The sequence below is a fragment of the Anopheles gambiae genome, chromosome 3, assembly GCF_943734735.2.
Source record: "Anopheles gambiae chromosome 3, idAnoGambNW_F1_1, whole genome shotgun sequence".
NCBI classification, from domain to species: Eukaryota; Metazoa; Arthropoda; class Insecta; order Diptera; family Culicidae; genus Anopheles; species Anopheles gambiae.
The window spans coordinates 16,039,969-16,183,212 of NC_064602.1; the positions used below are offsets into that span (position 1 = coordinate 16,039,969).

Consider the following 143,244-nt stretch of genomic DNA (forward strand, 5'->3'; position numbering starts at 1 on the left):
CGGTGCAGGCAGAAGCAGGCGTGGTGCGGTTTGCACCGGGCCGGCCGGTGCGTGTTGTTGCAGAACATCCCGTCGCCGCCAATCAGTTCCGGTTGCGTGAGCAGCGGAAAGTCCGGGAACACCATGCTGATGTTGTTCGTGACGCCGATGTTGTTGAGCGTAAGTACCACGGCTGGGTGTAAAAAAATGGACACACCAACGTCACATCACATTATTCCTGAGTGTGTGTGTGTGTGCAAGGGGAAGAAGGGAAGGGTCACTTACTCATGTACCGGACGTAACCTTGGTCGGAGAACAGTACCGCCGGGTCGGCAGTGAACGTGTTGAACAGGATGCGGAACGTTTTGTTCGGTGCCGCATCGATCAGGTCGTCGTCCCGGTGGACCTCGTGCGATTCCAGATCGGCCACACACAGATCGTCATCGCCCGGTACGTAGCACGTGGCGTTCGGGTTGTTGAGAACCTTTTGGAGGAGGGGGAGAACAGGAACAGTCACGATTACATCACGGTTTGTTCGATGGTGCGGCGCGGCGAGAAGTGGATTCGTTATTAATAATGACGGCGTGTTGTGGCTGTTTTTGTTTTGTTCTACTTGTTCTTTTTAGCGTGGAACGAGGTACAGAGTCTTTAGTTGGAGTTTGCTATTAGAACGGTGTCTAAAGTAAGACCTTTCAAGAGTGTGTAAGTATTGATCGCCACTCGAAAACGAGAGTGGCTTCGAGTGGCCGTCCGCGGGGGACTTTTGCTGACGAATATGGTTCTTTCGTCCCGGGAGCGCTTACTTTCTATTTCGATGAGGCAATTATGCTACTGGTTGTGTAAAAAGAGTACTCAAAAGGTAGCGCTAGATGGAATGGAGAGGGTTTAAAGACGCACAGCACGTTTGTGTTGCACTTATTTGTAAGTACAATCAACGCAGTTTTACACCAGATAATATAGTTATCATTGTTTTGAACGTTTTATGTATTGTTTTGTATTGCTGTCTATTTCACTTACATTTCAAGTTGTTTACTTTATACGTGATAGAAGATAAAAGGATTAAGGAGTAAACACAAATTTACTCTTAATGCGATAAAATTGGCAATAGTTAGTACATTGGATAGTTTCAGGCTGAGCGCTTCTTGAGCTCCATACACATCATGTATCCTAGTAACCAATCTAGTACGATGCTGTAGGATATCTTTAGTACTTTAGTACTAATGAGTAATGGAACATCATTTGGCTGGGGTAGACTTTATCAAGTATTTAAATGTTTACTAGTCAATGGATCAAGGCTCCAATTTCGTCACTTCAACTATAACTATAGGATAAAAACATGTAAAAAATCTAAATTATATCTCCTGTTCTATGGATTCTTGTTGCAAACATATGCCATAACCTTCAGTTGTTTTAACATACATAGACATTTCCCTTTGATTGCTTCACTGGAATCCTAATGTGTTAATAAATAAAAAAAAGGAAGAAAGAAGATAAATTATGCTTCTATGAGCACCTCTTCGTGCGCCCTAATCCTGCCATTTTAATCATGACCTAAGGCAAACGTTAAGGCATTTTAATGCCCTAAGGCAAATGTTTATCATAACAATTCGTTAAATTGTGCACATCCCATCTACGTGGCAATGACCTTGATAAAAGTATGTTGCGTAAAATGGCAACACATCTACTAGGAAACACCAATTCCTGTTACTAGCGCCTGAAGGTATGCAAAGTACCGTTTTGTAATTTGAACTAGCAAGTTGCGTCATGCATTGTTGAAGTATTGCCGGTATTTCTTTAAAAAATACTGTTTTATTATAGAAAACATTAAAGTAAAACTTAATAAAACTCAGAAAAACACACACAAAAAATAGTTTACACTTTCATCTACCAATGTAAAGGGGCCATAAAGAACAGTTGCTTAGTTTGTATTGCACTAAGCTTTTGCAATAGGTTACAATACTAAGCACTACTGGCTGTGGGATCAGATCTAATCCAATATTCAAATTGAAAATACCATCAGTATCTATTGAATATATCCGATAAGAGCTTCTTATGCACGTGTTAATTATACCTCTAACGGTGACACTGACTGCCACTGAGCACAACTTTTTTAGAACACTTCTTAAACTTAGAATTCTAGCTCAATAAAGAATTTAAGTCCAATGAAAATAATTAATATATTCTCTCTTTTTGTACAGCGACGAGCTACACCGCAAATAAAGCGCCCATTTCTCATCACACACCTACGCCCTACGGCTACAAGCGGATGTATTTCGTTATTCTAATAAATGAAGCTATTTACCGATCGCTTAGCAGCCGGATGGGCGGCAAAAAGCGGCAACAAAATAAACCAACAAACCCCGAAGCTGGTTCTTGGATCAGCGTTTTGGGCTGGGCGATAAGTGGGCGATAATGATTAAACGATGAGACCGGGCTGGGAGGGGGGTAGCAAAATGAATGAAAAAAGAAAAGCCACTGGTCAGCTACAAACACATAATGAGGCTCGTTTGTTTCCGTTAGCACCTGAAGAAAGAAACTCATTTGCCACGGGGCGTATATTAACCGCCTCGATCAGTTCCTACGCTCACCGTTCGTTGAATAGTTTGTTAGTGTGTGTGTGTTATTACTTGCTTTTTTATCTTTTTTTTCTAACGTACAATTTAGACAGTAAGGTTCGGTGCACCAACGCGCGCACCAACAGACACGTTGACACGATCCACGTGGGAATTCGCTTGAAGCGAATGCACGGATGGCACGTGGGTGACGATTAAACGTTTACTTACCGTGCCCGATGGGAAGCGGTCGTCCCAGCTGGGAGGCGTACGCTTCGGGTAGGCTAGAACCTCTTCCTGTACGGGGTGCGCTTCGTCCTCGTACGATAGGACGGCAAACTCTTCCCTTCGCTCGATGTTACAGAAGCCAATGGCACGGACCCTCACCCAGTAGGTACCTGTTGGAATGGGTACAGTTTGGGAGGGTTTGGGAATTAGTTGAACATCAGTGGCAAGTGAGCGTTGCAGGGGTAAAGGAATTGGGTACTGTACCTGGTTTCTGATTTGCCGACAGCACAAAGTCGTACCGTTCGCCCGAGGTGGAGATGAGCGTGTCGACCATCGTGGGCTGCACGGCGCCTCCATCGGTTGCGATGAGCTGCATTCGATGCTTTTCAATCTATCGGGAAGTGAATGGGATTTGGGGTGCAGGAAACAATTGAACCCAATTGGATGATGTATTTCAAATGGAAACGGGATTTAAATAAAAAAGAGAGTCTTTTTTACGTTTGCAGCGAGGATAAAATAAAGGAAAATTTTCACAAATTAGCTTTACCTACTAAATCAAGCTGTTATTAGCCAAGAGGCATGCTTTTTGTGAGTGTGGGTTTTGCAGTTATTTGTGGATTAAGCGTTGGTTTTCAGGAAGTTTAAACACAATGTTTTCGCCGGTCCTAGAAGCAGCGTACTGGCTAGTATTATTCGTGTGCGTACTAAGTCCCAGAAAATATACGCACAACTCGTCAATTATCAACGATTTTTAGCATTGTGCAATGTGGTATTCATTCGCGCAAACAAAATCACCATCAAACGATATCAAATCAGATTGTTGAAATATATTGCCCGCAAAGCTGTGCAATCTGAGAATATAATTGTCCATAAAGATTGCATTATATTTTGTAAAATAAGCTGACAGGAGAGTACTTTTGGAACAGTTTTATTCAATTTCAAAGTGTGGAATTTCTCTTAATGATTTTGTTTTTACTTTCATGCCTTTTTCATCGACACCAGTCAACTGATACGAAAAGTACTTTTTCTTAAAATTTCGTGCGGTAATTACGTTTAAGCTTTTAAAAAGACTATCAATAATGTTGTTAAAATTTTCTAAGAACACGGCTTGGATCGTGTCGTTCAAAAAGTTGTAAATGTATCATCATTATTATAGTTATCTGAAGTATTGAAAATAATACTCCTCATCTTCTGATATAACCATCATAAATATTTCGTGCATGTGAAATACCCATTGAAAGGGTCGGTATCGTGGTACAGTCGTCGTCAACTCGTACGGCTTGACAACATGCTCGTCATAGGTTCAAGCTCCGAAAAGACCGTGCCCCCATACGTAGGATTGAATATCCTGCTATAGGAGTAATCAAAAAGTCAGACAGGCCTTGACCAACAACGGTTGTTGTGCCAAAGAAATAGAATAAGAAATAGAAACTCAATCAAATTGACAGTAAATCATAAAAAGAAGTATTTTGTACGTGAATTTAAAGATTTATGACATATATTTCCCACTCTAACTATACTACTTAGCATTGATATGATTCGCTAATGCGAACTCTTCAGTAAAAGTAAAAATTAAATTAAAATAACTTTATGTCCTAAGAAACAAGTTATGAAGAACTATTATACAAGATTATACAAAAACCAAAAATAAATTAAAAGATAAAAACCAGTAGTTCATAAATATTTTTGTAAGCCACGCTTATACAAGCCTATAAATGCAGAGAACCAGTGAGAATTAATATTTATTTAACAGTAACTAGTTCATAAAGCTTGAAAAGAAAATCCATCGTAACTAGTAATTTTTGCACATTCAATTTAACCTCTTCTGGGATTAAAATATTATCATAACGATCGGATGTTTTAAAATAGTTTTTTGGAACAAATCTTTCGTTGTTTGCTATTTACTATTACTATAAGTTACTTTTTACTTTTTCTACAGATGTTTCACGATATACGCTATTGATGCGGACCGGAAGCAATAGCTAATTACTAATGACTCTTTAGTAGCTTTAATTTATTATTTTTATTATCTTTAATTAGCAACAGTAACTAGTAATATTATTGTTGGTAATTAAAGATAATTAATTATATTAGCAAGTTACATTATATTATACGCTCTACTTGATTCCACTAACACCTCCAATTATTGCTGCTTTAATTGTAACTTTTTTTTATATAAAATAACCTTCCCCAATTGACAACAATCATTCTACTTACTTGTAGTTGAAAGGGACAAAATTGACTGCCACTGCTCACCAGGCGAAACCGGTACCGGTAGCCCTTCTTCACCCGATACACTGTCAACGGTGCCTGCGTCTGTAGTTCGTGTTCCTCTTCCTGCACGAGTAGCCAAAGAAAGTGTTGCGATCACAAACAAAAACCAACAAAAAACTGTCCACTTACATCAAAATGTCGCCCTCGCCCATTGATCAGTATCGAGTCCATGCGCACCGTGCTGCTCTGCAGTCCCGGCACAAACTTCTCCACCAAATCCAGCGTCCAGTCCGAGATGATGATGTGATGCTCGGTCAGATCATAATCGTATAGATGGTGATTGATGTCGGTGGGCGATCGTATCACAAACAGCCCATAGTGCCCGTTCGCCTTCTGATGGCCGGAGTGTGAGTGGTACAGCTGGGTGCCCGGTTCGGACGCGTTGAACGCGTACCGGAAGGCGGCCCCGTTCGGGATCGGACACTGCGTAATCATTGGCACGCCGTCCATCCACGGTGTATCGTACTGGTGGGCACCGTGCCAGTGAATGGTCGACTCCAGCCCCTCCATGTGGTTCACCACGTCCACCACGATCAAATCGTGCCGGCAGACGTGGATCGTTGGGCCCGGGATGCGCCGGTTAAGGGCCAGTACGCCCCGCTCCATACCGTCCGCCGTGATGCACTGCGGGTGAAAGCAGTGGCTTCGATTGCCCCATCGGCAATCGCCACACGCACTGGAGTGGGGAGGGACATATCATGATCGTGGCGTTGGCCCGGCTGACGACACCATACTTACGATCCCATCGCCGCATAATGTTCCGCAATCCAGCGAAAGTAACACACACGCGGGGCTTCCCGTTCCGTGCAAATACGATCACACTCGGCACCATCGTGAAATTCGGCAAGGTGCAGTGGAACCGGTCGGTCTTTGGCCGAACGAACTGCGTCGAGAAACTGTGGCCCAGCCATAAATTTACCCACCGAAGGAAACACTACCGAGGGGGAACGAAAATAGAGAATCAATGCACTACTGTGACCGCTATTAACCAGTCAAGCTAAAGCACACACACACTCACCCGCCTTCGGGTAGGACAGATGTCGAACGACAAACACTAAGCACACCGCTCCCAGGAGCAACCAAACGGGGAAGTAATAGCACCATTTCCGTTCCATCCTTTCACCGCAAGTGATCGTCACGAAATGATGCATCGTCGGGTTGGTCGGTTTGGTAACTTTGTGGTACCATCGATGGAATTTTGGAACTTTAGCGTTATCACCATCCTGACGTAGGAATGTCGTCTAATCAATCCCTCTCACCGCGCACTCTGACACCCTTGTTACATCAGATCGGGGTTTGGGGAGCAACCGAAAACTGACCCAACGTTCGGGCCCGTTGATTGGGGTGCGCGTGATTTATTAAGAGTTCGTTAATGAGCGTCTGGTTGGGTCCCGGCGAGCGATAACAGCGTCTGCCCGTTTGTGTGCAATTTAATTTGAGACACGGAACAGAGCAAAACGGAAATGTAACAATGTTTTAATTGGAACGATTTGCCGACGGGGTTTGTGACATTAATTATTTATTGGGGTGAGTGCAAAAAGGAAAGCTAAGACTTTTGCATTGAAAAAGATCGTTCAAGGTGAATGCATTGGCAGTTGTTTTACTGCAAAAGGATGAGTTTTGATAATTTTAATTAAGTGAAATAGAAGAAAAAGACTTTATCAGAATGTTATTATATTTTAAACATACTTGCAGAAGCGACCTTGTTGCTAGGTTAATATACCAAACATTAAAACAATGTCAATTAGCATCAAAACCATTTCTTGAATCGTGTGCTTTGATGTAAACTTTGCTTTGTTTGATTATTTCCATGATTTGATTTTCCAGCTTGTCACACATTTTAACAAGCGTCAAGCTAGTTTCACCAACAAACGAGATTAAGAAGCTGAGACTAAACCCCGTTCTACACAATAACGACGATTACGTTTTCAAGCGATCAAGCGATCAATCGTGCAGACGCGGGTCGACACAAAACTTTCAAAATTAAAAATCTTTGCCCTAAGCTTTGATCCTCGCATCGGAGCAGGCGACGACGACAAGGAATAGAAGTTAGTGTTCTTCTTCCAACAACAAAAAAACGACACTCACATACAGACGTTGTTTGCGTTTCGGTCCTATCGCTCGATTAGCGCACCAACATGGCAAATGTTGCTGTAGGTTCGGTACAAACTACGACGCGCCATTGCTTCCCCCATATCAGCAGGGCGACCTCACAGCATCAGCAGGCTACACAACGTAACATGGTTCTTTAATTAATTTCTACAGCGGCCGCGATCCGGGTGCGATGCGTCGAAAAGTTTTTAATTGTAACTTTGCCGTTCCCCAACATCCCCCGTTACAGCGAATGACATCTTACTACTGATACGGGGAGCCAATGGGGGGAAAAATGAAAACTTCCTCCCCGAGAGGAACCTACACGAGCGTTGGGAGTTTTGTTTCTGAAGATGTGTTCGTTTAATTCCTTTCTGCTAAGGGAAACAAATTTGATGCGAAACATGTTCCTCGTACAAGTATTGGCTGTTTTACTTTGGTCTTGGAAAGGTAATTTCGGGCTGAAATACGTAACTATTTTTGTGAGGAAAGTTTATTTAAGCTCTTCTTTACCTTTACCGTTACTAATGCGTTTTCCCAACGTGTAACTAATATCAACGAACGACAGCTAACCAAAATGCGCTTTTTAGTCGCTTTGTGTTGTAATGTGCTGGCCAAGATGATAAGAATATGGCGAGGTGATAGTGTACGAGCTACAGATCATCACTGTAATAATGTAATATTAATTGATTCGTTAATATGATTCCCACTATAAAATGAGCTTAATACCAAAGTGTTACGATCTTGCCGTTGCGTGTTTGACTGATTATAGGAAACTTTGATTGATTTTAAGGACATTTTATTGATTTTGTATGTTCTGTCACTGATGTTAATCGATATTTGGCAAAAGATTATTAGGATTAATATTATCATGGTGATGACGACGATGATGACGTTAACATAATGGAACATTTATAAAAGATCTTCCAGAAGATGGCAGAATACAGATGGCAGAATACACACACGACACATACCAACGTTTGACGTTTGACGTTTAACGTAAAAGTCGCTTTCGCATATCGCTCAGTATATTTTCTTGAAAATCGCGCTGTTTATCACACTATTTTTCGGTTTCTGTATAATCACAATATTGTAGAACACCGTTCGTATATCGTGCATTAGTGCGTTTATCTCTGTGACCCAAAAACTCGCGCATATTTCGCATTTCGGATCGCGTCGGAGTTCACGCGTCCTGACCGCCATCGCTCTTGTTGCTGCAACGACAACCTGCACCGTTTCCCGTAGAATGGCCCGTATTTGCAACGCCTGCACTATGGAAATTGCGGAGGCATCTATCAGCTGCTGCCTGTGCGACTCTCCATTTCATCAGCGCTGCACTTCGGTTCCCGCTGATCTGTTCCTGCGCATTTCGGAATATAAACAATTACACTGGTGCTGTATTGGCTGCAACAATGTCTTCATGAATCCGCGCACCAAGTTCGTAAAAGACGCAGCCATGCAATCTGGATTCCAGGTGGCAATAACGACAGTAGCCGAAAGCATCAAGACCGTTATGGAGCCATTGACTAACGAAATTAAAACTGGGTTTGCACGGATGAGCCAACTTGACCTAAAAACTCCACGTAGCAGTCACCCTCCCGCAAAAATTCGTCGCATAAATCCATCCAAACGTTTGTTTTCCGATGTCATTAAGGACAATCACGCATTGTTTACATTCGGTGCTACGAGCAATCAAAGAAATAGCCAAAACAACAATACGAAGCAAATTGACGATGTTCAACGCAAAACTCATGCACCACCTGTGATAACTGGCACAAAAAAGGATATAGCAGCTTTTCCTATCAAAATAGTTCCCGCTCATTCCGCGGTGCAAAAATGCGCGTTGTATATTTCCCGGCTCTCTCCCGATACAACCAGTGACCAAATTGTACAAATGCACAATGGGCATTTGCCGGGATGAAATTCAAAAAATCAACTTTGTAATAGCGCAATTCCAAATAATAGGTTTTAATACTAAGGGTTAAACTAAGAAAAATACCAAATATGAGCTCTTTATCTGTTCTGGTTCTCTAGAAAACACCTCTCAAAGTCGAGATTTGTTAAAAAAAACGCAGAAAAATCTTCACTTTTTTGGAAAACTTTAAACCTTTGTAACTTTTTCAAATATGAACCGATTTTGATAAATTTAGACATTTTATAAAGGATATTTAGTCAGCTTTATAAACACATGAAAAATTTTGAGCTAAGTTAATTTTATGCAAAAATATACGATAATAACTGAAGAAACCTCCTGAAAATTTTCATAATTTTAATTTTTGACTTGATGCCATTATAAAAGTGGCGTAGAGTGGCGTTGTCTCATATATGTCACATCATAGTGTAATATATATACTATCAATCTGTGAAGAAATATTCTGCGAAAGTTTGCGAACGCGAATTTTATTGAAGTTTTTTCACATCAACTTTTTCTAAAAACAGACACATGCGTAACTAGGCGGCTCCATAGGTGCCTAGTGTAGCGTATTTCGTGTATTCTACAAAAATATATTCTACGTGCTTTTGATCAACTTTCATTTCAATTACGAAGCTGAGTATCTTAGTTTCAGCTCATGTACTTATCTTATATGTAAATTTCTATTCTAACCTAACTTTATCATTAAATATAATGAAGCAAATCAGAACCAAATACCTTTTGTTCCTACTGCAGATTATAGAAGGATATAAGGAAAGTAATTCTTAAATTATACGCATAACAGGAAAACGTTATGAATGCAGTAGCATATATTGGCGTTTTGGGAGAAGAAACTCCCAAAACTCATGACAAACTAAATATAAGGATAAAGGGGAGATGCTACAAAGAATATTTTGCAAGAAAGAAAATGCATCCAGAAGGACATTTTGTATAATGATCTGTATTCCTCGGATTCGTTAACCAGTTCAATATCAGTAGCTACACGCACTAAAACAAAGACAGGGTTTAACTTTACAAATGAAGTAAATACTTAGTTTGTTGCTATCGTGCAATTTTGATTTTTTCAGATAGTTGTAAAACCAAGAAGGATTTTTAGTTTTATTACCCCTTCTGAAGGCAGTACAGCACTTGGAAAGGTATTGGATGAATATTCAAAGACAAACAATATGTGCTGCTTTTCATTACGAATTTGGGAAGTACTTTATTTCAATGCACCTGCTCTATCTAATTATTTAAATGCCTTTATTCTTGTCTTTAGAAAAGTGAACTAGACGTCAGGAGCTTGTAATAGCAACCACCTAAGTTGTGTATGTAAATTTTTAATATTTGTACTACCTGTGAGCAAAAGTGACGAGAATTAGCTACAATTGTCCTATACAAAGCAGAAAAAATTATTTTATTCAAAATTATTATGTTTTGTTTAGATATTATTATTATTATTATTTATTTAATCTTCATTATGGAACATTACAATATATTTTAAAATGGTTTATACTATTAGCAACAAATAATACAAGAAAAAAACACACAAAATTAATAAAACTAAGCAAAGATCCCTTAAAACACTATTTTATGTAGCGCCACCTGGTGGTAAGGATGCGAACTACAAATAAAATGTTATTTACTATCATAATACTTTACTACAAACGATAAAAACTAACAATTTCTGCAAAAATAATTTTATCCCGCAATTTGTTCTAAACTGCCCATTGTGAAATGGTCAAACAAGCTTTATCCATTGACGATGCTACAGCATACTGTCTTATTCGCCAGGGTACAAATACGGCTACACTCTCATTCCTGTCGTTTAAAGTGTTAGTGCCTTTATCACTACGTGACAAGGCTCTTTCCCCTGACACCTGGCCTCTTGGCCTATCAGTACGTGAATTTATTGACTACCGAACTCAACAGCCGAGTGCAAATTTTCGTATACAACCGCCAATGGGTCTCTCCACCCCTACAACTTTGCCTACGGTGCTAAATATTCGCTCACCGCCACTGCTGGATCACACAATTTTATCGGCACACACTCCACGCACATCACCAACACCGCAAACCCACTAATATTCACCGGTATTCAGTCCACGCACATCGCGCACACTTACAACCACACAAATCATCCTGACACGTCTCAAGAAACGAAGAACACCGGCGCTGAAACAACGTTAGTAAATAATAATTGCACTTACCAGACGATTGTTTTTCCTACAACAAACAACATTTTTTCCACTGAGGCAGTGCTTGACGAAAGGCGCACGCAACTTAATGATCGTGAAACCAAAACAAACCATCGCCAAAGAACGGACACTACACTCACACAATCGCACGGCTATCATGTCAATCCTACAGGGGTCGCCTGCCGTAATAATACTGACGAATTATTGTTCCTGTACCAAAACGTTAGAGGATTGAAATCTAAATGCAATCAAGTATTTGATTATGTTTCTACAACCCACTATGACGTTATTATCCTGACTGAAACATGGTTGGATTCAACGATTGATTCCTCGGAATTGTTCCCGGATAATTATACAGTGTATAGAACAGACCGCAGCACCAAAAATAGTAAAAAATCAACCGGTGGCGGGGTTCTTATTGCCGTTGCTTCACACCTACGTACAATACTTTGTCCTACACAGGATACCGTTGAGCAACTCTGGGTAAGAGTTTATGGTAATAAACGTACTTTTATCACGGGTGTAGTGTACATTCCTCCAGATTTAGTAAACAACACTACTACCATGCAAACTATCTGCTCCACCATAGATAATATTGCTTGTGCAACCACCGATACGTTTCTCCTATTCGGGGACTTTAACTTCCCCAATCTTTCCTGGAACACCGATGATTCTAACGTTCCTGCACTGCGAATCAATTATGAGAATTCACGAATTACGGACAACTGCCGCTCTTTGCTTGACTGCATCTATAGTAATGGGCTTTCTCAGATCAACTTTATACCTAATGCATCGGATAACATTCTCGATCTCATAATTGTCTCTGACGAGATCCTACATTATTGTGCCCCACCGGTGGTGTCACCCTTCCCTATGGTTGCCGTTGATGTTCATCATCCTCCTGTTGAACTACACTTAACTGGTGCTGGCAATACAGCTCGTTCCTGGCGTTCTACCCCACCAAACCGTGAGTCCGGCACACGTAACTACAGGCGAACTAACTTTATCCGTCTAGCTGAACTGCTTCAATCTACTGACTGGTCTTTCCTGGAAGGTAATCCGGATGTTAACTCAGCATTGGAACTATTTAACACAACACTACTGGCGCTTATATCTGATTGCTGTCCTCTAATGCCACCGCGTCGCAGTCCACCATGGTCTGATGCACGTTTACGCCGTCTAAAGCAAAACAAAGCGTCATGCTTTCGCTTTTACAGTACAAATGGTACACAACACTCCAAATTAAGGTTCATTGCTGCCCATAATGTATATAGAAGCTATAACAGACAACTTCATACTCGTTATCTCATTCGAGTGAAATTCTCGCTCATCAGACACCCAACACGATTCTGGAGGTATGTTGAATCAAAACGCGGTAACAGCTCGCTCCCCGATGTTCTCACATATAACAACGTCTCCACAAGCAGTAAGGAAGGCATGTGCAACTTATTTGCTGATCGTTTCAAGGACTGCTTTACTACGGATGATGCAAGCTTATCATTAGAAGCAGCTTTAAATAATGTGCCCCGTGATGTTGTTGACATTGACGTACGCGATATTATTATCTCGGTAGATACTGTACTACGTGTTCTGCAGCAGGTCAAAACCTCATACAACCCTGGACCCGATGGTATTCCTACGGCAATCCTTGCCAAATGCCGCGAATTTTTAGCAGAGCCTCTGTCTCAAATCTACCAACTCTCTTTTGCACAAAGTACTGTACCCACGGCCTGGAAATCCTCTGTGATGTTTCCGGTGTACAAAAAAGGGGATAAAAACTCTGCTGAGAACTACCGCGGTATAACCACCTTGCCTTCTTGTGCCAAGGTGTTTGAGATCGTCATACAAAACTCGCTAATGTATCACTGTCGTTCTTATATTTCTACACGCCAGCATGGTTTCTTTCCTCGACGCAGTGTTACCACAAACCTGGTGGAATTCGTCTCCAACTGCCATGCAGCCTTTACTTCCGGAGCTCAGATGGATGCAGTATACACTGATCTTAAGGCTGCGTTTGATCGTGTGAACCATCGCTTGCTGTTGGCTAAGCTCGCCCGGATCGGTCTCTCTACTCCGCTGGTGAATTGGTTCAGGTCCTATATCTCTGAACGTAGCTACTACGTACAAATCGATGGTGTCTCCTCTAACGTTTTCGAGAGTTCATCTGGCGTCCCTCAGGGCAGCAACTTGGGACCACTGCTGTTCTCGCTTTTTATTAACGACATCACACTGGCCATTACGGAAGCAGACTGTCTGCTTTATGCGGATGATGTTAGGCTGTTTCGTATCGTACGTAACACTTCCGACTCTCTTTCTCTGCAAAGATCGATTGATGTTTTCTCTGACTGGTGTATCAATAACGACCTGCTAATTTCTGTTGATAAGTGTACGTCAATGTCTTTCTTTAGAATAGCTAGTCCGATAAGGTATATCTATAGCATATCAGGGACACAACTACCGCGGTGCAATACGGTCAGGGATTTAGGAGTCACCCTGGATCGCAAACTAGATTTCCGACAACATTACTGTGATATTTTAGACAAAGCTAACAAAATGCTAGGATTTATTCGTCGACATTCGAGAGAACTCAATGACCCACACTGCCTGTTAACTCTGTATAAGTCCTATGTTCGTTCCATCCTCGAGTTTAGTTCTACAGTTTGGTGTCCATTCTCTAGTGTTTGGTCCAATAGAATAGAAGCTGTCCAAAAGAGAGTTACTCGTATTGTCCTACACTTCACTCCGTGGCGTAATGTAACCCCTCGTCCATCGTATCATACTCGTTGTTTGTTGTTTGGTCTGGACACACTTGCTAGGAGACGTGATAATGCCCAATGTACGTTTTTGTCCAAACTTATTGTCGGTGAGATAGATTCGCCAGAACTACTGGCTAGAGTCAACATAAATGTCCCTCCTAGAGTGTTCCGTAACTACAGACTAATAAGAACTGACCTTACAAGACGTGCATACAGCGAGAACGACCCAATGACTGCGATGGCCCGTAAATTTAATCAGCTTTACATTTCATTTGACTGGCACCTACCTACTAGATTTTGTTGATCCGTTTTGTCATTGTACACTGCGTTAGTTATTTAAGTTTTAGTTTTAATTCAGTGATAAGGCCGCTTGTTTGGCCAATCACTTAATACAATAAACAATACAATACAATACAATCTCTTCATTGGCTTTAAAACTGCATATGATAGCATAGCCAGGATAAAACTGTATGACACTATGAGCTCTTTTGGAACCCCGGCCAAACTGATTAGACTAGTTAGAATGACTATAACCAACGTCACACGCCAGGTGAGGGTAGATGGAAAGCTCTCAGGACCTTTTGCTACCACCACAGGTTTGCACCAGGGGGACGGGCTTGCCTGTCTCCTATTCAACCTGGTGCTAGAGAGAACCATCCGCGACTCGAGGGTGGAGACTACGGGAACTATCTTCTATAAGTCAACCCAGATCCTGGCATACGCTGATGATGTAGACATCATTGGTCTGCGACTCACCTATGTAGCAGAAGCCTACCAAGGGATCGAGCAGGCGGCAGAGAGCCTCGGATTGCAGATAAACGGGGCAAAGACCAAACGGATGGTAACACACATCAGTGACCCTACCAATAACAAATTCAAACTTACGTAGGCATGACGTACATATAGGTAAACGCACTTTTGAAGTCGTCCCAGAAATCACCTATTTTGGGTCAAAGGTCAGCAACGACAATAGCATGGAAGCTGAGTTGCGCGCAAGGATGCTGGTTGCCAACCGGTCTTTCTTCTTCTTCTTTGGCTCAACAACCGATGTCGGTCAAGGCCTGCCTATACCCACTTGTGGGCTTGGCTTTCAGTGACTAATTGATTCCCCCCCCCCCCATAGCAGGATAGTCTGTCCTACGTATGGCGGCGCGGTCTATTTGGGGATTGAACCCATGACGGGCATGTTGTTAAGGCGTACGAGTTGACGACTGTACTACGAGACCGGTCAAATTTCAATTCTACAGCCTGAAATATCAGTTCACCTCAAAGAACCTGTCGCTGACGGACGAAGCTGAGACTATATAGTACCTATATAGTACTGGTACTCACATACGGCCCTGAGACATGGACACTGTCCAAATCTCACGAAAACCTCTTAGCCGCGTTCGAGAGGAAGATGCTGAGAAGGATACTTGGGGCTCCGTATGTGTGGAAGGACAATGGAGGATCCGCTATAATGACGAGCTATACGAGATGGACGGCGACCTCACTGTCGTGCAGCGTATCAAGCTCGCCAGGTTTCGGTGGGCTGGCCATGTTGTACACATGGAAACGGACGACCCAGCCGGTAAAGTCTTTTTACGTGAGTAAGTAAGTTCTTCAACAGTTGGTTCAGTTCTTCTAAAAAGCCGCGTTGATTGCTTTGCAAACCGACGATGTGAATCTTTCGAGAAAAGATCTTACAAAAAATATTTATATTAATAAAGCATATTAATTTATTATTATTAATAACTATTATAAAAATATTAAAACAGTGATAAGTACGTACTTTAACATCTCCTTACTCTACGCTCCTCAGTCAAAATCGACCCAATTCACTCAGTTTGTTGATTTGTGTGCTTTGAGTTCATACAAGAGGCTTGTCTGCACTTGTGTAACACGGTCATTTTCATACGACTGTATTACTGCCGTTGTATATCTGTGTGTGTGTATGCTGCCGACGCGGCGCGAATTTGAATTTTGGTACCCGTTTTTTACCAATATTCCAGCCACGTCACTTGCCTGTACAACCACTCTTCAAAGAGCGCGGTGTAAGTGCTCTGTGCATAATATTACCAGCCATGCCTGACGAGGCCTCTTTTCGAGTTTCCAAAATTTTCCCGAACAATTTATTGCAAAGTTTCGCTTCCTCCCTTTAAGTTGCCCAGACTCCCAGGAGCATTGGAATGATGTCCCCCTAAGCAGGCAGACTCTAAGCATAACCATGACGCAAAGGCCCAATGTTTACCGAATGCATTATCGTTTTATGCGCAAATTGAAGCCGGCCGCTCAAAGCTATTCCACCATAGCAGACACGCCAGAAGTCGCTGCTGGCATATACAATTAACACATGGTACATTCTACTTGCGGAGAATTGTTGCTGTTGTTATTGTTGCCATTACTGTTCCCTATGTGCCAGCAGGCCATGCGGTTGGCGTAGTGAATCCTACAGGGCGCCTTTAAACCGAAGTCAGTGATGCTACCCAAGCAGGCGTTAGAATTGCCAGTTGTCTTGAGCTACGATGTGAAGCTTTGATTAGCTGTGTGCGTGCGTGCAGTTCCGTTGGCTGGAACACACAACGAAAATCAGTACTTACCAAGTGTTTTTTTTACGTTTTGTTTTTCCTCGCTATCCTTTGGGAATTGATAGAACGCGATCAAGAAAAAACCACCGCAACGTTTCCCCTTGTTTGTAACGACACGACATGGGGTGTGATGGGTTTTACTTTCTCCCCTCTCGCGTTACAAGATTATGGAATGATGTTTGCGGTAGCTCATTCCAATTCTCGTATTCGGTGTGAGTGTATAAGTGTGTGTGTAAGATGGCAAGTTCAGTGCAAATTAGTTCTGGGCTTGATTCGATTAAAATCTGTGACTACGACTTTGTGCCTACCGCTTTCGCGGCTTCGCGTGAGGGAGAAAACAGGCGGACGTAACAGCCCATGGAGAAAGGGTCGTACGGGTAAGTTGATCACGGTGGAATGTTATTGCACAAACATACACACGCACACACAGACACACACAGAGACACAGGATAATACACGCCCGGGAGTGGTTCATAAATTAAGATCCTTAAACATGGCGAGGGTGGCCGGTTGAGAAAGGGGAGGGAGGGAAAACAAGTTGGAAAGGCAAAGTGGAATTATGATTTCTTTTATGCACTTTCTTACGCTCGCTGTAAATTTCTGCTACACCCTCGTGTTGTGTTCGTGGAAAGAAAAGCACGGTCAGATAGGTTGAAGAAGTTTGTATACTCTTTGTCAGGGGTGGGCAACATTTTTACATTGGGGATAAATGAATATGAAATCTAGGTGACATTTTGTTTATGATATAAATGCTCAATATAAAAATTGAAAATGTATTTCAACAAAAAGGTTCACATTTTTTTAAAAGATTAAATTCAAATCTTATAAATCAGTAAAATAAATCAGCAGGGCCGTTTCTTTAAAACAAATAAATTTCTTTTTTTTAATTCATCATTATGACTTAAATATGCGGGTTTTTGTTCTGCTTATGTATGATTTCATGTTTGAGTAATAAATTAAATAAATTAAACTAAACAAAATTAAACAAAATACATTAAACATTAACATTAAACAAACAAAAAACACACACACACAATTTTGTGTTGTTGTTCATCTCGTTGGTTTTTGTATTTTATTAGTCATATGTTTTATATTAGAACATGAAGCAATAGTTTATTTATATTACTGTCTTATAGATCTTATGCATTTTCTTTCTATTTTGAAACTTTAAATACCGAGTGCAGATTGTTTAAATGCTTTATTAAACTTCTTCGTAGATAAAAATAACGTATTCATATGAAGGATAATTATAGTCACATATTATGAACACAAAACTTATGTATTTTTATAGGATATATAATAATTCACAAGAAACACAAAATTAATTATTTTTATTATTTATTTTAGGTATTTTGCATTGTTTACTATACAAAATACCTAAGCATATTTTAAATTTGGAATATTTTTGCTATGATAAAATCAGTACACAATCTTACAGAACTAAAAGATGGTTTTAGGAAAACAATGGAAATTACTCATATTTTTAATTTAAAATAATTTTAATTTAAAAACAAATTATTTAATCTTATCAAATGATATTGTTGTCTTCAAAATTTAAGCTCAGTAAACATTCCCATAAAAACGATCCCCCATACATTGCTTGCTCTACCCTGGCTTTGGTGAAACTGGGACACGTTTTTGTGGAAAAGAAAACACAACATTCTCTTCATCCTATCGCTTGGTTTTTTTCTTCTTCTTCTTCATCATCTAAAGTACGTAACGATTTTAATCGCGACAATCATGAAGCAAAATTGTTCCTCGCCTCAATTTTATTTCATTTGTACGGGAAATTGTCCATCGGTTTTCAGTCTGCAACACAAACAGCAAAGCAATCAGCAATAGTATTGTTGGGGTGGGGAATTTGGTGAAAAATTGCACCATGTGGCCTGGAAAACATTTTTACCGAAAAAAGGTGGTAATTCGTTACGGGTTGCAGCTCGTCGCGATAAGAAACAGTCGCCACACGCTTTGGATTTTTTATTGCAAACAAGTTAAATGAAAATTGTGCTAAGTCTGTTTTTCTTCTACATGCAAAATGGGAAAGTAGATTAAACATGATGATGTATTATTCTTATGGTGGAATCTTTTCAAGCGGTATCTACTGGGACATTGCGAGGGATATGTGTTGTACCCTCTGGATGTAAGTCATTTCTCTGCATGTAAAAAAAGGCCTCTTATGCCTAGATCTCCGTGTTCACTTCAGTTCAACACTTCAAACCGATTCTCGACTGCGTACAATAATTTGTGCTCACTCTTTCGCTCGCTCCCTTTCTTTGCGTAGATCCTTTTCAAAACGCACGTCTAATGTAAACACGGTTTCCCTCGGTGCCGCAAATGCAAATATTTGCTCGCAGGAAAACTATATTCATGCCGGTGCCGGTAATCCTACCCGACTTTCCTTCCAACTAGTGCCAGTCCCTGCTCCAAGTCTGGCGATCCAGGCCTTGAATTCCTTACCACGTTGATTACGGTTTTACCCTTACCGAGCAAAAGGCTGGCGTAGCTGGCGTTGATTTTTCCTCCCCATAACCCGAAGGTGTAGAAGTCGTTAAATTGTTCCAGCAAACAGTGTGTAGTGGCACACTTCCTCTCCTGTTCGTTCCCGCTTTCCCCCCGGCACGCATCCCACCGGCAGCACACCCTTCCACAAATTGATCTGAAAACATCCCGGGCGATTGCTGGCCGACTGCTCAAAGAGCCAATTAGGCAAATTACAACGGCTTTCCGTTCCCGTGATTCTTTGACGGTCGCAAAGGGGAAGGTGTACGCGGGGGGGGAAATGGGTTATGGCGTGGTTGACCCGAAGACATTTGTACGGTTTGTTTGCTTCCTCGTTTTAGCAACAGTTGTTTGCCAGGCGAAAGGGGTCCTAATGCGTAGACTTGTGACTTTACGCAAATGGGAGGACAAATAACAGCTGCTCAATGATGGTGGCAGATTGGCGTTTTGAATGTGGAAGGTGTATCGGTGAAATTTGTATAATTTATTGGGCGTTTGCGTAGGCATCCTTATGAGTGAGGTGGGCAAATGATTTGGATAAATCTTTTTAATAATGGTTTTTTTACAAAAGTAAAATAAAAAACCGTTACATAAATGTGATGTGATTTCAGGATCACAGAAAGCATTACGCCTGCATTTACATAACGGCTTTAGCGTCTGCACATGCTCTTTAAACGTGTCCGTTCCACGAAAAGCCTTGGCGTTGGCTAACGTCGTGGGCCGGTACGCATATTTTTGCGTCATCAAATATGGAAAGTGTGGTGAAAAAAAGGAAAGAAAGAAATGGCTTCGAAATGCCAATCAGTTTCGGTTGATTAGAAATTTCAAATGAGGAAACGGGTCGGCCGTCTGGAGCGTGTCATCGGCGTTCCCTTGACAGTGCTAACAGGCATGTTTGAAGGGTCAACCCGGCATGTTTGTGGTAGTAGCATAGTGAACTTATTGCATGATTGTACCAGTTCTCATGAATAGTAATTGGCGTGAGGTAGAAAAATCCGCTTCACGGTACTATTTATAACCATCCTTTGAACACGAAGAGGGAAATGTGTGAAGATTAAATGCAAACATGAAAATTTGTGGAGTTTGAATAAGCAATTTCGTATTTTCTGCTGCTATTTCATAATTCCAGCTAGAATATCAGCTACATTAAGTTTTAAAAGGCTTCTAAAAACATATCTGTTTTGTGCTCAAATTGCTCCCCACTTGCATCTGTACTAAACATGATTCCAACGTTTAGATGTACTAAAACCTACCCCGGCAAACCGCGGATTGCATATCTGCCAAGCGCAAATCCTGCCTCGCACTGCTTCGGATGAAACAAAATTAATGGCAACGCTTTTGTTTCCTTCACGAGCGATATTGATATTGGCTGCCCCTATTGTACTATGCTTGCACAGCGCTAAGCCCCAACCCAACGTCCAGCAATTGGTACGCGATCAGATAAGCTTTCGATTGTGTTCAAGGGATCGTACGGGAAGCGCAACAAAGCATTCCGTTTAACCAAAAGCACACCACCACGGCGAAAAGCATAATGGGGTGCGATGTGGCTCCATCCAAAGTTACGGGCGATTGTGAGCGATTGATCGGTGTAATTGCGTGTGGCGGTGATTAAGCTGCAACTAATAAACCTGTGCGCTGATCGAACCGGTGATTGAGGGCTGAAAATCGATAAGTGAATGAAGGGTAATTGAACATGGGAACGCTAATTTACGAATACTGTTTCCGTGGCATCAAATTCGTAGAATGAGCCGGTAGTATGTGCATAAAACCCGGCTTGTGGGTTGCCTTTGTTGGTATTTGATGGTGGGATAGATTAAAGATGTGTTTAACTAGTAACACACTGTGGCAGATTGATTGGAGCAACATCAATCGGCACCAACAAATCCTTCCATGACCTTTCATTAACCAAACAGACAGTTGTACATTTACTTTGTAGCGATTTTAAGAATTGTAAGCTTACTATTTTTGTTATTTTTTGTAAAACGTAAAATTGTACAATAATATTCAATTTTTATATTGCACAAGTAAGGTAACAGCTTAGAATCTAATGAAAGTGATAACATTTTAATGGCAAAGGATTTTTTTACGCACAAAGCTCATTTCAAGAATTGTTCAACAAACTTAACATACTATTACTTCCAATAGCAATGTTGTTATACATCTATTACGGGAAAAACTCTCAATTTCTGAAATAAAATAACTTTAAATTTGAAGTGAAATTGTTAGTAGCGCATTAATTCTCGAGTTGAGCATTGAATTTCGAGTGTCTTCTTATTAAATCAAATTTCCTGACCATTCAATATGGAGTGATCAACATTGCGTATTTTTTATATTTTAACAAGCTAAATTATGATTTTGGTCGGTTAGGATTTTTGGCCAGTTTCGTGGTACAGTCGTCAACTACCTAAGGATCTATTGCGTGGCCCTTAAATCCTATCAGCACTTTTAGTTGCATTTCAACATTAACGTTTGAATTTAATAAAAATCGACAAAATTTTTCATCATTATCATTATGAGTCAGCAGACAAAATTTGACCCCTCTATTAGTCGAACTATAACCGTGATGGACAAAAAAGTGTAGTTAATTCGTTTGGAAGCGTGCGTAATCAAAGCACGGCACCCCGGAGCATCCAAAAAGGACTCCGTGCGGCAGTTTATGGGCGTCGTATAAGCCTGTTTCGGCGTCTGCAACATCTTGGCACTATTAGACAACAATCAAAGCATCGAAAGAATACTATGTTCCGAATGCCCGACGACCCTGAGCGACAAGAAGCTTCAAATGAAGGTCCAGGGAAATGTCGCTACTTTGCTGTGTTAGCTGGGCCGGGACTGTATCGATGCAACCGGCCAAACGGTGAAATAGTACCTGCGAATCATGAATAAACATATCGGGAAGTAGAAATCGTACCAGTGACGCCAAAACTCAGTGCGAGCCTTTCAGGCGAATTTTAGTTGTATTTCGATATGAAACCCTAGTACCCGAACTGTTACAATTTCCCCCTAGCTGCGTCCGATCGAAATTTTTTGGACCAACATGATGCAAAAGTTATATTCCAACAAATTTCCAACAATCCACCATGGCGAAAATTCCAAATAATTGACGACAGGCAGCTCGTAAGATTGTAGATTTATTTTTGCAAGTACGCAAGTCAAATCACGAGTGACAGAGAGATGGTGGCATATTTTAAAATAGGAAATACGATTGATTTGTCCATTCTCCAATATGGTTTCAAGTAACCTTTTCAGTTTATTATGTTTCAGAAATTATTTTTGATTATCGAATTTCTCTAGAACTTTCACGAAAGTTTGTCAATTGCGTGCATTTGTATTGTTATTATTATCATTTTTTTTTATACAAACCCGTTCCAACTTCAAACTAGGTCAAAAGATAAAAAATCGTCCTGAAAGATTCTTGGAAACGTGAGCGAATAACAAAGAATCACTGATTGTAGCTCCTGAAGCATCAGAACGCAGGAGAGTTCGGATTTTGGAAGATAAATTCAAAATTTATTCCTACCCTAGATAGACATACACACACACAGACACAGAGAAATACACTATAGCATAAGCTTTGGCGATAAATTAAGGATCACAGCGCATTACGGGCAACCGTACCGTTGGTGCCTTGCGCGTCGCCACCAGTATCCACCGGTGGTTCGAAGCTACCGCAGCGTGGAAAGTTGGCCGGCGGCTTGAGCATCTCGTCCGGTTCGCCAATCTGCAGCACCAGCCCCATACCGTCGGCAAGATGCCATTCAAAGTGACAGTGCACCAGCCAGAAGCCTGCGGAGAAGAAAACGCCGTCACCGTTGTCGTAAGACTCTGGCCGAGCAAAATTACCCGCCCGGCCGCGACCCACACTTACCCGGATTGTCCGCCCGGAACCGTATCCTAACGTAGCCCCGGTTCGGGATGGACTGCGTGTCCTTGTACGGTGGGCAGTGGGCGTTCGGGCGCCGTACGGTGCGTAGATTCCGCAGGTAGGCAATCTGATCCGTAAGGATGTCGCTCGGGAAGCTGCCCGAATCGGTCACTATAAATCGATGCCCGTGCAGATGAAACGGATGGTAGAACTTTTGTCGCACTGCAAACAGAGGGTGGGTGGTTTGAACGAATGGGAGTGGGCTGCACAACCCGGCTGGAGCTAGCGTCTAGCCTCGGCACACTTACCCTCGGCCGTATCGTACAGCACGATCTCGATGACGTCGTTGTGTTTCACCTTCATCCGGTGGGTGCAGAAGCACAGATGGTCGTCCGTGCAGTACGCCGGCCGATGACTGACGTTGCAGAACTGGGCATTCTCGTCGACTATCAGCTCGGGCTGGATCAGCAGCGGGAAGGAGGGCGGCACGAAGCTGATCATGTTCGTAGCACCGATCGTGTTAAAGCCCTCCCGGACAGCTGCAAAGAGCGAATGGAAGGTTGCATTCCTTTTAATTGCTGTGCTTGGGCTGTCTGTGGGCGTCTGGGATGCGCCCGGCCAAAGCTCCAATTATGGGCTCTCGTATATCAGGGCGGTTTACTCCGTTTGTCCGACATGATGGTTAGCCCCCGGGAAGGGTGCAAGAAAATAATCACCCTCAGGTTCCTCAGATTGAGGTAGACGGGAAGCAATCGAGTAAGCCTCTGCATAACTCATTTAATTAGTGACAGCATCTTCATTAAATCTTGCATATTTTCTTGAGCCTTTTACGGAACACGCGCTGCTGTACTCCACAGGAGCAAGGCTCCTGTTCGTGCGGCTATCAACGATAAATTAAATAACTTCTTAATAAAGCCTTCCAGCTTTTAAGCCATCTGACAAGCCAGCAACGGCAATGTTGCCTCTCTACCAAAGCTGCCCACTGACTGACGACTCCACATTAACATGCGAATAGGTATGTGAGTTTACCTAAACCGGGTCACTTTGTTTAATGTTTATACGCACCGGGCACGATATCCGATCCCGGTACGGGGTTTACTTACTTGCGTAATGGCTGGTGCCACGGTCCGAGAAGAGCAAGCTATTGTTCGCCTCGATGACGTGAAATCCCAGGAAAAAGGTACGATCGGGCACGGCATCGATGAGGCCGGTGTCGCGGAACACCTCGTACGCTTCCAGGTCCGCCGCACAGATGTACGTATCGTTCGGCGTGTAGCAGGGTGCGGTCTGGTGGTTAAACACGATACCATCCGGATACGGCTCATCGTACGTCGGCATCGGTTCCGTCGGATAGGCCAACGTTTGCTCCACCGTTAGGCCAGCGGCCGGGATGGCCGTTTCCGGCGTGCGGTAGGACAGGATGGCAAAGTCTTCCACCCGCATCTGATCGCAGAAGCCGATGCCGCGGACACGCACCCAGTAGTTGCCTGCGATGGAGAAGGGAAACGGGTTTAAAATCAAAAGGGCAAATGGGGAAATGGCCAATAAGAGAGAGAATTTTGCGCGATGGGGCAATGTGTAAGAAATGGTTAATTGCAAAGGTTTTTTTTCCTACTATTTCTGTAATGGCTACCACGGACAACTGAGTAAAGTTTAATCATGTCATAACTCTTCAAGCTCAAGCAATGATTAGAGGTATGGTCAACGTACAAATTAAATTTTGTATATTTTGACGAACTTCATCAACATGTTTTATCAAAATTTCAACATTTTTCATCATATTGAAAGTGATTGGGAATTACTAGTGATTGGGAAAAATATTTTAAAAGTGTGTTAAATTATATTTCAAGCAATTTAAAAGAAATTATGGCCATCACTCGCAGAATTCAAATAGGTTACATTTGGTGCATTAAGTATGATATTTTCGTATGGTTTGATAGCCGAAACAATCCTTTAAACTTTCACACTACCACTGTTCGCATTTTCATTGGGGAACTCCTGGATTCCACAAGCCTGCTTAGACTCCGAAGGTCTTCTTCTACTTATTTTTAGCATAACAACCGCTGACTTATTGTTACCATAGCAGGATAGTCAGTCCTACGTATGGGGGCACGGACAACATTCGGGGCTTGAACCCACGACAGGCATGTTGTTAGGTCGTACGAATTGACGACTGTACCACAAGACCGGCCCCAAGGTCTAAAGATCCTTAATAATCTGAATCTTTATCTTACATTTTATGATTGTATTCAGTTCATTCTTATACGTCTTATTTTCTTTGTGGACTCTCTGTACCATGTTGCTCAAAGTCAAGGAAAAATGCCACCTATCGTAGAATAAATGCTACTTTTGTCTACATACTGAACTTCTTTGCTTGAATACAGTGGAATGTATCGAACAAAGTTAGAAAATATAATTCCGTGAAACCTTGTTTTACTCTGTGTTAGTGTATACCTAATTAATGGATACCTGTGTCAATATATGTATGTCTATAGTTCTATTTGTAGATCAATAATTATTTGCTTCTGTATTTGCATTGGGCGAATGTTTAGCCGATTTTAATTGTACGACTGATCACGTGACACACGGCAATTGACGCATCCGATTTATTGAAGGACCGTACTTATTGCTAAGCTTACTTCCAGAAATACACTGTACCGTTACAGTTAGTTCAGGAGCGTGACAAGTGACACTATTGGCTCGTTTCATGAGGAAATACATCTGTTTTACTGGTCTATTTTGATAGACAGACAGTAGTGATTTAAGGGCACTAGATCGGTACATAACTTTATTGGCGGAGACAATTGAGGACATAATTAATTAATTGGTAAAGTGCACTTAATGTAGAAATCAAACAACATGTAATTAAAACATTCAAAGGTGTTTTTAACAGTCAATCAACAAATAAAGTAACCGAGTAAACTTACCTGGCGGTTGATTGGCAGTCAGTACGAAATCATAACGTTCACCAGAGATGGATACGAGTGTGTCTACCGTATGCTGGGGCTGCACAGTACCTCCATCAGTCGAAATGATCAGCATACTGTGGTTTTGAATCTATCGATAAAAAATTAGGGAAAAAGGTAGAAAATAATCTCTTATTAGATGGATGTAATGTCTTGGTTACAGGGTTTCTATGTTTTTATTTCGTGATTTATGTTTTACTTTCCGATTTTTTTTAGGTTTTATTCAAAGATTTTTTGCCGTTCCCGAGATATTTTTTAAATCGGAAAAATAGAACATTCTGAAATCTGATAGAGCATACAATATTTGAATTTCCTGCCTGAGCTTGTATAATTTGGCAAGTTTTGCTCGTGATTTAGTATGGAAAGATGATGCAATTTCAGCCGGGTTAATAGCTACAATCGTCCAAATAACTTGTTTGCATGTATACATACTACACAAATCCAATTAATTTTATGGTGCTTTTAAAGTTTTAAATGGTTTTACACAGAACTTGAAAATCGAAAAAACACTCATAAATTTATTCCATGTCGTTCCAAACCAGACACGATTTTCTCTTTTACAATTTCATAGCCATCAGTAACTTCGGCGATCATCCCAACACCAGCATGACATGGCAATTGATTTCAATTATTCATATTTGGCAAAGGGCAATTCTAACAAAACAAGAACTCACAACCATGCAATCGGAAAGTGTGCTTCACAAAACCAATTAATAAAGTGAGGAAAAGCATCATTTCAACCAGTTCCCTTTCGCCAATGATGCGCTCGAAAAAGTGCACATATTCAGGGGTAAACATTCAATGCAATTGAAATATCGGCAAAAAAACAGCTGTAACTTTACATCGTTTTAAAATGCAATGATAAGAGCAAACGCGCAACGCTTCGCCGAGCAGTAAATCCCCATTTAAAAGCTCGCCGTAATTGAGAAACATTGTGCACATTGGCACCAAATTGGCACCTCGTTTCGGGTGGGGTCGCATTGGAAATGCAACAAAGGGGGGAAATTTCCACTCACACAAACTGCAGTGTTCCAAGAACAAAGACACAAAAGTCCCGTTGCTGCGGGTGTAAACAGTATTTTCCATTTTGGGCTGACCGAAGGTCGTACTGTGTAATGCTGCCGCCGCGACTGGAGTGCAAACGGAGCGGATGCTATAAAGCACGTAACGTAATTATAATATTTGAACTACTTTTCGTATTAAAAAAAAAACACACACACACACAGACTAGCACACAGAGTGCAAACTGCGCGGGCCACGTACCTGCATCTGAAACGGACAGTACTGGCTGCCGCTGCTGATCAACCGAAAGCGGTACCGTTTGCCATATTCCACCTGGTACACGGTCAGTGGGGCGTCCGCTCGAGTGCCGGTCGTTTCCTGCAAACGGTAAGGTGAGGTGGTAATTTTCGATAAATTTTAATTTATCAACAACCCCCCCACCAACCACCAACCTCCGGTCAGACGACCAGCGTGTGGGGTGTGTGTGGGCTTAAATTCATTATTCATACATTAAAGTACCGCCCGCGGCCATTGATGAGGATGGAGTCGACGCGCATCGAATCGGTCTGGATGCCGGGCACCCACTTCTCCACCATGTCGAGCGTCCAGTCCGCAATGATGATCCGATGCTCGGACAGATCGTAGTCGTAGTGTGCCTGGTTGAGGTCGCTCGGATCGCGCACCACCACCATACCGTAGTGGCCGTTCGCTTTCTGGAAACCTATGGCGTGTGGGGGGGCACAGGAGACAAACAATTTAGCAGACATTGCATAGAAAAGGGTGGTAGGTGTGTGGATTCGCTATGCGTGTTCTATTATCACTTACCCGCATGTGAGTGATAAAACTGGGTGCCCGCTTCCACGGCCGTAAACTGGTAGCGGAACGTGGTGTCCTGCGGTATGGGGCACTGCGTTACCATCGGCACACCGTCCATCCAGGGCGTTGCCTTCTGGTGAAAGCCGTGCCAGTGGATGGTCGAACCGAGACCCTCGAGCTGGTTCTCCACGTCCACCACGATGGAGTCGTGCTTGCAGACGTGTATCGGTGGTCCCGGCACGCGCCGGTTGATGGCGAATACGCCACGCTCCAGCCCGTTCGCGGTGATGCATTGCGGATGGAAGCAGTGCGCTCGGTTACCGAGACGACAGTCCCAGCAGGCACTGGCGTAAGAGGCGATACATGAGGAGAACATGAAACAAAACGTAGCTGTTGTGAAGAGAACCAACCCCGCACTTACGAGCCCATGGTGGCGTAGTTTTCCAGCTTCCAGCGAAAGTGACAGGTAAGCGGTGGGTCCCCGGGTACGCAATGCCGGTCACACTGGTCGCCCGGCACGACCCGCCGGACGATGGGCGGTACGGTGGCGTTGTCCGCGAGTAGCAATAGCTGCGGCCAGAGTCGTGCTGTGGAGAGGGAATGCGTTGATGAGTGGCGAGCTGAGTGGGATTTCTGAGGCGCTTATGGTGCACGGTGTAGCACAGGCAACTGTAGCGCTGCTTGTTGTTACAACGGTTTGCGTTGAGTTTTGGGAAGCAACGGCAACATGTTGTTCTGTGATTTGTTCGCTGTTGATTGAGCAAGTTTTCTCCGAAAAGCTTGGAAAATAATTTTCTTTTGTTGAAGAGTTTGTGAGCTTCTTTGGGTATTTCAATTCGGGTGGGTAATTCGTTTTGATATGCAATGAAGATGAATTTTGGGGTTTTCTTTGAGAAATGGACTGTAGAGGTGTTGTGAGTTTAGGAACTGAACGCTACAAAACCCGAGTTGGTTAATTTAATTGACGTTGAATGAATGATATGTTTGGAATGTTTGCTATAGCATGTAGCACGTATCAAACAAGAACACTGAAATGTAGATATTTTATAACTTTTGCCATGAAAGATTGTCATTGTAATGAAGTATTCCTTCTTTTTTTAAGGCTTATTTTCGAATGTGGTGTTAGGTCTATCGGGTCATTTAGACCAATTCCAATGTATATACCCTAACTTCAAAGCAATTTTAACCAAATCAGCCAACAATTCAACCATTATTCACAATCTTTAGCACATGTATAATTGATTAGCTCATGATTTGCAATGCTACAAAATGATTAGATTAGAAAGGTTCTTTCTACCCTTTATCACTAGGTGTGCCGAAAGGATTAAACCATAAGCAGTGTGGTGTGGCGAGTGGTGTTTTTTTTCACGCCACAATGCCAAGATTTGCGTCTGCGGGTTTAACATTATCACTCGAAGTCACTGACCGTGCTTCTAAATCACATTCACTTGGGTGCTTTTACGCACAACTTTGCCGTACGTTGAATGATCGTAAAATAGTGTTACATAAGGTGATTATGCTTCTGTTTGCCCCTTGTTACTGCTTGTCTGTGTCTAACATATGTCACATTTTTTGATAAAGCACCGTAACACAACCGAAACGCTGCCGTTGGATGCTAAAGGATTCGTTGAGGTAGTCCCCGTGCGCTTGACTGCACATCAAAGTAATCAACTAAGTAATAAAAACAAAAATCCACTTATATTAACACTAAATTTGATAAGTTGGTAAGTTTTAGAGCAAAACAAAAAAAAAGGCAGTTAAAAACAAACATCGTCCGATAGTTTGAAGAGTTTGGTAACAGTTTCGGGCAACAGATGGATTGTTTGAGCATATGTTTTTTTGTGCGGTATGTTTTTTTTGGATTTATTTTGAAATCACAAATAATATTTTGATAATATTTGTATGGATACAACATTTATTTGAAACCAACAAAACTTACCAATGAAAAGCAAAAATGTTGGCATAGTTTTTAGATTGTTTTTCTTGTTCGATGTTTTTCATTGTTATTTATTGTTCACCAAGGAGGTTTCGAACTAGAGCCTCTTTTAGTATTATTTTATTAATATGTAATATGACTAATTGTTGTCGCGCTTAGGTGGTAGTTAAATAATCTCTTAAAGTTTACATGCTCGTTAAATCTCCCCGTCATGATGCACATGGGGGCATTTGCACCATGTTGTGTGTTATGTTTCGATTCATATAATTTTCTACGTTGCCGCGATACTAAACGAGGAACGAAAAAGCGTATTTTGGGTAAAAACTATGGCGCATCAATTGTCTCTAGCACTAACCCTGCAATGAAGCTTACTTGAGAGTCTCTATGTCTTTTTTCGAGCGTCTCCAGTCCTAAGAGCAAGAGACGTTTGTTGTACGGTGGTATATTCGCTGGATTGTTTCAATTCATGTTTCGAATAGCATAGCGGATGGGCCAATAAAGGATGGGCCTAACTTAGCTACACCTTTATGTTTTTATGCACATAGTAGCTGGCATCGCGAAAGAATTGGTTTAAAATTAACAGTAGTTAAAAATTAACCAGAGCCGTTAAAAATTGCTAGATTTTGGCATCGCAATCGCATTGAGTTCATTTGTTAATTTTAACGACTGGTCATATGCCGTCGTTAAACAAACGACTGGCAAGAGCGTATGCGATACAAATTAACAGTCGTTTAATTATACTGCTCGATTTTTTCCCCGTGTTTGCCTATATGCGATATCGAGCAGTCGTTAACTGTTTTGACGATCGTTTATTTTAACAGGAATGAACAGCAAATGAACTCAGTTAAACCAAACTGAACTTCAAACGACTGTTAAAAAGAGTTTATTTATTCGCGATGCCGGCTAATATTTGACAGTGTGCATCAATATTTATCTCAAAAACACCCATTTTTGATAGTGCTCATCAATTTTTGACTCTACCGCACCTAGTTTTGTCTGTAAATCGTCAATGTTTGACTCTTGTAGGAATCATGATAATTTTACAATGTATTTGAGCAGATTTTTGACAATTGTAATTTTAAATCACATAAACAACAGCATATTGCCTTACCTAAACAGTTCTAAATGAATAGACCTAAAAGCAACAATATATTTTAACATTACGTTAGGGTTTGCGTTAGGATAAAGCATATAACCTTTATGGAGAAATATTACGCTGACGTCAATAGTTCGCTGCAACCAATCAATCAAACCTATTAGAATTTCGCAACCGATAAAAATTGATTGCTAAATTTAGGAGTGTGTCTCTCGATTAACTGAATTTTTGTATTCAACTTTTGTGTGATTCCTATCAAAAGGAGTAATGGCAAGAGTCATAAAAGTTTAATATGCATAATAACATATGCTTTACTTGGTAAGTAAAATCTTACTAGACATCTGTTTTAAACCTGATCTTTTTTGGGAATAGAGTTTTCAGCATAGCCTATTTCCTCCATTGCTGGTAAAGCGTTTACGATTGCATTTTATAACTGAGTTTATAATCGGTCTGCCGAATATTTTCCCCACTTTCTAGAACGATTCTCTTTCATAACATTCCTCTGCGAAATGAATGAATTGTGACGGATAGAGAGCAAAACAAAAAAACGACAAGCGATAGAACCTATCAGACACAGACAATCTTAATCGAATCGCGCATTGTGGCTATGGTGGTGAAAGATACAAAAAAACAGTCTATTCCATTATCAGCTGGAATTCGATTTTTTATTTCAAACGAATTATCGCACAAACGGTCCATCCAGACAAGGAAGCGGCCGGACCGGAGAGTGAACATTTGCTATTACAATGCAATACAGTTCTAACACGAATGAACGGTTCTAATGTTACACAATATAAACAAATGTTCGCAAAAGGGAGAGGATTTTTTAACTGAATAACACATTAGCCACACAGCTTTGCTTGAAATTTATCATGAATTTTATGCACATTAAAATAATCTTCACTTCATAGATGTAATCAAAAGCTACTTCAACCTTTTCACAAGCACTGCAACTCACCCGGTTTAGTTGACAACGGCAGCCCTACAAAACAGTCCACAGCAGCAGGAAAGCACACCAAAACGCCCAACGATATTAAAAGTAATTGTGGCCCCGGGCCCACTTCAGCACGTCTGAGAATCATCTTACAAGCGCGTGTCCGATCGCGTGCCTTCACCGAGCAGAACTAAACATGAAATGAGTGCGTTCCCGTCCAAAAATGTGCCACCATCCTCTTGGCCGCTATCAGCGCCTTTGGCTGGGCTTGGGTCATTTTTTATTCCCTTGGTTCAAATTAATCAAACGAAAATTTGTCTCCTATTACAAAAAACGTGTTCGAATGCCCAGGACGCATTCTAATCGTGAGTTTGAGAAGAAAAAACCTGGTATTGTAGTTGCCCTTCCGATTGGTTGAAGTGGAATCACAGTTTAATCAGCAGTAGCGGGTTATACTGGAAGCCATTATCACCGTTGCGCCAGGGTGTGTTGGGCCGAGATGGAACGTTTTTGTTGTCGCGTGGCCACAACAAGTAAAAGGGTCTCGAGCGTGTGCTGATGGTTGTCGAGGCGAGTGTTTTGGTTTATTTTGCATGATCCGTCTGATTGTTTCATTTTATGTGTACGGTTCGTTGGTAAAGCGGAATATGGGTTTTTTACTAAAGGATTGATCTCATCGGTGGGTTATACATGCGGTGATTTTAACAGAACAATCATAAACATGCGATCTTTCAGGCATAACGAAAAAAAGGTGTGTTTTGGTGGTTGCGGGTGTTGATGAGTGTGACGCACACTTTCTATTGTTCTTAGAAGTCTTCGAAGATTAACACTTAAATGTGTTACATCGCAGAGATTCGGGGAAACAAAAAATCTGCTGAAATTATTATGCACGCTTTAGAGGAAATGTTTTTTTTCTAATAACAATGACTCGTATGATCTACTGAATGAGTACTTAAGGATTGTTTATTGCAGACGACCCAAAAGATCTCTGCAGTGGTAGTTTTGGTGACTCTTTTTCTTGGTGTCTTAATTTTCGTACAAAATATTGGCTTACTACGCAATGATTGTTGACAACCCCCTTAGGAACCCTTCTTTTCCCCACTGCCAAATTACGATTTGTCAAAGTATAGTGTAGTAATTAAAAGATCTTTCAAGGCACCAAAGTCAGAAATGATAACCACACCTGCAGCATACTTAGCTGGCTTAAGTTAAGTAAAGGCCAGCTGAGTACCTAAAAGATGCTGTAAAAACTATTTGAATATCTCCAACTGTTGCGGTAGTACTGTCATATTCCACGAGATGACGCTAGGATCAAACAATTAATGGGAGATACTACTGCGTTTTTTTATATGGAGTTTGACAATTGGCGGATGTAATTATGTCAACGAATCCACACGTCAAACTAGGCTCAAGTATTCATTCTAGATTATTTCAGCAGGCACAATTTTTAACAAAAACCGATTCGTCGCAAGCTTGGTGAGGTTAGCTCATGCATGAGTTTTGTTTTTTTAAGCACAAATATTTTCTATGTATCTTTGTTTGTACACAATTGGCGGAACGAAAGCTATCAAATGGGTGTGGAAAATCCAACCCCGACGATGAATATTGTTCCACGGATAGGATGAAATTTCAGCTTTCCGATTTAAATAGAAAAGCGGTTATAAATAGAGTACGATTGAGTTTGCGAAGGTCCAGCTTTCGAATTAGATTTCAGAGATGAAAGCGGAAATAGGTTTGAACGATACGATCAGTCCAGTTAAAATCTTACTTCTACGGGTAAATTAATCCAAAGGTCTGACGGATGATTTAAAGGAAATTTATTCTTATTATAATGCTGTAATTGTAATAAAGTGAATTATGCACTGAAAGTGTACTCTTGAAATTATTGTAACAGTTAACAGGCGTAAAACTCATTTTGTAAATCACACAAAGGAAATGCAATTAACTCTTTCTAATCTGCTGCCTCTGCAATTTGAAAACTCTCAGTAATTTGAACATTTTAATCAGTCACTTGATTTTCAGAACACTTTTGCTCTTTTAATTTGGTGAGTTAGAACCTTCGGAAATCTGTATTCCTTTTTTTAAAAAAAAGGGCTACCAGGATGTCGGAAATCATTTTTCACATAGTCAGTACTTCAAAAAAGATTCTGTTCACTATTGGTTTACAATATCCTTTTCACTTTAATAGCGCTTTAATTGCTCATATATTTATTGGAATTGGAAACAGTAAAAAAAACAATAACATAAAAACTCAATCCTGTAATATAAATTAAGTGTGCGTATAATTAATTCAAATTATTGTTAACCTTTCTTCAGCTTGTCCTGACAACACATTACATGAAAAGGAGTGATACACAAAAATAAGTAAAGCAAATCAAATGTTAAAGGAAACAAAAACTAAAACCTGCCATTGCAATGCGACGATTTAAATTACATACATACTTACCGAGAAAGATTGCTTTTCTCAAAAAAGCCACGTGATATCTTTCACATCAAACGGCACAAGCATAAGAAAACAAATCGACAAAAAAGAAAAGAAACGCAGAACAAATATGGACATCAAACGGTTTCTATGGAAGCGCGTTTGCTACTATTCTGCGAAGCAGCAACCCGCCCCACTGAATCGTTTTACAAAAGCTTTCGCTCGCACAAAGCTTACAGGAAGAGAGTTATGTTGATGATTAAAAATTCCTACTAGAGTTTTAAGAAAGAGAAAGCTTGCCCCGTATCGTATGCAACATTTTACTCGGAAACAGCATATTTAGAAGAAAATAAAAACACACATACACAATTGTTGGCTGTTTGTTGTTGAGAGTATTTTCGTCTTTCCGTTTATTGAGTTCTGAATACTTCCTGTATATGAATAATACTTTTTTCATCCCCGTTTCTAGCCCTCCCATATGCCCCAAACACTATACCACCCACCTCATCCCATTTTACGTACGTATCTGCTCCCTTTCAATCAGATAATTCTGTTACCTTCTACACCCGTGCGTGTGAGCTTCTAGCTGCTCTCTCTCTCTCTCTCTCTCTCTATACACTTCTCCAGAACATTTAAATCCATTTTCCCTTCACCGTATAACATTTTCTCTATCTAATCAGATTCTTATTATATCTTTTTGCATGTGTTTTTTGTTGTTGTTAATTATTCGTATTTTTCTGTGTTCTTTTTATTCAGCTGCGCTCAACACACGCAGGAAAGAAAACGAAATCGTTCCGTTGATTTTTCCTTTTTTTTTGTTCATTTATTCTTCAACTCGGTTGTACGATTTTTTCCATATAAGAAGAAAAAACACCCTTCTTTGCTTCAGAACTATGTGTGTGTGAGAGAGTCTGTGTGACGCAAAACTGAAACACCAGAACACTACGCGCTGTAACATGCAAGGTGGAATAAAAATACTGTTAGATTTCTATGTCTATGTTTCCTCCACATGTGGCCCACATTGTGTGCGGATAGCTCTTCCCTTTTGAACTATAATACAGCTTTCCATTTCCATTGGCACACACTGCACTTTGAAGCGATCGCTCTGTGTCCAATGTATGCTGTGTACGCCGCAGTTTTTGCAATTTTTTTCATATAAAACATTTGCCCACATTTTCTCTGCCAACCCATTCATCCACATCCCTCCCCTAGCATGATGCACCACTTATTAGCGACATTTCGTTTCACCGACGGTGTGCGAACGAACGACCATCGTACATCGGCATCATCAACTTCATCGCAAACAGCAGCAGTAGCAGTGCCGGAACCATCAAGCCGTGGGCCGCAGTAGGACGCTGTGGGTGACTTCCGCTACGGGACGATGGTTTACTGCCGTCGTCCAGCTGGCTGCGGTTGGCGTGCTGCATCGCTGCCGGCTTCTCACCTGCGAAAGCAAACGGGAAAGCAAAAATGGTAAAAGAATTTATTTAGCAGAAATTACATTAGCTACTATTTTATTTAACATTGTTACTGCCGCTAAACGATGCAATTTGCATGATGTTGCTTCGGTGTGGGGGGAGGAGATTGTTACATCGTTTGACGTACTGTGGCCGAGCTTTATGTGACCTTTTTGATCCTATACATATGTGTATGTGTGTGTGTGCTTTTTTGCTCACAAGAAATTTAAAATAGAAAAGCTTTTGAAAACAGAAAGTTACTCGCTCCTTCTCCAGTTTGGGACTGTTTCTCCAGCTTAGAGCAAAGGTTTAAAAATATGCATGTTTTAACATCTGGTTGGAAGTTGGAAGATTGCTGAGCTAATGTTACAAAAATGCGCATGTATGCCAATTAAATTGCGACTAGAATGGAATTATGGGATTAGAAAGTTTGCTCACAGCTGATGCGGCAAGGTACAAGAGTTTAATGCGGATAAAGCGTAGAGCTACATGGGATAGGATAACTTTTCTGCAGCTTTTTGTGAAGAAAAATGTTGAAGAAACAAGCTTATCATAGAATCACAGGAGAGGTTTGAATGGCTCAAGTTAAAAGTCATTTTTTGAAGTTGGAAAGTGTATCTGTAATTACGGGTATGGTGAACTGGTTGAAAAGAGATGCTTGAAACGTTTGATCAAATTAAATGTAATCCAAAATTAGCCTCAAACTCCAACCATGACCTTAAACCTCAATCAGCTTGTAATTTAAATTCCTGTTTAAACATTAATTTTTTAAAGTTAGTTTCTCTCAAATAGAATTTTTAAATTAATTGTCCAGTTAGTACACCTGCAGCGAACTGCATGGAAATTGCACGTACAAACGAATTTTTTTTTTAGCAGTCCGTTACATCTTCCTGATTGAATTGTGTAAAACAAGCGACTCATCGTTCTCAACCTGCCTCATACAACTGGTGTGCATTGTAACGTTTAGCGCTAAAATGCGGCTACCAAACCCCGACAGCCCGCGGAAAACTCACCTTGCAGCACGTGCACGGTGATGCTGGCCGGGCGTGCATTCGATGGAGCGCACGTGTAATTACCGGCGTGCCTTAAGTGGACCTCCTTGATCGTTAGCACGCTCGGTGCCGGTGTCAGGATGTGCGAGTACAGCATCGCCGGTCCGCTGTAATTCATCGCGAGATGATGCTGCTGGTGGTGGTGGTGGTGGTGCTGGTGGTGCTGGTGATGCAGATGCGGATGATTCTGTGGTCGATCCAGTGACGGGTCGGACGACGGTGCTGCGTCCCCGCGCTCGAGCGATAGATCCGTTCGATCCAAATGTTGCTGTAGCTGGTAGGGCGAGGAGGATAGGGCCGCTGCAGCCAAGGACGCCAGCAGCAGCGAGGAGGAGGACGAGGGCGTTAGGAAGGGTTCGGCCGAATCCTGCCCAAGCTGTAGCGAGCGCTGCAGCAACCGGTCGTCGTCCAGCAGATTGTAGCCCTGCTCCTCGGACGAAAGCTCGGGCAGCTCGTGCTGGTCGTCCTCGAGCGGGTGCGGGAACAGGTAAGGATGAAGATGGGATGGATGGTTGGCGGTGGCCGGCGGTTGGAACGGTGTGACGGAAAATCCGTTCAGCTGATCAAAGTTGACCATATTCTGCTCGTGGTACCTGTGATAAAGGAAAAGGAGAGCATTGGGAGGAGCGTGTAAAATAAGTTAGTTTAATGAAGCAGAACGATGCGGATCGGGAGGGGTTTTGCAGGTAAGTGCAGTAAAGTATGATGAGTTTGAAGGGGAAGCAACTGCAACCGGTTGAAGGTGGTACAAATAAATGGTAATAATTTCAATTTGCTTAGCGGTGGAATGAAGGGCGTTGTGGCTTAATAATTCCATTTATACAACGGCGGAGCTATGAGTGAATAAGAAAAACACACCACAAACAAAACGTTTTACGAATGTTAGTAGTTCTGTTCTGTTTTAATTTTCATCAAGCTCTTGATTATTAAAATGTGTACAAGCAAATCCAAAGTTTGAAATTAAAGCCTGTGGTTCAGAAATGCCGAATGCATGACAGAACAGCATAGCCGCCATAGGTTCAATTCTAGGATGAACTTAGGTCTTTAAACCACCTTAATTATAGTTACCCAATTAGACGTTTTGTGCGGCGAATGAGGCCAATTGGCTCAAAGTCGCTATAAAAAAGACTATCTTTTGTAAAAATGTCAAAAAGAGCAGATATTACACATTGATAATTTCTACATAAATACCTTAAAGACAAGGGTTTCGTTTTCGGTCGAATTCTAAACCTCTAGAGTAAACGTACCTATAGTGGTGGTAGTACCTATAGTGGTGGTATTGCACTAAAATTCGTTCCATACGATAATTTACAAGTAATTAGGTTATTTATGTTAGTGTGAAATGTTCTTTAGCCTTCATAAAGGGTTTAACAGATAAATGGGGCGAAAAATCCATTATTTTGTGAAATGTGTCAAAATGTTTTCAAAATCCTTAGGATTTCATAACGAAACTCATTTTTCTGTTAACGTTCTGAATGACCACATAACCACGCAATTCCTAGTTTTTCAACATCACTGTTATGATATGTTATTGTTTTAATAACATTATTTGCCTTTTGACCATATTTATGCTTTTTTTAGAGTTTTTTACCACTTAGGTACACAATACAGGCATGTTCCTATAGTGGTTATAGTTATAAGATCAATAAAAACAGGTCATATTATATTTTTTCAAGGATATTTTTGACCTGTCGAATTTTTTTCACTAAAATAAGCAGCAGAAATGAGTTTTCTGTAGGTAATTTACCAAAAAAAAAAAAAGGACAAAATTCGCTTATTTGGCTAAATTGAAAAATTGACTTCAAATCAAGCACACTCTTCCGGGTGAAGGTTGACGACAGGTGTGATGCAGTATTTTAGTCAATAGTTTCATCGATCAAATTTATACATTTTTTACGATCAAATTACGCAAGAAATCAATATTATGCCAGTAATCCTTGCTATTCATACGAAAACAGCTTTGAAACTAAGTTTCATTGATATTATTCACTATGTTTATTGAGATATCTTTGTTTACCACCTCTATAGGAACACAATACGACGACTATTGGAACCAAACCAGCATTGCCGGTACAACAAAGTCGTCATAAAAATATACTTTTTCCGTAAATTTGCTGTGTTTGATGGTAAAAATGCTTGTGATAGCGAAGATAAAACATATTACAATTGCTATGTTTTAAAATATTCACAAATTGACTTTCCTGACAATTTAAATCCATTAAAACACATCTGTATCACTACAAATTGCACCACTTTTGGTACGTTTACCCTAATTGCATATCAGAATAGGAGGAAATGCATTGCTTGAAATGGTTTTAAATTAGTCCCACAATCTGTTTAATATCCTGCAATCTTCATATAAAACAAAAACCCCCCACTTTTCCTATACGCAAATCATTCGTAAAACGAATTAATGTTGCGTAGCTCATGCAATTCTCTGCACTGCAAATCTACCAGCATCTACCGGGCGGGCGTCACATGATCACATGTGCGTCTTATCCTTGTAACGGCTTTTTACTAACCATTCTCAACTACTGCATCGCCCTTCCAACGGTCGATCGATCATAGACCATATGCCCTCGAGATGGCCGGGATGCTGGCAGCATTCCGGCCTATCGGCCAGACCGAATCTGCCTCATCTGTTCCGTTCACTCGAACGGTAGCATTCATTCGCAGAAATTTACGGCCCAAAGTGCACTGAATAATGTAACCTCACTAACGACGGATGCGTGTAATCGGGGACGATTGTCCCATGTTTTCCGACCGCCTACTCTCAAACGTAACCATCGCCCCGGGTCGATTACCGGGTTACATTGTGTTGTAACGTTGTCCCTTGCTGCAACATTCAATAGTCAGAAAAGAGACAGAGCGAGAAAGAGAGAGAGAGGGAGAGAACGGAAAGAGGCAATGCACTCCTGCTTGTACCGATGCGGAAAGTAATTATCTTGATCAACGATCTCGCTCGCCATCCGGGGTTGTCGGTTTTCGGGGTTTTCGGGATCGTGGTGTGTGCATGCATCGGAGACCACGGAAATTGCACCAAACGTACGTGGTTTGACGATTAGCGGTTTTTGTGGGGGTAATTGTAGCGCACTGGTGGATACACTGTACGTAATTTGGTGGCATGTGTTTGCTGATTCCTTCGGTTAGGAATGGAATGGAAAAGCTCCATGGTAGAGCGGTACGATTAATTTGATGAAGTTATACTTCCTTCTGAAGCGGGAAATGAGGAGTAGGTCGCATTTTTGTATCATGTAACTACTAAAACTAGTGGTAAAAATCATCTCCAATAATAAAGACACTAAACTGTATGTATCATCACCAAAATAACAGATGAAGAGATTAGCCTTCTTCATGCAATTTATGTTTTATTGTTCTTCATTTCATGGGGTCTATTACAGCGCGTGCAACGCTTTAAAGAAACATTATATTCGAAAACAGTTGAGAGCTCTGAATAAATCTAAGGATCAATACAATGACTTTGTGTCCTTTAACCAGTCTTTGCACAACTAAAATAAAAAGTAGGCAAAAAACAACTCACGTCTTGCTTTGAACTACGCAAAGGATCATCGTACCGTATCCGTTTGCTTGGTACGGTTTCGGGTTTAAAAAAAACTGCTGCCAGGAGACGTGACAATGCTCGATGTACCACTGGATTCACCTGAACCGTTCTAACAAGAGACAGAATTATGCTCTCTTCAGGAAAGCTCCCCAACAACTACGAACTGACCAAACAGGACGTGCTTATAGCGAAAATGGTCCAATGAATGCAATGGCTCTTAAATTTTATTCGCTTTACGTGCTGTATGTCTGCCAACGTTGGATACATTTTTAATTGACCCAAAAATAAACCCGTTAAGCGTTAAGTCTTTTTTATGTATTGTATTTCAGTTGCTACCCCAGGTGACAATCTATTTATTTTGGTAGCTTTGCAAACTTTCTAGTAACTGGAAACTTTCTAGCAAAAACAAAGTCTTGTTTCGTTCGAATTACTTGTGCTACTAACTGCCTCGGTGGCGCCTATTCTTGATCAGCTGATCAGTTTTGACCCTGCTTGTTTAGTGTCCACTGCCTAACTTATTCCTTACTGGCCCTATTTTTGGTAAGCTAGCAAAATCCGCCCCGTCTTTGGAAATAACGTTTTCTCCCTATTTGTCACAACAGCACCATCTGGTGTTTTCCTTGTAAATTATTCGAGCTGTCCTTGACAGGCTGCTATGTATGATTAACCATTGACACAAAGAAGCTTGTCCAGTTGTGATCGTTTAATTACTATGATAATTGATCAATACCAAATGTGTGCATACAACTAGCAAAATGGAAGAATATGTTTGTTTGGTATAGCATTTTTTTTCGAAAATCGAGATCTAAATGTTATGCAAATTAAGGTAAATTCAAACGATATCTATTTGATAAGCTTCAACTGTAACAAACCTAACAAGTGACGCTTTCCCTATAGTGCTTTGCACTAACATTGCCCATTGTAAGTAATCATTAGCTAAAAATATTAAATATAAACACTTTCATAGGCTCCAATATAGGCTCCCATTGATATTTGCAATTGCATGAAAATCACTTAAATCCTCAACAAATACATAAACCGAAGGTCATAAAGCTCTGACAAGTCCCTCCAGCCGAAGAACGGTAGTTGTGCAGCTTGTGCCCTGTGTTCGTGTCATTTGGCTATAGCTGGTCAACATGCTCCATTCAATCGTCTAGACACCATTAAGACGATAGTTTTACTTTATTATTTATTTAATTTTAAAGCAAAATGGATGATGACAAAATTACATAGTAATGGTTTAAAATCACCAGCAATTTTTGAGTAAGTTCAAAAGAGTGTCAAAGGAAAACTGTTTTCATACTTTCTTAACAGAAAATATCTTTCAAGAGCCTTGAAAACAATAATTTACATCATTTTATAATTTTCTTTTTGAGTGATGCTAGTTAATAGAACAAACTATACCATTCTGCCAAAACATGTCTGTACATCAGCTTTTTAACAGTCTTTTTCCTGTCTTACAAGTATGATTTTATCATAACTTTCCAAAAAAAAATCGGAAAACTTAATTATTTGATCACTTAATCCCTTCCTTATGCTATCACTCCAAGCATGACTGTTCTTAGTAACTCTTTATTCATTTACAGTACAGCACCACACATTTTAAGGAATCACTTAACTTATAACAGTACCTGTTAGCAAACTTAAAAGCATCACACACACATACACCCACAATCCTGTCTTTATACATATCAGCAAAGTGGTTTAGTGCATTTGACTGATTCGCCGGAAAGTTCTGCATAATGCTTGACTGAACCCGTACCAGGCGACGTGGAAGACAGGTAGACAACTAAGCCACAACACACAGTATGTATTACCACCAGTGGTCAAGGTTAGGGACGAAGGTAACCGTTGGTTAAAGTTTATGGTACTTATTCTGACACATCCGAGAAGTGTGACTAACGAGGTTCATCCACTTAGCAACAGCAAAGTACAATAGAAAACCATCTGCACAGAAAGTTCAATCTTGTTCAATGTATAAAAGGTTTTATAACTTCAACATACTACATACTTACACATTGGTTGATATTTGGCAGCATTATTGCCAACCAATCATCATTTTTCCCCCAGACAGGCTTTGTGTTCAACAATGTCAGTTTGCGAAACGTTAAATTTGCAACTTAACAGCGCGCTTACTTATCATAACACGCCCATACCCGCAGCGAGGTATAATTAAGTAAGTGATCCCTGTTTCCAACGTTCAGTTGATGCTGCATTTACCCCGGTTGGATAAAAAATGATTTGTACCGTTGAATCGAACCGGTACGTGGGTTGTACCATCAGCCTCCGTTCCACCCAATTCGAGTGTCACGTTACTCTCTGCAAGTTGGTTGGCCTTACGAGGAGGAGTGATACACAGTACCGACAGGGCACGGCCATATCATGAATCCCTCATTAATACCTGTCGCACATATTTATTTCCCGCCTGCGCGCGGATGATCGGGCGAATGGGTTGCTGTTGTTGTGAGCAAGGCCGAGTTTCCGTGCACACCGTCGTCCGATAAGCGGTGAGCCAACACCGACACACAAAACGAGTGGGCTTTAAAAAGCTATTTGTCACGGGATGGTTGTGTCATTTTGGTTTGTATTTTTGTGTAACCCCTCATAAGTAGCGAGGAAAAGCAGATGGGTAAGACTGGAAGAGAGAGTGAGCAATAAAAATGCAAACTGTATTGACTGGTGCACAGTAGTTATGAGTACCTGGGTCATTTTTTTCCGGAACCGTATCGGCAACATAATGCCTCCGGGGAAGGATTATCTTTCTCCGTATTATGGGTGTCGTTTGTTTACGATCGTCGTTTGAATGATATAAAATTGAAGCTTTTGCGCAATTTAAAAAACAAAGACAAACCCGTTTCAAAAGCTCTTTTTCATGATATATGTTGAAGTTGTCATAAAAAAAGCCTCTGTTCTTTACATTTCGCTATCCTTATAATGCTTGTTGCAACCAATTTCCATACGATTTCGGTTCGCGCTTGGTAAGCAAATTCGCTCACAGCGCAGTAAATGAAGTAAATTATTCAATACTCACCAGAACACGAACGTGGGATTCTCGGTAGCGCTCTGTAATTTGCACTCCAGCCGCAGGGTGGATCCTTCGTCAATGTGTAGATCGGGTGCGCCGACTATCTCTGCTACCGCTTCTGCAAAATACATCAAAATACGGGAAGACGGGGTAAGAAATAAGAAAGTCAGATGGCGCAGTCAGGCGCACAAGTCCGCTCGCCCGACTCGGTTTACGCTAGCCGTGTGAGCCGGATGGATTCTAGCTCATCCAGGAAGCAAGGTTTGTGCACAGCTTAAGCTTGCACATAAAATGTATCCCTTTTCCGCATTCACATTCGCAGCGTTTCACGGCGTTTGCGTTCGAGTGTTTTCTCCGTTTCAGATACTCCCACCAGATACAGCTCATATACACAGGCGGGTGGCTCGTATTTCCCGAGGCACCGGATGAGAACTTGGGGCTTGCTGGTTTACTGCCTGCTAATATGTTTCAGTTGTTTCAGCTTCCCCGGCATTCCGGGATTCTGACTATGTATGTGTGTGTATGTGTGTGAATAAGCATTAGAGCTGCTCCACGGTAAAGCTCGTTTTGTACGTCTTCATTGTGCCCGGTTCCGTTGCCGGTGATACGAACGTTTGAAAGATAGTGAGTTTTGGTGTACCACTTCGCGCTCAATGCTGAATTGAATTGCAATTGTCAGCAACATGACGAGTGTGTTTTATTTTTAGCGTACCTTTTTTTGTTGTTGCCCGTGGGAACTGTTAGGGAAAGGGAATGTAACATCAGAAGCTAGAATGGAACGGGCTTTGTTGAGCGATGTAAAAGAAAGGATCAACAGTTGAGCATCGTTCTGGGTTTAGTATGCATTATTTCATCGGCAAGCATTTGTATTAGGAAGGAAGATTTATAGCTATAAGATTTAAGGTGTTTTTGTCTCATTTATTTTAGATAGAATTATTTACTGTTTTTCTTGTAATTTAAAAACAAATTCAATGTGAGGCATACGTATTGATTGATACAGGGTTTACCGAATCAAATTCCAATGTATACAACATTTTTCATTGCTTGCAAAATGTTTTTTAACCGCTGTCAAATGTTTTATTTGAATCACAATAAAATTTCAGTTCTTCCACATGATTCTCAACACGTCTCAAGCTGGATTGAGTTTGACACAGAAATCATGTGTAAAAATTGAAATTTAATTTTGAAACAAATACACCATTTGACAGCTGTTAAAAACATCTTGAAGGCGGTGAATAATTGTGTGCACATTCCAAAGCATAGCTTGAAAAATCCTGTACGAATAGTAATGATTTATTTCACATTTATGAAATTTCATCTTGATATTTCTCGGGTTGAGAATTCCTGGATCAACCTTCGTGCTGGGCACTTTCGCAGGGTCTACATTAGTGTAACCACTTAGCACATCATGTCATCATGTCAATCCACCATTGTCCTGACCCATTCGCAGGCCTCATTTTTCTGGGCTATTCTGGGATAGAACTTTGTTCTATCGATCTGACCTTTAATTCCTATTTCGGGCTAATTCTGAACCAATTTTGGGGCCTCTAACCCGGCCCCACTTTGCGTCAGCCGTCTTCGCCTAACCAGTTACGTTCTCAATTATGCATCGAGAATTGTTTTTACCGCACTCAGCATTTACCCAGTTGATGTTCGCAGCATGTGGTTTCGATGGACTGTAAAACTGATTTTCGCTGAGCTTTGATCAAATTTTGCTTCCATCAGCAGAAAAAGGCTTACAAAAAATAACAACAAATAACAACAATAAAGCATGGATGCGGTAACTGCTGCTGACAGGCTGCCACGTTACCAGATATAATTGCAACCAACCGGGAGGTAGTACAATAGAAATTCACAACACCAAAACAGACACGTGTGAAACGCGAACGATGTTCAAAAATTTTAGACGCACAAGTTCTAAAAATAAGTTAAATCCTTGCATGCACAACGCCGTACAGCAGCGGCAAAGGGAACAAGCTATTACAGATTCTCCGAAGCAGCAAACTTTTCGGCCCATTTCACTGCAAAATTCCACGCAGCGGGCTTTATTTGCAATCACACTCCACCGCGTGCGCGAGCGCCCGAAATGTTGCTAAATTCTTCCCATGCTCGAAGTAGTAGAAGTTAAAAAGCAATCGGAAATGTCAACCGAGCGGCATTGGGCAATAGGCAAAGCCCGTGCCTGTTCGAAAGAACAACAATAGCAACACACATTGATACAGCTTACGAGATGAAATCCATTTCCCTGCACGCTGCTTTCATCTCGTGGGAAAATGTATCGCTTTCAAATCGTCTTCGGCTACCGAACCGACCGAAGAAGCTTGTTTGCTTGCATGGGAAAAGTTTCAATTACGCGCCAACCGAGAGCGAGAGAGAGGGGCAAAGGGATGAAGTTTGGAAGAATAAAAAACTAGAGCAGAAACCTAACATCCCTAATACGGCACGATCCCAGCACGTACGTGTGAGTGGGCATGTGTGTGTGTACGTTAGCTTGTTACCCGCTTTTCAATGGTAAAGGTTAAATTTGGTTGCAGATTGTAAATAATTTAATTAAAATATACGCTTGACGTGAGCGCTTGGTAAGCTTTTCCCGTCCAACGACAGCGTACAACGACGGCGCACGGCACGTTACGGTTAAGGAAGCACGCAAGCACACCGGTCGACCGGTGCCGGCTAGAATGGCTTCGGAAACTTGCCATGTATCCGGTCCGAACGGGTAGGAAAGCTTTTCCTTCTTTCTGATACATGGACACTCACACACACACACTGGGAACGGCAGCGGTAGCGCTGGATTCGATGCGATTTCATCAGGCTTTAATGAAAACTCAATTTCCCAGAACACCTACTCGCGCGTGGAACGTTCCCCTGTACACGTTAAATACTTGAAAAATACTCCTTACGACGATGTAGCCAAGATGTATGGAGGTCTTTCTACTGGTGCCTTGGGTGTACCATCTTTCGCCGGTAGAAACAGGATCGCCCCACCATCGCCACTGCGCGCAGAACTCACTCACACGTGTGGGAATTTTCTTTTATTTTTCCCCCCTCCGACAAGGGGGTTTTGCACCCAATTGGTCCATAAACAGGATCCGTTTTAAATTCCGCCCAGCTCGGGTGTGGAATGAACCCCTCCGGTTCGTGCAATTTGTAAGCGGAGTTACATTCTAACCGGTTTTGGTTTGGCGAAACGTTCCACCGCGTCAACGCGCAGTGCTGTTTGGTGGGAATGATTGAGTAACTTTAGCGGTTCGGTAGGGAAGAGGTGGAGGGGGGAGGGGCATTGATGGGGTTTTTAGGTGAAATTCAGATGATGGCAAACAGAAGAGAGAGAAAAAAACAACCTCCACCATAAGATCGGATGGATGGACGTGCTTGTGAAGTCAGCGCGTACCTGGAGCGGTACCGGTGGAGCAGCTTTTGGGTCGGCAAATTTGCTGACAGATTGCTAGTTCCCGGTATTTCAGACCCCCTGTCTAGCTTTTCAGACGCTGTAAGCGGTGATTGAAAGTTGATCGCCGGGGAAATATGAATAAATGGAATTTTCATTTTCAGAGAAATTAAACAACACGTTCACTGGAATGCGAAGCGTTAAGTTCCCGCTTGTTTTTTTTTTGTTCGAGAGATAGGGGAAAAAATTTAACGTTTGAATTATTCAGGGGATTGTTTCCGTTTTGATTTGCTTTATAGTTCTGGGACGGTCGGTGAAACGATTACCAGTAAATGTAATATACTAGTATAAGGGCTTGTTTAGGCGAGTTACTACGAGAGCGGGAACAGTTGTTTCGTGGAACAGTTGTGAACTTTCGTCAAATTCGTAAAATTGGTTCGTTCAACGTTCAAATGTTTGAGCTTAATATTTGTTTGAACAGGATTTGCGGATGATGCCGCGCTGAAATTTGAAATTTCAACCAAAAAAATGCACTCGTTATATTGCTATCTATGGTTCTGTTCCTGTTAATAGTAAATGATTCCATATAAAGTCATTTTTAAATTTCGGTACAAAACGATTACAACCGCATTCAACGTTTCATTTATTTTTGTCTTAATCAGGACGCCATAATCAAGTCATTAGAGGTACATTATTCTTTTTGTTTATTTGTTGATTTTGTTATCACTTCTCTGTAATAAAATTCTAGTAAAGGCTGACCAGCCGATTTTTAGTTCAACAGTCGATAATTTGATTACAGTTAAGTTAAGGACGCAATTTGATAATTTGACAATTTGATTACAGTTAAGGTTAAGGCAGGACCCACCGATGAAAAAAAAAACAAATAGGAAAACCACTGGACTGAATAGTTCCTTGAATGAAACAGATATAGGAACTGTTTTTGGTAACGAATTCAAAACGCAACAGTCTTAGGGCCCGGAATGGGGTCCGGATTTGTTCCAGCATTAGATCTTGCATCATGCAATCTTAATCAATTCAAGGACCAGTATGGGTTTAGGATCAGTTCCAGTACCGGTAGGTATATAGTTATGTTACACGCATAGGGTATAATTAGAGACTTAGTATGTCCCTCGCATAGCTATACGTTACAGGATATGTATGGGATCAGGATCAGTTCCAGGACCAGTATGAGCTCAATTCTGGTATGGTTTTAGAATCAATTCCAGTGCCGGTACGGCTTTGGGAGCAGTTCCAGGACCGCTATTGGGTCAAGATCCTGGAATTTCCAGAGCAGGTTCCAGCATCGGTATGAATACTGCAAATTTTCAGAATCAGTCCCAGGATCGGTACGGGTTCTGATTCAGTTTCTCTTTATGTGTCCCTTGGAGTAAAAAATCACATGGAAGTTATTAAATACCCCAGGTTATGATGTTGCATAAACCTGTAACCGGACCAAATTAACAAGTTTCTATAAAATTGTAGGATGCCTTCTATATGAAATAGGATTACTCCTAAATTAAATAGAGCGTTACTCACGAATTTTTATGGATCGTTGGTATGGCTTTTTAATGATAAGATTCCAATAAATCATGAAAACGTCATCCAAAGGAAATATCTATTGAATTTGGTGAAATAATCGTAAGATAATCCAAAAAAAAAACGATAATAAAAAAGCAATAAATTGATGGGAAATCCTTTTCCCAATTATTACAGGGATGTTTATAAATACAACAGCAAAAAGCACTCTCGTCCTTTTTTCCTATGACACAAGAGTGAAGAAAATACTAATTTTATTCTCTCTCCTCTCTCTCTCTCTCTCTCTCTCTCTCTCTCTCTGTCTGTCTCTCTCTCTCTCTCTCTCTCTTTCTCTGAAAATCGCCCAAAATTTGAAAATAATATAAAAATCTGAAATCTTTTACATTTCAGCAATGTTGAAATGTACATATTAAAACACAGGTAGAACCTCTTCGAGCATGAATGATGCTTTGGAATCTCGATCGTGCATCTTCAAACATCCCTTCCCGATGTCACATCTCATCGCACATTTTGTACAATACCGCGCACGGTTCACCTTTTACGAAAAGGTTAGCCAATTTGGGATTGACCTCACACATTGTTTGCATTGCATAAAAGTATGCGATACAAACACAGCACACTAGTTAGATTAAAAATTCTGACCGCAAAATACCGGCTCATTGAAGGGGGTTCATTTGGCGGCATTAAAGGCGTGCCCATCGCATCAGCATTTTTAACCAATATAACCTTTGTCCCGTTTGAAGGGGCTCAGTTAGTTCGAAAGGTAAGGCCAACACCTTTCACCCAAGCTCACGATCGAGTTAGCGAAGAAAGGAGCAACATTTCCCTCCGTTTTTGTTATTATTCCCATTGGCGGATATAAAGGGTATCATCTGAAATTTGTTTGCTTACGCGTTTGCCTTTTTGCTCAACGCTTTTTTGGCTGGTTTACGGGCAGGATCGCAAAAGGGCTGTTTTTTTGGCTGTTTCATCCGCAATCTAATTTACCAGTTCGAAATGGGAGCGTATTTTCAAAGGGCTTGCAAAAGGATTGCGCAGGAATTCCTGACACAGATTCAGGAGGATAAATATAAGAGAGCAGGAGAAGAAAAAAAGGTGTGCAAACAAACAAACATATGCAAAAAACCGAGCCCAATATCGACCACCGGAAATGGCCGGAAAAGAATAAGTAGCGAAAATGTTAAAACTAAACTTCCACGTTAGTGTTGTACAGCCAGCGAAAGATACCGCCCGTGGAGACGGTCACCGTAAAAAAGCAAGCTACAAATACGACCTGCTTTTCCAAACATGAAAATCCATTCCGATCGAGCACCTGACGCAAAGACGGGAAACAAACATTGAAAGCGGAGGTGGGACAGATTATTTACCCTATCCGCTGAGCTGTATCCTCTCCCTTGGGAAAGGAGATAGAGTGAGCGAGGACGAGGATTCCTATTGTCCTTGTGCCGTTTTCTTACCGGCAATCTCGCCCGCCCTATCTTCTTAGGAAAGCTATCGTGCCCGACTAGTGTGGATTTGTGTCATCGAAGGAATTTTTCATGAGAGGTTTATCTTTTGCGCCGGTTCCTTCAGCCACCCGTCCCCCCGTCCCCCCCAGGGGACCAACGCAGGATTGCACTCGTTTTCCCATTTACTAGGCCATATTTTCTTATGCCCCGTATGCCGTTGTATTGAAATAAAAATCCTGCCAAAGTGGCTCCCCGTGTACCCGTGTACCGCTTTTATTGGAAAATCATGCCCAACCTCACCGTCCGCGTATCGACAAACCGTTTGTGTCGTTTTGCGCTGTACAAATGGCGCTGTTCCGGTGTGTCTGTGTGCGTACAGGCAAGAGCAAGAGCCCTCGACAGAATCGACTACACGTGCCCATACATACCTACGACTTTAAGCTCGACAAATACCGACTGAACGGGATGAACGGACAGCTGGCACTCGTACAGGCCCTCGTCCTCGGTGCGCACCGACTTGATTCGCAGTGCCCAGTGGCCCAAGTGGCGCAAATGCTCGACCAGAAACCGTTCGTCGCTGCTGTACGTGGCGAGCCCGACCGTGAGCAGCTGGAAGTCCTGCCGCCGGATCCACGATACCTGCCGGAAGAAGACGATAAAAAAAACACACATTGGGTTGTTAGATTGCTTTAGATTGGTGGAATGTGACTGTAGTGGTCCTGTAGGAAGAGAGCAGAAATTCGTTTTCCACCTGACGCTGTTTTATTTTCATCTCGCTGGTGTACCTATGTTTTGTCTCCTGCCGATTGGCCAAGGGGACCGTCGAGTGGACTAATCGCTTTTCCAATAAAAACGAAGCTTTTAAAAGTCATTTTGGGTTTAATGAAAGGGTACGCAAGAAGGTTGCTATTTAATTTAATGAAACGATAAATTAATTGTTTTTGTTTTTAAAGTTTAAAAAGGTAAACAATTGATGACGAAGGGTAAAAAAAAGGATTATAAAGGAAGAAGAATGCAGTGAAGCTATAGTAAGAGTTTGATAAGCTTTTAAAAGTGGAATTACCGCCCAGAATGAATTAGCTATAAATTTATCGGAAATAAAAAATATAAATGAATCAAACTAAGGTTTGCTGGCTAGATGCGGTCCTCAAGAACCTGTAAAGCGGTCCGCGATGGCATGTTTTGTGAATTTCAATCAAAAGTTTCACATTTTCAACCATAAATTTTGCTTCAATATTAAAAAGCTGTTAAAATTTAATTTATCTAACGAATGTTTGCTTTTTCTGCTGGGAATGTTCACCGTTTAGATAAAAGTAATGTCCAAATAGCGCTTAACAACGTTGTTTGCGATGCAAGTTCGAGTTCGTATCGCGTATTCGCGGACCCCTGAGTTAAGCTATAATTTCTGGATTCTTGAGCTAATTTCTTGGACTTTACAGACGCTCGGGACTTATTTAGAGCCATATCACCTGATATAGGCAGTCCTTGCTACGTGCTGACGGTCCATATGAGACTTGAACCTATGGCGGTCATGTTATATCTCTACTAGATCTTTGATAAAGGCTTAAGGTTTCATTGGCATACTTACAGAATACTTTAAACATTTAATGAAACTACTTCAATGTTATGCGTACTTGACATGATACTCAAAACGATTGAAACTGTGGTTATATGTGGATGCATCAATTTTTACAATTTTTCTCATCAATACTCAGAGTTTTTAAGCAATCTGAGAACCATCTAGCTTATAACAAATATAACAAACAGCTTTTGAGAACATTTTATTATATTTTGTTGTAAATGCAATTTTTAATAAAAAAAACAAGCTCAAAAGTTCAAGATCTCAACTAACTTGTCATCACTATACAAATTCTACTAAATGTCCTACGCTAATTTCTACGCTGAATGCCTTCGCTGAATTCCTAAGCTGAATTGCTACCTATTTCTTACGCTACATTCTCTACACTATTTCTACGCTGCACATTTACTACCGGGTATGGTTTGTCGACTGGAGCTGGAACTGTATCGGTTCGAACCAGGACCAGGTTTAAGTATCGTTCCGTATTCGAAACAGTTCCATGTACTGTTTCAAGAAATGGATGAAACCGGGAGCTATTCCTCGACCTATATGGGTTCATGATAGTTTCTAGGACCGATATGGGTTCATGATAGGTTCCAGGGCTGTTATAGGTTCATGATTGGTTCAAGGAAGGGTATGAGTTCATAATCAGTTTATGAATTGGTATGACCAGTATTGGTTCCTAGGCCGGCATTCGGTAATGTGCAATTTTCAACCAGAATATGTAAAGGATTGGTGTCAGGACCTGTATGGGTTTGGTTTTTAGGTGTTAGGTCTCTTAAGGGGTCGTCATAAGAACCTCATTTAAATTAAGTTCTGATACCATTTATTTCAGCGTACTATGTTGTGTAAAGGAGATCTTTGAAATTAGTTTGAGCAGCCCTGTAATCTGTCTAAATTAACTAGTGGTGTAAAAAGACTGTAAAGTAGCAAAATAAGTTAACGCAATGAGACAATAAATGAAGCCATTGTCTATGGTTAATTGTTTCTAAAATACGATTTTGGTAAAACAAATGTAAACTGAAATGAAAATGAAGGATTTAAAACATATACAATACATGCCATAGGCAGCCCTTGAAGAGAACATGAACCTTATACATCAGCCCAAATTTTGAAAAAAAAACACTGAAATTTTTAATAGTTCATGACTATATCATACACAAAAAAAATCAAATAAACAACAAAAATTCATCAAAGCGAATAGACAACCATATAATATACTAAGTTAATTTAATTAATTACTCTTTCAGCCGTAATCTAAGTAAAAAATATGTTATTTGTATCCTTTTCTAACCAAAAACAAACAGACCGTTCCTAAACGATCCCCATTAAACGATCCGACCACATTAAAGGAAACGGATTACACGCCCATCATCGTAGCTCGTAGCTTAGCCTCGTAAGTAGTGTATATTATTTCAGCGAAAACACACTGCCTCACCAACTGCCATTATTGGCAAAGATATTGTTTACGTTGTCTGTATCCCTTCCCGTGACGCCCTTTTTGTACCCCTTTCTTTCCTCTCAGTTCCTTCCTTCCCAGGGAAGGTTAAAAGCCCCAAAAAAACAAGGTGTATAGCGAAGCGAAATTTCAACTCACCAGGGCGGAAGATTGGCTGATGACGGTGCACGGTAGCAGGGCCGTGCCGCCCCGTTGTGCGGTGACTTTTGTGTTGTTTTGGGTGGCAAAATACATCGCTGCCGGAAATGGCGACACCGAGGGAGCGTCCGATGCGGCCGGCTGTTGATGGTGGTGCTGCTGCTGCCGATGCTGATGTGGATGGTGATGTGCGTGATGATGATGTGCACGTGGTGGATGGTGATCGTCGCTGTCGGTATCTTGTACCGTTTGGCGTTGTGAAGAGGTGAAATCTGCAAAAAAAAAAGTTATACCATTGATACGGTGGATAGGGGAGAGAAAGGAAGATAGAAAGCCATCAGTAGGGGTACAGCATTTGAGGTGAATTTTTGTTGATGGATTTTTGGATGTTGCCAACAGTGGAAAAACAACCGCAACAACTGTGGGCGGGAACGGTGGTGGAGCAGCAGCACGCGAGCATAAAATTAATGTACTACATTTCCGTGTTCGTGCCTACGACTTCCCTGTGTCCCCTGTGTTTGTGTCTGCAGGGTGCAAGACATAGCGAGCCGGAAAAATAAACCCACCACCCACTTACTGGGCACGCACTGGGAGGTGAAGATAAGAGGGCGAGAGTCACCTTCCCATTTCATCCTGCGTGTTGCGCTGCGATGATTGATTGCATTCGGAGGTCGGTATTAATTTATTTCGTGTATTTATCGTACCCTGTCTATACACTGGCAAATTCCTACCCCCTGTTTCTCTCTCTCTCTCTCTCTCTCTCTCTCTCTCTCTCTCTCTCTCTCTCTCTCTCTCTCTCTCTTGTTTGTTTTCTCTTCAGCTTCCCACTTTTTGGCCGTAATGCCGCTTTTCGTCGCTGTCATTGTTGTTGTTGTTGTTACCATCGCCCGCCCACCGATGACCTGCAGGCCTTGCTTGATCGTCTTTGTTGATGTTTACTTACGCGCATCCCACCACCGGAAACAGTTTGGGACGTTTGCGGTTGTGAAGGATATGGGCGGTATCTTGTATTGTTATCACTAAGCCTTCCCCAACCAGCCCCATCCATCTTGGAGTGAAGAAAAATAAACCAAAACCGTACCGACCACCGGCACCACCGCACTGCGTCCTACAACAATGGTTCGACTTTATGATATTTCATAGCGATCCCTCCCAGTGGTTGATTTCCCACGCCCTTCAGTTCCCCTCATTCTTCCATTGAAAAGCCTCCCATAGACGATGGAGATGATGGTTTGTGGACGCGGGAAGAATAAAACTCCATCAGAGCTTGGGAAGTGTATTGCTCTTTCTTGTCAGCAGTCGTCAGCAGTTCTCACCCGATATGACGGCAGAGCTCATCTTTTGCCACAGCACTTTGCTGGCCAAACCCCCAGCTATTGCCAGCCTTCTTGGGGGGGGGGGTGGTCATTTTTTTTTTGTTATTATCGTCGTCGTCGTCTTCTGCTTCTTTCTTTTCCTTTCCTTTCGCACAGCAATAGGGCCAACACTCTTAATGTACCGACGACTGTAAACGAACCGAACAAATGGAGGAATCTTGTATTTTTTTTCTCCTGCGCACAGCGCAAAGGAGTTGTTGAAGAGCGTTGACGAACGGAAAGAGAGAAGGGAGGGCAAAAAGCAACAAAAGAAAAAAAAATGTAACGCAACAGCAAAAAAAGGCGGTAAGCTTTGTCAAACTCCAAAACTTGTCAAGTGCGGAGTGGGGGCTGTGATTTCGGTGGAAATGAAACAGTTGGCCCCGTCCCGCCACCGCCCGATTGCTAGAAGATGGAGGCGAAAGGGGGGGAAGAAAAAAGCACAAACCGCCAGCATTTCTTATCCGCTGATGGATGTTGTTGTTTTGTGTGGGGAAAAGTGCTTTTTTTTTTGTTTTGCTCCATTCCTTCCCAGCCGCTTGGTTTTTAATGTTATGCTGACTGTGGTGGTTTTTGAAATAACCTCAAATGTATTTTTCAAGCAAAGAAAAAAACAAGAGTGTCAGCGAGTGTAGGAGGGTGGGTTGTAATGCCCTTCCTGTGCGCCAGCAATTGTCAACATTCAGCTGTCAGGAGAAAAGATACAAACCGAACGTCAGAGTTGGCTTTGGGTGTTGAAAGAAAGAAGAGAAGGATAGCAAGAGAAAAAAAGATCCCATCTTGAAGGAATGAAAGGGGCAAAGCGATTGTTGTTAAACTGTATCGTGTGTTGTACTGTGTGCGCTGTACCGAGCGAGCAGCGAGCTAATGGATCATACGAATCACTTAAGAGAGTGTGCACAGCATTCGCATTTATTGCGGCGTTGATGGAAGCTTTCCAAGCTTTTCGCGTAGTAAAAAGCAAGAAGAAAGAAGCCCAAAAGACGCCCCCAAGGGCGTAGATTTATTATTCGCTAAACGCCCAAGCACCGAACGTATTGTGCCTGTGGGCGGGAGGGGGGTTTATCCGGGAGGGAATGCAAGAACTGCGGCGACTAAACCGATCCATTATTTTAATTAAATTGAGTTTGTGTGTAAATACTCTGTGGCACCGCAGCGAGCTGATAATTGTGGTGAGATGAATGTTAATGGATATCACTTGTAGAACTAATTTGAATGTTTGTGCGATGAGTGGGAGAGCTGTAAACTGATTCCACTTCCTAGCAATCGCAATGATTTGTGCGGCAAAGTGGGAAAAAATATTTTTATAACAGCTGGCAAACGGAAAGTGGGCTGTGGAAGTGTGTTTTGATGGAAGGATTCCAGATTTACGTGTTTTTTTTTTTGCTTTTTGCTATTAAGCTGTGAGGATCAGTTTCATTGAGTTACACTGCTGTCAATCAATTTCACGTTTGATGTGTTCAGCTATCAAGCAGCAATATTTGAATGAATGTTTTCAGTAACCAGAAATAATTTAGCTTAATGCTAAGCAGCGGTCTTGGAATGCTTTCCAATTATAGAATATGTCGTTGACAGGAATATTTTCTTTGCGTGGAAAATGAAGCTACCGTTCTACATCACTCTTCGCAAAATTTTGCATGCTTTAGCTGGTAGGACATTGTGTGGGTGTGCAACAAGGTCTTCCGTAACCTTTTGAGATGCATATTTTAACACTGCGTGGCTGCGTGTAAATATTCAAAGAAATGAGGCTGAGAAAAGGTTACGAGAAAAAGGCAGCTTAAGCATTCATACAAGTTCCACAAACCTATTTGAATGGTTCTGATACAGAACACATAATATTTAGTGAATTTAGTGCACGCTTGACTTCTTCTTTCTCCAGGTCCAGGTCTGCCTCTGTACCTCTAGTGGGGCTTGGCTTTCAGTGGGACTTACTGATTACATATAGCGGGATAGTCAGTCCTACATATGGGGGCACGGTCCATTTTGGTGCTTGAACAAAGGCCGTATTTAGTACTACTAAGCGGCCGCATGGGCCCCCTTGGGTCTCGAGGAGCCCCGAAAAAACAGGGACCTACTCCCCGCTTACAAGCAGATTCGGTAGTTTAGAATTCGCCATAAAATTTCTCGCTCGCTACTTCAGAAAGGCTTACTAGCTTACAGTGGGACTCCGCTCAGGACCTCTTCTCGTGTTAATCCGCCACTGGCTTGAACCCATGACGGGCATGTTCATGTCGTACGAGTTGACGACTGTACCATCAGACCAGCCCGCTTGACGCTTCATTGAAATAAATGATTATTAACGCATTAAGCACGTTGGACAACTCATTATCTCTCCTAAAATGTCCAAAAGCTTTTGGGAGTTTAGAACGATAAAAGTTGTTTTAAGATCTCTTAGAAGGCAATACATTTGGTTTCTAAGAGATCTTAACATTTGAAGAGAAAACAAACAAATACAGCAATACGATCGAGATGCTAGAGTTAATTCCTATTCGACTTGCATGTAAGCAATGCTTTACAGGGATGTTTCAGGGAATTTGAATATTGCATACATGTTTTTGAATATGTCTTTGAATATGATTCCATGAATTTTGTAAAACTATTTTTTTAAATCGTGAGACAGATGCAAAAATATTTGGAAAGCAGTAACAAAAGTGGTGAAGAATTTTAAAAACAATGGAAGAAATTATAAAAAATCAATTGAAACTTTTCATATTTTCTTTTTTAACTATTTGACTGTTTGCCATGTGCATAAATTCACATGAAACAAAAGAAACTGATTGAACTGAGAATAAAGTCTGATGTTTTGTGCCAATATTGAACAACTAATATTTACATTAAAAAAATACATTTTAAGAATGGTTTGAAAGCATAAAATTTTGCAAAAAATATCAGTCGAAGCATTTGTTTGTTTACAATCAATCAAAAACAGTGCGAACTATTTTCCGAACAGCTATTAATGCAATGAGGTTTAAATCGCTTTTAATAGAAATGAAATTGCATGAAATTGCATGATATTCACTACTTTCTGTGAAGGTATTAAAGGTATTAAACCTTTAATACGAAACAATGAAGGATAATTAAAACCGGAAATGGTTTTTAAAATTATTCCATAATTGATTGAAACAAATTCCCGTGAAATGGAATAATTATTGGTACTTTCGGTGAAATGGTTATAATATCATTCATTATTATTCCGAAAAATCATTACTTCACAATATTCAACTAAATGTTACAAGAATTTTGCAATTATTTATCATTCAGTATTTATAGGGATTATATAGATCGTGAAACAATTAATAAATTCGAAGTATAGTATGAATAATGACCAAAGCAAATGAAGCTAATTTCAATACATAAACTAACAATCCCTTCACAAAGCACCGCATGTAACATCAAAAGTGTTGATACACCAAAGAACCTTTTTGTGAAAAAATGTTCCCATAAAACGAAAAACGCTTCAAACTGCACGGAATTTGATTGTGTTCTACCCCCCCCCCCCCCCCCCCCCCCTCTCCCACACTCTCCCACATACCCACACTCAAACAGCATTGCTTTATGGCCTTTTTTCACTCTGCAATACACTCCCAGCAATGAACCTGCGGAATTGTTTTGCAACAGCTCATCGCTACAGTGAGTGCGCGAAGAATGTGCCACCTGAGGAATTCTTTAGCAGGCTGTTTTTTTTTCCCACGGCACGGCACGTTCTTTTTTTCCTCGGGGGGGATAATGATGTGCAGCACGACACAAACTTTTGCGCGTGTGTACTCATGCGGCACACACACACACATCTCGTGAAAGTGTAGTGTTGTTTGTGGGCCATGTTTCGCACAACGCGGCAGCCACGACAACGGCTGTAAGGATCCAGTTTTAATGGTGGATCTCAGGAAGCAGTGGCGTGAAAACACACGTTCCTAAACCAGATGAGACCCTCCTCCCGGAGAGAGAGAGAAAAAGGAGTGTGACTGGCAAAAAAAAGAGGAACACGAAACAATGAACATGGAAAGTTTATAAGCGGTGTTCCCGTTACTACTCACCCGAGTGTGGTGCGCCCATGACGATGGTAAAGATGAATATCACAGCTAGAAGATGCCTTTGATTGCAGCAACAGAGATAGCTCAGATCGGTACCGGTGTAAATCCAAGCCATGGCACGTGCGTTTCGTTACGAGCAAGGGAGGACGTTTGGACGTTGCGTTTCGGATTCGGTTACGATTTTTTAAGACTGATAAAAGACAGTGCTTGAAGGGTTTGAAGTTTGAAGCTCGACTGGGTATGTGTCACTGTATGCGTATTGCGTTCTTAAACTCTTTAACAGGAGTATTCCACTTTTTGATCGTTTTTTTAATACACTTTCAGAAACTTGCCAAGCTTCGCTACCTTACTGTCTGTTACACAATTTTGCTTTATTTACACATCCACTACGAAATGGGAGACGTAAAACTAGGCCACCCTGTTGTAGGCCCCATTAACTCGCACGGAGACATATCACTTGCACCATCTCATCAACATCATCATCATCATCATTCATTACCGTCACCAACTGATTCATCCACACACACTTTCCTGCACCGTGTGCAAATGGTATGCAATGTGCAGCTTTTATGCACCATACACCACATTTCCACTTCCGTTTTCAGACAGATTTGCCACGGTTTGTCACTGGATGGAAACAACTTTTAATGCGTGGGAAAATTGGCAGAATGTGTGAATGCTGTGAAAGCTGTGATGACTAGTTTTGCATTGCTCTTCTGTCACATCACACCTACACCCGTGAAGACGAGCACTTGTTTGAGGTATGCAAAAACGGCTTGCTTTACCAGGCTTTACCAACCATGTGCAACGGTGTGCTGTTGCTGCAAGTGTGTCCTAACAGTTCCTTTCGTTCTGTACACTAATTGTACCGAAGTGTGAATTGCTGTGAAAGGCGCTGGCTTAGGCTTTGTTTCTGCTTTCTTCTATACAGTCCGATTTCAATTAACTTTTAACACATTGGCTTGCGTCGTCGCAGGGACACCACCACAGCAGCACACACACACGTACACCTTTCACACACGCACTGCTGGAGCGACGTTTCTAGCGACCCGTGCCGGACCGACTGTTGAGGCAGGCCTTTCACGGTGATCATGTTGCTACCTTCTGCCCCTTCATACGCAGGGTACGGCTTCTAAACGTCACTAATGATCCTGTCAACGGTGTGGATGGATTTCAATGGTGCAACATTGCTATCTGGTTCCGTTCTATTCTATCTCTATTCCTCGTCCTTGTTCTCTTGGTTCTTTCCGCTGCTGGCACGGCTTCTATTCACTGCGTTGCGATGTGAAGAAGCATGTTGTTGCTGAAATGGGGAAAAAAGCGAAAAACAAGACAACACGGAAAGGAAATGAGATTGTTGTACCGAGGTAAAAGGTTAGAAATCATTTGCAGTTAAAGTTGACACTCTCGGTTGGAGTGGGGCGCTGTGGGTAGGAAGGCGATAATGGGAAGGGAAGCAAAGCACTCCCGCACTAGCACCGTTACCGTTTTGGGGAAGGTGAGTTTTTATGCTATTTGGATTGCATCCTTTTTGATTTTCACACTTTTACGCTCGTTTGCTCGCTCTTGGGAAGACCATTGTGTGACACATGATGGATCGGGCGCCTGGTGGCGGGTGAAGCGGGTAGACGTAACAACAACACGTAGGCGTGGAACGCTTCTGGAAGCGTTTAGGAGAAAGTTTGGAAAATAAGTGGGTTGATTTGCGAAGAAAAGCAGCGTTGCTAGTTTTTGCTGCACGTTAGCATGATTAAGAGAAATCAATATTATTCGCACAAATGCAGTAGATATTTGATTTATGAAATAAGTAAATATTTATAAATAATTTAATGTAACAAAACGCCAGTCTCTTTACAGGGGTTTCCAAGTCAGTTTCGAATGTAAACATTACTATTCATCACGTGCAAAATGTTATTCCACCTCGATCTTACATATAATTTTCATCATTTCTAAGTTATGGTTTGTTGAAGCAGTATTACCAATAAGCAACAAATACTTAGGTAAGATTACATCGAAATTAGGCTCTTTCATTTGGACTAAAGGTGGCCGTATGAGTTCTCTGCGTCAGTTAGCTATGTCTAAGGCCAAAGGAAGCTATTCAAAATCAAACTATTAAGCGGTTACGTCATAGGATTAGTTAAAAATGAAATCTAACCGCAAATATATACAGAGTTTTCCAAATCACTTTCGAATGTGCACATAATTATTCACCACCTTCAAGATGTTTTTCAACAGCTGACAAATGGTGTATTTGCTTCATAATGTAATTTTAGTTTTTACACGTGATTTTCAACAAATCACAAAGAACTGTGTCAAAATCAATTAAACTTAAGACGTGTTGAAAATCATGCTGGGGACATTAAACATTATAATGATGGAAATGAAATATCATATTGAAGTGGATTAACATATTTCACGCGGTGAATAACAACTTTTACATTCGAAATTGTCTTGAAAACCCCTGTAAACAAGGTTTAAAGAAGATACTAAATTTAGTCTAAAAGATACAGGGTTTTCCAAGTCAGTTTCGAATGAAAACATTGTTATTCACCACCTCCAAGATGTTTTTCAACTGCTTTCAAATGGTGAATTTGCTTCGTAATGAAATTTCAGTTTCAACACATGATTTTTAACACATAACAAAGAACTGTCAAACTCAATCCAGCTTGAGTCGTGTTGAAAATCATGCTATAGAAATTGAAAACTATTATGATGGAAATGAAATGTCAGATCGATGTGCAACAACGCAATTCGGCGGACTCGCAATTCAGAAATACATTACATTACATTACATTACTTTCTTCAGCATGATTTTCAACTCTCCAACGGGCTGTTGCCATCGTTATTTCACCGTGTTTTGAAGCCGCATCGCATCACCCGTTGAGAGTTCAAGTGTTGAAAATCATGCTGAAGAAATTAAAAATTATTGTGATAAAAATTAAATGTCCGATCGAGGCGGATTAAAATTTTGTACGTGGTGAATAACAATGTTTACATTCGAAACTGACTTGGAAAGCCATGTATTAAGGTCACGGCAGCCAGTTTTTTCACTGAAATTGATACTGAATCTAGATAATACAACTTTTCTCTCTCTGCCACCATATCTTCATGCATTGTATGTTTTGTAAGAATTTTCATTAGTATTCTACTCACTATCGAATCTGAGAAGGAAACAAAAATAGCACAGAAAGAAAAGAAATAACTCACTTCCCTTTTGTGATACGGCTAAAAGTCGGGAAAAGCTAAATCCAAACGAAAGAAAAAAACTCACGAGACAATGAAAACTAGCCTTTCATTATTTAGCCCCGCTTACTAACCTTGACCGTTTTCAATTCAATTCCACATCAACATGTATCATTGTGGGGAAAAAACTAAAACTTAAACTCTTGCAGAGGACCGTGTTTGCACATGGCGTGATGTGAGGCTATTGGTTTTTTGTGTGTTTTGCACCTTCTCTTGTGCCCATTTTGTTTCCGCTTGATTTTCACAGTGTGCAAACTTTTTCCCTTCATTTTTCTCTTGCTCTCTTTCTGTTTCTCTTTCTGTCTTTTTCCTTTAGTAAGATAAGAAAGTTGGCACGCAAAAGTATAGCTTCCGCCTTCAAGTTTCTTTCGTTTTTCCCACCCCTGTTCAAATGTTGTAGGCTCATACACACATACATCCTGCCAACAAACGATTGGACAGCGACAAAGTGTAGCCCTAAACCACCACTGCTGCCAACGCGAAAGCAAATAAAGCACCAGAACTTCTATCGGAAACAGTACAAACGGGGGGAGGCAAAAGAAAGAAGTTGCAGAACACTCAACGGAAGTGATATTTTGGCATTAGCGAGCCTTTTGGGCGGAAAACAGCGGTGGAAAAAGGTGAAAAAAAAGATTAGGCAAAGTATGATGATGGGTTACCAAAAGGGGAAGCAAAACGCACACATACAAGAAGGAGATGGGAATAACAGTTTGTCACACACGTACAAGGAGCGTAAAAACTTTGCACCGCGACCTACGCAACTGGCAAATGTTATACGATTTCCTTCTTTTTAAAAAGAAAGCCCCAAATGCCCTGAAGGTGGTCCTCCTGCTTCCCCCACCTCCGAAATGGCATCGTTCTGTTGGCGTCGCTTGACGTCGTGCTGCGGTCGACCATACCGACCTGGCACAAACCGGTCTTCACCGGCGCCGACATCGTCCCTTGGAGCGGTGAATTTTGGCACAGCGCAAACCGTAATCAAAATTGCTGTACCGAAACTAGTTCGCTGTGTTTCGTCTACCAGCGGGCTTTTACCCTTGGGGGGGGGAGGGAACAAGAAAAAAGCCTGGGAAGCCTTTGAATTTTGCCACCTTTCGCCGCCGGGTGGTAGCACAGTGGAATTCCCCCCCCCCCCCCACCGGTGGGGGAAAGAAAGTTGAAGGTTATACTGCCGCATTTCTTCGATTTGATTCACTTTGAAACGGGAGCTTTTCACCTTCCGTACACGGGTTCACTGTGAAATGGGAACAGTAGCAGCAGCCAAACAAAAAAAAAAAAGAAACATGTAAAAACACAAGAAAAAACCATAACGGTGAAAATGAAGTCGAAAAAAACACGCACACACACACCGAGGAAACCGATTGTACCTTGCGGAATGTGGTTTCTGAACGTTTTTGAGTTTGTTACGGGAATGTTTTTTGTCGCTGGTTTGCGTTGTTGATTCTTTTACCTTTCTTTCCAATTCCCTCCTTCCATGGTAACGAGCAGGCCAGAAAAACCTTTCCAGAGCTTCAAGGTGAGTTTTTACTTATTCATTCATTCGTCTTTTGGTGCGTTCTCTCTCTCAAACACACTTCTACCATCACCACCAACCCAACCCAAACGGGAATGCCCTTTATAAATGCGCTATACCCAAGGCGATGCGTCTTTTTTCCCTGCGTACTATTGCTGTTAAGGCCGGCTTTTGGCAAAGATTTCTTGGTTCGGTTTTCCCACGGGCAGTACACAGACGTACACAAGTACATAGGCACATCCATCCACTCTAAATGGAAAGCTCCCACGCATCTTACAAACAAACAAGAGAAAAAAAACCTTGTCCCTACCTCACCCATGCTTGTGAAACCTTAGCATAGCAATGGGTAGAAGTTGATATTTTTAAGGGCCCGGCCAACATGATGTTATTTTCATCTCGTTTGCAATATCGCTCGTTTCGTTTCCTTTCGCATTATTTCAGCCACCTATCGGGCTCCTTTTTCTGTACAGGTTCCAGACCCACCACCCAATCATTTCCAGACCTTGTGGATGCAAAACGAATGAACCCGACATCAAAGGAGTCGCTTGACTGGTGAGGTTATGGTGTGTTTGATTTTGTTTTTACCATAATCGTTTTGTTTCCATTCTTAACTGATATTAAATTTGTTTAAAATGGTTGAAATTCGTGTCGTATGGAGTTTTAGGACTGCGTTGAGTGAGAATAGATTTCCTGTAATTTGAGGGCAATATGATTATGTATTAGGCTCCGACTAACATGGATTTACGCCGATAGTCTTCAACTTCTTTTTTTCTACAGCGCGATTGGCTGCATGCGACAGTTCTAGTGATATTCTTTACGAGACATTTGCACCTTTTGTCATGCCGCCTTGTTGCTTCACTTTCTACTTGTATTCTCCTTCATTCTGTTCGCTTAAAAAATCTTATTTTATTTTCTCTGTTTTTCCTGCCTGATTTCCGTTCAGTGTATTATAGTATTTTATGTGTGAATTCAATCCTGAATCTCTACTATCGCATACTATCGTGATGATCACCGACAGAAAATGTCGCAACCAAGTGACTGACCAAGAGTTGGTTGCAAAAAATGTCACCAAGCATGCGACGGTCGCAACAACTGTTTGAGTCTCACCTCTGATCATCACAGTAGACCTCGTGACGCTGACATGATTTTGTTTCAGGCGGAATTTGTCACGACTATGTCAGTGATATTTTGCCGAACTGATCACAGTAAAAAAAGTCATGACGTAGTGGCTGACCAAGCGTTGGTCACAAAAATGGCACGAAGCATGCATTAGTCACACCCAGTGTTGCGAACGGTGATAGTCGTCGACATAAAATTTTACAAAATGATACTTTTTGAAGCATTGCATTCTAGATCCACGCATTCATTCGACAATCACGGAAAAAAATACCATTTGACATGATGATATTTTTTCTGCTACAATCATTTGACTTTTTGATTTTGCCGTACCTCAAGTGAACTAGATCTTCATCGAAAATGGGTCCTTTTTTCGTGTCTTCGCGTGAATTTCTATACTCCTGTAAGAGAACACCATTTTCAAGTGGTCAAGTGGTCTAATGGCTTAATATCGGTAAATGTACGATTAAGCAGTCCTGGATTCTCACTGAAAAATGTCAAATGACATTCATTCTACATGTTTTGCAATCATGTCATCGCAAAAGCATTGATTGTTAATGCACAAATGATTGTCGCTTTTTGGAAAGTCGTGTCACCATGAATATCATGATCAAACAATGATTTTGACACCCGCTTACTGCGAATATCATAAAAAAATGTCGACAATTAACAACACTGGTCACACCAATCATTTTGAGTATCACCTCTTATTATCACAATTGAGTACGTGACGCTGACATGGATTTTGTTACAGTCAGATTTTTGTTATGACGTTGACAGTGATATTTTGCAGCACTGTTAACAACTCTGCATTCCTATTTCAAGCTAGAAAGCTGACGTTTCGACCTATCAGTGAAACAATGCTCATCATCCGAATTGCATCAATATTCGCCAGGTTCCATCATATTGGATTTCATCATGCATCATGGATTTTACAGGATTTCCCACGATTGATTGGTTGGTTCCCATATATTTTTGGTTGGTTCCCATATTTTTTTGGTGCGTTCCCACGATTTTTGGCCGTTTCCCAGATTTTTTTGGTCAAATTGTATTGATATCTAATTGGACGATACCAATAAATTATGGGAACGAACCAAAAATCTGTGGATAAATCGTGAGACGAGCCCAAAAAATTATGGGAACTAACCAATAAATCGTGGGAAACCCTGTATCGTCACAAACAAAGATGAATTTTTTAATGGTTTTTTTCCTATTTGAAATGGATTATAGTATTTTTGAAATGGATTAAGTATTTACTTCAGGCTAAAAAAATCAATCAATTCGTCTTGTTTTATATGGCGTAACGTACTACGCAGACATGCTGGCTTATAATACAGGCTTTCGAGACTTAATCCATTACCACGCAGCCGGATAGTCAATCTTTGCTACGAGCGGACGGTCCATTGAAGGCTTGAACCCTTGACGGGCATGTTATTGAGTTCGTGTCAAAGTAAGAGTTAACGACTGTACCACGGGACTGTTCGCAATCAATAACTATCATTAAATCAAACTGCTACAAATCGGCGATGGTTAACATTTTTGTCAGACAAAAATAATCCAGGAGGTAAATCTGAGGCTATTTTGTTGTGTGGGTTTGTATAGATGGTTGATATGATTTCTGCCACTAATTCATATGTATTCAGTCAAATCTGTCATATGAAAGTTGTCTATATATATCACAGCTGAAGGCATCATATGATCAAAAGCACCAACAATCAAAAGCCATCACAGTCACGGAAGTTCCTTAGCAAGCCAATATTATTGAGCGCTTAAAGAATATTCGCTGTACAAAAAGCTTATTATTATGTTGTTAACGGAGAAAAAGTAATTCAATGCTGGTTCTGCAATTCACAGACGTAAAGTCATTTTGTTTCAATGGAACAAATATTAATCAAAAATTAATGAAAAAAACTTTTTAAGTTGTTGAGATGAAAGGTCTGTTCAACTAATGAAATTTGATACAGTTCCACACACACACACACACACACACACACACACACACACACACACACACACACACACACACAATTTTTTCCATTCATTTTTATGTTAAAATGAATGAAAAAGCCCAAATGTCTCCCTGATTTTTTCTCTGACCGTTGTTCTATAGCAGTGGGAACAAATATATTTAAAAAAATCTACTATTTTTTGTTCTACCTATTCCTCTGCCTGTATTAAACAACCCCAGTGAAAACTATCACAACGAACGAATTCTCTTTTCACACTCCACGCCGAAACGGTTCAATTTCGTTCCACACAGTCGTCACGGAACAAAACGCACCGACATTTAACTTTTCTGCAACGAATTATTCACAATCGAGTTAAAAATAATTGCTTGCTCGTTTGGAAAGTCCACGCCCCGGTCGCAAACGAAGCCTTTGCCCCGGCGGTGGGTTGATAAATTAAAATTCATTATAGCCTGCCGAACACCTAAACCCATTCTTGGCCCATCGAATAGCTAACATCTGGAAAACTTCTGCTCCACACACAAAAAAAAAAACGCTAGGTATTAATGATACTTTGCCAACTATCGTACCCAACCTCACCCTCAATACGCTCGGTGGGATGCGTTTTTGATTAATTCCAAGCACTTGATTTCCAAAGTTGGATGAAAAGTTAAACCTCAATCGCCGGGATCTACGGAAACGGAAACGGAGCAGGCTTGCAAAACTTTCGATGGGGGATTACTGCTTTTTTTCCTCTTCTCCCACCCATTGAGCAGTCTGCTCGCCTTCTGCCGCACACACCAGCTGGCATCGCTGGATCGAAGCACTTAAATTGTGATGGATTGATTTCGCCCCTAATTGCAACGGGGTAGCCGGCACTGCGCACTTTTGCCTTCTCGGAACTAGTATGGAACGAATGGTTTGTGAAATGACAGAAAATTTATCAACCATCTACCGAACGATACGAATCATCCCGGGCATCATCATCTCGGCAGTGCTGGAGGCAAGCAGTTCCGGCAGCTGTACTACCGCACCAAAGCTCGCCAAAAGCTTGCGAATTTCCAGGCGTCCTTTTGTGGGGAGTTTTTCCCTTCCACTTTCCCTCCTCCAGGTTTCTGGGAACTTCACCCAAATCAAACTATTTAAAACCCCTCCGTTCGACTGCGGCACTGACAAATGGCGCAAAGTTTTGCCCGCTTCCATATGGCCAGCGAACGGGGCGCCGAGGTTTTGGGTCGGATCTAGCTAGGCTAGCATCCCGTGCTTCATTGGCATGCGTTTTTTTACGATGAGGGCTCCTTGTGTCGGTCCTTGTGCACGCCCGATTCGAACCTTCGAATCGATGGCCAAAGCAATATAGTGAGCCGGAGCGTGTGTGTGTGTGTGCTTGCCTTTTTGCGAATTCGTTCGTTCGATTGTTGCCCCGGATATAGAGACGTTACGGACCGAGTGCTACGGGATAACGAGGCCTTTTGGAAATTTATTTTTCCGCAAGTTCCTTTTTCCTGTCGCCTACCTCATGCCACTACTGTCCGCGCATCCCATTCGTTCCCTCGCGCTCATCTCACCATTTGTTGTTGCGTTTGCGTTTGCTGAAAACTTTCCACAGGAAAGCGCACAGGGCGGCTAGTGAACACAAACTTCACGCCGCCGGATGGCTTTCCCCGGAAAAGTAAACAATGTGGGATCCGATTGGAACGGCAAATTGTGACATAGCAAGTTTCGACTTTCTTCTGCCCTGGCCGGCACTGTTTGGCCGGTGCTTGACGAATCGAAAGGTACACAGCAGCAGCTGTTGGGCAGAGCGGAATGTTTCGATTTGAGGGTGCCACTTTTCCGACAGCAATGATTGTTCACTTATGAAATTATTCGATTGTTTGTTTCCGTTGCTATGGTGGGCGAACAAAAAGAGAAAAAAGGTAGGCGAGCTCGTTAAAATTTTGGAGGACATCAATGGCCACATTCCTGTGATTGTTTTCCCATCTTTGAGGGAAAGCATAACTTGCATAAATTAGTTTTCAATACTGTGAAGGGAGAGCGTTGAGCTATAAATGTGATTTTTTTTAATAGACTGAACCAGAGAATTTAGTTATGTGTTTACTTAAACTTTTATTTAAATAATCTGTGATAAATACTGTATTATCTTCGGTTAACTTATTATTATGAACTTTAGCAATCGCCAATAATGGGAAAATACATTTCAAATAAATTCATTAAAAACTTGCATTATGCACAGAGTTATTCATCAAATGTTTTGTTAATAAGAGGAATAATTCCATTTTCTACAAGTAATAATTAAAAAAATTAAGCTCGCATTAGAGCCCCAGTGAAATTGAATGTGAAATTTTGGGTTTTTCTGCTATAATTAAATATTTTTTATCAGAATTTGGCTTTCGTACACCAAAAGAAAGGAAATTCAATATCCTTATATAAAAGATATCCTTTCTTTTGATGTACCATAAGAAATATTCAGATAAATATTTAATGAAATATTGCAACAAAAAAACAAAATTTCAAGTTCACTTCCACGCAAGGTTTAAAGCAACCTTTAGTGTTAAGCTTTTCGTACTTGATGGAGGCGCCTAGTAGTTGGTGATTTTTTTTGGTTTTTTTTTCTACAATAAAATAAAAAAAAATGCGACGATAAACGATTGGAATGTTTATTTTATGAAAAAAGAAAAAAAATGTTAAATAAATTGCATAGATTTTATTTTTAATTGTGTTTAAATTGCTGCGCCACATGTTATTATGCTATTTTCTTAGTGCTTTTTCACTTCAATTTATCAAACAAATGATTAAATGTACCACACGCTGTGATAAAAAAAACAAATACTAACAAAAATCAGCTCATATTTATGCTACTGCTGAAATGTTCCCAAAATCCCGTGTTTTATTCCCCTATTATTACCATCATTCATCTTTGAATAATTTAGCTTTTCTGCGTGACAGTGCCAGTTCACCATTTCTGTCCAATTCGAGCACTGCTGCATACTTGTTCATTACCATTTGTTCCCTTATACGGTGCAATCATGTGATTTGAAAAACGAAAACAAAACTAAAATTGCGAATTGCTGAACGTGCAAAAACCTTCAATCAACGCTCTTACCGATTGATGGGGCGCGAGAATTGTGTGATCAACGTGTGCACACTTTTCCTGTTTGTTCAATGCTTTTGTATCATTTTTTACGATACTGTTTTTAGCCCCACGATCAACGCACGCATCAATAAAATACAAATTTTGTCACCGTTGCGCTGAGTGGTGAAAGCAAAAACTGGCGATTCTGTGTTTAGCTGAAATCTGTTGCCCTGTGAAACGGGTTCACAAACACACGCATAACATTTACCAGTACTCGTCAGAAGAAGAAAAAAGCCATCCACGAGCGTGTATGAGCTCACCATCCAATCGACCCCAGCATCCCGTGCAATCGCTCAATATTGACAAATATAAAATTAATTTCCGTTCCCTCGCAACTAATGTATGATTTATGCTTTTGCTTCGGGCAAAATTACCTTCACCGGGGGGTTTTTTTTATCTAGACCCCTTCAGGCTAACGCATTCACGCCCGAAAGGGCACACGCACGGCCATTTTATGAGCCGCATATCGCAAGGTCTTCTCCCAGTTAGCTCCTCCTTCCCTCGCAATCATGCCTGAACGGTGCTTCCGATAGCGGTGCAGGAGACTTTGGTGATAAAAAGGGCAGCCCGAAACGGGGAGTGACATGACCCATGCCATGTACACGTTCGCACGTTCGATTGAGCGCTCAATCGAGGGCTCATAATTTCTTCAGCCTTCCAGTGCCCGCTTGAAGCACCGGAAACCAACGGACCGACTGACCGACCGGTCAAGCCGAAAAATAAAAGCATATTCACAGCTGCCCGGTGGCAGGCAATTGCCGCTGGAGGGACCCTCCCTGTCAACCACTGCCTGGACTGGATGTGGCGAATTTTATTGACATAAATGTTCCACGAGCCTGGCAGCATGTACGTGTACGTATTATTCCTTTTTTTCGGGTACAGTGTGGGGTGTTTTGTTCTATGGTGGTGGTAAATTTTGTTTTGCTTTCCTTTTTCCTTCAGTTTTGTTGCTTCATTAGCAGTCAGCAGCCTGCAACCAAACTAACTTGCCCCGCAAGGGTGGGAACTTTGATGTTTTGCGCTCCCCTTTTCAAAGCAGGTCGCGCTTTATGGCGGGATAGATGGGAGAAAAAGGGAGAAAAGCAAGAAACACTGTGTTTCGCGCGCTAATTTATATGGAAGAAATATTATTTTGTACAACTTACTAACAAACTGTGAAATGTTATAAGTATTTGTTTCATATAATCTACGTATTATACACTAACTATACGCCTAAAGGTATGCAAAGTGTCGCTCTGTATAATATGGCAAGTAAATTCTATTTTAGGGCCCTTTACGATTCTAGTTAGATTTTTTATATGGAGTTTGACAGTTGGAGGCTGAAATCATGTAAACACTCCATACAAAACCACACACAAAACTAGCATGCGATTTTCATTCTAGATTATAGACCTCAAAGCTAGAATTAGATTCGAGTACCTGCTCGAAAACATGTCAAAACAAGGTCGTGTTTTCATTCATCCCAAGGTGCCTTGAAGAGATCAGGTGGTGTAATCTAGAATCAAAGTGTATGTAGTCCAGGTGGTCTCATAGCATGTTTATTATAACCAAATTTGAACGTCACTTTTTGACAGGATGGGTGAAAACTATTGCTCAAACAAGCTATCTAGTAGCTTGATGAATACACAAAACACTCTTAAAATCTTCATTTAGAAACAGAAGCGATAAAAATCAGCCTTCTAAATGCATACATCGTGGGATACAGGGCTTCGAATCATATAAGGGAATAGTTCAATCACTTAGGGGAATGTTGCAAATCGGTAGGGGAATATTTCATGCAAGCTGTGGATGTTTGCAATCACTTAGGGGAATTTTGCAATCGATTAGGGGAATGTTGCAAGAGTACTGTGGAGCTGTCATCAGACTGTGGGTGCCGGTGTAAAAAGCTACGAATTGATACCGATGATGTTTTTTTAAAAACATCGTTTGGAGTTGTTTTCGTGTGGGATTCTGCTGTACGCATGATAAACTAAATAAATCCTGCTGCGGAGTCATAATTAAACATGATAAGTTAGTAAGATTGACCAAAATATTTTAAGGTATTTACAGCGGCACCCACAGTCTGATGACAGCTCCACAGTACTCTTGCAACATTCCCCTAATCGATTGCAAAACTCCCCTAAGTGATTGCAAACATCCACAGCTTGCTTGCAATATTCCCCTACCGATTTGCAACATTCCCCTAAGTGGTTGAACTATTCCCTTATATGATTCGAAACCCTGTAAGCTCATCTATATACTTAGATAGCAGCTCGAAAACTGCTATACAATGCAAACAGCTGACAGGCTGAAATTTCCGCCTACGAACTTAATACTGAAAGGGGCCATATATCAGTTATTTTTATTTAAAGACGAATTGTAGTTGCCGAAATCATTGAAATTGTTTCTGACAAATAAATAAGCACTTCAACAAGATATATAATCTACAAACCTCATAAAAGCTTCAGCAGCCTGTTCACAATCATCCTCTACCCAGTCGGTGCTTCCTACTTGTTGTATGCTGTAAATTATAATAACATAAAACAAAATGGTGAGCATATTTATTCACTCGCGAAAAACAAGTCAGCAACAACATGAATCAAAGAAAGTTTATTTTTTTTCTAAATCTACCCACAATGTTTAGAAAATTCCAATTACTCTCACCATGCGTCACCACATTTCAGACCACAATTAAATACTCAGCTTTCGTGAAACCGCATTAAAACGCACCCATGCTCTAAATTAATTCGTATTAGTAAAACCACTCGCTCCTTCACCTCCACTCTCCCACCCCATCCCATGGAGTTTTAGAGGTAGAGCTTAGCAAAGCTTAAAAGCCAATTACTAAACCACACCGCAAACGTCATTGCTGTCAATAATCAATCGACCTTCAACCACGCTGCAGGTAGAGTGGTGTGCATTAATTGGCCGTTGCCCGGAGAGTCGCATGGAATGCAAATGGTATTCAAAGCAAAAAAAAATGGCCCACAATTACACACACACACATGTGCAAAATTAAATGATGGATAAAATCATACGGCAAATAAATTCAATATCCTACCCTCATCAAGCCTGTGTGGATCAACTCGCAACAACCTGCACCGTGCGTACGAATGTGACCAATAATTAATCGCTTTGTGGATGAATGATTCCAGCGGTTCGCACTCGCTTTTTTGCATTCTGTAAAATTACTCATCAACGTGGCAAATTGCACAACGAAAACACACATCGAAAAAAAAAGAGACCCCACTGGCATACGTTATTTAATCCTATCCCGGTTAGTGCTGGGAAACGGAAAAACAAAATGCTGCACCAACCAACCAAACGGATGCTATGGGGCAATGCGGTAAATTGCTCACTTTAATTATTTCCCTCAGTCCAACCCCACCACCAGTACTGCAGGATGGAGTTGGAATACAATTACTATTAATTAAAAGTGCACCGTGCGGTATGGTTTCATTAATTTCTGTCTCATTGCGTATACGCCGCGTGCTATGTAAGCGAATTGTCACATCGTTATGCTTCGGCCAGGATCTAAATATAATCGAACAATCGATGATTTCCCACACTCTCCGAGTGAAGCAAAAAACAAAAAGAACCATTTTTTTCAAATGGATAAAACCGCAACACTGTAGCAAAGGAAGCTTGCTCGTGAGCTGCAGTTCAATGTACAGCCACACATCACACTCGGCTTTGCCGTACACACGCACACAATTCTTTATTCCTTCCCTTCAATGGCAGTGTATGTGTTTCTGCCTCCGGTGGTGTGATGTTTTTCTTCCTGTTTGTATCGTGTTATGTAGTGAAAAAATGGAACACGAAGCAGTTTACGATGCAATTCTTCACTCAAAACTTCTACACAAAGCGAAAGCAATTTCAATCCCTTCTTGTAAGCACCTATCCTAGGCGCCCTAGCACGTACGATACATATTGTACCTTTCAGCCACTCTCACCCACAAACCCGGATCGTTTCTGGTGGCTCTGGTGGAGCAAACCGTTTCTCACCTCGTATCGTCGATGTGTTATGCAAATTGCCCGATGGCAACAATTTCTCCTGCTATCGATACAGCAGCACCAGCAGCAACCGCTCCCTCCTCCTTCAATACACTGAAAGGAATAAGCTCCCGGAGGACATCCCGGAAAACCATTCGTTTTCATTGGAGTGATCAAAAAAGTTTCACTTTATTAGTTCTTGGGCTCAAATGGTTAAGGCTGAAGCCGATGGAGCCGTAAGCCGATGAACCATAAAATTTGCAATGAAGAAAGTTTTTTCCCTCCCCTTCATCCGCCGACCCGGGGTTTGATGATTCATGATTCATGGGTTTAATGCTTTTCTCGGGGATGTTTTTTTCTTATTTCCGGGAATGAAGCTGACATAAGACTTAAACCATTTGAACCCCAGGGTGTTTAGTCTTGACAGTTATAATTGCTGCATAAAATCATGAATCTGGAATAAAATAAAATCAAAGAACTTGGAAGTGCTTAAGTTGAACTTTTAAAAGTCATATCTTGACGATTTGGATCATGTTATATTAATATAAACTACCTTCACATTCCCTTTATTTTGTTTGTTTTTCTTGTTTATATTTATAAATTTAATGTATGATTATAATTAATTATTTTTAAAAATTTATACTGACCATCATTCTATGGTTTTATGTTGAAAAATGGTGTTAAGCTAACTGTGCACTTGGAATATTCAATTCTTCATTCCTCATTCTTTTCAGTTATTCTTCTTAATGGCGATAGTGGAAAATGTTCAACTGTACAGGATTGTAAAAAGTAGGCTGAGAATTTTGTATGGAAAGATGGTTATTACTACTAATTTGATTATCATTATTATTATTTTTATTATTATTATTATTTTTATTATTATTGTTATTATTATTATTATTATTATTATTATTATTATTATTATTATTATTATTATTATTATTATTATTATTATTATTATTATTATTATTATTATTATTATTATTATTATTATTATTATTATTATTATTTTTATTATTATTATTCGATGTTATCAAGAAATATTAAACCATGTTATTTTAACTTCAAGCTACACTTGTGTTTGCGGGCTTTCGGCATATTCGCAATTATACCACTTGTTAATCAGTGCTTACACGCTTGTTACTCCATCCTTTTCAAGTATGATGTACGCTTACAAATATGATTTATTCCTACGCATATACGCCACACACATATTCATCCCGTGCAGCAAATCACACCACCGCCACCTAACATTATTTGCTATTATTTATGACATTTTTCCGTCACATTATAACGCCCATCTCACCACCACCCAACACTAATGCGCTGGATCTTTTGCAGCGCTACAAACGACCGCACAAAAAGCGTAAGCACTCAAACATCTAACCGGGCAATAAAATGCCTTCAAGCAGAAGCGTCACACAATGGTGCCCGGCCGCTTTGACCTCATTTGCTTGCGTGTCCCCATCGCACCTCGCATCGCAAAGTACGAGCGAAACAACAAGCAGCAGCACCAGCTCAACTTTATGTTTCCTGTTTCCTGGCCTCATAATGCTGCTCACACACCCTCCTCACCGGATCGTGTTCATCCATCCAAAGATCAGGCCATCAGCTCATCGTGCTCATCTCATTCGGCCAGCAGCTAGGCTAAGGGGCCCCAATGCGGAAAACCCTCCCCGCATGTTTTGGTGGCAATATGCTTTTCGGCCCCGGAACTAGCTGCCCTCAACCCCGTTTTGCCTGTTGACTTCTCACGCTGAGTGGCACTTAACGGAGGAGAAGGATGCAGGAGCAGGCGTCATATTCACACTCATCCGGGAGCCACCTTCGCTTACTTACGCTGGGCACCACGGAGGTTCGACAAGGTCGTGTCAACCGACGCCATCGCCTTTCACCACATAATGTACGTACGTGATGGCTTTGCAAAGATTTGCCAAAAGTTGCGAAATGCGTTCGCCTCCAAGGCACACGGCTTCCACTAAGGCTGGTTGTGTATGGTTAGGTCAACTTTGCCGGGATGATGAAATGGATACGCAAACGTTTCTGACTGATGGTAAGGGATTTTTGGCGAAAGCTTATGTTTGCCCCCGGTCAGAAATAAGTTTACCAGTTGCGCCGTAGTAGATTATAATTTCGCTCCAAGAAATGCAAAATTTCGTGTTAACACACAAATTAGAAACCATGATGATAAAAATGAAATTATGTTGAATAACAAGCGACAACGCTGCCTATTGCCTAATTTTTTTTGGAACCGGCGGCTTAATTGGCAACGAAATTAAATGGATGTTTTCAGAAACTCATAAATAAGCGTACCGTGAAAGGCAACTGTCAATTTTTAAATTGTGCCGTTCAACGCTTATATTCACCGAACGTAAAGAGAGGGAGAGAGAAAAAAGCTGTGTAAATTAAAGAAGCAAAACGACGAGCGCATTAATTACCGTTTGACGTGATATGGAGTAAAAATTGGTCGAACAGAAGAAGCCGAAAAACAGCCCATAGCTCACAACAGGAGAAAAAAAAGAACACGTCCAGCAAGGCAGCAAAGGAGACAAAAAAGTAATCAACAAAACTCTGTCGCAACCCGGAGGCAAATTCATTTACGCGTTTGCTTTAGGTAGATTAATTCAAAATGTGTTTCCTCCTTGTTGCTGTATCCGAGAGCTCCCCGAGGATGCATGGGGGGCACGTTGTCCGGGGGCCTTTCCAATTACCGACACTTTTTCAACGTCCTTTTGATTCAATGGCCATCTAGCGTCCCCCACACACTAGCCCCCAGGACACCAATTTCATCACCCACCTTGGGTGTCTGTGTCGGTGAACGGATGATGAGCTGCGCCGCCCGTTTCGACAGTTAAGCGACACGCCAGATAAACGCCAGGCAGGAAGTAGGCGCTCTCATGTTGCGTGAAACGACAACTTCGCCCGGTGTGAAAAGCAAACCGACCCGAGGAGCGGTTAGGTTGTGTGCAAGTGGAGGAGGTCGAAAAAATGACGCCAGCAAACTCCCTTCATAATTAGACGAAACGAGAGGCGCACACAATGCAGACGAGAGCAATTGGTCACGTTTCGTCGAGCAGACCGTCCCGCCGGGGGCAATTAAAAGAAAGCCATGCTATCCGGCCATGCTCGCTCGAACGTCACACACGCAAGGCGCAGAGGGCTGGCGTTTGGCCGGCACTGACGGGCCGTGCTAAACACCGTCCTCCTGTTCCGCTTGCTTCGCCCTGCTTCAAAGGTGGCTTGAGGTACCGAAATTTGCTGATCCGAAAGCGACACCTGCAGTGTGGAGAAATTGATGCCGCAGGTAGTGCCGCAGCAATGCGATATTGGTGTGCACAGGCATATTTCACGTGAACGGCAATAATCAGTTATGGTTTGCTTTCGGGATAGAGGCAGGTGCCGAAGCGAGGTTGGCCGGCGGGATTAGAAGCTTTTATCGTTGCAAAGTCAAAAGCAGGAGCTAGTTTTGAAGTCGCTTTTGTAGCGTTATGATGTGCTGAAGCCCAAAAGTGAATGAAATATGAATGACTTCGTATTGTGTGCCTAGGTTCAAGTGGGTTGTTTTAGCTTTTTTATGACAAAAAGATAGGTGAAATTGAAACTAATATAATAAAGTTAAAAATCGAACATGAGAAGCTAACAATGTTGTTAACAATTTTGAAATTTCCTGTAGCAAAAACTAACTTCTAATATGCCAGAAATTAAATGAATCGTGACAACGCTGATTCTTCATGAAAAGCACAATATACCAACGTTAGTATACATGCAAGCTCAAGTAACATCAATTCCTTGAACAGATTTAAAGCGAAGATAATCTTCCTATCAATCAACCGGCGAATGATTTGAATTGTTCGAAAACGATTCGATCGAATTATGATTTTCTCAGCGCCTGTTTGACTTGACGGCGTTTTTTTGGGAATTCATAATGTTGCGTTAAGGAGGTTGAGTTTGAACTTGAATTTGCACATCGACCAATTCTCGGGAAAACCCCAATAAACCTTATTTCTGTTATCTTTCCAAGGACCATTTACAGGAATGCATGATAAAAGCAAACGTTTTACAAATTTAATTTGAGGTTTTTAGGTTTTACTGCGCTCAACTGAACGCTGTGAGTACGATAGGACCGTCCATTGTTTTGTACAAAATTGGACGTGTAAGAGGATATAACTTTAAAACACTTTCCTCACATCTCCAACCCAACCACATCAGGGTTAATTTCCTGGTTGTTTGCTAGGAAAAGGGTACGTTGCGGTGCATGAGATAAACTGCACAAATGCACAAATGTACAGTAGTTCTATTTTGATGAGCACGGTTCGTTCGAAGTATTCTCTTAATATATTCTTCAGTGTTTCGTTTATACCGTAGTATATGTTAAACAGAACACTACAACCATTTGGAGAAAGACGCACGAATGCAGACACCTTTTGGTATAATTTAATGAAAATTTATGTTTTTTTTTGTTGAAATGATCCTTAAAGTAACAAGTCGTATCGGGGAACTCGTTCGTTCCCGGGAACGTTCGCCACGACGCTCATTTTCACTTATTTCATAGTCCTCTATGATAAAAAATTAGGGTTTGTTCTGCCCAATCTAGTGGTACAACCCTGTCCACTCATGAGTGACGAACGTTCTTCGACGAACGAGTTCCCCGATACGAGCGGTTGTTTACAATGATTGTACAACAGTAATACATACTTTTAATCCCTTTCATTTTAGGCTAGTACATAGTAGTAGTAGCAGTAGTACAGGTTGGGCACTACTACAAGTCGTCGACTCGCACAAGTTAACCCGTCATGCCTGTCATGGGTTCAAGCCCCGAGTGGACCCCGAGCCCCCAATACGTAGGACTGACTATCCTGCTATGGATAATCAATAAGTCACTGAAAGCCCTTATTTCCCCTTATTTCACAAATTATTCCTCATTCAATAGAAAATTTTGTTTGTTTTGCAATGTTTCAATGCTTCACTATAATGTTCGGGATATCTCGACTGATTGTTGCGACGAGAGAAACTAAGAGAGGAATCATAATTTAATTTAGTGATTAATTGTTCTACATTGCCTATGTTATACATTCTGTGTACTGATGTTATATTTACCAAAGATTTGCATCCATTGTGCAAGATGATCATGTGCCTCTTGTGATATATTCTGAAAAACCCTGCAAATGAAATAATGATGCAATCCACATTGTTCGTGCTTGAATTCTTTTACTTAATACATTTCAAGTACATAAAGTACTTCTGCGCAACATGCGATCTTATTTCTATTGGAACGTTTGAGCCATATTCTTACAATCATGAAGACCTACGTCAGCAATTTCCAAACAAATGACACTGTGCACAAGATGAAATGTGAATACAACGTGTACCAAATGAAAAAATAGCACGACGTACACTATAATTATAGCTGTCTGGCCCATAGGTTGATGTACCTTAGTTAAGGTACGAAGGATGGGTGCATCATTTGTTAAAAAAGAGCTACAATTAGTCAGCCACCAGTGCGTCTCCATGGTATCCGCCTTCACTCGTTGCTATTTGAGGAAGATCTCTCGTGAAAATAGAGCAATAAAGCTAGCTAAGAATGAGCAGTAGATAGAATAGCTTAAACACTTAGTTTAAGAGTCAGTAATAGCCAATTAGGTACGGTGTAGAAACACGATCCAATTGCGTACGCTTTGACTAAATGAAGTAAATGTCTTCAAGTATGAACGCTTCAACATTCATTCCACAAACGAGTGAAATTGTTTCAATCCCGTTCACATTCCGATCAATCAAACTCGGATCGATTTTCGTTCACCGTACTGGAACAATCGATGCTGCCGGTGTTCTCCCAACGGTCTCTGTACATTGTTTATGAGTGGCTCTCTCCACGTCCGAAATGGGACTGACTTGCCAACCAGTCGTCTTATCGTAAGCGGATGCCGAACACCATGCTCACACCAACCACCATGTAACAACCGTGATAGCACGTTTACAAATTGATTGCAGCGTTAGGAAAGCGAGCGAGCAAGAAACCCCAATCCCACACTACCGGCGACCTAATGAAGCGTTGTTTGTGCCTCGTTTTGTTTCGCCGAGTGGCACAGCGCACACGCTCGCCCTTCATTCTTCCTACGGTGGAATAGCTTCATCCGGCTTGGAACGGGTTCTTATCGGTTTGCAGCTTCCTCGATCCGTCGCGTACCGTGCACACCGAAGAGGGCAAATTACACAAGCGCTCATTTGAGTACCATTCACGCTGGATTGTGCAGTGCCACCCAAGTACAATAGTAGCATTTTGAACGGAGATTCAAGAACAAGCATCCGCCCGCTAAGCCCGCGAATTCCGCTCCTCGGCACAGCACAGCATTCCTTTGGCGTGCGATGGCGTGCTGTATTTAAACCGGCTTTTATGAAGCACACGCCGGGCACGCTTCTTTGCACGTATCAAACTCGACTGCTCCCATCCGCATTATATTATATTATGTGCAAGTGTACTTTTAATTATTGCACTCATTGTCGCCCGATGCGCGGTAGATAATTTTACGGATAAGAATGCTAAATTGAATGTAGGACGACCGTGGGGGCGGTGGCAAATTTCAATTCAATTGCTGCTGCTGCTGCTGCTGCCGGTGGCGGCCGGCGAACGATAATGCTGCACCCGAGCCCCGTGTCGTGTCGTGACCGTCGGGCCGTGTGTTTGACGTTGCTGTCACCTTCTGAGTGCATCCGATCTAGGGGTGAGAGGGCTGTTGCGTGCTCATGGCACATTGGGACGGCGTTCGGCGTTGCATAAGCCATTAGCATAATTCTGTTTTATGCTCTCTGCTTACCCACTTGCAGCGAGCTGATCGTCGCTGCCGAGACAAGGCCGTGCCGTATCGGGCTTGTGCATCGGTGCAACTGCACAAAGGGAAGTCGGTTCGTTTCGGCTCGTTGCTGCGCTGGCCATTGCCGCACTGCACACCGAAAGACTGGCTTGGACAAAATTTTTGTACTGACATCTCAACAAAAAACACAAACGGGAAAACATGTGAAAAATAATACAACACACAAGCAGAAGGGGTGAAATGCTCCATTTTGTTTTCTTTCTCTATCCATACATAATCGACGGAGAAAGAACAATAATAAACAACCATGAGTGAACGAGCAGCGGTATGTGGGCTGCCTGCAGACTTTATGAAAAGTGGCAGGTGAATAAAATAATGGCGAGGAAAAACATGCAGGCGTGAACGAAAAGTGTGACGATCGTCACTTAACGAGACTTTAGCAGACGAGCAGTAAACTGGAAGAATATTCCCAGCGGGGAACTTCTGGGAAAGCCTTAGTGTGTGATATTGACACGTTTAGCCCTGCATGACGTTAGGTATTTTACCTTTTTTTAATAATGAACATTTCTATGTGTCTTGAGTGTCACAAGTCTACAAGTGATAGTAAGCATTAGAAAAAAAAATTATAAAAAATTAAGAATATTTGAATAATAAAGGGATGGATGTAATCTTTACTAAATTATTTATTTGTGATGAGAAATAGGGAACAGTTATTTCCAGTGTTAAAATAATTGAAAAATATAAAGGAGGATAGTTTAGAAAACAAATACCAAAACAAATAGAAAAGATATAATCAAAAAAGGATAAGAGAATTTCTAAGTATTGCTTTTGAAATATAAAAATAATGAAATACTCACATAAATTTATATATAAAAGAGAATATCATAATAAATGTCATGAGTTCAAATTAAATGAAAAAAAAAAGTATAAATAAAGAATATTTAATACAATTAACAAATAAGAATCAAACATAACTAAAACATTAACTTAACGAACAAAAATACTCAACTTAACGAAACAATTTGCACACTGTTGGCTGCATGACGAATAAGGAAATAGAAAAGTTAGAAGAAAAAAAAGTCAAATCACATTGAAACAATAAAATATGATAAAAGTCACAAAATGCAAATGCCAATTCGTACACCGCTTCGGTTTCGATGTGCAGTCAAAAATGTCGCAACATGATCCGAGCTCGGTTACAAAATTCCGCTGCAAAGCAGTGTGTGGGTGTATGTGGGCAGGCATGTGCATTACGTCTGTTGCAGTTGCACGTGGTTATCCCGGTACCTGTCACTGCATGCAACACGCTCGCACACACAAACACTCATCCGTACAGGCACACATCCACATCCGTACACAGCAGCTCATCTGCCTTTCGAACAAAACCAGCCAAAGCCAGCCGAACGGAAAGAGCGAACGAGGCTTTATTGGGTTTTCATTGGGAAGCATCCTCAGTCGCCTCCCTCCCGCCGCGGGTTGCACTTTGGTTGCACATTTTCCCATGCATTCCAGCATGCTGTGACCTTCCCTGACCCATAAATCTACCGATCTCGCGCTAAACCACGCAGCCCAGAGCTATCGTCAATCCGCGGTGTTAGAGCAAAGCGCGAGCGAGCGTACGAGAGTCGCCGCGCGCTTTATTTAATTTCCATTTGATTTTATTTATTCACTTAGTGTTCCATTTGGAATTCAAATTTTGATTTGCATTGCTGCCGGCGCATAGCAGGAAGACGAATTTCGCGCGATGGTTTAGGGAGGAGTTTTTGTATCCCCATTCTTTTTTTTTGCTTGCTTGCTCGTTGTAGAACCTGACACATGGTTGGCGCTGGTGTGCCGCACTGGTTGATCGGTTAGGGAAAGTTTCCGCGCTCTGTTCGAGGGGCATGACCGTTGATCATACCGCTGATGATGATGATGACGATGATGGTGATAAGCGTAAGCGAAGGAGCGAATGTTTTGTATGGTGGGAATAAAAAATCTTCCACACAAATACTTTTATCCAACAAGCAGCCCTTTTCACAATGGCCTAGGATAGAGTGCTTGGTAGTGTGTGTTCGTTTTGTTCCTTTCTTTGTTTTACAAATCACACAGAAATGCCCTCCTAATACCCATAACCAACACTTCAATAAAACGGAAACAATGAAGGGAATTGATGTTTGCTTTTAATTCTACGGGCAATCGACTAAGCGCATTGGGTGTTAGAGTTGGAATATTTAAAATGGAAATATGGCAGCACTATTGCCCTCCAGGGCCTGATGGAATAACGTGGTGGGATGCACACTGAAAAATTCATTTCGTGTTTTCATTCTACTTTTTAGCTAATCCCTGGTCTTGCTAACACTGACTTATAACGCTCAATCGAATGTAGGTGGCAATGTACTAAGAGGAAGTGTTTTGAGTACGGGTTGAATCCATTATGCAGTGTTAAAATGGAAATTATCAGGCGTAGTCTATTTTTATACTCGAGTCGTCTCGACGTCGAGTTGATGAATTTTGTGTGTTCATTTGTATGGAAAAGTTCACTTTGGAGATCATTTTCTCAACACGAATCGAATCGAGCTCGTAATAAAATACGCCTGTATATTAAGGTGTCATCCATCAATTACGTAACGCTAAAATTGCAAATTTTCGATTATGCTCGATATCCACCTGTGCTGTGAGTACCTTGACTGTCAAACGCTTCAACGCTACAGTAGATGAAACTCAATTGGGGACATTTTCAAGTTTGTCTCTTTTTCTTCATAAAATTTCGTGCAAAACATTTAAAATAGCTAGCGATAATGGTTGTAATGCTTCACAATCAATTATAACATCCAATATACACGTTTAAAACGTAAAAAAAACTATTACGTATGTGCACTGCACTGTATGTGTTTTGGCATGGACGTTTGTTTACATTATTCAATATAAAATTTGAATGATTTTGTATTATTACTGATGTGGATTGCTAGTAAATTGTTTGTTGAATCTTCCCTCTGTAGATGATTATTAATTTAAGCTATGAAAATGCTTCATTTTCAATAATAGGCGTATTGCAGTGCATTATAACAGGTGCATAAGACATCGAACAGGTGACAGAGCGCCTTTCGAACAAAGTCGTATATGTTTGTATTGTTCTATTGGTGCCAGAGCTCTGCCTAAGAGTTATTTAAGCTTTGTTTTTAATATGGCTGGCAAAGCATTATGGCTTACCTTAGCAAATCACCTCATCCCTCGAGCTTGTCATGCGCCTGAAAGTATACAATTTGATGTTTTTGCTATAATTCAACAACAACTTAGTATTTATGGCACAAAAAACAGCTTCAACTCGTTCTTAATTACTTTTTAATTACAAGCAAACCCATGTTAATCTACTTGTACACAAATAAAAGTCAATAAAGCAATTTAAACTAATCGAACCGTATCGAATACAGTAGACGATTAAAATATTTGCAATTAAAAAGCATCAACATTGATAGCACCTAATCCAACCCAACGAAATACCAAACACTCGCCCAAAAAACCCCTTGAATGGTGGATGATTTACAACATTGTAGCGTTAAAGATTATCGTTCTATATATATTTTTTTATTGCCACCCCGCTTTCCGGTCCACCAGCTCATTGTAGTTTAGCGATCCATTAAAACTTTGGAGTGCTTTTTGCACCAGTCGAATTTAACTTCATTTTCGGGACTGTTTTTGCCCTCCTTCTGCTCCGTTTGTTTTTGCTCTCCCGGTGCAAGACACTGTTCCTTTGCTGCTGCTGCTGCTGCTGCTGTTCCAGGAAACACTTTCTCACCAAGCACCAAGCACGCACACAAAAAGGGCACCGCTAATCTGCTAATCATTCGGTTGCTGCCGTATCGCTTGCTCGCACCCTTTCTATGATTTTTTTTGCTGTTTGTTTCACCTCACCGTGCCGTGGTCCACCGTAGCTCCGTCATCACTCAGGAAGCGGTTCGGGCTGCTTCGTCAAATGTAATTGGCTGCTACGGGGTTTGCCAAAACGTGAGTGTACCAACACGCAGCAAAGTCAGAATGGTCAGAAAGAGAAAGAGCAAACGGAAAAGCACACACAGCGCCGTCAGACAGTACCGGAAAGTAAACTCGTCTGGAATTTGGCGTAATGAAATTTGAGAAGAAAGTTTACCCAATCAACAAGAATACCCCATGGTTCACGCACGTCGAAATGTCAAGAAAGAAAGAAAAAAAGAAAAAATACCGGACCCCGAGAGATCCCCGAAACCAGCGACCGGAACGAAACCAGGCTGGGGTGCGTGTGCAAAACTGGACAAGAAAAGCCCCGGGTAAGGTGGGAGAAAACTTTATGAAATTCCACCAGGCAGCAGCAGCAGCAGCAGCAGCGGAAGAAAAGCACCACCATAAAATGCTATTAAAATCTCGTTAATTTTTCATACGATGCCCGGTCACCCTTCGCGAAGGCCAGAGCTTGGGATGGGCTGCCAATGCCAAGTATATAGGGAGGGGGAAGTTTGCGCAAAGTCAGCTCTCCGTACGGCTATGGGTCAGAGAGGTTTATGGCCAAACGGTGTGCAGCAGGTAAACTGGCCCTAGAGTCACACAACTCACCGGTTCACTTCGTGGGAAGGTTTTTGGGCGGTTTAATTTGCTCCATATTTCTCCGTCCGACCCGGTGTTTGGGTACAAACAAAAAATGCAAGCATGATTAATCGCATAATCAATAACATAAAGCAAGCGGTCCTCGGCCGGTCAGTGTCCGAAATGGAAAGTGTCCTTGTGAGGATGTTTATTTGTTGCCAAAAAGTATTACACACAAAAAACAGCTCTAATTTGTTAAAAAAACGCATACTTTGTAGGGCAATAAAGTTCTCCCGTTCAACGTGACGTTCTTCACGACAACCTTCGGTAGGGAAGAGAAAAAAAAAGAAGAAAACACGAGCAGCAAGTTTGTGTAAACCCATCCTTCCAAAGAATGCATCCAATCCACTCACATTCTCGAGCTTGATGAGCTTTTTTCTTTGGTGCTCTGTTAACTCCTTCCGGAGTTTTATTACCGGTAACGCACCAGGGTTTTGGTGGGAGGGGGGGGGGGGTTTGCGTGGTTTTTGCGGTTGGGAAAAATAATCTCCCCTAAAGCACCATGGCTCCCTGCGGCAAATCTGCCCCACCACCAACCAGCAAACCCCACCATCATCGGCAGTGGCATCCTGGCGAACTTGCGAAGAAATGCGACCGTATAAAACAGGTCGACACACACACCCGTCGATCTACCGGCGTCCTCCTTCCTTGCACGGTAAAAGTTTATGTTTTCCTTCTTTTGTGGATTTTATGACACCACGTCGCATCGCAGCGGGCCCGTCTACCCGTCCCGACCCACATTTCAAACGGCCACACGTCCACCGACCGTTGCGTCCGTCCACATTTACCCGTACGCGGCGGTGTGTCTGTTTCATTTCGCACCGACGATTGATTAGCAAGATAAGACGAGAAGATGTGCTTGCAAAATGAGGGCATAAAATCTGAAACGGTACCAATTCACCACTCGTTGGTGGGGGGAGGGGGAGCAAAGCCTTTAACCTGCAAATGGGATGGGAGCGGTAGTAAGCAAAACACGCGGCAACGGTGTAATCCTGCGCCAAAGCACGAATCTGCCCCACCATTCATTGTGCTCGGTGAGCAAAGTGTTTGTTAGGTGTGCAAGAGAGAGAGAGAAAGAGAGAGAGAGAGAGAGAGAGAGAGAGAGAGATAGAGAGAGAGAAAGTTGTGTTTTTCATATCAAGCTAAGTAACGGATTTGGTTGATGTACCGGAGCAGCTTCGTTACACAGGCTTCGCCGTGCTATGTTGGAGGTTTTGTGCAGCTTGCAGTGCTCTAAGTCCTATGCTAAAAGGGCCAATAAAACCAGCAGCTTGTTTGTGGCCGCTAAGCATTGATTAGAGGTGGTTCAGTTTGTTCGCAGTTTTTATTGAGCAGATTTGCTGTGTAACATAAATGGTGAAATTATTAGCGAATTTCTTAGGTACAACTGTTTAACCGATTTACGAAGCTGATCGTTTTTATGAGAACGATTTTCCCCAAATTGCTATTTTTACTTTACACAGTGCGCAGTAAAGCAATGTGTTGGGTAACGTTCTGATTGGCGTCTTCTTATCGTTTGGCCTAAGTTTTGAAATCAGATTTGTACAGCTGGAAAAATATCACAAGCATTGGCACTCCTATAATTTAATTCTCATGAATATGCTCCATATAAAGTACCTAAATCGGAGGATTGATCGTAAAACAACGGTGAAAAACTTTATCTTCAACGCAGAAATCAAAGAATTTGTTTGCATTCTAACGAAAGTGATTATGTGTATTTATGGTTAAATAATATTTGTCTTTAAATATGAATCTCCTATTGGCTAAACGAACGAAGCGAAGGAACAATCATGCTGTAGAATGAAGGTCCTCGTTGAATTCGATAATATTAATGAGTAATTATTGAAAATACGCACAGATTACTCATTCACATATTCTGTTCAGATAACAAGAATTTGGCTCTAAAATTTCTAAAAAAAACACACTTAAAAAGAAAGGTAAAAAGCTGTCGCAAATTGAACTAGATTTGACATCGTTTGAACACCTGAGGCACACCTCATACTACTATCACGATATCAGAATTAAACAATACGGATCGATTAAGGAAAGAATCCAACACTAGGCTACCTTTTTAACAGTTTATTAACATATTGGCTTAGATCAGAGGAGATTATTATGCCCCTAGACAGTTTAAAAAGATACGTTTATCATTTATGAGAAAAATTGCACGACAAATGGACATCGATCATTAGATGGAGAGCAAATGATCCAACAATGGCATACTGCAGTGCAGATGTTAGACACTAATCGTTTGAGAGAGGAATTCCAGTCATACTAGGATCAAAGACAGCTGTAGAAAATTATGTTCTGAGTATTTTAGCCCTAAGACAACTTCCATCTGGAATGATTGAAGTAATAATTGAACATCGAAAGGATTTGCAGAGGTCAGAGCTGAACCATTGCTATTATATTGTCTTATGATGGGGCGCTTACAGCAGTGCAATGCTTGCGAACCATAAGTCATGTTGCCAACCACACTCCTACGTACACGTGCAATAGATGGAGCAAGAACTACCGCTTGTCTGCATACCCGATCTGCAACAGATCCTTCGCTTCTTCTGAACCAGCCACTGAACACGCTGCACTTTGTATCGTTGCGTTAATGTGTTGGATCCGTTCATAAGCTTCCCATTCCCTCCTATCTAGGCATGCACGTTCTAGGCATGCAGTAAATTCTGTAAATTGTCTCTACATTTTCCCAGCTAGAGTATGGAGGGACACACAGCCCTTGGGCAGTATGGGACAGGAGACAGAAGGGATAACGGAGCAGGAGGGATTAATGAGTGTTCGTGCTGAATCTATCCTCAAGCGTCGATTTTCCATGTTAAGAGTGATTTCACCCAAGCATCTGCTTCCTGCTTCGTAAAGAAAGCATCGGTTACTCCGACCATGGCTCGCTGCAGGGCTTTAAAAAGAGACGAGAAGTAGGAAGCGAGAGCTTGGGAACATTTTTATACAATACTGAAGAACATGTAAAGTAAAATTCGTCTAGAAAACTAACATTGTATGATATTGTATAATAATAAATTATACATTTACATTACTTTTTAATTTATAGTTTTTCGATGAGTTTTGAACTGGCGTATGAGTAAGCTACTTGGCACTTGGGGGCCTAAGGTTTATTGACTTTTTTACGCAATTAGCCCATTCGAATGTATTTTTTTAATCCCTTCTTCTTGTACTAAACCATACCCGGTGTCAAATACATCTCACATGTAACATGCTGCAGTGGAAGAAGCAAGGCAAATATTAATAAATTAATACCCAAGGCCCGATTCGTCACTTTATACTTTGACGTTCACTTACACCGCTACTTTAACTACACCGGGGGCCTTCATGTAGCTGAATTTCATTACCCTCCAAAACTGCACAATGGTTGCCCCAGTCGGGAATTGTTTGCTTTCGGGCAATAAACCACGACGAGACACACTCCTCTCCTCTCCCACCCCACCAGCCACTCCACCCATATAAAACACCCACCCCATCGTTACCAGTCGTCCTCATCGTCGTCGTCCGCAGCAACAAGCGGTAAATCACATCAAATCAAAATGTTGAACCACTCAAGCTGCCCCAAGTGCCGCCCAAGTTGCCCACCCAGGCCCACCCAGGCCCACCGCCAGCCCGATAATTTGCCGCCCGAATGTGTATGCTTTTGTGTATACCTTTTTTCCCGCCCGATCATCTCATGCCGGCGGACCATTAAATCACAAAAATTGCCCACCCACGCACGGGTATCGAACGACCGCGGCATGATCGTGGCTTTGGTCATAAATCGCTTAGGTTCGGAATGTGGCGGCGCCACCATCGCGACCGAGACCGACGACCGTCCGAGTGTTTCGACCCATTTCGACTGGCAACGTCGTGCTTTCGCCGCTGGCAGCACAACAATCGGTAGATTCGACACTCCAGGCAGTAGAGGGTACGCTCTTCCCACCCAACCGCAAGCACAAACAACATAAAACATGACCGAAAGAATGGCCCACCGGTGTCTTGAAGGTGACATATTTTATGCGACAGTACGTGCCTTTCTGCCCCGGTCGGAACAACATGTCATTAAGGATGGAAGTTTGTGTGAGTGTGTGTTTGTGTGGGGTGATTTTTGATGTACACACATCTTAACGGAGAAGGCCCAAGATGCCCCCCACACACCCTCCATTTTACTCCTTTATTGCGCCTTGATGACGTGCGTCCCGTCTCACCGGACCGGCTTCACATGCTTGCTTGGGGAGGGGGGGTTAGAGCATACCTAACAAAATGGGACAAAAAGCATACATGTTTTCATGTTCCCATACATCTCTTCCTACGTTCTGATCCCTTCCCGGGGTGGGGAGGAGAAAGCCGATAGGGAATGTTTGGCTTATATATTTTCATAAATATTTTACCAACGACCGGGCTCGACCCTGCAACGCACAGAATGGTAGAGAAAGGGCTCCAAAGGGGTTGTCCCGTCCCGGCATCTGCAATTGCCGGTATCATACGGGGTCACACACACACTCGCCGGTTGCCGCCCATTAATGCTTCAAGTGGATCACATTCTTAACTCAATCAGCCATTTCACCGGCGTCCTGGTATGTTTACCCTCTGTGCGCCGTGTACTGTGCACTGCATTATGTACCGAATTATTCATGCAAGGCCACACAAACCATGCGTGAGCGGTGGCCATCCTGCGGGAGTGGGAAGGTTGGTAGTTAGAAGCTAACGTGAAATGTTGATCTAATTAAATATTGACGCGAACGGTAATTAGTTGACGACGGGTATTCGGCTCACACGGGATGGCATGTCTGCGTGCATTGCCGCCGGTAGCACCAACAATCAGTGATCAGCGTTTATTAAAATATTGCTATTAATCTGCCTAATAGGCGAACCCAGCAGACAAAGGTGTTTTGTAGCACCAGGGAAGGTCACTGACGCTGGAATGGTTGGACACGAATGGTACGATTTTTGGGGTCGTTGCATTAGTATTAAAATTCTAAAAAAACTCATTTGAAAGGTACAAACAAATACTCATATACATTATTTTTTTATCATAAAATATAAAAAAACTGCCATTTTACGTTTGCGCAGACAACCCAGCTCGACATGCGTCAGTTACTTTACCCATTACAGCAGTTTTCACTGTGATGAGTTCTTGTAACTGTAGCTGATTAAGACGTCGACGGTTGTTAAACAATGTATAAAATTTAATTCAGCTGAGAACTAACGTTCAATAGTGCCAATTGTATTTCCCCTTTTGCCGGATAGAGCGAGTGTTCCAGTAAAAAAATTCCATAAATTTTTTTAAACGATGAAACGCTGGAATTTTTTGTCACAGATGGAGGAAATTTGAACATAATATTAATAATGTTAATAAAAATGTAATACTTTTTGTGTCATTTTCTTTTGTTTTAAACAAAAAAATCGCAAAAATAAAGCAACAATAGGATCTATCAAAACTGCCAATTTACCATTAAATCGTTATTAAATTACTTATAAATTAGACAGTAATAAGGTTTAAATAAGCACGATCTAAAAGCCTGGGAACTTCACCTAATTAAAACACACACAAATTTTATGAAGGGCTAATAAAGTCACATATTGAAATAGGTAAGCATGGTTCAATTATCTAAATGTAAACGCGTCGGCCCCAAGAAACAATTAAATGTTAAAATACCATTTTATTTTTCACAAAATTACCTTTCTAATGCCTAATAATATGAATAGTCTTTCTCGAAAAGCGCGCTACTCAGCTGGCGAGGGTTTGCAGTTATACGATTTTTGAAATTCGATAGATATTCGAAGCAATTTTTAATACATTTATAGTGAAGTAAATCATAAATTACCCTTTTATAACTGGTTCAATCAGAAAGGGAAGTTGGCCCTTTTGTTATATCAATTTAATCATATTAATCATATATTTAAACTATACTAATTTTCAGAGGGATTATAGACTTTAAACGGAGTATACAACTTACATACACTTGACCGACACACAAGTTAGCCAATTCTCGAGTTACTCTTTAAAGCCCTACTTGCACGCATTAATTTCTAAGCTAGATAAGAAACTTTATATCATTCTGTCGCCAACCACGAAGCGAATCGGACGTTCTCGATACGCGCTCCAGGTGGATGATTACGGCCAAAGTCAAGCCACTGACCCCACCATACACACACGAAGATTTACGTACGCTTAGTTGAACGTGAAGCGATCTGTGCTTGCTGTGCGTAGTAAGTGTACAGTGCGTAGTGTACTGTGTTAAGTGTGTGTAGTGTATGTGATTGTCCGTGTGTTACCCGTTTGAGAGTGTTGAGCGACAATACAGGTGCGTACGGCGCGCATCTCTTGTGCTCGCATTTTGTGCGTTCGCATCTCGCGCGCTCGCATCTTGAAGAGCGCGCTCTCCTCTCATTTGTCCTGTGTTTGGTAAGTGATCCTCTCTTATCCTACTATCCTTGTCCTCCACTCAGTTGAATTGTTGGCTCGGGCTCTCCCATGGAGGCGGAGCCTATGGACGAGTCTGATGAAGGCTTCATTACAGTGAAGCGCAAAAGTTCCGACCCAGGGCAGATGGCGAAGAAAAAGGTTTTACATGAACCTTTGGCTTCAACATCGCGAGATGATTCTGCTAAGGCGAATGTAAATTCAAGGGCCAAAACGTACCATGCTGCTTTTAACGGGGCACATAATGTTTTTTTTATGCCTCGTACCAAGCCGCTTGACGTTAGATCGATCACAGCATCGATATACAAAAAATACCCGGGTGTTTTGGACGTCATCCGACTGCATCCAAAGAAGTTGCGTGTCACCGCAAAGGACCGGGTGCAGGCCAATGCAATTGTGGCCGATCCGGACTATACGGAGGATTACCGGGTGTATATTCCTGGTGGATTGGTGGAAGTCATCGGTGTGGTAGATGACTTTGAATACCCCTTAGAGGATATCCTTCAGTACGGACAAGGGGCATTCCTTTATCAATCCTCGCCTCGTGTCAAGGTCCTCGAAGTGAAAAAACTGTACGCTTCGAAAATGGTTGACGGAAAGAAGGTGTTCCGTGAGACTTCCTCACTCCGGATCACTTTCGAGGGTACAGTACTGCCGAACACGCTGTACTTTGAGGGTCTGCGGGTACCCATCCGTCGACCCTTTGTTACAAAGGTGGCTACCTGTTCAAAATGCAGCCAGATTGGGCATTCCGAGCCTTACTGTACCAACTCTGTTAGGTGCGGTAAGTGCAAAGGACCGCATTCTTCGGCAGAATGCAAGGCTGACACCCAAAAGTGCGTCCATTGCAAACAGGAATGGCACGAAGTATCTACTTGCTCAGTGTACCGCAAAAAGCAGGCCGAGCATAAAAAAGCCGTCCTCTATAACTCAAAGAGGTCATTCGCCGATGTTCTGAAGAAAACCTCAGAAGTGAATCCGTTCGATACACTCTCACTCCTTGAGGGTAATGAACCGTTGCCCAATCTGGCCCCTCTAACAGGAGTAAAAAGATCGATTACACCGAGAGTGTCAATTAAAGGTATCCGAAAAAACAAAATTGTTCCCCCTAAAAAGGCACTTCGACGTCACGTTGATGCGACCCAACGCCAATCCCAGGGTACCATGCACCCACGTGATGCTCGATCTCGTCCACCTTCCCGTAACCTACCCAATCCTAGCAATCTGGCATTCCCCAGTGAACCCAGATCCTTCTCCAGGCAATCCCTCCCAAGCCTGACAGAGATTTTGCAATCCCTCCTAGACTCCCTTTCCCTCCCGGAACCTCTTTCCGGGCTGATCCCTTTGGCATTTCCTTTCCTAAGAGGAATGGTCAGGCAATGGTTATCAAAATGGCCATGTCTAAGTATGATGGTCCGCTTGGATGATTAATGCCTCCAATGACTACTATACTACAATGGAACTGCAGAAGTTTTTTGGGAAAAATAGATTCTTTTAAAGTATTACTAGGGCAATATAATTGTAATGCATTTGCCCTAAGCGAAACTTGGCTCTCACCCGATAAAAATATTACCTTCCCGGGATATAATATTATTCGTCAAGACCGACATGATCCATCTAGTGATAGGCGAGGTGGGGGAGTGTTAATTGGTATTCAAAGTAGTCACAGCTTCAACAGAATACCCCTCCCCACACCCGAGGGAATCGAATACGTCGCAATCCAGGCAAAGCTAGGGGATCTTGACGTTTCTATTGCTTCAATTTATATCCCACCGGGAGCCAATCTGGACCCAAAGAAGATCAACAAGGATCTTGAAACCCTAGTAACGGTACTACCAAAACCTTTTTTCATCCTGGGCGACTTTAACGCCCATGGATCAGATTGGGGTTGTACGCATGACGATAATCGTGCACCAATCATTAGGGATATCTGCGACACATACAGTTTGACGATTTTAAACTCTGGCGAAGCAACTAGGGTGCCCTCACCTATGGCACGACCCAGCGCAATAGACCTATCTCTTTGTTCATCGTCTTTAGGGCTGGATTCTATGTGGAAGGTAATCCAAGACCCGCTTGGCAGTGACCATCTGCCAATAAAGATCTCGATTATCAAGAGGAGTCGCACAGTCGATCAAGTCCCCGTTACTTGTGACCTAACGAGGAACATCGACTGGACGAAATACGGCGACCAAATGACCGCTTTGCTAAACCGCGTAGAACCCAGTTTCTCCGTGAATGAGGAGTATACAAATCTCGTTATGGCGATAAACGAGTGCGCCCTCGGTGCCCAAACGAGGCCGCCCCCCCAGGCAAGGATTTTTAAAAGACCTCCCACTCCTTGGTGGGACGCGGATTGTAAAGCGGCATTCTCAGCGAAGCGGAAGGCTTTTGCCAGGTATAGAGACACCGGCTCCATGGATCTATACATCCATTATAGAGGCCTGGAGCGTAGGTGCAAAAACTTGCTTAAAGCAAAAAAAAGGTCATACTGGCCGAGGTATGTCAAAAACCTCAAGCCTTCGACTTCGCTAACGGAGCTTCAGAGTATGGCGAAGAGGATGCGCAACAGCAAAGCAACAAACGAGAGCGAAAGGGTTTCTGGGGCATGGCTAGAGCCATTTGCACAAAAAGTCTGCCCAGATTTCGCTCAAGCACACCCTTTTAAACAATGTGCACATGGGAGTGATCCACACATGGATTCACCGTTCACAATGGTAGAGCTATCGCTTGCTCTGTACTCCAGCAATAATTCGTCTCCAGGACTGGATCTGATTCGGAACAAATTGCTCCATAATCTGCCAGATCTGGCGAGGAAACGGCTGTTGAGATTATTCAACATTATGTTGGAGCTTAACACCGTCCCGTTGGAGTGGAGAGAAGTGAAAGTAGTCACCCTTTTGAAACCTGGCAAACCGGCATCAGACTATAATTCTTACCGACCGATAGCAATGCTATCTTGCTTGCGAAAACTATTTGAGAAAATGATTCTTTTTAGACTGGACAATTGGCTCGAATCCAAAGACCTTTTGTCAAGTACCCAATTTGGTTTTCGCAAAGGCAAGGGTACCAACGATTGCTTGGCGCTGCTTGTATCCGAAATCGAGATAGCTCATTCTCGTAAAGAAATGATGGCATCTGTATTTCTTGACATCAAGGGGGCTTTTGACTCAGTATCAGTCAATGTTCTGTGTCAAAAGTTAGAATCTGCGGGCTTAACCCCAAGACTGAATAACTTCTTATTTAACCTCCTTTCGGAAAAGGCAATGAATTTCGACAATGGCCACATGAAAATTCGGAGAGTCAGTTACTATGGACTACCACAAGGGTCCTGTTTGAGCCCCTTGTTGTATAATTTTTATGTGAATGATATTGATACATGCCTTGCACCTGGCTGCAGCCTTAGGCAATTGGCGGACGACGGTGTTGTTTCAGTCGCCAGCAACAGCATCGCCGACCTTCAAAGTCCTTTGCAAACCACACTAAACAATTTAGAAGTGTGGGCCACAAACCTGGGTATCGAGTTTTCTCCAGAGAAAACGGAAATGCTGATATTCTCTTTCTTTTACAACACTGAGAGTAATAGACGCTTGAATTTGGTTGACCCAAACGTCGATATCTTTTTATATGGTAAAAAGATATCCATTGCCAGATCTTTTCGATACCTAGGGGTTTGGTTTGATAGCAAAAATGTATGGAGGAAACATATTGACTATCTGGTACAGAAATGTACAAGAAGAATCAACTTTCTCAGAACGATTACCGGACTCTGGTGGGGTGCCCATCCCAAAGACGTCCTTAACCTATATAAGACAACGATACTGTCCGTCTTGGAGTATGGTTGCATATGCTTCCACTGGGCAGCCAAGTCGCATTTAATCCGACTTGAGAGGATACAGTATCGCTGTCTTAGAATCGCACTAGGTAGCATGAAGTCAACTCACAACATGTCACTCGAAGTGATGTCCGGAGTGATGCCGCTAAAGCTGCGTTTTGAGCTACTATCGCTTCGCCTCTTCGTCCGCTCTACAGTATCAAATCCATTGATAATCGAGAACTTTGAAACACTGCAAGAGATAGGGTCTAAATGCAAAATCATGGAGGTCTATCGTGATTTTGTTTCTCTACAGGTGCACCCTAGTACATCTCAAAATACTATCTGTGCCAGCTTATTAGAGTCCTGCAGTTCCATTTTAAGTGTAGATACTTCGTTGAAGGAGGCAATTAAAACTATCCCTGATAATCTTCGCTGGATGACAATTCCCAACATCTTTGTGGAAAGACATGGCCAACCAAATGTAAACCATTTTTACACTGACGGATCCTCATCAGAGCAGGGCATTGGTTTTGGTGTATACAACACGTGTACCGAAGCATACTTTAAATTACGCCAACCATGCTCAGTTTATGTAGCGGAGCTCGCCGCAATCCTTTATGCCTTACTGTTGATAAGTGCATGCCCTCCGGATCAGTATGTAATTTTTTCAGACAGCCTAAGTGCTCTTGAAGCATTAAAATCCGTGAAGGCTATTAAGAGCCCAGACTATTTTGTAAAAGAAATTCTAAAAGTCCTAAGCTCCCTGTTTGAAAAATCGTTTCGAATATCCCTGGTATGGTTGCCTGCTCATTGCGGCATCTTAGGAAACGAGAAAGCAGACCATTTGGCCAAGAAGGGTGCTTCGGAAGGGTCCGTTTACGATAGACCCATCCTCCCTCACGAGTTCTTACGGGCCCCACAAGCTTTCTGCATTGCACGCTGGCAGAGCATGTGGGACACGGATGAACTTGGGAGGTTCCTGTACTCGATCTCTCCTAGAGTTTCTTTGAAACCTTGGTTCCGCGACATCTCTGGAGAGCGTGCTTTCATTCGAATGATGTCTAGACTTATGTCTAATCATTTCGCATTGGGCGCACATCTCCAGCGTATAGGACAGGTCGACACGAAAGCATGTGGCTGCGGCCTTGGATTTCACGACATAGACCATCTTCTATGGTCTTGCGAGGAATACGAGGCTGCACGACCCACTTTGTTGGATGCAGTCGAGAAACTGGGAAGATCTCCTGGTATCCCCATCCGGGATATACTAGCTGGGTCGGACTGGAGCCTCTTGGGGATTATCTTTGGGTTCTGCAGAGCTAACGGTTTAACTGTGTGACATCCCTATGGCAAGACTCTTGTGGCTGGCTGTGCGGTGGTCGGTCGTCTGTGTTGGCATGCGCTTGTGCCGTCGGGTTGCGAACGTTTGTCATCGTCGGACGGCTTGCTATCGGTTGGTTGGCCGGAAGAGTAATGTTTCCCATCCATACTCCATTTGTGTGTCCTTGTGCTACATGTTGTAAATCGCTAGTTTGCTTGTGATGAATGACTGTATGTGTGAATGTATAAATGAATGTGCGTGATGTGTATGGCTGGAAGTTCAGGTACGGCTTGAGACAGAAGATCTTTGCATGGATGAGGTCCTTGCAAAGATTTTAACCCTCGATCCCGGCATATAGATCCTCGCCAAGGGCTAGGACAAGGTCCTTCGTAAAAAAGGTTCCTAAAAACATGCTAGATGCATACTGTCACTCGAAAGCGTTGGAAGCTAAACTTCATAAAGACCCCTGCTACGCTTACTGGACTATTCAAAACGGACTGGATCGAACCTGCAATGGATATTTCGAAAACTCCAAGACTATCCATATGATGACCCGGACAAGTACGCCGGATGACAACATACAACACGATCTCGACCCCTGCCACGAATGGACTTCACAAAACAAACTAGAATGGACGACGACGGATTGCACGATCTCGACCCCTGCTACGAAAAAATAGGCCATTCGAGAAGGACTTGGATTGGATAATTCCTGCACTGTCCGAGTGCATAATTGCGAGAAGGATTGCGAGAAGGAAATGTCTCGCAATCATTTGAATTGTATGATTATACCCTAACATTAAGCAATACGGCCAAAGCCGTTCCTTCTGAATAAAAAAAAAAAAAAAAAAAAAAAGAAACTTTATAGTAAAAAAAAAGAATTGCACTTTTGAAATAAACAAGCAATCACACTTATATTTCCCACCTATTCGATATGCCAAGAGATGGAAAAATGACATACTCAATGACATACAAAATAACATATCGCAAAAGACACTACATAAGAGTACATTTTCTTACTACTTTTAGTCGCATTAGAATCATTATTTGAACAACTTATTTTAATGATCTAGTCGTTTTGTATGAAGTCTAAATAATCTATGAAACACCACTGCATTGTGCTCTGCAAATGAACGACTCTATGCAAAGCAATAAGTTAATTAAACTATCCAAATACCAAAGCCCCCATTCGCTTACCAAACCCACCACCACCACCGCCGCCAAATGGAATATTTTCCAACAATAAACCATTCAACATATGAACAGCAAAATAAACACAGCTCCGGCCGGAGAGTGAGATGCCTAAGCACATGCATGTAACAACACAAGCTTCCACAAATAACTGCCATCGTCCATCGTCTCATCGCCATCGCCATTTGTGTGTATGGTGTTCCGATCCTACCGGTTAGCCTTCAGCAGTAGACAACCACTTCACCCCAGCCCCGTTCGTTGTTTAGGAAAGTTGTTGCCCGCTCACTGTTGCTCTACTAAGCTCGCATGTGTAACGTTGAAAAAGAAATAAATAAAAATAAAATAACGAAACACATGGTCCGATGAAACTTTGACAAGCTTTCGTGTATAATATGGCGCAAAACGCAAATTGAGAAGGATGAGAGCAAAGTAAAAACAACAAAAATAAAACAATACGAGTGAAAAGTACGTTTGGAAAGATCGGTTAGTCGCATCTGGAAAGGTAGACCCCGGTTGGTTGGTTATATTTAGAAGCCCATGAGTGTAATAGCCACGAACAAATCACACTGTTGTGCTAAGGGCCAAAGATTCTGTATCATTCCAGCAAAACCATTTGACCAAGTTTGTACCAAACAAAAATACGATGGTTTTAATTTTATTTCCTGCAAGCCCCCTGCAAACCGTCTGCTAAATCTGCCAACAACTGAACCACACTTTACGAATCTTATTAAAACAAAAACTCTTCCCCCCGGTTCCACAGCCCACAATGTACACCGGACGAAATAATCCAGCCACTGCCCGCCCCAAATAACCCATTACAATCACACGGCATTGAGGTTGGAGGTTGATGTTTTCTCGGTATGCGCATTCACAGGGCTTGGAAAAACTAATTTCATTTCCAAACTTACAACGCGTCCCAAAATTGAATTTCACTTTTCCATTGAGAAGATGCGGAACCACACCACACCCTCCCATCGTATCACGGGTTGTCGCATCTGGCTACAATTCATCAATCTGGCTAGTTTCGAACCGCACTCGCCGCCTTTCGCCATCCGCCACGCGCGCTGAGCTGTTCATTTCACTTATTTGCCGCTTTCCGCCCGCCGGTTGGTTCGATCGCAGCAAATCGGAAATGGCAACGAAACTTGTCGGAGGGGTTTGAGAGCAGCACACGATTGGGGTTTTTTTCCCGAACTATTCCGCTCAACACAGTTACAGTCACAGCGTAGGGCACAGGACAAAGTTTTATCACCATCATCGTCGGTAGCAATAGTGGGCAATGTCATGTTGTAGCACCGTGTATTGCTCTGTTCGTCTGTTTGGAGGCAGTGCAAAAGTAAACAGAGAGCAGCTTTTACCATTCCGGCAGCGAAAGGGGGCAGGGAAATTTGGTCAAATGAATGTGGCAAACAACAATCGACCAACGAATAAATGCTGCCGTATAACTGCACAAAACCCAGTTCTGGTACGATGTTGGGAAAGCAGAACACGATGCCGTACATTGTGTTCGGTGTTCAGGGCTCTATTTTTCAATTCGTTCTAGGTTCCATTATTTCACCCTGCGCTACGCCACGGTTTTTTTATGCCTACTCACCTTCCGATCAGATCTTTACACCGAACGAAAAGTGCCTTTAAACGGTCCAAACGGTGTTTTACGGCGTGCTGTGTCGTAAGCCACCAAGCTTCCAAGAACCGAACACAACCGTTGGACGTGATTTGATTGCCATTCGCCATTTCGTTCAAACAAAAAGAAGACAGAAAAAAACAAGCGAACAAGCTGAACGGAACTAAAATAAAACGCACCATTCCCGGAAACCGGACCGAGGACCGGTTGGTTCGTGTCGTACCCCGTAGCCCCGAAACAGCAGGCAAGCCGAAAGGGAAGACAGTTTTTAAATCAAACCCTACACACTAAGTCAAAAACCCGGTGGGTAACCGCATTTATGGCGCAAAACCATTGTTTGCCCCATCCGGACAGTTTGCCGGCAGGGCTCACGGTACGTGACGTGACTTTTCCTTCCCCATTTCCGTGTAAGTCAAACAGTTTGTCGAGCTTTTCAATTATATTTCCACTGCGGGCTGCTTTTATGTATATGCTGCTTGCCCGCCTGTGGTGTTTCTTTTCACCCTGCTTTGACAGACGGGCGCTACCGGGAACGCGAAACTCGGTGGCAAGGCGCAAGCACTTTGAAAATCACCGTTGGAAAAGGAATTATAACGACTACCAAGCGACTTGCCGAGGCGCAACCAACAGACGAAGAAGGGTGAATCGTTTTTGTACCTAGACAATGCTGTAACGTGGTAGCTGTACGGTATCTGCCACTGCATACCAAAGCTCTCGTTCATATTTAGCCTCGTTTGAAGCACAATGGAAACGAGGATACATTGGAATGCCGGGAAAAGCCTGGTTGAAAATAGCATAAAATGAATTAACGATTGAAAGACAAAAAAAACTGGTGAATAATGTTGTGTTCTATTTTAAGATGTTCATTTCAATGCTTAATGCTCTTCAAATAACCGTTTATTCGTGTCTAGAGAATGTCTAGTGCACGCTTCTCCATGAAGTACCGGGCGTCTCCATGTAACGATGACTCCTTTCAAGTTTCTATCCAACTTTTTGGTTGCGTTTTTTTATGTTTCTCGACTGAAATTCTCAAATGTTCAAAATGGCTTTTAAAATAGAACATTTGAAGAAGAGTTTTTTTGCATTCATGTTTTTTCTTGTCTGATATTATAACTCTAGTACTGCAGCGTTCAAAACTAACATATTATTAGGATGACAGGAACGAAGTGCACAAAGAAATTTATGTTAAGTTAGATTTCATCATGTTTTTTTTTCATTTAGACGATAGTCCGTTGAACAAAATAAATAACTAAAAAATAAAAATTAAAATAATGAAATTAATAATTATATTAATAATAAAAATAATAATTATAATATTAATAAAAATAATAATGATAATATTAATAATAATAATAATAATTAAAATAATAATAATATAAAAAAATAATAATAAGAATAAGAAAAATAATGAGATTAATAAATATAATAATAATAATAAAAAACATAATAATAATAATAACAATAATAATAGTAATAATAATAATAATAATAATATTAATAAAATGGATAATAAAAATAATAATAATAATAAAAATAATAATAATAATAAAAATAATAGTAATAATAATAATAATAATAAAATGGATAGCAAAAATAATAATAATAATAATAATAATAATAATAATAATAATAATAATAATAATAATAATAATAATAATAAAAATAATAATAATAATAATAATAATAATAATAATAATAATAATAATAATAATAATAAAAATAATTATAATGATAATGATAAAAATAATAAATGATGATACAGCTACATGGACAATCTTATGTCGTTATTCACTTTAAATCAGCAAGAGATTGATACTAACAATGTTTGTATCGAGCTGTGTTTGTGGAGTATATTAGCACATCCAAAAATACATTATGCATTAAGATATTTATGATATAATAATTTATAACTTATTCAAAAGTGGTACAAACATTTACCAAACCAATTCAAAGCAGATTTAAATGAAATATAGGTTTTTTACCATCTTATCTCTTTTCTAATTTTATTCTGTGAACCCCATAGTTCATCAAGACTATATCTTCACCAACATCTAACCAACAGCATAATGTGCACAGAGTGCCTGGAAGTACTTTACTTGATCAGAAAAAATAAACTTATTCGCCTGGGCTGTCCAGTGTATTTTTAACCATCACTTTGAACAGGGAGCAGAAATACACAAATTGTACGAAATACGACACACCAGTTCTGATGCTCCGTCCATCTAGCTCCTTCCACCCATTCCACCACACCCGTGTGAAAGAAGCGGTGAGAGCAACGAAGGGCTTTTGAAAAATAAACCCGCTTAAAGAAATCGTCAAATCGTTGTCAAGGAAATATGAAAAGATCAATATTACACCTGTTCGGTCGGGTTCGTATTTCACAAATCCTGCTGGCCTGCTATTCACTGTCAAATGGTACAACCAACAGGCACCGAGCGCACCTGCACAACATCAGTGTGCCGGCCCGGTCTGATTGGCATCTTGCCTGCTCGGTGTAGCAGTCCGGAGCTCCTCCATCTCGACCTCAAACGTCTACGGATTGCATTTCATCTACCACGCGGCGTTTCCGGATCGGTTTGGGTCTTTTCAACGGCAGCAGCCTCTTTGATCTTTTCTCGATCTTGCCCCGGCACCGTTTCACCTTGCACCACAGCCCCCTCGTCGGGACGCAAAACCCTTTTTTCGACACGGGTACTTCCAAGAAGTGAAGCTATAGGAGAAGTAATTGGTGCCAACGGATGCCGTTCCCAACGCTACCGGGTTGCGCGCACAGCGAGTTCGATACCATTTCCACTAGCGATGCGTTTCCTCTCCTGCTCTTGCACGAGCTAGCAACCGCAGAAAGAGATTGAAGAGGAAAAGAGAGAGCGAGAGAGAGAGAGAGGGAGTGAGTGAAGGAGGTAGAATGTTCTGTTCGCATCTGTTGCTGCCGGAACTGGGGCTGGTTCTGGCTGGTGTTGAGGTTTTTCGGTTAACCGCAACCGCTCGGGCTGTATGATGTAGGTTAATTGACCGCGACGGTATTACCTTTAAATCCGCACACTGCAGCAGGGTTGGGAATTTGTTCACGGTCCTATTTCTAGGAGAGCGCCGTATCAGAGAGTGCTCGTACGCTTTGCAATCTCTTTGCACACGATTGGTTTTTCGATAGTTTTGGGTAATTATTTATTATATTTTTGTTTGGGGCTTGTTCAATCTATTGATGTGCATATCGTTGTTTGAGAACAAAGAGTTTTTTATTGCTTCATTGTGAGTCGTAGTTGGAGCATTCGCTATTACTCATTTCTCGAACGACAGCTTTATGTCACCGTTTTGGCTGATAGCTTGCTACCTTTCTGGGAAAATATTAGGTCCTACAACACCATAGCTTCAAATTTAGTGGGCCTATTGTGTTCAGCTCTTCGGACAGTACGGGTGCCATTGTTAATGAAATTCTGGGTAGGATGTCCTATTTGGACGAAACCAGTACCTAGAATGAAATCCAAAACTATCCAAAAACAAAATGCTCAATTGTGATGCTTCAAAAGGACAAACAGGTGGCAGTTAATCAAATACTCTTTCATGTAATTTTCCCGAAGCACTATTCCAAACTATAAGCAAATGATGCCTTTGTAAACAATACGTATGCTTTGCATTTAACCATGAGGATGAGGACGATTTTTGGACACAACGAAACATTTCTTCATATTATTAGTGCATAATTCTGCTTCGTAGTAGATTTAAATTCAACCTTAGTAGATTTAAATTCAACCTTTAACTCTTTTATATTTAAAAGTTAGCATTATTTAAAAAATTTGTTTAAAAATTATTTTATCATGGACATGATCATTGTATAGAATTTATAAATGTACATTTATTATTATTTTTTAATAATTTAAATGGAGTGTAAAGCATGTTTACACAGCTTTTATTAAATATTCCAGGTTGATTTCTAATAAGACATACAAGAAAGGCTCAATGTTTTCATGCCGATGAGCGATGAATAGATAGAAACTAGATGATTATGGTTGAAAATATACTGTACAGTTGCGCAGAGTTGCAATAGTTTGAACCGTCAATTTTATGATAACGGTAACATAAATATTACAGCTGAATACAGTATGGATCAATCAAATAACGGATGGAATAAGTAAAGTGATAATTATTCAATTTATTTAGAAATGGCTGAAAAGTGAGCACTGGATTGAGCACAGCTGACATGTTTTGGAGAGCTGCATTGAGCAATGATTCTGCAAGTAAGATGCAGTCAATTAGAGCTTTATACACACTTAGTTCTCTACCATAAATCAAAATAATTAAAAAAGGTTCACATCAAGTACCAATTTAAAATAGTAAACAATTGTCAGCATAAATCAGTATCAATTCACATCACCAAAAACAGACTGTTTCCACGTACCCGAAGTTTTAACATTCTTCCCTGCCTTCTCGCTTGAGCAACTATTGCACAGTTTATTTTAAGAACCAACACAACATCTACCATCTGGCGATGAATTTATGATATCCGAACAGTTTATGCACTGGAAAAGGGGCGAAAGGGGTGATAGTCCACTCCGCCACTTTCCACCATTCCCCACTGGCCATCCGGCCCAATGGTGCGAAGTTATAACAGCGGGCGAGAGAAATTAAACGAACGGAAGCAATTTAGCTGCCGGACAGCTTAAGTGGACCGAAGCGAAACCGAAACCATGCCGGAGCGCTGGGAGAGCTCATAAAAATGTATCGACCATTTAACATGGGGTAGCGCCAGCTTTCCACGTCCAACGTGCTTCTACTCCCAGGCGTTTGGGCGCTTGGTTGGCTCGAGCAACGACAGCACTCCTCCTTGACACCCGGGCGGGCGGGTCAATCAGTACCTGCACCGTAGACGTGTTGGTCGTTAGCGGGTTTCGTGCCGGTTTGAAGTGGTGGAAATTGTACGGGTTGCAGAGCAAGAAAAGGCCGTACAATGTCGAGTGGCTCTCGAATGCGTCATCGATAAGAATGTTGGGGAATGGGGAGAAAGGGAAAAGGCAGCGAAAGTAGTTCAAGGTGGTGTGGATATTATGAAAAAACAACTGTAAGATGCCTTCAGAACATCCACACAGCAACAATGTCATCCATTCAGGAGGTTATTTAAATTATTGAATGGAATAAATCAAATAGTGTTAAAAACTAAATGCCTTTTAGCTATAGTAACTTAACGATCCAATACTATTCCATCCTTTTAGGGCAAATTTTCTTAGTAATTTGAATGCCTCAGCACACTTCACACCCCAGCGATAAGCAGCCGGCCAGCACTAAACGGAAAATCGAACACTAACCCGCTACTTACCGGACCGAAGGTTAGATTGAACGTGAAACCTAACGCCACTCGTAACAATTCGCACACCATTGGCAATGGACTTGTACCGGAGCGGGCCGGAGAACAGGCGAATGGGCGGCAAAAAAAAGGGAAGCAGAAGAAAAAAAAAACTAACCCACGCCCCGTTGAAGGTGTTAATTGGATTGTTCTGAAGAGCATCGAGTGAAGGGTTTCCGATACGGTTCCGATGGATTCCGGGGGGGGTGGGGCAACGGATAAATTTCGGCTCGTTACAATCCGCTTTGACGGGTCCCGCCGGTCCGGAGGGCACTAATCCAGAAAATCGTTTACTGCTTCACAGGATCCTAAGCAGCGTAACCTAAGACGCCACCTGCCCCCGGGCTCGGACCTTCTGGCCTTCGATTGTGAGCGATTAAACTTTGCCCAACCTCGGGGCAGCAGCACCACACTATCGTGCTAGCGAGGCAACTAAGCGGGAGTATCGAAGAGAGGCCAGCAATTCATTGGCCTTCTTCTAGCCTCGCCACCGCACAACCTCTGATTGATAAATGAGCATAATCTATCAGCTGCTTTACGAAGATTGGTTTCGTTACGCCAGCGAACTGGAACCACTTTGCCCGGCCGATGAGCACTGCTGCTCTTGCTGCTGCTCTCGATCTCGAAAGGAACGGGTAAATGGCATGCGATTGAATGTATATATATATACGAGGAAAAAAGAAATCGCTACATAAAGAGAGTTTGCTCCCTTTCTTGCGCAAACTGTGTATCGATGAAAGTTTCGCTTGCTCGTGCCGACCGATACAACACATCGTAGGTACGTAGGTGCACAATTCCCAAGCGGCGATAGGAAACCCGGCTGTCCATCGATCCCAACCCCGCCTTCCCGCCTTGGGGTTCCGTTGATAAGCGGATGATTTAATCAGAACCAACGGGCCGACAAAGATTGTTCAGCTTAACCCGTTTTTTTGTGCTTTCTTTTCCTGTTTTTTTCTTTTTATTTAGTTTGCCTATAAATTCTCATTCCGCGCACACAGTGTACACGAAAGTTGGCAAGATTGCTGTCGTCAAACTGTGATAAAACGGGGGTTTCCGGCGCGTGGGTCGATGGATACGCGTTGGATGGTGGAAGATCGTTGGACAAAGTTTATCAGCGCTTTCGTTTCATCTCAATCAACGTCTTGCTAAGTGAACGGGTGAAGCTGAAGTGTAGTTGAAACAGCAATAGCCTTTTAAAAGGGTTTTTTTTTTGTTCCATTATAAGCCCTGTCTAAACTTTCCAACATCTCAATAACGATCGTTTAAATATGTGAAACGTACAGCTTTACTTCATCTTTTAGTAAAATAAACACATTCATTTACATTTAGCTAAGATATGATATCATGACGTTCGATATGACGCATTCCCTCTAGTGATGTGCTGTATGGAGCGCACCCACGGCTCCGATCCGACTCCGACTATTGTTAGTTCGATTCCAACTCCGGCAAAATGGAACCACTAGATCCGCCCGGAGTCGGAGTCGTTCGGAGTCGTCCGTAGTCGACCGGAGTCGTCCGGAGTCGACGACTCCAAACGACTCCGAACGACTCCGACTCCGACCGACTCCGGACGACTCCGGACGACTCCGAAGGACTCCGAACGACTCCGAACGACTCCGAACGACTCCGAACGACTCCGGACGACTCCGACTCCGGGCGACTCCGGACGACTCTGAACGACTCCGACGACTCCGAACGACTCCGAACGACTCCGGATGACTCCGAATGACTCCGACTCCGGGCGACTCCGGGCGACTCCGGGCGACTCCGTACGACTCCGGACGATTCCGAACGACTCCGCATATTGCAGCGCGGACCTACCTTCCGGAGTCGATTTCGAATTTATCGGAGTCGGATCGGAGTCGACTCCGGATTTTTGCCAACTTTACCCATCACTAGTTCCCTCAATTCGATCTTCTTCTTCTTCTTCTTTTTGGCGTAGCGTCCTACGCGGACATGCCGGCCTATACAGGCTTTCGAGACTTAATTCATTACCACGCGCAGCCGGATAGTCAATCCTTACTACGAGAAGACGGTCCATTCTAGGCTTGAACCCATGACCCCATGACGGGCATGTTATTGAGTTGTTCGAGTTGACGACTGTACCACGGGACCTCAATTCGATCAGTAATGCCTAATACTCATCGATAATGTTATTCAAAAGCATTTAAGAATGTGAGCTAGAAGAATATGTTTTCCAAAATTCTCCAAAATCCTAACATTCTCCTCTTTGAATATAATTTTACTGCGAATAATATTGAAATGATTGAAACGTGAACATCTTCATTCATTCTAAGTAAGAAATTGCATAAGAACATAAAAATTATGTTATTTGTATTAGTTCCTTTCAAGAAAAATGGCGGACCGTCCTTCCGTAAATAAATAAACAAATAAAATCGGTTCCCTTTCGAAAAAGAACAAACACACTCTCTGTCGCTTGCGCTTGGCTAAATATAAACTTCACCATAAAACACTCATCGCCGCAGATCGATTTCGCAGCAGCAAAAAGGGGTTCAATAATCAACTCTCGCTTAATCCTGCTTGGTACACCATCAACGCGCACAGACTTTTAATCACCAAATCTCCAAATAGAAAACGATCCTATCTCTGGCTCGTCAAAATATCCTTCCAGGAATAAGTAACGCAGATGGCTGAGAGCTGATTGAGATGAAACGAAAGCGAAACAAACAAACAGATCCAATCTAGATGGAGTGGTTCTTTCGGTAAAAAGTTTCCCGAGACCATCCCTGAACCTTCTATTCAGCTCGCTTTCTCTCTCGAACACACAGTTTGAAGCCAATTTATTGCCTATAAGTGCATTGACAGACCGAGTAGGTACCGACAGCGATTCGCAGAACTCATTCACGGCACCCTTGCCGGGGCGGGGGCAGTGCGTTGCGTTGATGGAAAAGTATGCAAACGAAATCGATCTGTCGAGAGAAACAAGCTAATCCGATTAACAGACGATTTGATGGGCATGAAATTTTCCATATTTTTCCCATTACAGGCGAAGAGAAAGACTACGCTCGGTGTTCCGTAGCCGAGAAACGGTTTTCTTTCTTTTCAAACATTCACATCGCCATCGTCTTTTGATCAGATCTTTGCCGCCCATCACGGGGGAGTTTTTCCGCACAACACTTTTCTTTTTTCAAAACAGAGCTCCAGTTTTTCCTCATCCCAACCCCGTCTTCACCCAACGGATGTGAACAGATCAAACGATACACTGTTGCATTAAGAGGCAAAGTATTTACAAAGCAGACGGCAAGTAAAACGTAAGTACCTTGTGGGACCTCGCGAGTTTGAAAAATTCGCTACCCCCGTGGCACGTGGTAAATGGGAAACTGTTTTTCCTTTTCTTGTTTCGTTCGTTTCGGCTCGAGTAAAGACTAACGATATGGCATCAAATGGGACCGATCAATGGGCGAGAAAGTACGTATCGCTCCTTTTTTTTGGGGAAAGGGAGCTTGATTGCTACACTAATCTTTGCTTCTTTCAATATTTGGAATTGTTTGCCAGTGCGTGACTCCTACCCGTGTGTGCCCGTGCTCGTCGTTCATTCCCATTTTGGCACCACTGTTCCTCAAGCCGATATTTTTCCGGGAAAAAATGCCGCACCCGAGGGAAAATATGTTGAGTTTGATGCTTTAAGGAAAGCGAATCGAGGCAAAAAAATGCTGTAATATCAGATAGCTGACATGGAATGGAGGTATAGTAAATAAAGCTAAGAAGTACTTTAAAATATTGTTCTACCTATCCGAAAGAACTTTAAAGCAGCAATAAAATTGATTTGCATTTTTTAAAATAATTATTTAAATAATTAAAACAGTACAAGGGGTAAAAATTAAACTTTTAGTTAAAGAAAAGCAAAATATATGCAAAAATAAGTAAAAAAGTCGAGTGTACCAACAGTGGTTCTACTGTTCTTAAATGCTATTCCTCTACCAAATCGTAAGCAGCCAAGTGATTTATCCTTGTAGTTTAAGTTCTCTGATAACAAACTCTGATGGGCCGGTCTGCAGGTCAAGTCGTTAACTCGTACGACTTAACAACATGCCCGACATGAGTTCAAGTCCCGAATAGACCGCGTCCCCATACGTAGGACTGACTATCCTGCTATGGTAACAATAAGTCACTGAAAGCCAAGCTCACTTCACTATAGTGGGTACACAGGCAGGCCTTGACAGACAGCGGTTGTTGCGCCAAAGAAGAAGAAGAAGAGATAACAAACGACCATTTTAGGAGACATACGGTTCTATTCCCTTCTTGGTTTCTAGACTCGTATAAACCTGCCTTGGGTAAACCAATACTTCATAAGCAATGGAGCTGAGTACATTTGAGATTTATAACAAATCTGGTTTGATTTAGATTTGCACCAAAAAAGGAGAAGAATACACCATGATATTGTAATCTGAACTTTTAGCAATACAAATAATTACATTACTAATGTTATCAATATCTTTAAAGCAATTAACAATTAAAGAGAGCTTTTACGATATCAGCCAGCTTTGCGTTATATGGAGTTTGACATTTGACGACTGAAATCATGTCAATATGCCATTCAAAACCACACGCAAAATTAGCCACAAATTTTCAGCCTAGATTACCTTTTAACCTGAAAAATATGTTAACAAACGCCGATTTGTCATGGGCGCGAAGCTTGTGAAGAATTGATTTATTTTTAAATTTATTATGCTGAAGAATAATTATTATGTCAAGAAAGGTTAAACATTGTTTGAATAGATGTTTTGAAGTTTAATATAAGTGCTAGAGCCGGTCTCGTAGTACAGTCGTCAACTCGTACGACTTAACAACATGCCCGTCATGGGTTCAATCCCCAAACAGACCGTGCCGCCATATGTAGGATTGACTATCCTGCTATGGGGGGGAATCAATTAGTCACTGAAAGCCAAGCCCGCAAGTGGGTACAGGCAGGCCTTGACCGACATCGGTTGTTGAGCCAAAGAAGAAGAAGAGATAAGTGCTATCGCTCATTTTAAACCAAATCAAGAAATAAAATGTATCTTTGTCTGTACACAAGGTACAGGCCAAAATATCAGCTCTTTGGCTTAAAATATAGAAAGGGCACTTATCGTGTTTTTTATTGTTTGGTTAATTTGGTTTAGGAGGGGATTTCTAATGTTTACTTACTTTCCAGATCGCTCCACTTTATCAGATAATTTATCTACCTATTTCTTCTTCAAAAATGTGTTTGTTTCGATTAAGAAGCTCGACTGCTGATGCAAAACTTAGAAGCGCTTGCCTTAAGGGACATTTAACCTTGAATTAAAACGACTGTCACAGTGTTGTACTTTGGCCGAAAATTTAGCGGAGAATAATACCATGAAATGGAGCGGCCAGCTGAACCGTCCCTCAGCTGAAGGTCCCTCACCGCCTGATCTGATCTTTTCTAACGAACCATTTCCAACGCATCGAAACCCTCCCTTCGCTTCAAGCCCACCGTGCATCTCACGGAGCGACATTGGGTAGGTGTATTTGAATGTTTCATCAACTATGAGCTTCACAAATCTTGCGCATCAAAACCGAGCCTCCGCAAGAGCAGGTCAGGGCACCCGCTCCTTTCTGCTTGATAGGGTGAAAAGTACCGAGCCCTTTTGGAGCCTGACCCTTTTTGCGATCCCTTTTGTTTGTGTTGCTCATTTACGGATCATCCTTGTCTTAATGGCAGTCCTTCCCTCTAGCTCTCTCTCTCTCCGATGAAAAATTACAACCATGCCCGATACAAGTTCGATCCCAACGTTCGTAACAACGTGCGCCCATCATCAGCTGTCGATAGCAGCGTGGTGGGTTAGCGGCAGTGAAAAGGAACACAGAGACCCAAAAAAAAACAGGAACCCTTTCGATCGGAATCGTATTACGTGCGACCCTTTTGGGACCGTTTTGTACGTTGTATTTTTCATGAGCTGCGCTTCCAGTTCGGTTTGCGTTTGGTTGGTTTCGATTTGTGTTGTAGAGGGAGTTTTTATTCCATTGCATTGCTTTTCCCTATTTGCCACTGCCTGCCTGCCTGCTTGGCTGCCTGCCTGCTTGTCGGTTGGCTATGAATCCAAGGTACAGGGGTTTTTTACCCCACACAGTGCACTACCTTGACCACCGCTATTCACAATATTGCTGAATCGTTCGCACTTCAAACATCAATTGCATTTTCTCTCTCTTTCTGTGCCCTATCTCTCCTCGATTGTTCCACTGAAAAGCTCATGAATATTATGCTTGAATTTGAAATGTCCTTAAAAAAACCGCCGGTGAATTTCGAGAAGGAAAGCCCTTCTGCTAAATGCTACGGATGTGTGTGTGTGCATAAAAGGAACCCACGCTGTCCAATACTGGTTGGCAAAAGTGCAACACATCGCACATTTTCCGAGCACACCCACATTTCCATACCCGATCACTCTTATCCCATGCTGCTGCTGCTGCTGCTGCTGCCACTGTTTGCCAGTGTACATGCGATCACCACAGTGAGACAACGGTTGAATGAGCTTTTTTTACGATCCAGTTTTATAGCGGTCATTACAATTCACAGCACTCTTATAGTACACTTCCATCCGGGCCGATAGTCGACCGCTCCAAAAGTATGGACAGGCTTTGTGGAGCCAGTATGTATGTAGGTGCGTGTTTTTTCCCATATGCAAAAACGCACACACACACACACACATACACACACACACACACACACACACACACACACACACACACACACACACAGTTCAATTGATTCTACATTGTTCGTCCGTCCGGTCCGGGGCTTTGGGCCAAAAAGGTGTGCCGGAAGAAGGACTTGTGACCACTTGCCCGCTGGCCTAGGGGTAGCCGGGCAGCCTGACAAACCAGGGCGACAATACAATTTTATCAAACACTTTTCCCAGGTTCAACCGAACGGAAGATGCTTCCTTTTGATGGTATCAACAACGGGAAGGTGTAGAAAAAAGCAGCATCCAACTGTGTGTGTGTGCTAACTTTACGCCGGGAGATGCGAAACTTCACCCACAAAAAGGGACCTATTCGTGAGTGTATGGTGTCCGGGGTTATTTGGGAGCGTTTTGAACGGTGGACGATTCTGGTCCCGGAATGATAGTGCGGGATGGCGGATAGCAGTAGGGTTAATTTATGTAAGAGGATGAGGCAGGGCTCATAAAATGCTCGAACCGTTGCACGTAGTATTCGGGAGAATATTTACATGTTTATTGCGTTTCGATTCCTTTTAATCGATTTGCATTTCTTTGTGAAGTTTTTGCGAAACATTCACCCCCCAGTTGCTTCTGCATTTTAAAATAAGTCAATCAAAAAAGGTCGTTGGTAGCAGGGAAACCACTCACAAGCATGAGGTGAAGTAGTATGTAAGATTTTATATTTTTAGCAACAAATGAATAAATAATATTGAGCGCTTTTAAGCGTTTTAGAACGATTCTTGGGCATCAATATTATTAGAATTAGAAGTACATAAAGATTTCCCTTCATTCCGCTATTTTGATAGATTATTGGCAAATAATAAGATTCGTGACTGATCTGTAATGAGTCTCTAGTGTGATTCGTATGAAGAATTTGCTAGATATGGGTCCATATTCTATACATACCTTTTTCATCAATATTAAGCACCATTTACGGCCCCAATCTAAGTAAAAAGATGTAAAATAATGAATGACATCTTCGAGAAAAAGTTATTAATGTAAAGTAAAAAGCCTTCATATCAATTGGCAGCTAAGACTAGAGGCGGATTTTTCTGTCTCGGGGCCCTAAGCGGAGGATCGAAATGGGGCCCCATAGGTTGCTCAATAGTCTCCAAAATTATATTGCATTTTTAATGAATATGTTTTAATAAATACCAAATACATAAGCCTTAATTCCTTAGGGATTAATTTGCTTCTGTCATTTAGTATGGCAGTTAGTACATTCTTTTAATGGTATTTATAGTCTTCGTGTAATCAGGTAAACATATTTTGCGTATTTTTATGTTGTTTACCTTCGTTGTTTCCGATAGTGCAAATTTACCAAAACTATATTCATTACTAACCAGTGTTGTAAATGGAAATGAAGCAAACAATTAAATGATCAACTGTCGTTATTATTACTCCAGACATTCCAAATTTCAGTACAGATGTAATTGGTCTACCTTAATTCAGTTGCCCTGCCCTTAACCAATTAAATCACTACTTCCTGACAATTGGTCTAGTACATCTAAAAGGCATATTTGGAAAGTCTAACAACGAAACTGAATTTCACTCATTTGTACTTTTGTAGTTTTAGAGCAGAGTTTGCAATTCATTTGTTTGCTTTATCATGTAAATGAGATGTGAAAGCCACTACACAAAGTTTGTGTGCATTCCTGTTTCACAGATACATAAAAATTGCCTGAAATCCAAGTATCCGACAATGATTATCCTGTACTTGCGTATTTGTAGACGTCCCAGGAGCTTCTTTATAATTTATTGCCATGAGAGGGTTTATTGTTAATGTGAAAGAGTGCGAAAGTATGTAAAGTTTCTCTAGGCCTTTAACAACTATCTCCAAAGTTCGTAACATCTATTGATTGCGATAAACGTTATCAACACATTCCACTTGTTAGAATGTACTACTTTGAGATGATGCATACCTAGCCGTGCTGTTAAGTAAACATTGCATTACAATTCGCACTCAATAGAGATTTTCGGGACTGAGGAACAGTTCCAGGTTACAATTATGACAATTTTATTCCAGCATGTCACACTGGTGACCTTTGAATGATTCTCACACTACTAACACATTTCATTGAGACGGTGGGAACCAACCTACAGTTACCAATAAATGAATCAAGTGTCTGATCAATCAACGGTGACAAACAAAGGAAGATAACGAGAACCCAGCAACAACCCGCATGTTAGTTACGACTGCCAATATCTCAGCCCGCATATCCGTAAATATATTGCGCCAAAGAAAGGAAACCATCCACCTATGGACGGTGCCCAAAATAATTCATCCTGTCCTGTCAATCAAGCTATTGCTAAAATACTCACACCATAGGACGCCACCCACTTGCACAGAAATCCAATGAGCCGTAGAAAACGATCCTCCTGCATTAGGATAGATACGTTTTCCAGTAAATTGCACTACTTCACTCGGTTCAATGGGACAACGGTTCAGAACGAATCACTTTCTTTCATCCACATAAGCATTGCAAAGCATTCAGCTAGCATGTTTGAAGGACTACTTTGAACTACCTAATTATAAACAGCTCGACAGGATACGTCGTGAATCACGAAGAGCCTTTCTAAGAACCACACCATCGGTGGATCATTAAATCATTTGTACTGTCCACGGTTTAAAGTTTTCGGACACACCGGTCAGCCAGCGCTGAAATGTCAATGGAACGAATCGATCGAACCGTTTCAAATGTCGCCTAACACATCAATGACGCAATTCGTAGGGCATCAAAACAACAGTGCTTGACGTAATTGATGACGAGTGGTGCACTGAAATGGATGAATAGTTGTTTAGCTGTGGTTCCAATTTAATTCTAAAATTACAGCCCCCGTCCTTCACCGTTGACCAGCAGAAACAATAATAAAGGAACGGTTTCATTTTCCTTTCCCAGCGGCTAAAAACAGAAATAATTGCACCGATTATGCTTTATGCCCTCGAAACGTTACCAACTGGCAACAAAGGGCACCGTTCGACGGTTATACATGTGGTCCAAATAGCAGGAATGCTCAGGTGCTATTTCGATTCACTCGCAAAAGGGTACGACGACGACCAGATTCTCCAGAAGTTGCTATATCTGGTGGTACGCATTTCTCCACAAAATTTTGCACGCATTCCACGAAGCTGCAGACAGATTGTGCCATGAATTTTCATGAACCAAAGGCCACTTAACGCATTACGCCGGGGTGGAAGGGACGGGGGCAGTGTTGTTATGTGCTTACTGTCTTAGAGATAATGGTCTGCCGGGAAAATGTTGCTTCCCATTCACGGGAAATCACGCGCTCGGTCAACATTCCGCAGCGCAATAAGGTTTGCGTAGGGCGTGCTAATTATTCCACCACAGCGAGCGTCGTTCGTTTGCACATCTCGTGCCGTCGTCCGGCAGCCCTGCCGCCACAGTGTTGTGCGCGACATACTTCCGAAAATTTAGCCAATTACTCATTCATTAGTGACCCATTTCTAAATCAATAGCTGCTGGAGCTGGGGCAAACACAAACACTACACCGCGGACGACACCGGTGGCCCAAATCTTCGGTGGCCCCTTCCCGGGCCGGCACAGTGCAGTAATGCCGATTGCCGTTTGTCCGTTGCGTGCTGTGTGCATTCCGGCATGAAATGGTGGTACATAATGGGCAATAGATTGCAAATTAATGGCAAAAGGATGCGAAAGCACTGCTGAATAAATCATCTGCCGGCGGGCTCATTGCTGCTCACACGCCGTGCGCAGTGGATTGACAGTTGCCACGGTTTGCTGCTGTCAAGCATCAATCAATGCACTCTAATTAAAATCACATCAGAACGATGCTTTCCGATTGAGTGCAGCATTCCAACAGTAGACTTGCCTGTGGTAGTTTATTTGTTAAATTTGTGCGGTTGATAAAGAATTTGATAATACTGTTTTACTGTATCAACCCTTCGATGCTGTGCTATGTAGCGCTCAGTAACTGTTTTGGTCACAACACTGGTAAGGAACCCAGTTATTTGATAAGCTTCGGAGCTAATCCAGGAAACCAATGTTTTCACTAAAAAAAGTCCAGATTTCCAGACCTGTTTCCTGTTACTGGCATTCGATTATTTTTCACTACAAATCTCAATAGGACCACGCCTGACTAGTGTCCGTGTGTTGTGTGCTCTCCGGATACCAGTGCTTTCATCTGACCCTAAATTAATAAATTATTAATGATAATAATAATAAATAATAATAATAATAATAATAATATTAATAATAATAATAATAATAATAATAATAATAATAATAATAATAATAATAATAATAATAATAATAATAATAATAATAATAATAATAATAATAATAATAATAATAATAATAATAATAATAATAATAATAAAAATAATAATAAAAAAAATAATAATGATAGTAATAATAATAATAATAATAATAATAATAATAATAATAATAATAATAATAATAATAATAATAATAATAAAAAGAATTGAGACACTTTAGAAGTGTTTCTGTAACTAAAAATCTTTTGCAGAGTAGATATTATTATATTAAATACGTGTAAGTTAGTGGTTCTCCATCTGTCATCCCTTGAGAGGACTAAGGGCATGCTGCGTTTTTAAATTATTTATTAGCCTAACAAGTACCTTAAACATATTCAAGGCTAGACCTCGTAGATTGTTACCAAAATGAATGACATTTAATGTTAGTGATAAAGAAATCCATAGATTGATTTAGAAAGTCAATTGCAAACCTCTGCTTGCATGTTCCGTTGATCTTCTCAAGCTAAAAGCGTCCGATTGGAAACACTTTGATCGGACAGACACATACTACAAACTAAACAATCGATCCATTCATCCATCTTCTTTGTAAAACTTTTCTCGATTTTCATGCTTTCTTCTTTAAGTTTGCCATTTTGTATGTTTGTAATTATGATCTGTATCCTTTTTGTCATTATTTTTGTTACTTAATTTAATAACACACACAATTAAGCTTTCATACTACTCATAGAACTAACAAATGACTTAAAACTTAAATGAATTTAAAGTGTAAGTGCTATGTTTACCACTGCCATTTCACAAATTTTCCGCCGGTAGCGATAAAGGTAGCCTCAAAACTTCTTCATTTGACACAAACTAACCAAGCTCACCTGCTCCATAACACACACACATACAGAGACACGGAAAGCAAGGAATCTATTTTCAAGACTCCATTAAATAATCAACCACACCATCAAGCCGAACACGTGTTGAACGGAACACATTCTTACACTCTCATAAATTAAGCCTCGTATGCATAATTCATACATCGCGCAACCACTCAGGTGCGATGACACTGTCACGGCCGCTCTCTCTCTCTCTCCCTCTCGTTGCCGTTCCATTAACTATGACGCATTTTTTAGACCATTTTCATCGTCCTAAGCGCTTCATTTTTCACCATCTGTTATGCTATCGCGCATGGACGAGCGTCATTGGCTTGACAGGTCAGCTGGGGATGAACGATAAGCAAACAGGCATTTAACATTAACAAAACCGAATCCCTATGGTCTATCAGGTAGAAATTAATTTGATACACCAACCCACGGTTTTGTTTAGTGAGCTGTGAAATTCAGCGAAATTCAATATTGTTATTTTTGGAAGCAAACACGGGCGTCACAGTATCAATTGCAATCTTGATTGCATCATTGCATTCATTGCGCTCACTGAACACTAATTTATTGCGCTGCATTCGTTGCAATGCTGATTAGAGATTATGGGACGGTTTGGTAGGGTGGGAAAAACTCGGGACAGCAATCGCAATAGCTAACATTTTCCACCGCACTGGCTCCAGCAAACGCAAACCATCGGTGACATGGTGAGGGCGAACGAGGCGAACGTTTGCACGATTATCGATATGCAGCTGCATTTATCGCTCATCCGTGTTGAGTTCGAATGAAAACAGTGCTTAAAAACAAACACCTTTTTGCACATCAAAGAGCGTACTTCTTGCTGCACATACACAGCTTAATGCTTTACTGCGCGAGCAGCTCTTACAGCCAATGTAACACGTCCGCGTTTAAGGAATGTTTCCGCCGAACGGGCGAATCATTTACGCGAAACGGTATGCTAAACGGGAATTTAATTACAATTGCTAATCCAACCGTGTTCCGTCTGTAAGCGCTTTGATATCCTTCAGCCGCCCACTGCTAGCTTAATGTTGACTCATCGCACGTGGCTACCGCTGATACGCTCCGTGGCTGGAATGATGGTATTCGGTATTGGTGGCTCTCTCTCGGTGGCCAATCAGGCGCTGATTGGCGCTTAATGGCGTTATCTTGAAACTGATCGGTGAAATTATTCCCGTGCCGAGAACGCGCTGGACGGTTGGGAGGGACGCGCTTTTGTGAGCCTGTTGGAAGATAATTTGCATCTGACAACGCGCTTCCATGTATTATCGGGGCTGATGATGCAGCTATTAAATTTATTAGCCGAACGCATAATGGATCAATGAACGACTGTGTCGGCTGGGAAAGATCGTTCGCTCGATACCGCTCCACGGCACGCTGTAAATTGCATGAATATTTAAATGGACAATGTGTTGTTTTTGTTTCATTAACTAGGTGAGATTAATCGGTGTATTCGTTCGTCTATTATCGCACTCTGTTGACACTTGCACGCAGCACGCAGAAATTGTTATCAATTTCGATAATATACATAAAATTGAATTAAACATAACTGCGATTTTGTTTGAAGTGCTGTTAGCCTATGGGTAAAGATAGATGAAAATGAGTAGATGGTATGAAAGGAAAAATATACCAACGTTTGACTTTTAAATGATCGGTTTACTACCGTTAGCGCATTGAATTTATGACTCGTTTGAACCGTCGTTGCACTGACTGTTCTGCATAATGTTAATTGGATTTTTAATGCATTCTTAATAAAAATTATTAACATTTGCAACGAAACTTTAATGACATCACGAGGAATTCTCCTCATCTACGTTAATAGCTTGACCTTAGCTCTCTGGAGCTAACATTCAACAACTTCATGTATTGATCTAAAATTCCACGAACTAAAACAATGACATAGCTGGTCTGAAGGACGTTACCAAACAGTTAGCATCATACTGGATGCTGGATGGCTCATCCAGTACATGTAACTTCAATTCACATCTGAAGAAAGGTTAGAACATGGAATGAATGACTGATTCCGCCAATCCAATAGTGCTGCCGGGTCTCTGAGTGTACGTCTTGCCTTTCAGCTGCTGCATCAAGGGAAAGGTACACATCCAAGGCCAGGAGCCTTCTTTTACCCCGTCGTGCGGTGAAAGAGTACTTGAATAGCATGGACATTCCTATCGAAAAGAGTTCAGTGTTGGTCGTATTGGCGCAATAGACAAATTCCTAGAAAAATGTGTACAGTGGATAGCACCATTTCATCGACTAAAACTGGCAGAGTACACAATGTTCTTAATATGCTGAGTAGTGATCCAATTACGTGGCAAGAAATAGGACGACACAAGTCATTGTTGACAAATGAATAGCCTTTTCCAATAGATGTAGCATTAACGTTTGTTAAGAAGACTATATTCCTTACAAAAATGATTAAAATTTAAGAAGTCTTGTGGTCTGGAGGTCTCTTTCAACTAGAAGAATTTACGCAAGAATTTGTTGTGATATTCTCTTCACAGTCCATCTTGATAACAGTTTGTTAGCTATTCATTTTATTTCTTGGAACAGCTTTGAGCGTATACACTGAGATAAGGCTTCAAACGATGTCACCGCAACATTGCCTTAAGTGTATCGATTTTGCTCTGCAGGCTAGCTTTGAAAACACACATAAGTCACGTTGCGTGGTTTAAAAACGCGTTGTAATGGGCCAGTTTTTCGTGCATTAGTTTTGGCCTCTAAAAGAAAGTGGTCCTTATTGCTCATGGAAACTTAATTATTACCTCAACTGTTTCAGTTTTGTCCATTTAATCAGTGATGTACGATCAGTTGTTTGACTTCCAATGGTCCAATTGTGGTGCTTTTGAACAATTTGGCCAGAAGAGGATAGAAAAAGTATGATAACATAATCAATGTTTAGAAAGATTACCTATGAAATGGCATCAAAAATTTAAGTCTAGCATGAGTGAGCCACTGTATAAGTGTCCCTTATATTTATAAATTAAGAATTTCTTTTGTCAAATTCTTTGCTATAACGACTAAGTGATCATACCAGCTTTCAAGACTTATAGCTACTTCAACAACCGGTCTTCGTTACGGGTGAATCCTTTGGCTGGGAACCGCACCCTTCCTAAGTTTTACGTGCGCGCATGTATATCGAATAGATCACCAGTCAGCGACTCCTTTGGAAGGAAATTTTGCATGCAATATTTTAGAGAATCTTACGACAAAAATCAATAAATACTAAATTTTTGAATGAAGTCCCAATAACTTCTTAATGTTTGAAAAATTCCATTCAAATTTCAAACCCCAAAAATTGTGTAAAATATTCCGATTTGTACATGAGCAGAAAATTACTTACCTTTAAGGGACGACGGTGATTCGGATCGCTCCAGCACACCACAGGCTCAAACACGTCCAACCGTTCCGAATGCCATGTCACACACGCACACACACCTTATTTAACACTTCATTTAATACCGTTCAAACCAAAACTATCGTCACACCGCAACGGAGTGTTTTATAACATGTATAATCCTCACACTCACACGCGCCAAGGGGCTAAATCACCCGCTGCTAAACAAACGCCAACACCTTACGCACGTGACGCACCTTTTGTCTTGAAGCTGAAACACTGAAAACAAACAGAGAATGGAAAAGGTAAGAGCGTTTCCAGCACACAAAAAAGGACTCTTGATTGCACAATTTCCTTCCGAACCAAACACCGAAAGCACGCGCACGTATCACCTCGCCACCGATCACGCTTATACCCACACACACAAACACACATACACACAGACACACTTCTCCCAAAACCAGTGGTTGTCATTTGATTTTGTTTCAAATCACGCACCAACGCTACTGTGTCGCGTTGACGACGACGAAGACGACAAGGCTGTATCGTGCCGGGATTATTAATAAACTTGGCATACCCTCTAATGCCCTTTTCACTCACATCGTCGCGCCAGTTCTCAAAATGTGCTTCCAAAAAAATATGCCCCTCCACTCTTGCCCTTCGTTCCTTTTCCCAATGCTTCACCACCGGAACCAGCGTCCACGTGAGAAGGTTCTCCCGTTTCATGCAAAAAACTCAGCCTACTTAGCAGGAAGCACTGCACAGCACAGTGGCGCGTCAGCATCCGCACTACGCATATTAATCCCAGGCGTTGCATACCCCACCAACGTACGCAGAGCGCAGATGAGAAGCGAGAAAGTTATCTTAATTTTCCCAATTTGTCACCCAACTGTTGCCAACGGGTCGGAACGGGTTGTTCGCCGGCATTTGCCTTCTCGGTGCGGTAATATCTTTTCCCAAATTTGACACACTTGCAACGCACAGATACACGCACACACCGACACACACACACATACACGAGACGTATGACACCGGTATCGTCGTCATCTGTCTTGCTTCACTCAGCGCAAGGGTTACTCTAGGACTGGGCGAAGGCACTGGGTAAGACCATTTTCCACGATCAAACTTTTACACATCGTTTTTGATACCCCTTTTTTCTTCTTCTCTTTTCACTTCTTTTGCTTAAGATACTTGGTAATCCTCCTTGTCCTCCTCCTCCTCCTCCACCACAACCTGCTCGCGCGACACCCTGGAGCGCCACACGAGAGTGATGGATTGCAGCAGTTGAGCAAGATAGTTTTGGGCCCGTCAGTCTTAAGATATTAGCATATCAGCTGCGAGCAACGGGGTAAACGGGTTGGAACCTAGGGGTTGGAAAATTATGTTTCCTTCCGCCCCGGGACCGTACGATCGTGCTGCTGCTGCTGCTGCTGCTGCTGCCACTCATATGTAACCGATTTCTTGCACCAATTGCTTTGCCTTTACCGGCACGTTCGGTCACGTACAAGTACCCACGACACGACAAGAACGTATCGCATATGGATAATGACACTCACTCTCGAAGGGGTCGCACGGAACGTCTTGGCTGCCTTAATCAGGCATTACAGCCCGTACCGCCCCGTTTGTAACATTGACTGCACATACTCTACAATACACTCTACACTGGATTATACACTTGTCGGAGCTCTTGTCCCTTGGTCACGACCGCAAGCAATCCACGTGGCGGGGACGACGACGTGTTTGTTTCTTCGCTTCGGGCTGTTCGAGCTTACCCAATGTGTTCTGTTCACTGTTCACCGCTGTTGGAGTGCCGATGTATCCCGTACCGAAGCCATCCACCGACTGGCGGGCCTGTTGGCTGAACCGTATCCCTCGAACCGGTACCACCGTTGTTCCACCTTGCCAGCCACACCACCAAGGAACGCGGGAAGGTTTGTGTACGTACACGGATGAACACATTCGGTGGTGCTGCACATGCGCACACCGGCTTTACTTCCCCTAGTGGGTTGCCTATGGCGGGGAAACTGTACATCGTCAACATCGACAGCATCGAACGCAATCGAACGCGCGCGGGAGGACTGCTTTCAATCAGATGCTATCGGATACCTTCTCCGATCATAAGGGTTCTGTGTTTGCCAGGGGTTTCTTTCCGCTTCATCTTCCCCCTTTTCCATGTGTGTGTGTGTGTGTGTGTGTTGATTGGGGTGTCTTAATATTTTTAAAACGCACCGATCGTTTATCGCCTCACTCACAATCTTAACGAAAGACATGTACAGCAGACAAAATGTGCGGGTTCAGGAAATGGTCAGCATGGTTTTTAGGAGGGTTTTCATGCTGCTGCTGCTGCTGCCGCTGTATGCCGGCTAGGGGAAAGGATGTTTGCTGATGAAGTTCGAAAGCGGAGAGGCAAAACATCGCACGAGGAGAAGCAGTACCTTTTGAATGCAGATTAAACGGCTTCAAATCTGTAGCCTCGGTGTCGGTTGTAACTGACAATCAGTGCTGTAACATTGATTGAAAGAGGAGAAGAAACAAGAAATATGCCTTGTGTTGATTGAAGTCTAAAGTAATCGTTATTAAATTGTGCCTTTATAGTTTCATTTAAATAGAATCGCACGTCTTGTTCTTTTCTACAGTCAAAAAAAATGTTCTATAGTTTTGTAAAAATGTTTTTGCAGAAGCAAGTTCAAAGCATCATTTAGAATTAAGGAAGTGATTGGTCTTGGTTAAAAGTCTCATAAACATAAACAGTTCTCCACACTTGTTTTCACAACGCAACCAAGCAAAAATTCATGCTGCTGAGAGACATGGTTTAGATGGGAATAGAACTTAGCGTTGGGCCAAATTCACAAAAAAAGCGGAACGGGGACCGAACGGTTCCATCAAATTTCGGAACCAGCTCCGAAGGGTAGGTCACACCCGCCAGAACCGTCTGGAATCGTCCGGAATTGTTCAGAATTGTCGGCATCGTCCGGAAAGGTCCAAAATCGTCGGAATCGTCCCTAAAATGTTTGTAGCGTTGATGGAACCTCTTAGTATACTGGCAACAAAATGCCGTTTTACGGTTTTCAAGTGTTTCAAGGCGATGGGTAGGGAGGCTTGAGCTAACTGTGAGTTATTGTTGTATCCATAGTAGGTATGTGGGCTCGGTAAATTCAGAAATCGAGCCTATAACTGTCATGTTATTAAAGTCGTAGGCACATTCACTGGTATCGATCCACTACGATTCAGACGATTCCGGACGATTCCGGCGGAGCTAGCGATTACATTTTACTGGAGTCGGAATCGGAATCAATTTTGCCAAAACCGAAGCGGAACTGTGAGTGCAATCCGGATAACCCATTTCTAAATAGAACGTCAACCAACCTTGAACAGATAAAGAAATTGCTGCTATTCTAAAGTTTAGTGCTTTAGAACATGGACATCCATGGCTGCTTGGTGCACAAAAATACTTGCAGAAGGTGGGCCATGGATCAATAACAAACCGTGACAGTGAGTCCTGTGAGATGGGAGACTCGACTCGTGAGCAAACGAGTGATAAAAAGACTAGCAATTTCAGCAGGGATACATTCAGCTTGCAGTCTGTTCTAATAATATGTTGTAAAATTATAATAATATTTTGTCAATTAAAACATAAAAAATATAAATAAAAATATATAATACGCAAACAGTCTAGCCTACGGCAAAAAAAAAAAAACATTAAAACTGGACCATTATTGATTTTAACGGTGTATGTTTGGTGAAAGATATAAAATTAGCAAAAGGCATAAGATTCTTCCTTGAAGGTCTGCGTTTCAGACATTTTTGGAGAAAAACAAATTTTTTTTATTATTTATTAATTTTAATCTTCAACGGGCCGTATGGCCTAATTAAGATGTAACAGTTTATTAAAAAAATATGTATTTTTTTACAAAAACAAGATTTGCATCGCAATTCACTGCGGCCACGGCAAAAGCCGGAGACGTTCCTTGAAGCACTGAGTTGAGATGTCGAAGTCGAAGCAATCCGAAACAGTGTTGAAGACAGCTGACATACGGAACATAGTAAGTATAAATATTTAGCACAATAATATATAAAATGAACAGAAAAAATAAGTAAAAACAAACCTCAACATAATGCAAAAGTAAACCGTAACAATCTATTAACTCATACCTTCGCCATTTCAGATTGTTTGGTCTTGCTACGACTTTAATTATTTTATTGTTAACACGTTAGATTCGGTTTTCTCCCCAAATTACCTAATTTCCTGTACAAACTCTTGGAAATTCATAAATACTGTCCCCCGTTGTATGGTTTTAGATAATTAATTACACGTACCCTTGTCCTGCGATCCCTCGTACACACGTTTAAACGCACGCTTACCGCAAACCGCACAGCCCCGGCAGCCCACAGCCCATTAGTGAAGATGTTGCTGTGAACGGTTTTATTTTTATTTTCCATTCTTCCACCTCCGTACACAAACCACTCCTGTTGGGCAACAATCATATGAATTTTAAATGTACCCAAACCTCGCACCGAAACCCAATGAAGGCAGAGCAGGAACGCGAATCAAAAGTGTAGTAAAGTTGCAACGAACCTTTTTTTGTTGTTTTTTGTTCCGACCACCCTCAGCAAAGCCAGAACAGCAAACAGGCCACCATTACGAAACACGGCAAGTGTGGTTTGTCGCGAATGCCGCAAAGGGCTTTAAAAAATGAAGAGGCGAAGGCTAAACGCTGCCCTTGGTGGATGCTGTTATTTTTCGACCACAAGCACGTTGCTGCTGCTGTGTTAAATCAAATCAACCAAATCAATCTCCTGCTTGGAAAACGGCGCGGTTTCCTTGGCAACTAACGTCCGGCGTGTGCGTGAAGGCTTTTTCCCGTGCGCACAAACGCCAAACCACCCAAACACTGTGGACCGTGCGCTCCCATAACGCGGGCTTTGGAGGGGTGTGAGCGTTTAAGTTCCGGAGTGGGCAGGGGACGCACTCGTTAGAATCAGAAATTACAAGCCAACACCCGAGCATTTACGCGACGATTAAACTGACTGGCGAGTCCTCCCCGACAATACCGTACCGTACCGGGAGGACATCCTTATCCTTCCCAAAGCCTCTTCCGACCCGTACCGGATGCTCGCCAACTCGTGTGCTGCAGATAGTGGTGGGATGGCATTTTGTGCCATCCTTTTTCGTGGAATTGCTCTTCCTTTTTCTACCTTCTCCCTGTCCCTCTGGACATCAGCAGGATACGGGATGGTGCGCTCTGGCATCGTTCCAGCTTGTGGCATGTTTTTTTTTTGTCGGAGATAGCATAAAACAAACAATCCCGCACGACGGAGGTTCCGCTCCTTCCGAAACACGTCTCCCGCTCCAGCTTCCGGGAGACTCGGTTTTCACTTGGGCGGCCAACCGATCAACGCCTAGCGCCTCACGCCATCGGCAGGCTCCCTCTGCTCATGAATTATTAATTTCCGGTGGGCAGAAGGCAGAAGATGAAGACAAACTGAAAAGAAATCTGTTTTTTGTTGTTGTTGTTGTTGTGTGTGTTGTCGCTGTTGTCCTGCACCAAACACAACGATGAGGACGACGACGACAACAAGCCAAAGAGGCCAGCTGTTTCGAGCAACTCGGACACTTTCCATTTCGTTTGCCAGCAAAAGTCCTTTAAATTTGTGCAGTGGTCAAGGGGCCCTGTGGCGGTGTCTGGACCGTACGAGAGAGTTCCTTCGTGGTATTAAGTTTCCGTAGTGCCGGAGCTGCCTGAAAGAGCCGGTGTGTTTTCCTAGCCGTTGGATCGTTGTATTGTATTTGATATCTACTTCTTTAATGTTATCAATTCAAAATTAGATTTAAAAACTTGAATTTTCGCATGGGAATTTGTACAACCCATAATGATATTCTCATTAGGCAAAGCTTCCGTACCAACTTCCACATCAATCAACACATTCCAGGGCATCGCTCGTGTGCCCAATTTACCATCACCACTGGAATTTCAAGGTTCGTGCTACGCCAAAAAACATCAAAAATAAATCAAAGCAATGCTAAAAAAAATAATCCATGAATGAGTGCCGGTGGCTAATTTCGGCACCGAACACCGCCAACAGATTACATCGTACCGTATCGTATCAATTGGCCGCCGCCATTGCCTCGAAACAAACCCGATGTACAAAATATCTGCTCGGCAATCACAAGGCCCGCTTTCCGTTCCAGCTGCCTGCATGCGCTGAATTCGCGGAAGGTACGATTTCCGGTGGTATTTACAAGGGGCTTTTCGTGGAAATTCGCTATCGACTTAATTATTTAAGCTTTAGAGGATGGATATTTACTGCCCCCCCCTTTGGCCCACGTGGACCTTTGATACAGACAGGTGAGGCAGGTAGCGACGACGCTTGTCAAGTTTTTAGCTGACCTGCCCCTTTTTTTGCTGGGTCAAATAGGTATAGGTGACCTTTGCCCCCCCCCCCTTCCCGAGCTGGTGTACACAGACAGATAATGATGATAAGCTATTTTGTGTGAGCTGTTGCTTGTTGATAGGGTTTATTTTATAATTGTGCTTTGCGAAAAGTTTTGTGAAGATAAATTTAAATTTGCAATTTACATGGATATTTGATACATATGAAACATGGTTTTTGGCATTAAATAATTCAATTATAGACCTAATTAAATTCTGTGTTTATGTAACACATATGTTGTTCCAAATGAGTTCAAATACTTCAGTCAGTTTGTGATGAATTCTACTTGAGACACGAAACATAGACTGATTTCTCCTATTTTAACTGATTGAAGGTCCCCGATGCTCTCGCTCCGGCTTCCGGGAGACTCGGTTTTCACTTGGTGTAACGTCATACGAGGGTATGTCGGCTTATACAGCATTTCGAGACTTAATTCAGTACCACGCAGCCGGATAGTCTGTCCTTGCTATGGTGGGGACGGTCCGTTTTGAGGCTTGAATCCACAACAGGCAAGTTGTTAAATTGTGTGAGTTGACGACAAAAAACTATTAAGCTAAACTTTACTAAATAGAGACAAAGTATACTAAATGCAAATACAATCAGCTTGTTGAAAAGTAGAAGAATAGGATGAAGCAAGATAAATAACATATCACGCCGATTAAATTTGCCGACCATCATAGGCTCTTTCTCGCTATACGCACGTCTTTTAATGTCAGTTCTTACTTACTTGTCTGTAGTAGCGAAACCCGCTAGAAGAGAGATTTATATTGACTTCATTGCCAATTCGTTCAGAAGAATCTAACTCACCACTGAGAAGCTTGTACATGAAGATGGATTGGGCATTATCACGTCTACTACCAGCAAATGAATCAAGACCAGTGGTTTTCAACTTTGTTGCCCCTTTTTCCCCATGTATGTAGGATTTCTTTCCTTACTAACAAGTTCATGAGCGGGTGGAGAGCGTGGAAGCCAATGGTATTAAGCGAAATTTTGATTAAAAATTATCCCCCAAAAATGTACAAATTCTCCATAGAGGGATTCTCCACTGGTTGAAAACCGCTGATCTAGACCAAGCAACAAACAACTAGTACGAGTACGATAGACGAGAGGTTTCTTTACACCTCGAGAGGGAAGTATAAGACAGGGACGTGTAACTCTTTTTTCGGACAGCTTCTTTTCGACACGAGCTTACGACGGATACCAAACCACTGAAATACAGCAGAAGCACGGAACAAACGATGAATTTATGTTAAGTTAACAAGCAATGCGAGTCATTGAGCTCTCTCGACTGGCGATGAATATGTACTGGCCTTTATTGTTTTGCTACATCTGATTAGCTTTGTTTCGGTGAGCTGGTAGATTTTTCTTGTGGGTATTTCTATTCTATTCTTATTATTATATGGTGCAACAACCATTGCCTATCTAAGCATACCATAAGCCGTTGATTGACTTGGCAGCATCGGTGACTGTGACTGATTACCCATTACCAGTATAACAACTGGGCGAATTTGAACTGGCAGTTGTAGTTTACGTTGTTATTACAGGGTTTCCTAAGGTTTTTTTTGCTTCCCTAATTTTATTTTGGATCGTTCCCAAGGTTTATTGGGCGTAACCCAGTTTTTTTGGTTCAATTGAATGCATGTCCAATCGGACGATACCAATAAATTGTTTTTAGAATGATCCAAAAATAAAGGTATAATCAATAAATTGTGAGACGAACGCAAACAATTATGGGAAATAACCAATAAATCGTTGGAAAACCCCGTATTTATGCTTTTATCTGTTTTACGGCCCTAGAACTGCCCCCGATTTGAAATCGGTCGTAGAACTGATTCCGAACACATAAATACAGATGTTAGAACATATTCTAACCGCACAATTACTCTGGAACTGACCCTGAACTCATAACAGTGTTAGAACGGATGCTGATCCCATACAGGTCCTCGTACTGTGTATGCACAGGACTCTTACCAGTCCTGGGAAGGCTTCTGAATTTAAACAGGTGCTGGAATGTATCCTAACTGAGACTGAGAATGGCTGGATAGGCTGACATATTGATCATGAAACTAATCCTGAACTCATACCAATTTTAAAAATAATTCGTGAAACTAAAACTAAACCCCTACAAACAATAACAATAATTCCAATATGGGTCTACATTCCACTACTGGTAAACGAACCATTCTTGATCGCATTTTTTAATTTAGTGCCCCCAAAATGCGCGCTACTCCTATCCAAGTGTGTTGCTAACCTAATCTAATACGAGGGAGACTACATCTGAACGATTGTTGCATCATTGAATAGAAAAATTGCATTGCAACAATATGGAGTTATTTTGAAATTAAAAATGAATAAGTTGTTGTCAGCTGTTTAATTTTCTCACCAACTTCCAGCAAAAACGACAGTTGAAGAATCAATGAATAACATTAAGAGAACATTACTGATCTCATCGACAGTTGGGGGGTTCAATCTCCCAATGCTGTTTGCATCTGTCCTTTAAAAAATTCGGGTTCAAAATACCTTGAAAGAGTAAAGCGATATGTATGCATTGTTTGTTGTTAGTTCAATTGAATTTCATTTCATTCAAAATTGTCCACAACAGTTCACGATGGAGTGCATTGACTGCTTTAACTCTTTGCACTTAAACTCCCATTTACAATCCACATTTTACGTCACAACACGTATTTACCCTCCCAATCTCAACAAAGCACCCTTTTCTTTTTGCTTCATTTATCTACACACCCAACCAAATCGAACAATAGCGTGTCGTTTTGTTATTAAATCCCACCAAATACCATTCATACAGTCGCACTTCTACATCATCTTTGTTGCGTCGGAACGTTTCGGAAATTTGATATTCAAATCCCCCCTGCACCGGGCCAGGACACCAGGTATTTGCAATAATGTCATTAAAGTTTGATACCTTCCAGCGCCTCGCGTGCGGTTAGATGAGAATGGAAATCGGAAGCTCGGCAGAAATTGTACCTCCCTTTTCTGATGAAGTTGAACCGAATTTTCCACCTTGCACCTTGCGGGAGAATGAGCGCTGAAGTATCGTATTTGCAAAGGAATTGCGGTGAAAACAAACACACACACACATAAAAGAGACACGGAGGACAAAACGACACCCTACCACGGTTTGAAAGGACTGTGAGAACAACAGCGGCGGCAGCAGCAGCCGATGGGCCGCCGACCCCGCCGACACACCGGGGGTTTAATTTAATTGGCTTTACAAAACTTTTACCCCAAAAAAATGAAGAGTAAGAGCAAAGCAAATGGTACCCGCGTATCGATTTATGCAGCAAACGCCAAACGCTGCGATTGGATTGCACAAACACAGTAATCTGCAATCGATACTATGTTGGAGGAAGTGAGGGTGTTGTTCTTTTCTTCTTTTTTTTGTTTCTCGTGTTATGCTTTAGTATTATGCCCAGTGTCGTCCCAGTTGGTGTTCGTTTGTTTGGCTTGAAGTTTGATACCAGGCTCATAATTTGGCTATTTGTCTTGGCGCCCGCCTGTGCGACTGTACACGTTGCACACACAGTACCGCCGCGCCGCTGTAATAATTGCTACCAGTGATATGCCCATAACAGCACACTGCCGCCTCTGCCAAGGACGAGAAGAAAACTTTCCAACCACATTAAGAGAGGTGCCCATTTGTGCGAAAGCGAACGATAAGCAAGCGTGTGTTTGTGCCCCAACAAAGATATGACGCTTTTACTTTCATCTCCGTTTTCTTCACTCTTCTCGAGAGAGCACACAGAAAAGAAGCATTTTGTTACGCGCGACTGTATTTATTCTAAGGTTTGTGCATAACTTTTGCATTAATTCACCTAACGAGCTAATTCACTTTCACCGAAACCAGTTGAAAAGCTGTATCACTGGTGCGCTGTTGCGTTAATGTGTTTTGCGCTGTTTGCGTCGAGAAGAAGCTTGGTCGGAAAGGGTTAGCAATGTAAATCCAAGCAACAACGTTGTTCGGCAACGACATTGGACTGCAGATACAGTGATGAACAAAATAATGTGTAGTGTTTAATCGATTAATATTCATATATTATAATCATATATAAAAAACAACATTATAGGGTGCTTTAGCGGTTCTGATAATTTCAATAAACTTTCTAGATCCCTTCTTCTTCTGCTTTTAAGGCAATAGTGTAGCCCTCCTATGTTGCTTTCATGACATAATTAGAGGTTTGCCTATCTCCCTTGGATTTCCTGTGACGATATGTTAACTGTCATCTGTCAAATCCCAAACAAGGCATGACTGTATCACTTAACGTCACATACAATCTTGAAAGTATGCCAACTTTATCAGTTCATATGAAAAGCCCTGTAAAACAAATTTGATAATGATTTCAGCTTGTTTGATTTCCTGAACGCGAGTTGTTTGCGAGAAATGTGACAAGTCTTCATAACCATGGTGAATTAGTTTTTCAACAGAGACCGACCAAAACTGCCATTTGAAATAATATTTTGAAAATCTACCAAGGACTTACAGGAAGAAACAAAAACTATAGAATGTACTTTACGAAATAATAAATAAATAAATGAATGAATAAATAAATAAATAAATAAATAAATAAATAAATAAATAAATAAATAAATAAATAAATGAATAAATAATTGAAATAATTAATTAATCAAAACAAAAATAAAAAATAATAATAAATAAACAAATACATAAATAAATTAATTAATAAATAAGTAATTAAAAAATAAATAAAGTAAATAAACAAATGAATAAATAAATAATAATATAAATAAATAAATAAACAAAAAATAAATAAATAAACAAAAAAATAAATGAATAAATAAACAAATTCATAAGTAAACAAATAAAGGACTTCTTGCACATTCATACACTAACGTCATCTAGTTCATAATTTCTTAAACGTTTGATTTTTTGTTGTAACTGTCTTTGATGAAAGTATCACCTTTTAACAAAAGTAGAAACTAAATTAGTATATTTAAGCAAATATAAAATTAATAATAATAATTCTTAAAGATACTAGCTCATTTATGTGACTGCATTGTTGTGAACAATGCATGGATTTTCTGTCCAACAACTGCCAAATTTACGACTACCAAGAGCACGATGAGTGCTTTAGCGGAAACTCTCAAAGTTCTTTTTCATCATTGCGTGTCATTGTCATCGATCTATTATCGTAGTTTGTTTATACGGATTAGTTGATGGTTGAAACTGTCGCTGATACTTTTTATCACGCACTGTATTTTTATTTGCAATTGCGTTTACGGTTTTATCATTGGTGTCAACAGGTGTCACAATTATTTTTAAATTACTTATTTACATTTTTCTCATTCCCTTTTTATTATCTATTTTTAAATCATTTGCTCAAAAAGACACTTCCAGCGCTGAAAACGAATGTACGATTTCACGAATACTTCATACGTGTAAAAGGTGCAACCAATAATAGCAATATCCATACGGCCAAAATAAGCTTTTAAAGCTCCAAAGCATGGCAAAAATAGCTCATGTAATGTAAACATTTTACTACTTTTACATCATTTCTCCATTTACTTTCTTCATTCCGTCGCTTTGCATGTCTTACGTATTCATTGGTAAAGCATCTTTACATTTGACAAATTGTTTCCAAGGTTTCCACCACTTTTTTCCTTCACATCCACATCCCGGGAATGAAGGAAGGAAGAAAAGCAAAACAACGCAGCCAAAAATAGACAAAAGCCCCGCGGCGATCATTTGTCGTCGTGTACGGTACGTTACAGCTCGCCCCAAAGCCATGTGCGGCACATTGAACTGCCAGCCAACCGAAACAAATCAAATAGACGAACGCGTCGATCGTTGGTCGGTTGGAATATAATGAGTCGGAAGAGGTTTCCACCCCCGGTCGAGTGGTGGGAAAATAATGATTCTTGGAAAAAAATCGACAATGTGTGCGGGATAATTAAATTACAGTTTCCTTTTCAGCAAGTGCGTTGAAGCGCTGGGTAAAAGTTTGTACCACACCGCTGCGTGGAATGGAACTTAAATCCATTCGTTTTCCTTTCTCGTGTGTCAAAAAGAGGTGACAGTTTATTAACGCCAACGATTCGTTATTATTTTGGCAGCTTAAGAAACACGTCACACCCATTGATATGGCATCAACAAATCATGCGATACCGCACCGAAAGGTCAATCGTTGCAAACAGTATATTAACCTAACAAGAAGTGTCCGTTTTCGGATGATGGACGTGTTTGAAGTTGTTTTTCGTTTCGAAACTTTTTGTCCTCCCTTTTTTTTGTCTCCCCCGTTTTTGTCCATCAAATATAGCGGTGCTATTCCATGGGAGAGAATCGAAGAACAACAAAGAACGAAAAGTGTACAAAGCGCAAGAAAACGAAACCGCACCTTTGCCGGCCCTGACAGTGGTGTCCTAAATCAACAGATTTTCGAAACCATTATACCGAAGTGTCGTATCAAATAGTCAAACGGCCAAAAGCCGACGCGCAAAAGCTCCCCTCCTCCCCTTCATCAGGTGGTCCCCCACCACGCGTAAAACAATCACCTTTGGTGCAATCGCAGACGGAAAGACGTGCGGAAGGATCGAATGGGATTCGAACGGCGCGCGGAAGGATATGATGATTGAATTGTTTTTCCTTCTGGGCACACGCACCCAAAATAGGTTACGGTTCAATGGAAAAAAACAGTATCGAATGGCACGCACTGCAGCAATGGCAGTAGTAGCAGCAGAAGCAATGGTGACTGATTGACGATGTTCTGCGCAGCCGGCCGGCTGGGAAACGAACGGAAGTTTAACGTACCTTCACCTTGGAGGAGTTTATTACAGCTTCCATGATAATAAGAATGAAGGTAAAGCAAAAAGGCACAACGGCTTCTTGTTGTGTATGGGTTGTGCAATAAAATAAGGCACATCGATCTGGTTATGAGTAAATTAATATTTACCGGAAATTTGTTTCCATACGGGAGTTTTTGAGTGAGTAAGAAGCGTAAGACTCTTATTATGATAAAAAAATAAGAAATTATAGAAAAACTTATATCATGCTCTAACTGTCTGACAAGGCTAATCCTTATCCCTATTATTTGCTCCGTTGTGGGTAAAGTATTATGTGCGGGATTTATTCCTTTGCCATCTGCCACTGCAATCTCTGTTTATATGTTTAGCCCAGTTCCTCCTCTTAATAATAGTGGAGTCACAGTTTTCAATTACCCAAACAATTTAATTGTTTTGCATTTAAATAATGCCTTATGATTATATTCGATGTAAAGGATTAGCGGGAAGTATTTTGTTGTTTTTTTTTTTGTTAGGATCAGGGCTTCGGACGAAAGATAGCTTAGATTGATTTCCTTCTTTGTTTTGTTTTTCTATTTCCAACAGTGAACAGAAGGACTTAGGAATCTTGAAGGAGGATCTTGAAGCCGAGTTGATGATTTTTGTGTATTAATTTGTATTAATTTGTATGGAAAAAATAGTTTGGGGTTCATTTTATCAATTCAAATTGAATCTAAATCAGAATAGAATAAACCTTTATGTCTTCCCTTGTGCAATTCCTTGAGTATAGGATAGGTTTAGTTCGTGATATTTTTGTTAAACCGTTAGATGATCAAAAAAACTTAATAATAAAATGAAAATAAAAAATTTAAAGTGTCTGAAGTGAAACCTTACAAATGAGTAAACGAAGAGGAAGAATAATAATAGAGAAAGTAAAAAAAGAAAAGAAGAAGAGATCAAAAAGCAAAGAAGAGAAAAAATGTATAACAGAAGATTTAGAAGTGTAAGTTTAAGAGTAGAAGAAATATGATATAAAATACAAATAGAAGAAGAACTAATAGTTTAAGAAGAAATGAAAGAAATATAAGTACAAGTAGAAATAACAGTAAAAATAGAAATGATATACAGTGGAGCGCCGTTTATCCGGGCTTCTCGGGACTTGACTTCGCCCGGATAAGCGAATAACACGGATAATGAGTCAAATGATATATTTTATCACCAATTCCTGGTTATTTTTTGGAAAATTTTCTTATTTTTTGATAAAAATAACCCAGTTTTTATTAACTTCATGTTTTTCGAAAGAGAATTTTTAAAATTTGCCATGAATTATAGTGTTTTTTGTTATTACAATGTGCTCTTATAACCGCTTTTTCAAATATCCTCCTCATAACCCAATGTCACTTTTGTATTGAACTGTCATTTCTCAACAGCACGGATAAACGGAAAGCCGGATAAAAGGTACCCGGATAAACGGCGCTCCACTGTAATATGGATGTAAATAAAAAAATAAGAAGAAATAGGAGAAAAAAGTAAAATAAGTTGATGTAGAAATAGAATCATTAGAATAAGAAGTAGATGTAGAAGCAAGAATAAAAAGAAGAAGAATAAGGTTTACAACAAAAGGTAAAAATTGTATTCTAAAATAAGACCGCAGAGTGTAATGTATTTCACCAAAGAAGTAAATTTTGATGCAAAATAATACTGATTAAAGCAGTTTTTAGTTTTGCTTATTAGAGTTATACTATCTTAGGCAAGGTAATAGTACCCACATTTTTCTTAAAGCTCAATCACTGAGTTCTTTAGACAATTTTTTATTTATTCTTAAATTAAGAGATATTTAAAAACAAGATTGTGACCGAAAATCTCCAAAAATGACTTTTCAATTTCATGGTCTAACTACGTTTGAAGGACCTTTGTATTCGCACACAACACGCGTGTGTATTTATTCCATTTGCACCCTGTACCTTCTCCACCATACAGAAAAGCACTTAAATTGAAGGATATCATTTTCGATCCCTTAAGTAGTTTCAATCATCTCGTGAAAGGTTCTGCAACTTTCATCCCATCCAACAACAACAACAAAAAACCGAACACTTGACGATTTTGATTAGGCAAGGTGTAAGGTAAGATGTGTGGTGTGGTGTGTATTTCCAGCACCTACGAGAGAGCAACTACGTCACGGCACGCAGCACAAGGTGCGTTTGACAAATATCCAACCTGCCGGAACATGTCAGAAAGTCTTCTCTCAAGGGAGACCGCAATCGTTTGAACATTACGCACAAAACGCACGCGGAAGCGAAAGCGTGCGTAGGGAAAAGAAAAACCTGCCCCACGTTTAAAACCCGCCCCTAATATGACAAAACCGAAAAAACGACCGCCAACCAACCAACTCGTCATGCCAACCTTCCCCTGCCGCACTGCCGCGTGCGTTTTAGTTGACGAGCTGCCAAGCGATTTTCCCGCCGACAACCGAACGCGCGCGAGACAAATGCGGTGACATTTATGGGTATGGCCGTTGTTGTGTACTACGCGCGTTCCCGCGCCACAACTAACTTCCACTAGCTACACACACACACACACACAAACACACTCACATCGCACAATTTATGTCAACAACAATGGGACACCATTTTTCACCGAAATATCGTACCGAAATATCAATTTAATAGGTAGTACATCTGTCACTGGCGGGTCGCTCTTTGGTAGGTGCCGGCGTATGGGTGGTACACATGTATGGGGCGAAAAGGTCGTCGCTTTCTAAGTGCTTCCGTGTGTCACCATGGTCGGTTGTTCTCTTCGCATTTTGGGGAGTCGATTCGGGCGAAAGATGGTGCTTTTTTGTGTGTGTTCGCTCCAAAACAGATCGGATTTGGGGATAACAACACCGAAACTGCCAATATCGGTATAGGTAGTTTCCATTCGATGAAATGGGCCTAGCCAACAAAATAAATAAATAAAGCTTTAAGGTACAGTGGCCATCGAAATAAAGCGCACACCTCTTGCATTTTAAACGTTTCGGTAGAAATGAAGCAAACGTACTACTATGGAACTGATCCCGAATTCATACCAATATTGGAACTTATATTCAACCCATATCTGTTCTGGAATTGACACTGAACTTCTACCGGCTCTGGAACTGATACTGGTTCTAGAATAAATCCTAAACGGGTCTTGGGGCTGATCATTCCTGAACTCATACCAATCTTGGAACTTATATTCAATCCATACCGGTTCTGGTAATGAACCCCAACTCACACTGATCTTGGGATTGATTCTGAGCCCATACCGATCCTAGAATTTATCCAGAACTCATACCGGTCTTGGAACTGATTTTGGAACCCTTACCCTTCTTGTAACTTATACCAATCGTGGAAATGATCCCAAGCCCATACCGTTCCTGAAACTAATTCTGAACCCATACCGGCTCTTTAAACAAGAGCCCGAACCAGTTCTGAAAAAAACCTGGTACTAACTGAGATGGATGATATCAAAAATATTTTATAAAAAAACATATTAATGCGATTAGATTACGTCCTAAAGGTCAAAAGTCAGAATGTACATAAAATATCAAAAGCATGTTATATTTAATCATGATGATATGATCATTATTCAATAAATTGAAGAATCCATAATGAACTTTTTTCTACAAAATAAATCAGTTGTTTCAATCACTTTTAAAACAAAAGATCTTTTGAAAAATAACAAGAGGGCACTTAATTTTGCCGATCACTGTATATCACGGAGGGACAGACGTACAGATTTATGATAGCCAGAGCAAATGAAGTGTATTGCTTTGATTTTTTTTTGTGTCAGACTACCGAGCTAGAACGGTGTCGTATATTAAACGATTCATACCCAACCAAAAAACGTAGTGTTATTTCCCCATTTTCCCAATTACCTATGAACCTGTCAATTAGGCGGTATCCCGCGCTTGAGCACATCTGTCGGCGTTTTAAAAAAGAGTATTATCTTTTATTGCCACGCTTCTAGGGCTACCTTGGACCCACTTTTGAAGATGAGTTAAGCCCTCTCCCCTCCCCCCACCCAGTTGACCGAAATCTGTCGAAGAACCGATTAATATTACCCCGTTTTCGTGTACCCACGTTCCGTTTATGATTAAAGTCGTACCGGGAAGTGTGGAAATGCGGGAAAAATCTAGGAAAATGTATGCTTTCTTTGAAAAAACAACCTTCAACACACCCTCCCGGTTGTGGTGTGTGTGCGCGCCACGACGAATAGACGACAAGAGAGGATAAAAAAGTGGAAACACCTTAAAGTGGCTCGCATGGCATAGGCCTTCATCATAGCGTCAGAGCGTCGGGGGCCGTCGCGAGCCGTGGGTACGGGACCAAAGTCGTAAACATCTGCTACTTTAGACGGTTTTAAACAGTTTAAATTTATTGACGGGGCGGCCGTTCCTTTATGGCGGGCCCCGGTTTCGGTCGATTTTCCCCCAGAGACGACACAACAGCAAACCCCTCGCGGTGATGGCGGTAGTAGCAGCAGTAGCAGTAGTAGTAGTAGTACGTTTTTGTTGCTTTTTTTCTCCCTCAGATTTTCAAACGCTAGTACACTCATTCAAACGTGTTCCGAAAGCGTGTTAGTGGGGAAAATTATTGCTGGAACTGTAAATTCATAAAACGATTTTGGGTTCGGTTTTATTTGTTTATAATTTTTACAACACCGAAATCGACGGTTTGCCCGGGGGATAGTAACTCAACCCGCGGGCCAGGGTTTCCGCGGTGCGATGTTTGGAAACAACCGTGCCAGTGGGCGTTGTGTTAAGAAGTTGTTTGCTACACTGGTATGGAACCCTACTAATTTATTGCCGACTTTGCCTGTTGCCTGTGCGGATGGCGAGCGGAAGGATTAATTTGCTTACCCATTCGGAGCAACAACGGGGAGGGATATTGAAGTAGATCGGGAAACCGACTGCTAATATTTACAAACAGACCGTAACACTCATCTACGAAATGGGTGGTTGTTTTAGTGTGTGGAAATTGCTGAATGGAGTCATACGTTTGATTGATAATCGTGTGTTGTTCGCTTTGGCTATTTTAATACTATACAGTGGAGCGCCGTTTATCCGGGCTTCTCGGGACTTGACCTCGCCCGGATATGCGAATAACACGGATAATGAGTCAAATGATATATTTTATCACCTATTCCTGATTAATTTTTGGAAAATTATCTTATTTTTTGATAAAAGGAACCCAGTTTTTATTAACTTGATGTTTTTCCCAAAAGAATATTTGAAATTTGCCTTGAATTATCGTGTCTTTTGTTATGACAATGTGCTCTTTTAACCGCTTTTTCAAATATCCTCCTCATAACGCAATGTCACCTTTGTATGGAACTGTCATTTCTCAACAGCACGGATAAACAGATAGCCGGATAAAAGGTACCCGGATAAACGGCGCTCCACTGTAGTAGCAACAGCATCTAAATGACTGACACTTCATTTTTATTGAAATGTAGTTTTCGTCGTTTTCAATTTTAATGTAGAACCAAGTATTCGTTTGTGATTTGTAACTGCCTCTCCATGCGCACATGCATGAATAGTTTGAATCGTAATGGGTCTAACAACCATCATAAACATCACACTTAATTGCGGGAAAACGCAACGACCACGCACTATGGTCGTTTAGACGAGTGTTTTGATCATGTATGCAGCAGCAGCAGCAGCACACTGTTCAATGATGCACAACTTTACGAGGTTGTTTGCAAGTCTTTTGAAGAGTGGAGTCGTTTCAAAACATGGCTTGTTCATTATCTCGTATTAGTATGTTCAAAGTTTGTACGATTATAGAGCTTCCAAGGCTTTGATTTAGGTTGATACTTTTTAAAGTCTTATAAAATTGTGGAAATACTTATTAACCTGAACTATTAGATGCTAAAGATCCGTTCAGATAGAATTCGGTCACCTAGTTTTATGTTTAATAGCATCACCAGTGGAGCTATATGGAACCTTTTCAAAGTTGTTTGAAGGTATTAAAGCACACTATACAATTTTGCAACAGATTTTGTACGTACGTGCTTGTATTCAATAGTTACTAACGTTAGAATTATTCTGTTGCACAATGTTGCACAACCAATAGGAAAGTTCAACATGGTCCGTGAAGAGAAAAAACCAAAAATTGTTTTAGAATTGAAGTTTCCCAAACTGAGTAATATGGTAGGGATGTAGTGTATACTCTTTGTTAAAGAGAATCTAATTTAGTTTATCAATAATCAAGTGAAATAAATGAGATCAAGTGTTCACAATTATTTTAATCTCGTTTGTCAACTATTGAATGTTTTCCTCCTTTAAATGTATAAAATTTAGCGAATATTTATTTCAAGTTATCTATTACAGTTTTTTATGTTTCTTTACTACAATATCAATATCAATACAACTCATGTATAATAAATGTTTTGCGTGTTATAGAGGCTATGCGTCAGATTTATTGTCAGCTGCCTCTAAAATAGGAATAATGATAATGTTTTAATTTTAATAAGTGATAGTTAAATAATGCGATCTCCTTAAAATGTGATAAAATTGATACAAATATTATATTGTAAACAATATTCTATAATATGAATAAAATGTAAGAATATGCAAATAGAATAGAATATGAAACAATACAATAGGAAGAATCTGGGTATTCTACGCAAGAAAATTACAGAAAACAAAAGAAAATAAACGAATTGATTATGATGGAATGAAACATTATACAAAAATATGAAAAATATGAAATATAATTGAGAACATGCATAAGAAACAACTATAACATCAAAGAAACAATAGAATGCTGAAAGAGTAAATACTTAACTAATAAATAGTAGAACATAAAATAACATACAATTGAACATTACGTAAAAGTAAAAAAAGTATAAATATAAAGTGTAGATATTTTGAATAACTCAAGGATTTAACTTAATTCCAACTGGCCCATGAGAGATCTCCAATGCAATTAAGGAAAGAGGTTTATGGTCTGCTTGAACACGGCAACACATTCCGCATAATCAACTTAGTGACACCGTAATCGAAGATAGAAAAACTATTAAATTCACACATTGCGCACGACAAGCGCGACACATTCAATAGGCAATCGTCAATCGTGAGCTCATTAAAATACTGTAAATTTCTCTCCACATGCCATCTTAAGACGTGATAATTTGTTAACCAACCAGGCAATACTCGCAATACCACCGCCACGCCATCGAGCATCACACGCGCTCCAAAACGGGGCACCACCGGGCAAGAGAAAATAACCTCCGGAGACACTGGGGAAGGAAAATAAATTCATCCACCATGGTGCGATTGATGGTTCTCGGTTCTGCCATTCCTTCCAACACACACATCAACTCCCAAAACCAACGCCCGGCAGTCATTAATAGGCTCGCACCAGCGATGTTTACATTTCTTCCGGGTGAGACGTTAAAATGCACCGGGAAAACGAACCAATTTTCACCCGCGCCTTCGGATGACCTTTTCCTGAAGGGAAGAAAATAACTTACCATACACGCACACGCAGACACGGTACAGCGCGCGATCAGACCCGGTAGCGATCTGCGTACGATCGACGTTACGGCCACCGTGGACCTTGAGGGGGAGGAGAGTAGATCGCTCTGTCTTGGTTCCGTCTTGGTCCTCCCATTTATTTACCAGCGGCCGACAGAAGTGCTAAGTGCTATACTTAATTAAATACTTCTTGAATGCCATGTTTACTTTAGCCCGGCATTCACCGATCGACAGAGCAAAAGATGCTGGCGGTGGTTTCCGCCGTTTTCTGGGGAAGCTCTGACACAGCTCTGTGTTTACCATCGGCCGGAAACGAAACGAAACCCGGACTTTTTAAACGATGGCCTGAGGGCACCGATGATGACCGAGAGAGAGAGAGAGAGTTCGATAATTGTACGATTTATGGTGTGGCATTTTTAGCGGTGCAAGTCGTGGCACGTGCCCATTAATGGGATTTTTTGAGTAAGGTTTGCGTTTTGTTTGCTCTTGCATTTCACCAATATTTAGATTTCGTGGCCTCTCACATATGTATAGCTACTTTGAATATGTAATCATCATGGTTCTAGGTTTTAATTTTCGTTTTTCCTTTGAATTCAGTAAATCTTTACCGAGAAAGGATAATAAAGCAGGTTCGGCTTTGTAAGATCATTCGATAACCTCACCACTATATGTATCAATCGCTTTTCCAATTTAGAACGTTTAAGTGTTTCAATTTTGCAGCTTCAGTCACCCAATCGCATAAGGGTCATTACACGTTACAGTGTTTAAAACATAGTTAACGAGACTCATTGGCCGTCAAACTATTGAACCTCAATCGAAAGGAGGTCACGTGTCAAATGTCACTCATAATCGGGAAGTAAGTGTCGGGACCTGGACGGAGGATGTGGCCGTATGTCTCCCATCATTTTCTACCCAGCGATCCATTACAATTTATGAAAGGAGTTTAACTCACTCTGACGTGTAAGTTTTACATCAATGAACTGACGGCGGAAGACACATGAAAGACACATTCTCATTCACGAGATCGTTAGGTTTCCTCGAGAATGTTGCCTCGCTTGTTGAACAGAGGTTGTGGGATTCAGACGAACTTGGGAGGCACCTTTATTCGATAGCTCCAAAAGTATCTTTAAGGCCCTGGTTTGGCAGGCTCACGGTGGAGCAGGGCTTCATCAAAATGATCTCCACACTCATGTCTAATCATTATGCTTTGGACGCTCATCCGCAGCGTATAAACCTAGCCAAGACAAAGGTATGCAGATGCATCGTTGGACAATGTCGTGGTGTCGTGGATCACCTTTTGTGGTCGTGAGAACAGTTCAATGGTCCAAGAGCATCACTTTTGTTAGTGGTAGAAGCTAAAGGAAAGCCGAAATTCCGATAAGAGAAGGAAGTTATATAAGGAGTACCGATAAGAGACATTCTGGTCGTCAAGGATATAGACTATCAAAAATCATGTATTATTTCGCCAGAATAATACAATTATCATAGCCAGAACGAATATTTAAATGTTGCAGTAGTATCAATGTCTAGATGTACTTGCGTAAACGTATAGTAAATGGCGTAACTAAGTGAATGTTATATGTAGTATAAACACTCGATAATAGCATATAAACGAAAACCCGATAAGAGGCATAAGATGTTTGCTATGTAGGAATTCCTGGCAGAGGAAACATAATCATAGGGCATTAACGAGCTCCAATAAAATACACCGAACCAGAAAACCAGATGTCCAGCAGGCACCGTAACAACTCTACAAAACTAGAACCCTGCACAAGATGCAAAAGGATCCTCGTAAAGGATAATGACGAGTAACACTTTCTTCTTTGGCTCAACAACCGTTGTCGGTCAAGGCCTGCCTGTACCACTAGTGGGCTTTGGCTTTCAGTGACTAAATGAGGACGAGTAACACTAGCCAGCGAAAAATTGATCCGATCATATTGGGCCAAATGTCGCACAACCGAGTATGCCCGGGATAAGGCAGCAATGAGCGAGGAAATGCCACTCATTTGAAAATGTACGAAGGTCGGAAATAGTGTGACAATATGACAAGGCCCTAACAATAATCTTAGTAAATAAATTAATGTTTATTTAATTAAATTTAATTATATTTTATTCTGTCATTTGTACTGTTTTAAGGGTTACACGTTATGTTACCAAGGTTTTTTTTTAAGGATAAGAAAGAATAATTTTTCAATCAAATCAGACCTATCGAGAAGTTGGCAACAAATTGAAACTTGTACGATAAGTTACATGTTTTCAAAATAAATTATGAAAATACTTTGTTGATTTCAACTCCATATAATAAACAAAACACAATTAGCAAATATCAATATCAAGTGATTTTAATTCAAATGTTTACGATTCAATGGCATTGAAATTTTGTCAGTTGGGTAAAGTTTATAAATTTGCAAAAAATGTATGTTTTCTTTTTATTCAAATATTATAACATTTTAATTATACTATATTAATGATTTGTCTGTATAGTTTTTCTATTATAGTTGAAAATTTGATTTAAAAAAACTGAAGCTGAGAAATGTTTCAAAGTATTAATTGTTAAAAGTCAATCAGACGTAAATCTGTAAAGAAAAATCTAACTATTTTTTAAAACTCACAACAATAGTCAATTCAATTTACATACATTTTAACTAATTTTAATAAGATCAAGTACTGAAGATTTCAGTTTGCATTTGGCCATTTTACCAAATAGCCATAAACCTTCGAGAATATTAAAAGAAAAACAAATAGAAATGTTGAAGATTTGGTATCGTATTGAGAGATACTGCGAACATGCTTTAAAATTTTAAGATTAATAGCTGTAAAGATCAAGGGAAAGATAAAAACACTGTGCAACGGAGCGTCCCTCACAATGTACCGCAAAGGCTATCTCTGTTTAGATGACGCATCACGCACGCACAGCACGAAAGATAGATCGCTCTCTGGTTCCCCCATGAGCTACCAAAAGTGTTTAAATTGTAACGATAACCCACCGAGCGAACGCTTTTCCCCATTCACAAAATCAATCCAACCAACAAACCGCTTACGGGATGAATGTCTCAACCTACCGCTTGACTGACCGCTGGCGTCATCGTGTCCGTAGCCTATGCCGTACCCGTGCCCGCACCAGCCAGGTAAAGTTGCCCACTGCAACCGGGACATTGATGTCAACATGCAACCGGGCATACCGCTGCAAGACGCTGACGTACGGTCGACTTTTTGATTGACCCCGTATGTGTGTG

General features: G+C 41.3%; 3 protein-coding genes across 7 annotated transcripts in view; all 3 read right to left on the reverse strand.

The window, feature by feature from the left end:
- Positions 1-6,407, reverse strand: part of LOC5668122 (uncharacterized) — a 7,488-nt gene extending 1,081 nt beyond the window's left edge. The window contains exons 1-8 of the mRNA XM_001688542.2: positions 6,052-6,407; positions 5,772-5,967; positions 5,163-5,709; positions 4,977-5,096; positions 3,024-3,150; positions 2,763-2,929; positions 265-463; positions 1-172 (exon numbers count right to left, since the gene is read on the reverse strand). The exon at positions 1-172 is cut by the window's left edge and continues 56 nt beyond it. Coding sequence (XP_001688594.2) covers positions 1-172; positions 265-463; positions 2,763-2,929; positions 3,024-3,150; positions 4,977-5,096; positions 5,163-5,709; positions 5,772-5,967; positions 6,052-6,184 — 1,661 coding nt within the window. The 5' untranslated portion in view covers positions 6,185-6,407. The remainder of the gene's footprint in view (positions 173-264; positions 464-2,762; positions 2,930-3,023; positions 3,151-4,976; positions 5,097-5,162; positions 5,710-5,771; positions 5,968-6,051) is intronic.
- Positions 6,408-22,502: 16,095 nt separating this feature from the next.
- LOC133394077 (uncharacterized) lies at positions 22,503-31,889 on the reverse strand. Its single transcript, XM_061662626.1, has 10 exons — positions 31,693-31,889; positions 28,124-28,289; positions 27,712-28,046; positions 27,396-27,607; positions 27,148-27,264; positions 25,846-25,975; positions 24,022-24,405; positions 23,227-23,457; positions 22,922-23,140; positions 22,503-22,839 (listed from the first exon to the last, which is right to left on the reverse strand). Exons 1-10 carry the CDS (start codon positions 31,814-31,816, stop codon positions 22,646-22,648), a joined length of 2,112 nt encoding a protein of 703 aa, XP_061518610.1. The 5' UTR covers positions 31,817-31,889; the 3' UTR covers positions 22,503-22,645.
- A 2,578-nt stretch (positions 31,890-34,467) lies between these two features.
- On the reverse strand, positions 34,468-121,189 carry LOC1275587 (uncharacterized). Of its 5 annotated transcripts, none has more exons than XM_061662627.1 (10): positions 121,092-121,189; positions 119,326-119,598; positions 83,048-83,085; positions 71,506-71,574; positions 58,124-59,423; positions 52,735-53,006; positions 49,987-50,197; positions 43,193-43,304; positions 36,561-37,192; positions 34,468-35,534 (listed from the first exon to the last, which is right to left on the reverse strand). In XM_061662627.1, the coding sequence occupies exons 5-10, from the start codon at positions 58,233-58,235 to the stop codon at positions 35,335-35,337; spliced, it is 1,539 nt and encodes a 512-aa protein (XP_061518611.1). In that variant the 5' UTR covers positions 58,236-59,423; positions 71,506-71,574; positions 83,048-83,085; positions 119,326-119,598; positions 121,092-121,189; the 3' UTR covers positions 34,468-35,334. The 5 variants fall into 5 exon arrangements, with proteins under 5 accessions (XP_061518611.1, XP_061518614.1, XP_061518613.1 ...); XM_061662630.1 differs by lacking the exon at positions 121,092-121,189 and adding an exon at positions 120,964-121,081; XM_061662629.1 differs by lacking the exon at positions 121,092-121,189 and adding an exon at positions 120,876-121,074.
- Between the last annotated feature and the right edge of the window lie 22,055 nt (positions 121,190-143,244).

Coding starts and splice junctions, on each gene's coding strand:
- LOC1275587 (XM_061662628.1), bottom strand. CDS start 58,235: ATGGCTTGGATTTACACCGGTACCGATCTGAGCTATCTCTGTTGCTGC. Junction 53,007..58,123: donor CATGGGCGCACCACACTCGG/GTGAGTAGTAAC, acceptor TTTTTTTTGCAG/ATTTCACCTCTTCACAACGC. Junction 37,193..43,192: donor AATCCCACGTTCGTGTTCTG/GTGAGTATTGAA, acceptor CCTTTATCACAG/GTACCACGAGCAGAATATGG.
- LOC133394077 (XM_061662626.1), bottom strand. CDS start 31,816: ATGATTCTCAGACGTGCTGAAGTGGGCCCGGGGCCACAATTACTTTTA. Junction 24,406..25,845: donor GACTGCCAATCAACCGCCAG/GTAAGTTTACTC, acceptor TCTCCATCGCAG/GCAACTACTGGGTGCGTGTC. Junction 22,840..22,921: donor GTTCCGGGCGGACAATCCGG/GTAAGTGTGGGT, acceptor TCTTCTCCGCAG/GCTTCTGGCTGGTGCACTGT.